This window comes from Galendromus occidentalis, unplaced genomic scaffold (assembly GCF_000255335.2).
Source record: "Galendromus occidentalis unplaced genomic scaffold, Mocc_1.1 scf7180000077448, whole genome shotgun sequence".
NCBI classification, from domain to species: Eukaryota; Metazoa; Arthropoda; class Arachnida; order Mesostigmata; family Phytoseiidae; genus Galendromus; species Galendromus occidentalis.
Genome location: NW_003805436.1, coordinates 5,927 through 107,223, shown reverse-complemented (window position 1 = coordinate 107,223; position 101,297 = coordinate 5,927). Strand labels below are relative to the sequence as shown.

General features: G+C 51.5%; 15 protein-coding genes across 18 annotated transcripts; 7 read left to right on the top strand and 8 right to left on the bottom strand.

Annotated features, from left to right (window-relative positions):
• The first annotated feature begins 2,138 nt into the window (after nucleotides 1–2,138).
• On the top strand, nucleotides 2,139–5,253 carry LOC100908839 (uncharacterized). The gene is made up of 7 exons (XM_003743557.1): nucleotides 2,139–2,280; nucleotides 2,604–2,759; nucleotides 2,918–2,993; nucleotides 3,110–3,203; nucleotides 3,318–4,165; nucleotides 4,344–4,527; nucleotides 5,164–5,253. Exons 1-7 carry the CDS (start codon nucleotides 2,139–2,141, stop codon nucleotides 5,251–5,253), a joined length of 1,590 nt encoding a protein of 529 aa, XP_003743605.1.
• Nucleotides 5,254–10,857: 5,604 nt separating this feature from the next.
• Nucleotides 10,858–16,093, top strand: LOC100908694 (myogenesis-regulating glycosidase). Its single transcript, XM_029111548.1, is given in 4 exon segments — nucleotides 10,858–11,002; nucleotides 11,188–11,374; nucleotides 13,569–13,801; nucleotides 13,892–16,093. Coding segments are annotated over 4 exon segments (2,358 nt in total). The 3' UTR covers nucleotides 15,685–16,093.
• Nucleotides 16,094–17,349: 1,256 nt separating this feature from the next.
• Nucleotides 17,350–21,634, bottom strand: LOC100908557 (transcription factor Sp4-like). The gene is made up of 8 exons (XM_029111530.1): nucleotides 21,505–21,634; nucleotides 19,915–20,088; nucleotides 19,276–19,785; nucleotides 18,836–19,060; nucleotides 18,520–18,690; nucleotides 18,089–18,389; nucleotides 17,712–17,968; nucleotides 17,350–17,546 (listed from the first exon to the last, which is right to left on the bottom strand). The coding sequence occupies exons 1-8, from the start codon at nucleotides 21,632–21,634 to the stop codon at nucleotides 17,350–17,352; spliced, it is 1,965 nt and encodes a 654-aa protein (XP_028967363.1).
• A 7,289-nt stretch (nucleotides 21,635–28,923) lies between these two features.
• On the top strand, nucleotides 28,924–33,387 carry Mms19 (MMS19 nucleotide excision repair protein). Its single transcript, XM_003743554.2, has 12 exons — nucleotides 28,924–29,125; nucleotides 29,496–29,734; nucleotides 29,824–30,162; nucleotides 30,313–30,474; nucleotides 30,579–30,670; nucleotides 30,822–30,952; nucleotides 31,097–31,463; nucleotides 31,576–31,790; nucleotides 31,888–32,050; nucleotides 32,135–32,655; nucleotides 32,765–32,844; nucleotides 32,959–33,387. The coding sequence occupies exons 1-12, from the start codon at nucleotides 29,071–29,073 to the stop codon at nucleotides 33,298–33,300; spliced, it is 2,706 nt and encodes a 901-aa protein (XP_003743602.1). The 5' UTR covers nucleotides 28,924–29,070; the 3' UTR covers nucleotides 33,301–33,387.
• Nucleotides 33,388–33,422: 35 nt separating this feature from the next.
• On the bottom strand, nucleotides 33,423–35,917 carry Prosalpha4 (proteasome alpha4 subunit). Of its 2 annotated transcripts, none has more exons than XM_003743523.2 (3): nucleotides 35,661–35,917; nucleotides 34,202–34,328; nucleotides 33,423–34,072 (listed from the first exon to the last, which is right to left on the bottom strand). In XM_003743523.2, the coding sequence occupies exons 1-3, from the start codon at nucleotides 35,682–35,684 to the stop codon at nucleotides 33,540–33,542; spliced, it is 684 nt and encodes a 227-aa protein (XP_003743571.1). In that variant the 5' UTR covers nucleotides 35,685–35,917; the 3' UTR covers nucleotides 33,423–33,539. The 2 variants fall into 2 exon arrangements, with proteins under 2 accessions (XP_003743571.1, XP_003743570.1); XM_003743522.2 differs by lacking the exon at nucleotides 35,661–35,917 and adding an exon at nucleotides 34,601–34,817.
• On the top strand, nucleotides 35,510–36,961 carry Ufc1 (Ubiquitin-fold modifier conjugating enzyme 1). Of its 2 annotated transcripts, XM_018639625.1 has the most exons (4): nucleotides 35,510–35,875; nucleotides 36,123–36,315; nucleotides 36,438–36,663; nucleotides 36,785–36,829. In XM_018639625.1, exons 1-3 carry the CDS (start codon nucleotides 35,735–35,737, stop codon nucleotides 36,620–36,622), a joined length of 519 nt encoding a protein of 172 aa, XP_018495141.1. In that variant the 5' UTR covers nucleotides 35,510–35,734; the 3' UTR covers nucleotides 36,623–36,663; nucleotides 36,785–36,829. The 2 variants fall into 2 exon arrangements, with proteins under 2 accessions (XP_018495141.1, XP_003743572.1); XM_003743524.2 differs by having other exon boundaries at nucleotides 36,438–36,961.
• A 608-nt stretch (nucleotides 36,962–37,569) lies between these two features.
• On the bottom strand, nucleotides 37,570–42,492 carry LOC100908273 (solute carrier family 35 member C2). Its single transcript, XM_003743553.1, has 8 exons — nucleotides 42,325–42,492; nucleotides 40,376–40,450; nucleotides 40,132–40,271; nucleotides 39,012–39,253; nucleotides 38,776–38,859; nucleotides 38,464–38,645; nucleotides 38,178–38,313; nucleotides 37,570–37,709 (listed from the first exon to the last, which is right to left on the bottom strand). Exons 1-8 carry the CDS (start codon nucleotides 42,490–42,492, stop codon nucleotides 37,570–37,572), a joined length of 1,167 nt encoding a protein of 388 aa, XP_003743601.1.
• Nucleotides 42,493–44,460: 1,968 nt separating this feature from the next.
• On the top strand, nucleotides 44,461–48,772 carry eIF3c (eukaryotic translation initiation factor 3 subunit c). The gene is made up of 6 exons (XM_003743521.2): nucleotides 44,461–44,570; nucleotides 45,262–45,449; nucleotides 45,574–45,739; nucleotides 45,868–46,055; nucleotides 46,166–47,469; nucleotides 47,801–48,772. Exons 2-6 carry the CDS (start codon nucleotides 45,286–45,288, stop codon nucleotides 48,718–48,720), a joined length of 2,742 nt encoding a protein of 913 aa, XP_003743569.1. The 5' UTR covers nucleotides 44,461–44,570; nucleotides 45,262–45,285; the 3' UTR covers nucleotides 48,721–48,772.
• Nucleotides 48,773–48,866: 94 nt separating this feature from the next.
• Nucleotides 48,867–50,840, bottom strand: LOC100903271 (persulfide dioxygenase ETHE1, mitochondrial). The gene is made up of 7 exons (XM_003743520.2): nucleotides 50,770–50,840; nucleotides 50,416–50,596; nucleotides 50,177–50,270; nucleotides 49,891–50,076; nucleotides 49,660–49,748; nucleotides 49,263–49,414; nucleotides 48,867–49,166 (listed from the first exon to the last, which is right to left on the bottom strand). The coding sequence occupies exons 2-7, from the start codon at nucleotides 50,490–50,492 to the stop codon at nucleotides 49,006–49,008; spliced, it is 759 nt and encodes a 252-aa protein (XP_003743568.1). The 5' UTR covers nucleotides 50,493–50,596; nucleotides 50,770–50,840; the 3' UTR covers nucleotides 48,867–49,005.
• Nucleotides 50,841–52,126: 1,286 nt separating this feature from the next.
• Nucleotides 52,127–52,456, bottom strand: LOC100903127 (keratin-associated protein 19-2). The gene has a single exon (XM_003743519.2). It carries the CDS (start codon nucleotides 52,454–52,456, stop codon nucleotides 52,127–52,129), a length of 330 nt encoding a protein of 109 aa, XP_003743567.1.
• A 5,551-nt stretch (nucleotides 52,457–58,007) lies between these two features.
• LOC100908129 (histone-lysine N-methyltransferase NSD2) lies at nucleotides 58,008–62,113 on the bottom strand. The gene is made up of 11 exons (XM_003743552.2): nucleotides 62,021–62,113; nucleotides 61,745–61,913; nucleotides 61,417–61,600; nucleotides 61,139–61,316; nucleotides 60,870–61,008; nucleotides 60,564–60,721; nucleotides 60,269–60,385; nucleotides 59,794–60,081; nucleotides 59,264–59,683; nucleotides 58,870–59,157; nucleotides 58,008–58,736 (listed from the first exon to the last, which is right to left on the bottom strand). The coding sequence occupies exons 1-11, from the start codon at nucleotides 62,111–62,113 to the stop codon at nucleotides 58,098–58,100; spliced, it is 2,673 nt and encodes an 890-aa protein (XP_003743600.1). The 3' UTR covers nucleotides 58,008–58,097.
• A 2,788-nt stretch (nucleotides 62,114–64,901) lies between these two features.
• LOC100907990 (protein TRC8 homolog) lies at nucleotides 64,902–70,837 on the top strand. Its single transcript, XM_003743551.2, has 4 exons — nucleotides 64,902–65,253; nucleotides 68,220–68,430; nucleotides 68,732–68,931; nucleotides 69,055–70,837. The coding sequence occupies exons 2-4, from the start codon at nucleotides 68,226–68,228 to the stop codon at nucleotides 70,531–70,533; spliced, it is 1,884 nt and encodes a 627-aa protein (XP_003743599.1). The 5' UTR covers nucleotides 64,902–65,253; nucleotides 68,220–68,225; the 3' UTR covers nucleotides 70,534–70,837.
• Nucleotides 70,838–72,971: 2,134 nt separating this feature from the next.
• Kaz (E3 ubiquitin-protein transferase Katazuke) lies at nucleotides 72,972–75,071 on the bottom strand. 2 transcript variants are annotated; one of them, XM_018639632.1, is made up of 5 exons: nucleotides 74,585–75,071; nucleotides 74,251–74,417; nucleotides 73,924–74,160; nucleotides 73,504–73,758; nucleotides 72,972–73,422 (listed from the first exon to the last, which is right to left on the bottom strand). In XM_018639632.1, exons 1-5 carry the CDS (start codon nucleotides 74,807–74,809, stop codon nucleotides 73,128–73,130), a joined length of 1,179 nt encoding a protein of 392 aa, XP_018495148.1. In that variant the 5' UTR covers nucleotides 74,810–75,071; the 3' UTR covers nucleotides 72,972–73,127. The 2 variants fall into 2 exon arrangements, with proteins under 2 accessions (XP_018495148.1, XP_003743565.1); XM_003743517.2 differs by having other exon boundaries at nucleotides 72,972–73,407.
• Nucleotides 75,072–87,497: 12,426 nt separating this feature from the next.
• On the top strand, nucleotides 87,498–89,753 carry CtBP (C-terminal binding protein). The gene is made up of 3 exons (XM_018639604.1): nucleotides 87,498–88,302; nucleotides 89,023–89,154; nucleotides 89,374–89,753. Exons 1-3 carry the CDS (start codon nucleotides 87,501–87,503, stop codon nucleotides 89,751–89,753), a joined length of 1,314 nt encoding a protein of 437 aa, XP_018495120.1. The 5' UTR covers nucleotides 87,498–87,500.
• Nucleotides 89,754–92,480: 2,727 nt separating this feature from the next.
• On the bottom strand, nucleotides 92,481–95,473 carry LOC100902735 (ancient ubiquitous protein 1 homolog). The gene is made up of 6 exons (XM_029111529.1): nucleotides 95,286–95,473; nucleotides 94,296–94,546; nucleotides 93,922–94,069; nucleotides 93,037–93,798; nucleotides 92,722–92,948; nucleotides 92,481–92,622 (listed from the first exon to the last, which is right to left on the bottom strand). Exons 2-5 carry the CDS (start codon nucleotides 94,523–94,525, stop codon nucleotides 92,802–92,804), a joined length of 1,287 nt encoding a protein of 428 aa, XP_028967362.1. The 5' UTR covers nucleotides 94,526–94,546; nucleotides 95,286–95,473; the 3' UTR covers nucleotides 92,481–92,622; nucleotides 92,722–92,801.
• Nucleotides 95,474–101,297: the final 5,824 nt, after the last annotated feature.

Here is a 101,297-nt window from a genome sequence, read left to right as displayed (position 1 = left end):
GCATCACTAAGTTATTTAGAACGAGCGAATGAAATGACAGAAGAAGAGATAGAAGCCTGAACGTTGTCGATGAGCTGTTCAAGACACGAAAGATAATGTATTTTGCGAGCGATTGAGCTGCAATGTGCATCCAAGATGTCTAAGGATTAAAAGTGACTGATGATATCGAGTGAGTCCGCTAAGAATCAACGTGAAGAGATGGAAACACATTCAGGACACACCAAAGTTTCTGCCTTACCGTAATTTAGAGCTCACCTGAGATTAGAACTATAAAAAACACGAATAAATCCAACGGTGTTCGAGAAAATCCATAGTTGTCCCTCTGTCGGATGCGAGCTAGACGAATTTCAATGCTAGTTCCAACCTCGGAAGAGGTTGGTTCCAAAAGGAATACAGAGCGCTCGTCGGAGTCGCGGGAAGAAAATCTGTGGAGCAGCCTAGGGAGGCATGAGAGCTACGAGCTCCCCGAGCCCATGGCTCGCGGTGACGGAGGCTTGCGTTGACGAGTCTCATGGTTCATATATCCACGGTATTCTATCTCGTAGCCGAACCATTCGTGCATGGGGAGCTCGTCGGCAACGCTCAGACCGTCAAGCTTGCTCCCGAATCGCATAATATTCGGAGTTAAGATTCCCATTCATGATTTTTACTGGTGGTCCAACGATTCGGGCTGCCGCTGAATGTGTCGGTTGGCATCCTCTTTTTCCTCCTCCGGATTGAAGAATGCGCTATGCGGTGACAGCCGGTGCATCGAACGTTTCGAGCTTCGGCCTCGGAACTGGATAGTCTGTGCGCTAGTCAGAACGAGCGCCCCAACGGTCCGACGTCGCTGAGCCTCATGCGAGAGATTCAGATCGATATAGATATCAGCGCTACAATCTGAAATTCTCCATACGGATTCCTATCTGTCTTTTCCAGTTATCAGCCCAGATTATCGACTCAGAGACCCCGATCCGCAAGTCCCTCTGAGAGCCGGCCTGGAGGGGTCTCTAAACAAAGGGATTCAGGATTCAAAATCCGTCACACCATGTGCTCCGTACTACCCGCGTAGTCGAAATAATCGATTCAATACCGACGTAGCTGAGGCTCGTTGCTGTTGGGTTAATTGTAGCATTAATGTTCGGGAGGAAAGCAATGCATAAAGATGACAATTCTTGGAGCAAGGGAACGCAGTCTGGGAGCGTCCGGAGACAGCCCGGAAACCCTCGAATTCTAAAGAGCTACTCTTAGGAACGTCGGAGCATGGGGGCGAGAATCGTCGATTACATTCATCCGGTAAAAACTTGATGCACTGTATTTCAAAATGGAATATTCCATCAACATACTCAGGATGAAAAGGGCTGGTGGTACTCCTAAGAATGGCGTCGACAGTCGTTTTCCGATGGGCTGTTGCTGTACATTTTGCACAAAGACTGATATCAAACTTAATCATGTAAAATATTGTTGAGCAATAGGGCATGAATCATTATCTCTAGCCGTCGCGTAGCTAAGAGACCGCAATAGTTTAGTCTAGACTCTCACCTATCTGTCCCGTTTGGGAAGAATATATTGAGACTTTCAAAATTGCGTCAACAGCCATCGGTTTGTCTTAATCCGATACTAGAACACACAAAGCCACTTAATTATAGAAATTCGAAGTGGATACCGGTTTCACTATCGATCCAAGTCGATGCATTTGAAGCGTTTATCGTGCTTGGACTGCATGCTAACAGTTTTGCGTGAGCATTCCTCGAATGGAACGAGGGGCGCGATAAGCGTTCTTCTTAGAACGGCACCCGTCCTCACGTCCCAAACTTCTGTCATACAGAATAGATTGCTGGGATGTATCATAGCCAGCGCGACAGATTGATCCGCAATCGCTCTTCGACTACACAGTCAGGGCTTCACGTCGACGTGATTCAAGCCAACTGTCGGTACGTATTGCAGATGGCGTGACAAAGTAGGCAGAGGAACGGACGGATGGTCGAAGGAACGAAGACGCGAGAGAGTGGGTGAGAGAGCCGGTCGGCCGGCCGGCCAGGCGGGCGAGGTACGACTTCAGAATAGCAAAGATTTTGTCCCCGGCTTGCCCCATCTCCTATGCAAGAGCTGATCTGAAAAGTCTGGTCGCGATCGTACGTCTGTCAGTTCCCGCCAGGATGTGGATCCGATTCGACGCGTTCACGCTGACAATCTGCCTGACGTGCTGCTGTTCAGTTGAGGTTCTCGCGAGACAGTTCTCCAAATGTGAATTCGCTCAAACTTTAAGGAATCACTTCGCGGAAGAGGAAATCGCTGCTTGTAAGAGTTAAATCATGTCCCTCGCGAGGTTTCCGTGGTATTTTCCACAGAACACAAGAGCGAAGAGCTAGGCATGTTCGACGCTCGAGATTGTGAGGGATGGTCGTCTGATCGTGAATGCGAAAAAACTTGCTCGATGTCATTTCTTCATTCTCGTCTATGAGAAATCCCCGACTGAACGTTGGGCTCAGATGCTGCACAGAACTCTTGTGCGTAGAGCACGTTCAGGAAACGTTGGCCGGAGGAATTTGCTCCGAGCCGCGGTCAAGTATATGGCCAATGTATTCCAACAGCTTCTCACGGACTTCTATTTTCTGCGCCAGGGACGTGCATAGCCCAATTCGAGAGTGAATTCAAGACCGATGCCATCAATCCTTCCAACAGCGACGGCTCGAGTGATCATGGAATATTCCAGATTAATGACCGATACTGGTGCGGTCGGAGCTCCGGCTCAAACGCCTGCGGAGTGGAATGCGCTGGTGAGTATCGTTCCGAACAAAGCTGATGACGACCCTCTGAACGGGAGCTCGAATGGAATTTCACACTTGTCATTCTTTCCGTCAAATCCGATTAAACTGTATGATCCGAGCCGCCTCGACTGACGGCTGTCGATTCTTGACCCCTTTTCGGATTGAAGTTCTTCGACAAGAAGACCTGACGGAGTCCATCCGCTGTGCCCAAATCGTCAAGGACAAACAGGGATTCACTGCCTGGTGAGTTTTCAGTCTCCATTTCTATCGGAAAATTACAATCGGAGATGTTCTGAGAATCATGGAAAAATCACTCGAGGAGAACTTTGAGCTGGAGGGGGAATGGATACGATTTCCAGGGCTGTGTGGCCGAGGTGCAAGGGTCAAACAGCGACGTATCTGGATGAGTGCAACGACCGATCATTCCTGCCACCCACGATATTCGACATTCAAGTGAGTTGACGCGAACAAGGTTCCACACCGGGATTGCGCGGATGTAACAGGGCAATTTCATCATCAGTGATCATCGTTCACCAATCCATCCTCTGATATTCGATTCCCCGGCAGGTACGACCAGCTAATCGAGGACCGGGTTTCAACCAGACTAGAATCACGAGTGCCCTTAAGTCCTTTCAGCAGGCCCGGAATCAGGATCTCTACCCGCCGTATAACTCGCTCAACGACAGCAGATCCTTCAATCTGTCGTCCATCGGCGCGATGGATTTCATTGGTGGAGGGAGACTTAATCTAGGGGAGAAGCTGTCTTCCGGTTCGACCCTGGGACAGCCTCCTCTTTATCAGCCGGTGCTCTCCGGTTTGGGCGGTATGAATTTCCTGGGCGGCGTTCAGAACAGTTTCTTCACAGTGAACGGTGATCAGAGTCAGAGGAACACCTACTCTTCTCCCGGATATTTGCGCAATAGCGGTGGGATGGGTTTCCTAGGGTTCCCAGCCACCCGTTTTTCATTTGGCTCTGGGTCCCAGCTCCCCGTCGCGGGCCCCACTCGAAACGCCCCACCGAAATTGAACAACCTACGCTACTCTGGACTCCTGAATACAATGACTCTCATCGGACACGCTTATGACGCGACCACTTACCCGGCACCTGTCAAGGGCTTGATGTTCAGGAGGGGCCAAGGCATCCTGGCGAATCAGGGCGCCATGAATTTCTTGGGGGGCATCCAGGGTATCGCCTTCCGCCGGACCCTCGTTCAGAAGCCGTCAAGGACGGTGGTGCTCCCTCCGGTGAGACCCGTCAGAATTGCCGCTCCTCAACGAGTGCAGCAATCTTTCCAAGCCAAAATCAACGTGAATGCTCCAAAAGTCACAAATATACAGAACAGTATCCCTCTTGCACACTTCGGGACGGGTTCACTACTCGACCAGATCGCGCCCAACTCTCCGCGGACTTTCACGTACGTCTTCAACGAGCCTTCGGTGTCTCGCGGGAGCATTCCACATCGTCAATCGCTCGTCTTCGGGGATTCTGATTCGCCTGGTCAAGTTGAGATCTCCGACCACGTGATAAACTTTAACGATATTCTGCCGCAACGGTCTTACGCGCAGACGCTACTCCCCGCATCTTCCGTTCAGAGTTCAGAGCACAAGGCTGCCGCCGACCAACACACGGCAGCTCTCTCAGTCTGCTTTCAACTCTAACGTCCAGAGTCGATATCCCATCACAACGATTCCGCAAAGCGCCCACGTCAAGGGACCGATTTTATCGTACTCGACTGGAAACATAGTTTTCAGCTTAGGTGCGAAAGGATCCGGCCAGGTAAATTTACCTCAGACATCAGCCATCGCAGGAACCGCTTTCCAGACGAAGTTCGTGAGGAATCCTAAACAGACAGCTGTCTTGAGGAATTCACCGCAAACATCACCTTCACCACGGATTCGCCAAACAGCTTTCGGCCAGAGAACTGCCCTGAGTCCGCCGCCCACGCTGCTTTTCCCCAAGACGACCTTCTCCCGGGGTGCGCGAACCGAATTCGCGCTCCGAAAATCCCCGCCCCGAGTTTTTCAAACGACCCTGCCGCCTCGAAACACTTTCACGGTGTCCTCAGCTGTTGTGAGACTCTCGCCGAGCACTGTTCCCAGCCCCAAGCGCCGACCGACCTACGGCTACGAACCGAGGGATACCTTCGAGGAAAATACGCGCTTCCTTAGTGCCAGGTCTCTGAATACCAAGACGCCGGAGAGAGCGAGCCAGTTCCAGGGCTCTGGGCGCGGTGGATCGCAACGGAGCTTCCAGCTCTTCTCTTCCCTGCCGAACGCACAAGATCGCCCAACTGTGGCGTCACGAGACCCGATCCCGGCGCGGATCTCGTCGAGCCGGTTACCATCTCAGGGGAGAAGATTGATCTCTCCTGAAGGTCCGATCGCATCGCGACTTTTCGCTGGTTTCCCGCAGGCTGTTCAGGCCAACATGCCTGGAGGCTATGGAGGGGTCAGTTTCACGACAAGGAATGGCGTCATGACCATGGTGAAGCACTACGGTTGAGGGGGCGGTTTAGGGAATTGAGAGATGGGAGTCCTTGTATCAAACGGTCGGGGCATCGACACTATAAATATAAATGTATATGATGTTTTTAGCCGACAAATAAACGCAAGAACTGTAGGATACACGGTACTGATGAACCCGTTCTTATTGATAAGCGTCGAAGCACGAAGGAGCCTAGTCGTCCCTAAGAACTCCGATCTGAAGGAGAAGGTGGTCTTCTCAAACGCGGAAAGACGAGTTGGAATTCCGAAGATATTCTCGAGCATTGAGCGGCATTATTCACTTTGAATCGCTTCATAATAGGAATTAACAACAACATCTCACTTGGGTACGGCCAGGTGCATTCGATGAGGAGTTGTTGAGAAGACAAACTTGTCGTCGCTGTTCCGATGCTATCACGGGATGTCGTAAACGATAGCGCACAATCCGTGCGGTGCGGCGTCAATTGAAATCACGAGGTAATGCGTGAGTTCAACTTTACGTGCAGGGCGTAATCTATCTGAAGATAGTGGGCGCAGAAGAGCTCCACAAAAAGGAAGAAGGAGAAGACGCTTCACGGCGACGGTAACCAAACGTGACCGATCAGCCAATCCGGTTATCATTCGAAGACTGCGCCACTTACGGGGGCAGATTGCGGCATGAGCGTATCCGTTATTCGCTCAATCATCTCGTGTATCGATGTTTTTTGGGAGACTATCCGATGGCATGGCGCAGTAGCGGTGAGCGGAATCAAATCGGGCTGAGTTAATTGATTGGGGAAAAGTAAATCTCAATACAACGGATCCTGCGAAATTTAGGAGGAGCTTTTAGATCACTCGATCGGGCCAGGAACCACTCTTCCCCTCTACCGGTCGGGATGATATGAAATTCGCGACCGAGGATGGCGGAGTCTGCCAGGGCACTCGAAACCTCGGACCATAGTACTTCAGTTTGAATGACTTCATCCTAAAGAAAAATGCTTCGAGTCTGCCGGGACACCTGGGCAATGCGTGCGACGCATTGTTCTGAGAGGAGAAGCCCTGTCAAGACATTGCCGGGTAGAATCTTCTGGAAATGGGAGCCATTGTCACACCGAGACACTCGCCACCGGCAGCCGAGACGGCGAAATCGATTTCCAACTGACGAGAGTCAGAAGTCAGGAGCCCCATCATGCCGAATGGAATCATTCCGCTCAGCACTCAACAAAGTTCAGCGCTCGTGATGATCAGCCGCTGCCGTGGACGGCTCATTCGTTCTGTAGCTTTCTTGCTCATCCTCATCGCGAGTGGTTCCAACGCAGAGATCCTGACCCGATGCGAATTCGTTTCGCAGGCGAGAGGTCACTTCCCCGACGCGGATCTCGACAAATGTGAGCCCATCAGCCTGACGAAGCCCAAGGACTCAAGCTTTCCGATCCCCCGATTCTCAGAGTCCCTCTTGGTACTCTCGAGTTCGAGCGGCTCTGCCTTATCCCTTCGCATGTTTCCCGACCTCACATACGAATAAATTCTCCAGGGACTTGTATAGCTCACTTTGAGAGCCATTTCAACACGAGCGCCATCAGCAGCGGGAACAAGGACAAGTCCAAGGACCACGGAATTCTTCAGGTCAGAGGCAGCTTGACTTATCCTAGGCTCAGAGGGACCATAACTTTTTTCCTCACTGCCGTTTCAACTAAATGTCTGCAGATCAACGATCGCTTCTGGTGCTCTCCCGGCATACACAATATTTGCGGAGTGTCTTGCAAGGGTGAGGAGGAAGCGCGGCGAGGGTTTGTGTTCACAAGGAAATCACGCCTCCTGAGACTGATCCTATCGATCCATATGAGAATGAAGCGATATATCGCATATATATATGTCGCATGAAGGAACCCCGATTCTCTCGAAGACAAGATTACCTCATTTACAGCTCTGCGATCAGAGAATCTGACCGACACATTTGAATGTGCCAGGACCATCCTCTCTCGTCAGGGATTCCAGGCTTGGTGAGAAATTTTTCCCGCGCTCCAGGGATTACGCTGTGTCAGTCAGAGTTCGAATACGCGGACTGCGCCTGGGGCAACCACAATGATCGGCATCGGGCGCTGGAGCAGGAAATCGGCTACTTAACGGTCATGAGTAAGTAAGTTCGACGCCAGAGTATGTCCTGCCCTCAATCGGCTGCCTCCCTCATTCTAGGTCCGTTTATATGAAGTACTGCATGAATGCTACCGGCTTCATCCAAGGCTGTGGATCGGGAGAAATGCAACCTGACGGAGAATCCGGAATTGAGGGGGTGACCACATCGGCGAATCTTCCCTCTATCGCAGCATCGTACCGGAGTAGCACCTCGAGGGAGCCAAATCAATATATTGTAGAGCCCTGCAAAATCACGCAGCGCTGTGAGCTAGAATAATTGCGTAATTTACGGAGCCCAACAGCGCTAGACCCGTTGAATTCCGGACTCGTCAATTTTCCCAGAGCCTTGCGGGAGCACGTGAAGCGAGAGAAGCGTAGCGGGCATCAAAAAAAAATCGCCCAGTATGAGAATGGACCTAGAGCCGCAGAGAGTATAGGATCCCTCTTTTGTGGAATAACAAAACTTTTCTTTCCTAGCGAGTATTCTTCCTGAACACTTCGCTTCGGGGAGGTCGATCCCAATGAGAGTCTTGAGCCTCCAGCGAACGAGAAAAGACAGACTCTCCTCGGGAAAACACGAGTGACACTGAGCCCGGAAAGCAATAAATCTCGATTAGTGACTCCGCCAGCCCTTTGTCTGACGAGAAGAATCGTCGGTGAAACATCGCAGACATCTATCAGATAGAATGATTTATTTCGTTCGCTTCCGTGGAGGGAGGCACACTATGGAAAAACTTCACTTGACCAGACGATTCACATCGCTGGAGGTATCCCACTCCATGCGGACATCATAATGCGAAACAGCTATGTAGAATGGGGAGACCGTTCAGGAGTATTGATGAACTCGCTCCGATAACGTTCCCGAACAGAATGCCCGCGTCGTGCAAGCAACAGGAGTAGAACGGAATATTTACTGGTTAAACTGTCCCCCGGGAGCAGCATCTCAGACTTGACTTCGAAACACGGAGAGTTCCGGATTCTTCTTCGGACATGAGACATTCATGTCTTCTGTCAGTTGTACCTCGGACTCTCGCTGAGTCTCTCATGGGACGGTACTCCCACGTGGATCTATGCAGTGAGAGGAACATAAAGATGGTCGCGGGCGGTTCAGGAAGACCCTCTAAGGCGCGAAAGACACTCTGAAGTCGGACTGCATCTTCGCAAGGGAGGTGTGGGTGCGCGCAATCGGAAGTTATGGCGGTGCTACGAAAGGGACAAATTCTTTTCGGCAGGCTGACGTTGCGCCTTACCATGACGTCGCAGTTTACCTACGATTGTGCTGCCGCCTGACGGGATGTGGTTTTCGCTGCCGAGCTGCTCCGCACATCACTTACGTAGTCCATCCGTTCGGCGGTCCCTCCATCCATCCATCCATCCGTCAGTCCGTCAGATGATCCTTGACAATTGGCGATATCGATTTTTGTCCATACTCCGAGACTTCATCCATAATGTGAAACAGACTTGAGTCAGAGCATGGATCTACTCTGAATTCATGTTCTGATCGAGTGGTCAAGTTCCCTGACGGTGCCGACTGCGAATGCTTCTTGGATTCAGCCTTGGACGAGCGGCATGTAAGTACTCGTTTCTGAAGTGTCTATGAAAGTCGTTCATCTCTTTTTGGATCGGCCGCCCTAATGGTTTGAGTGGCGTTAAGAGAAGAGACTCGAACCATCACCACGTCTCGTAAACAACATGAGTGGAGCTTTCACCGGCGGCTCGCTCCCCGATCTCTACGTGATTCACGTCGGCAATTTCGTGAGCCTTGTCCTCGTGATGTGCTCCGTTCTGTATCTCTGCTTTTTCGCGGAGCTGCTACTTTTTTCGTTGAGAACTCGGAGTTTTGCTCGGAGATGAAGGTGCGGTTCTTCATTCAGACCGCGGCAGCAGGCTAGTGAATCTCACCCCGGATGTATGTTTATACCTCAGATGTTTATGCTCATTGCCAGATCATTTGCGTCGCCCAAAATACTTCCAGGACTACGGCTCGTATTCCGGCCACGACTTGGGCCGAAATTCCTTGGCTCGAACTATATTTGACTTGAAGATCATAAATTACCCGAGGGAGCCGTACCCGCCGAAATTTTCTCCGATGGTAATTCCGAAAGGGCGGGAACAAGTGTATGTCAGATATCAAGGGGAAGCTGCGTAGCCCCCGAGCGACATGACGTGATACGGAGCCTGAACATTAGAATCTGCGGATAGTCGGGGGGGGGGGGGGAGTTCCCTACACGATGTCGTCGTCCTATTCGGTGTAGCCAGGGAGATCCTTCTTGAGATAGCGGGGGGACGAGAGATCGCCTCGAGTTTCGCTTCCCGGAGGCGAATCGTGTGGGGGAAGAAATCCCTCAATTTTTCGGGAGTTCACAAGGAATGATCGATCCATTATCATCGATATCCCCGCGAGCGGAAGCCCGACCCTGCATCAGCAGCATCTTCAGAGAAATTCACTTTTCCGTGTGAGACCTGCTCCCTGGTATCCACTCCTGAGGTTTCAGTGTTTTTCATAATATTTCACTCTCGCATCACCGCATGCGTGGAAGTAGAGCCCCGATTATATCAAGTCTCAAAAGCTCCACCTTGATTATATCAACTTTTGTGAGGGAAAAATGGTTGATATAATCGAGTTTCCCATGTATTCCTTTGGAACCTCGATTATATCAATCCGTGATTATATGAACATTTTTTGACATCAATTAGTTGATATAATCGAGGTTCCACTGTATCCCTCTGATGAATGAGAAGGATGGCTCTGATGTGAATTGCCACTGTCCTCAGAGATTAGGCTACAAACCATGTCACTCATCACCGACGGATTTTAGTGAAAAACCTCTGCTCGTAAAATAAGAACAACGGTTCCTTATGGTCGTATTCTTTGACGTCTCAAGCCGGAGAGCGGGCCGAAGCCACGCTGGCATTTGGCAGTCCACTTGACAAAATGGTGGATATTCTGTGAGTTGTGCGGGAGAAAGACACGGATTATCATCGGACGGAGGTTTCCCTCTCATCAAGCACTCTTGATGGACCTCACGTATTTTCTGTGTGATTGAGTCTTGCGTAATTCTCTCCGCGACGTCTGATACAGCATGCGGCTTTTGGAGGGACTTGTCGCTGAGCATGATTGGACGGCGAGAGCATCACTCCGGTTCTGAATTACAAGCCCCTCGTTGATGTGTGTCATTCGAATCAAAGGAACGGGATCTCATGTGACCTCACTAGAGTCAATTGCCGTGGTGCCCTGAAGCAATTCCCCGAATCATTCCCCGAAAGAGTTCGCTAAAACTGGCGACTCATGCTTCTGTTCATACGAGACACGAACGAGCCAGGCGACGGTTTCTGCCTCAGAAGTATCAGGTCACGGGTGACGAGCATTTTATCTGTAGTCACCCTTAAATGTGCCCATCTTCAGCCTGCAGTTGTTGACGCCTGGACTAAGGACCCTCTGCTCGATCCTCTAGGTGCTCGCATTGACTGTCTTCATCGAAAAACTGTCTGATCGAGAATGAGCAGCATGGACGAACTACTTAGCTTCAAGCATCTGGCTCTGAAGTCGTCCCATTCGGACGATGAAGCATCTCAGCCAAATACCGCCACCACATCCCAAAATACGACTCCAGGAGAAACTCCGACCGGAACTCCAGCACAGCAAAGGAAAGGTAGACGTATCCTTCGGATGAATAATTCTTTACTGTATGACATCTTGATATGCACGTAGGTAAATGAACGTGTCATCACTGCTCAGCGTGAATCGGGATTGCAGGATCGATTCGACAGTGTTGAAAGTTGAAAGATATCTCTCCCTCCGTTCTTAATAATTCATAGGAGGGTTTGGGAATTCCAGGCAGCACTGTGATGAAGCTCAACATTAATGACAGTACTTGGCACATTGACAAGGTCAGAAAACGCAAGGGGGGCAAAGGCTCGGACCCCGACGACCCTTCAGGCAAACCAAAAAAAGTGAGTTGAACGTCGAGACATTTTGAGAATCCGGCAAAAGGATCTATGGATATGTCCCTCTAGAAATCCAGAGCGATGAGGAGACTTGTCCCCTTGCACACGTGTGTAGCGGAGCCGTGAAATCCGTCGACAGTCGAGTCAGACACATACATCAACGGATGCAGTCAGCGCGGGCGCCGACGCGATCCGAGCACATGCACCCTTCGATCCGATTACGCCGTGAACAAAGACTGAACTTGACATCATCTGTCAAAGCTCACGTGTCGCGACACGTTCCCTGGGCCGCCGATCCGTAGGTCAGACATTGGGGAGCTCTGATGGCAACCGAATCTAGGGCTGTACCGGAAAAAGGAAATCTCCGGCATACGCAGTTTCGGGCGATGAGATACCCCGTGTCGACAAGGAATAATTACAGGGGGACTTCGGTCGTCGAAGTTAATCCCTTTCGCAGAGCCGGTCGCAGAGCGAGGAGCTTGTTATCCGAAACATCATTCTGTAGACTCGATGGCACGGCCCCGCTATTGCCTTTTGAGTCTAGAGTCCTCCAGTCTGATTGAGGACATCATGAAACGGGGTTGAAGGCTCGAATTCCGTCTCTCAAGAGAGGAGTGTTTCAGGGGAGAAGACGGTAGAACTTCCTCAACCGAAGTACGGCTCGTTCAACAACATTCGGTGTCCAAAATGCTCCTTGGGCGAGGCGTTCGCTGATGGAGTATCCACTGTAGGTACTAACAATTATCTATTACGTGTCTCCGCGTTCAAAGACCTCACACTTCGGAATCTAAGGCCGAACAATGGCACCTTGACGTCTTGATCCTTCGATGAAATTCCACGAGACGGAGATTTCGAGCCTATCCCGAGTCCGAATCCCCGAGTCTCAGGTCGACGAGGATCGGGTCAGACAGGAAAGGTCTCGATAGTTCCGAATCGAGCGAGATTTCACCGTGTGCAAGAGCAAGCTTCTCCCGCTCTCCAGAACGAAAAGTCGGGTTATGCAAGCGGTCTCGCCGCTTGCGCCGCCGCCAGCCGCCGTCACTTCCAAGAGGAAGACATCAAACGAGGAACAGCAGCAGCATTTTTGAGCCCAGATCTGCTGCGCGCGGAGAGTTGCTCGCGGCGTTTGTTCGGCTTGTTCGCTGTATCCCCATTGTATGCGAGATAGGCGAGATGTCTTTGTACGCAAACGGCCTCGACCTGGCCGCCAGAGCTCTGAGAGCAGCGCGAGCGAGCGAGACCTGCCGACCGAGCGAACATATCAACTGGCTAAACTGGCATCGGTTTTCTACAGCCCGCAGCCACCTCATGTCGCATAGTGACCCCGGACGCTCTGAGTGCAGAACTTACATCGAGAACTTTTCTGGAAATCACAGTGACATATTCCTGGCGGTGGCGGCATCAGCAATACCACGAACGGCGAGTCGGCGCTCCTCGCCTATCCAATTAAAGCGAACGTCGCTGCCGCGAACGCTGGACTCCCGTCTCACAGCCACGGCTATGTGTCATTTCGTATCTGCACAGGCTCACTTATGAAAGGCTCAGTTCAATCGCCCGCGACGCCGGGCTGAATGTGGCTACCGTGTGCTGAACGTGTTCAGGTGAACTGCGAGAGCGGACTCATGTGAAAGACGGCCACAGTCAGAAACAGCTGAGGAGACATGAAGATCCGCATGGATAGTGCCGCTCGGAGGGGCAGTCGGTATGAACCTCGAGTGCGGATTCCGTTGCGTTACCGAGTTGTAAGTCCGCGTGGGATTCCGCGACGAGAATATCGTTCACGAGTCGAAGTCACATGACGGGTTTTGCGTGGGAGGATGTAGACATGCGAGGAGTCGAGAGCCGAGAGAATTTCTAGAGAACGGTCGATGCGTGCTCTTTCCTGATTTCCAATCCGAGTCATACTCGGACAGATTATCGTCAACACCCAATTTGTCCGTTTGGGTTTCCAATCCCGATCAGCGACATCTCATGAGCGACCAAAGGGAAATGGAGTCGACTTGGAATGCAGGGAACTCTAGTTTCGCCAAGTACGGGATGTTGTGACGGATGGCGGCGCGGTGCTTCGCAGCGCGTTCTGAACTTCTCAGCGATCCCACGCTCCGTGGCTCGCTACTCGTTCAGATCGGAAATTCCAGGCTCCCGCGGAACCTTCGGAGAAATTCAGTGTGATGTTTTGAAGGAGTCCGATCACGCTTTCCCCAGTCGGGTTGAGGCTTCCTGCCCGTTTCAATTTCTACAGATGATGCAGAATGCTAATTCATGTGATCATCCGCAGGTCAGCTTCCTGCGATCCATACCGCGACGTCTGGAGAACCCCGACACGCGATTCAGGGTTGTCTTGGGGGTTTTGATGTCGTCCATCTTAAGCATAGTCTTCTTGACGCATCATCTTCATCGAGCTCTCGAAGATTCGAAACACGTGAAGATGGGAATTCGACTTGACGAGCGAGATCTCTACATCCATCACAACTGGCGGGGAATGTTGCTGCACGGAAAACTCGGTAAGATTATCTCGTTTCAGTAATTGCTGCCATACTGAATCATCGCTCGTCACATCCGCTGCGGCTAACATCCGTTCACGATCGTTCCAGCGAATTCGCTCAGTACCGCGCTGATGGCTCACACATGTAAAACGGGGAAACCGGGTTTCTGCAAAGAATGGAAGTTCCGCGCAAGGCTCGAAATCTACCTCGACTACAGGGAGAATAACGTCACGTGCTACAACATCGTCTGGAAGAAGATGGGTCACTCCGATATGGAGGACACGTACAATCTCCGGAACGCCGAGTGGTACGGCATGGGAGAGGTGACGAATTTGTTCTGGCCCAGCCGAGGTTTCCAGGTCGACTACATCAAGTTCGCGACCGGTCAGTCCCCTCTCGGCACAATCATCAAGCCGTACTGGTTGTCGTCGAAAGGTGTCGGGATCCTAGTCCATAAAAAAGAACAGGATAAATTGTTATTCAGTTTCAACAGCACGGGGGATAATCAATTGCTCCTGTACACTACGGATAACGTTCTCAACTACACAATATGCAAGGGCGAGACCGCGTTCGACGTGCACATGTCGTTTTTTCCGAATCTTTCGCGGAAACCTATCGAGCAGCCAGCCAACCCCAACATGACCCAGAAGACAACCCCTTCACCCCAAGAGCAAAAAGAATCCCTCTTAGAAGGGAACTCCACAACGGCGCTGTTCCTAAAGAGGGCGATCCTGGCACCGCAAGTCGATCAGGTCGAACATTTTAATCAAACGATGATCTCGGCGTTCGCGGAGAAATTCAAAAGCGATCAGGGGATAATCCAAGGACATTTCGTCATTCTCCAGCACTGGTGGCAGAGAAGTTCGGGCGACCTCGACTTCAATTCGGAGCGATTTCCGAAGCCTGCCGAGATGGTGAAGCAGCTACATAAGAACGACATGCGAGTCATGCTCGAAGTCGATCCGTACATGTGCCTGAACTCGACGAACTTCAACTCGGTGTCGCGGGGCGAGGTCCTGATCCATGACGAGAACAGCGTCCCCCTCTTCACCCGCTGGAAAGGACAGCTCTGCTCCCCTATCGATCTTTACAATATCAATAACGCGGTCAAGTGGTTCCTGGAGAAACTTCAGAACCTCAAGAAAATCTACGGCATCGATGGCTTCGTCTTCCAAGGGGGGCAGTCTTCCACACTGCCGTACCACTACGTCAACACCAAGGGCAGGAGCTACCTCCATCAGTACCTCTACGTAGTGGGCAACGTGAGCGAATACGTCGGAAGTCCTGGAGGTGACAAGGGTTTCGTGTCCCTCGGCACGCAACCACCAACTTGGGAAACCCTGAAGAGTCTCCCAGCGAAAGTGATGATGATCGGTTTGTTCGGGAACAATATAATAAACCCGGGATGTGTCGGCGGTGACCTCGTCATGGGTGGGTCGATCGAAGACACTGAACTTTACGTTCGCTGGTGGCAATTCGCGGTCTTCATGCCGGTGCTTCAGGTATGCCGTGTCCCGAACGAAGCCATAGCTGGGGACTTCGTGGTGGTCAAAACAATCCGCAAACTCGTAAACTTGAGAGAAAAGAAGATTCTCAAAGCTATCGAGAAGTCCCTCACCGAAGAACCGAATTTTCCCGTGGTTCGACCTATCTGGGCCCTGGATCCTAAAAATGACAATTGCTACAAGTTCCCGAACCAGTTCGCTGTAGGAAACGATATGATTGTGGCACCGATCCTCGAACCAAACGTCAATGAGACCCTCGTGTACCTTCCGTTCGGGACGTGGTGCGAGGATCAAAAAGTCCACGGTGGTGAGAGTACTATCACGGTCAGAGCCGAACTGGATACGGCCATCTATTTTTTCAGATGCAACAAGACCGTGTCCTACGGGACGCATTGAGTTTGACGAGGTCACACGTTCATGGAATTTTGGAACAATTATTATTCGTGAGAGTCTCGATTATCGGGATCGCGAAGTGGTGATAATCGTGATAATAGGATGCGGAGTTTTGCGATCGGAGAAGGTCGCAGGTCTAACCGACAGAAATCGTGAGATAATTGGAGATATATGTAGGCATTGCATAGAAAGTGTAGATAGGAGTCGACTGCCAGCAGTATTACAACTCTCGCTAGAAGTTCGCTCGAGAGTCTGGCAAAATCCTAGATTTCATTGTGTCTGTACATACACTGTTTTACGCGAGTCTCCTGGCTCATAGTGAGCCGACTCGAAAATTCCTACTCCGAAGCTTCGGTTGAAGATACTGTAAGCAATGTTCCTCCTACTCGAGTCACGACACAGTATATTTCTAGCATAATTTCATCGTTCTTATCATTATTTTTTAAGGATAAATAAATATGCCGATTCACACCGCCCATTCAGGCCGATGCTCATGTATTCTCCTTTAACTGATCCGTGATCCGTATGCGACTTCTTCGACCACGCGTGAAACTGCGTGGCTGGGACGAGAGCTCCGTTCCAGCCACATGATAGCCCGTCACGATGACTCGAACCTCTTCTGAGCATCTGGTAAGTAGCGGGGGGAAAGCCGCGAATTGCCATCGTTTCTGTCTCGGAGATTCATTTCATTGAGGGTCCAATCGAGTCCCCTCGACTCGTGGTATATCGACCGAAATTCAGTCGAAATATTTCGTGTCGAACCTGATCGATTCCGGCTCGATGACGGAAGGGATATCGCTGCCGTGGAATGAAAATCACGAAATTGAAGCTACTCTCAGAAGATCAAGTGCAAGTTCCGCCCAGAGATCGCGAGCCTCTCGGGTACCCGTCTCTCTAAGCACCCAAGAAGCCAAGAAAGACGGAAGCAAGAAGAATGCGAAGCTGCTGCAACATCAAATATGCTCCTTTTTACTTTATTCGGAGTATACGCTGATTTTCTCCGCGCAATCATCAAGAAGAGAATCCTTGGGCGAGAACTTCCGATACAGCGTCAATGTTCCATAACCACGACGTCTACATTACAAAAATCCATGGGGGCAACGGGGTTTTAGATTTACAACAATTATATGATACATTAATTTTCTACACTATATTTCGCGCTTGATCGCACCTTGGATATTGATTACGGAGGCGTACGTTTTCTCTCTAAGCGACCCCGATGCTCCGGGAGGATTCAGAGCCACGATTAACAACCTCAGTCTCTTGAAGATCGCTCAAAAATCATCCCTGATTAGTGAGCTCCTCCAAATCGAAAATTCTCATTCTCGTTATCCTCCCCGAGTACTCTACCGCGAATACTCTCCAGTAAAATTTACAGAAACAATGAGCGGAGGGCGTCCACAAATGCCGCCGCAGGGTTCCAATCCGTCGGCGAGCATCGCGTTCTTGGAATTCACTAAACCCTGAATGTCGTCCTTACGAAGTTCACCTACCCGGCAAAGGCCCGTGAAAAGTATATGTACACCCCTTCCACAGCATGCTCTTCGAAAGTAGTGATCTCATGCAGGAGTTTTGTGATCTTTGGGGTAGCTCTCGAATCCTTTCATAGGATGGCCGAGCTATGCATACGTCAACCACAGATCTGACTACATATTCACTCGGAGGAAATTAGGGCGTACTGCTCTTGACAATCTGCAACTGAGTGGTTCCATCTTCCGCATGGATCTGTACAACATCGTGGATTCGTGTGCCATCGCTAATTTGGAGTGGTCGACCGTCTTCGTGCTTGACGACGTGCATGATGGTAGCTTCTTGAGTGTCAGATCCGTCAACGCTCACTGTTACGATCGATGGGTGACCCGTTCCTGCGGTAAGAAAAACTCATTGTAGTTCCTCCTCCGATCGAAAATCGTTCGTGACCACGACGGAAAGCGTCGACGTGCGCTTTCGACACCGCAGCTCTCATTTTTCCCATTCACGTCCCGATTCATTCGCATCAACACTGCACCGGGATTTTTCGGAAGTCTCACCATTTTCCGGAACCGATTCGATCTGGTCAATGTCGGAATCACCACCTTCAATCGCCAAGCCGCTTTTCTTAGCAATATGCGTCTTCAAGTGTTTACTTAAGTGGTCTGATCTCATAAAGCCCTTCAAGCACTCCGCGCACTGGAATCGCTTCTCCCCCGTGTGCGTCCTCTTATGTCGCTGGAGCTCGTCGGATCGGGTGAATCCTTTCCCGCAGAACAGCCAGTCGCAGACGAACGGACGCTCCCCGGCGTGCCATCTGATGAAAGAAAAATAATCGAGTTTTGAGAACGCTCTCTCAATGAGAAGTGGCAACAGCACCCTCTGCTCGAGCTCGTGAAAATCGGATTCGGATTCTATCACGTTGCTGTCGACTGACCTTAAGTGTGCTCTCAGATGACTGGTTTTGCCATAAACCTTATTACAACCCGGCATATGGCAGATATGTTGACGTCGTCCAGGGGTTTCGCCGTTTGGTCTTAACGTTCTGTGACCTTCGCTATCTCTACAGTTGGGACACGTGCACGCGACTCTTCGGAGTCTTCTTTCACCAGTTGCAAGAGGAGTACCGTTCACGGTAGACACGGGCGTTATCGACGCGGTGGATGTGCCATTCGTCTGAACATCGCCAGACACGAGGACGATCTGCTGCTGCTCCCCTCCGCCTGTCGTGGCTGTGCCTGCAATTGGGATCATTGTTAATGTTGTTGATGTTGCCACTCCGTGATTTGATTGCTGAACTCCTGCCAGTATCAAGTCCCGGGTCGTGATCGCCTCCGCGAAAATTTGAAGGAACGTCAGTAAACTCACTCTCTCCGTTGCTTATCGTAGTTGCATTAGCCGCTTGTATCGGAGTAGCCTGAACAGTGACTGTGGGAGTTGCCGCTTGTTGAGGAGCTTGAGCCGTGGCTTGCGCCGTCGAGCCGATGTTGACAACCTGCCACCGACTCGGATCATTCGGATCCTGCTGTATCTGTTGTGCTGTTTTGAGAAAAAAATCGGATTGGAATACAGGAGAGAGGTTGCGGATCAGAGCGAATGGAATCGCGATGATTCCGGGAGGTTTGTTGGCGACTTCAAAAGCTCATCTCGGGAAGTAATTCGCACGGTGCCCCGTTGGACGTACCGACTATTTGTTGACCGTTGCCAGCGAGTTGAATCGTTTGCAACGGTGACAGGGAGCCTGCTTGGAGCCCGAGGGCTTGCAATGTTGTTCCTTGAATCACTTGTTGGTTCGCAGCTGCGCTCTGAATCTGCACCGGGACGCCATTGATATTACCTATTTGAATGACGTTCGGTGAACGCAAGCCTGTCAGTTGAGCCATGTTCATCGCTCCTGGGTAAACCATCGCTCCACCTGCGGGACAGAGAATAGACATGGTGAAATCGATGTTTCGCTCGTCAATGCTCATAGATAGGTGATAGATTAACTCGGTGACGTATAGCCGTGATTTACGTTCTCCAGACGGGTGAACCTCCCGAGTTCGGTCTCGATCGCGGTCATCGCCGGAATCGTGATTATCGAAGACTAGCAAAAGTTGAAAGATCGTGCAAAAGCATGCTCACCGCTGAACATACCGAGATTCACTTGCTGCCCATGGACTATCTGACCATTTGGCAGCTGCAGAGCCACCGTCTGCTGTTGCGCCTGCGCCAGCGCGGCTGCCGTGGCGGCATCTGCTGCCCACTGTTGAACAGACTGCACGCTCTGCACCTGCTGAACTTGCGGGACCGATATCGACTGGACGCCTGTCGCAGACTGCACCGTTTGGGCTTGGCTCTGGTTCACGGAGGTGACCGTGTTCTGTGACGAAGCGACCGAGCTGGACGCTGTGGGACTTGTCGACTGCACTTGCAACTGAGTGAGCTGCGGCTGCGTCAAGCCGGCCAGTTGGTGCAGCATGGGTTGACCTAAAACGTTCGACATTCCCCCCATTCCGAGGGTTTGCACGGGTACGTGAACCGTCTGTAGAATCGTCTGCCCATTCGGTGTTTGTACCGGAATCTGCATCGGGATGGTAGTTTGCTGCATGGCAGGCGCTGCCACGGGTACTTGGATCGTCTGAATTGAATTGCCTGCGAGAAGATTTCGGTTCTTTAAGCGGCAACATCGATCAGAGCATCAGCAGAGGCGGGGGGCAGGGGGGAGGGGGTTCTTTGCATTCATAATTGTGCACCGTGAGAAAATGTGTAAGCGGAACTCACCATTTCTGATGGTGACATTTTGGTATGCCTGTGGACTCCCTCCGGGGTTTCTGACCAATTGTCCCGCCTGATTTGTGAGGGCTGCGGGGATGAATATGGCTTCTTGTCCGTCAATTTGAATGTTCTGGATCTGGGGCGCAGACGCCGAGGCGGGTATCACGTTGTATGTTAAACCTAAATAGATTGGCACAGTTTTAGCATATGGTAAGTGAACGATAAGGATGAACCATGCAGGCATCGATGGGCGAACAAAACCGGTAGCTCACTTCACACGGGGAAAGAACCGGAAGAAGATTCACTGAATTCTACGAATCGATTCATGAAACTCTGATGAGATATAGCCGAATTTCGATCTTCTATTTTTTTCGTTCCTAAAGAAAAGCATCTCCCTTGACACCGCACCGTTCCAGACATGACAGAGTGGAAACATTTCGAAATGAAGGGAGAATAACTCAAGGAGGGCATTCAGCAGCGCGCCTGAGGCGAGTCGAAGCCTGTCCGACCCTCCCCCTCATTCTGTTCCGTTCTGTTCTCGACACAAAGGTCCGAAATGAAGGGCAGTGATACTTGGGCTGAGAAACCAATGATTCTCTGACTAATGAGCACTCACAGCAGAATGAAGGTTTCTCCCGGCGAGAATATAGAGCGATATGATTTTACATAAAGAGATCGCTCCAAATCAACTTGACAGCTATTAGCCTCGCAATTCTAGCGTTCTCAAGCTCCACCCAAAGGCAAAGGAGGGGCTACTCCCGCAGCACATTGTTCATTTGGATCATTTCTATACACGCCTCGAATCGATGTTCTCTGAGGTGGGGTCTGGACCGCTCCGATTCTTCCGAACACCACTGTTCCTCCAGAAAGACTCGGGGTGAACATAATATTCCACCATCGCCCATGAAGACCTACGTATCAACGATCGAATCACCCAATCGCCACCGAATAATCCGATTGTTCCCTCTGCACTGCTTTCGAGCGCCGTCTCTCACGGGGACAATCATGAATTTCCACCCCAAAAGTTTCCTACTTTTGTGATCAGGCATTCCCTTCTCGGAAGAATTTTCTTCCGTTTCCCACTCCTATCTGCAAGACAACAGCCCCTCGCAGCCGTTAGGCCTAACCCTCGGAAACAGCGGGCGAGTCATGTCGAAAGAAAAATCTGGTTTTGGTTTCCTTCTGAAAATACCCTTCTATTCCATAATGATGAAGATCTTGGGAGAGTTTCGGAGCCCATTCCACCGTTTGGAAGCGCGGATGAGACGGATACATTCGCCACACGAGCTCAACAAGAGCATATCTGACCCGAGAGAGGGACATAGACAGATGAAAGCCAATGTAATAGTTGCCGATTCGAATTACGCGGATTACAGAGCTTTCGACCGGAGTGAACATGAACCGCTCGAGGCTTTTACTGTTCAAATTGATTGAGGAAACTTTCAGGTCCGAAGTGTCGGTCGAGTACTGGCCGCCCCCGGGTTACGCCTTCGACTCCACCTCCAACAAGAGACACACATGTGGTGCTAGGCAATGTTTACTCAAAACCATACTAAGCCATGATGGAGGGACATCGGAGAGTTTCAGTCGACGAACCTTGGCCGTTGACAATCTGTGTTGCACCGCCGGCATTCTGGATCAGGGCCTGAATCTGGCCCTGCACTTCCTGCCCTGCGGCTTGCGTGGCAGCCGTTTGGTTGGCAGCAGCTCCCGATTCCTCGTTCATGGCTGGCCCGCTCCTATGGCCGCTGTTCGTTCTTCTTCTCGAAGCTAGGTATCCAGAGAAGCACACGCTAATCTAACAACGTGAACGAGGGGTTTCCCGGTGCCGCACGCGAAAAAATCGAAGCACTTTTGGAGTTCCCTCAAGCGAGCTTTTGCGCCACCGAATTCTCTCGTTAGCCACACACACAAAGAGTTGGTAGTGGGTCTGCAGCGGCCGCTGCTCCTGGGTTGGTCCGAGCTTCGACGACTGCCTCCGCCCAGAGGCACCGCGGTCCTCAGGCTCACGAAGTAGATCCAAGTCTGGCGACCTTCGGACAGATTTCTTTCAGTTCTTGGACGTTTGGATTCCCGCAAAAGGTCGTCGTGGGCGTAAGATGCTGCTCTATTCCTATTGGGGATGATTTTCGCTCTTTTTTTCCGAAATTCACAGAAGGACGAGTTCTGTTTACACGCTACGCGTCGTCTGCTAAGGCTCATTGAGCTTCTGTTGATAGGAAGGCGGCGGCGTTGGGAGGGATTGGAATGGACCGCCGACGACACCAACAACAACGACCTGCAGAGCGAGCGGGTGAGTGAGCGAGTCGGGAATGAACGAGGGCAGCGCCGCAGCGCCAGCAACCGCCTCGACTACCACCACCACTAACGGCGGTAGCCGCAGCGGCGGTGCCAAACAGGCAGGCCAGCGGGCAGGCAGGCAGCTCTAGCGAGCAATCGCACAACCAACGGTGCCATCGTGGAGGAAGAGGAGGACTTCGAACTGCCGGCGGCGGCTGCCTTCCCCCAAGTGTAGCTTCGCTGCTTGTGGGCCGGACAAGCTCCTCGACTGGGTTGGGTCCTGGATCGCTTTGCGTGGCTCCTCGTTCGCTCAAAAACAGCATCCTGGCCGATGGCGGGGTCTCTCCGCGCCTGATCTCAAGCCGCGCTTCCGAGAGGTTCCGCCGCGGCCGTTGCGACCGCCATTGGAGGCTGGATATAGAGCTCGCTCGCTCCCTCGTTCGCTCTTTCGTCATTTCCCGGGGAGCGAGCCGAAAAGAAAGGCCCACCTGAGTTTTGAGAGCTCTTGCTCGTTGACATGCACACAAACGGGCGGAGCTTTTCGTTAATGGCGTGCCACCGCTGGCCGCGATACCGGCGGCGGAATGGCACCACTCCTAAGCACCACCGCTCTCAAGCCGTCTTGTCGACCAATAAGACAGAAGTCTGCGATGCCCACTCCCTTCGAACGCGGAACGGACTCACGGGACCCATCTGATTTGATCTCATGGAAGTAAGAAGCTCGCCGGAAAATTATTGTATCTTGAGCCAAGATACTCCAATGTCGAGCGGAGCAGCCGGATACTTTTCCATATTTTTTCCCTTCTGATCCCGCAGCTGAAGTCCAAGGACCCTTCGTATTTTCGTCTCGACATGTGAGGATTCCTCGATCGTCTATGCGCCTGCGCCATGGGGCAGACCTCGATTATGAAGTTGAATCAGCTTTCTGAATTCATTGCCGAGCGCCAGGTCTCCGTTGGATTCATCTCCTCCAGGGGAACTCAGTGGGAGGCACGGCGGAAGTCCACTATCATCTACTTTGCCGTTTTCCATCTTTTTTTTCGACCGGGGTCTTATCGCTAGATAATGCTATCAGCGTCTTCAGCAGAGCTCTAATCAGACCGCGTGGCCGGGTTCGGAAAATCGAAGCGATCCGGGATATTCGTAGACGCGAATATACTTCTGCGGAACTTCTGTGAGACTTTCGGAAACAAGACAAAGCTCAGCGAATTCGAGAAGCGAAAATTCGCTCCAGAGAGCAATTTCGATGAAGGACGAGCTCTTGAAACTCTATTGAGCAAGCTTCCGAGCTGCATTAGGAATGTTTCGCCCCCTTCCCCTCCCTCACCCCCGTGGAAATCATAAATGGTCTCCGGCTACATATCTGATGCGATTCTTTTGCACCACGAGCTGTATTGTCAAGGCACTCTCCGGTTCATGATGAGCTATAGCGGCTAGTCCACGAATCCAGCCACGAAACCACAGCATCGACGTCAATCCGCATGAACTGGACGGAAGCAGAGAACGATTCTAAAATCCTGATTACAAGCAGTTCGAGCCCCGGCAATGAGATGGTACCGATTCGTGTACAGTGTACACGAATCGGGGACGCATCAGCGATAGAGATCAGAGCAGGTACCATTAGTGTAGGACAGTCGATTCCCTGCTGACCGCTTTCTCACCGCCAGTCCCCGCGATATTCCTGTTTTTCTCCACCGGAATACTAATGGATTCCGCAGAAAATTGCCGCGGGAAATTCATGGCTCTCCTCCTCATTAGTCACGGGACTTCGGAGGAATTCGAGCTCAACAGGGAACTCTGAGCTCTTGTGCTATTATTCGAGACCGCCTTCGACAGCGCATTATGGACTTTGAAACTTCTTTCTAATTTCGACGGATTCCCCCTTGCGGTCGATCAGGTCGACTCAGGAGCTCCACTTGATCGAGCCGATGAATGCCGATTTTCCGATCGAATTCTGCTACAGAACCGATTTCTGGAGAAAACTTCTTGACCGAAAATCGCTATCTCCGGGCAACGTCGTCGCCGTAAAATCTGTGAACAAGTGCCAGACTTCGGAACTAATTCAGCACAACGGCCCCAAATTCCCGCCTTCGACAACTGCACCACGCCTACACGGTTCTTAAAAGCAGGCAAGGTTGTTCTGCATTCGGGGTTCTCCTGAATCGGTTCTTTAACACGACTTGCCCGCGAGGGGCGGGTGAGGGCGGCGCGTAGAGCTCGTTCTTCAGACTGGGTCCTGTTTTCGTACTGCTGTCCTCTCGATTCCAGTCCTGAAATCCGTGAATTTGTTTCCGAAACCTCAACTCGGCGTGGGCTGGATCGGGGAGTGGCATTCGATGAATGCATCGAAAATATATCGAAATAATAATTCGTTGCCAGCGGCAAGGAGCCTTCCCATGAGTTATTTGCTTCTCCCGCGCGGGTCATGCGGACTGGACGCTCTAAATGACTGGTTCCTCCGAAGTCTCCGAATTCCGGAATTCCGGATCAAGAGGGTACCCAAGGGGCATCACTCATGGGAGTCCTACCGTGGACCGAAGAAAGAGAACGAATCAAGATTCCCCTGGTTTTTGAAGAGTGTTTCCTAGGAGTGCGTATGAGAAATGGCAGGAAGGGTACATGTATACAGAACCTTAAATACCAGTCGCATATAGTTGCTCAAAGTTCAGGATCCATAATCTTCCGCAAAGAGGGGCCAGCGGCGTTACTCGGAGTCGTACACTGTACTCTTTTGAAGTCCGATCAGATGATCGAAGCGGGATCCGGCGGCTTAAGCATCAAAATGCAGGAAACGACTTTGGCTTTGTTATCCAGGACGAAAGTCTGGGTCAGGGCTGATGAGGCAATCGTAGTTTGCGGAATTATGGAACGAAGAATTCATAATCATCTGATCTCGGACCTGAAACGAGTTGAGTTAAGCAGCGAGCGCAGCAGTCCTCGGCCACAGTTCCCGAAGAGTGAGAAACAGAGGGGGGATGAATACCTTTCTCTGAGGAATATTTTGCTGCTCGAGTCTTGTAGTGATCAGGTCTCTATTCAAAACTTCTAAACTGTGTGCCACAAGGTGAGACACACAGCCTTTCGCGAGACACTGGATCCCAAACACTCACGCTGCGATACTAGGGCGAAGATGAAGACGGAGACGGACCATCGCGATGACGGAAAATGGTCAACTTGATCCTTTTGCTTTTTTCCGCTCCGAAGGAGGCTTCTTCGTACTTCCGTTAGATTGTCATACGGAGTAAGAAACTTCGGCAGGTACTCCTCAACGCGGGAAATCGTGTCCAGTCCGGACTGCAGACACTTACCGACGAACGTTTTGTCCGACGTTCGTTAACTCGAGTATCACGGAATTCAATCGAATTATGTCAATCCCGCTCACCGAATCTACTCCGATATTTATGCGCTAGCTATGATTTCCAGGTAAATCATGAGTCCGCTGGCCCAGAGAGAGAGAGAGCTGACTCTTGGACACGAAGCCTTGCAGCTTCTCGATCCCGGAGTCGCTCTCCATAGGTCGCGCCAATGGAGGCGGTAACCTCGGCGAGATCCATGATCGATCGTGTTTTTTCGCTTATGCACCCAGGAGCTCCTCTGCATAGACCTGTTGATCCAGGTGCTCTAATTTCCTTGTGCCACACCGGAGAGCTCAGAGAAGAATTCAAACCGCAGGAGTGCAATGAAGTTCTCTCTTCGAATCATCGATAGGAGCCAGAGAAATCGCTCACGGCCCTTCTCCCAACTCTGCATCTGCGAAACAATCGTTGTCTCGCGACTCGCGAACTAACATTTTTTCATCTGCAGTACGCTCAAGCTGAACGGGAACAATCAGGTACTTCATCGGCTGAGAGAACTCCTCATCTGAAAGTTCCCCTTAAGAAGGAACGTTCGTGAGACCTCGTTCGGGAGGCATCGGATTGTACATAGCTCAGGTAAATCGAGCCGCAGTGGTTGATCTATCAGGTATGCTGATCTATCCACGCCCATTGAGAACAGTAGATCAGTTGAGGGTTGAGAGTTGACTAGGGGTCGACTTCCCTGGTGAGCTGACAGAATTGCTCTTGATATCCTACCACACCAACGGCGGAAAATGGACAACATTGATCGGTCACGCTGTAACGAGCCTCGTCTTCGTTTCTTACAGGGGAATGGTACTCCGCCTCCGAGGGCGGAAGTCGGAGCGCCTCGTACCGCAACGCTTCAGGAGGTTCGGATTGAAACTCAGCGGAGCCGCGAAACAATCGTCTGACGCTTAATACGCCCTCCCTGAGGAAGCGATTGGCTATCCTATCTGGCAATATCGATGATTCGTCAACCGCACCAACCAGCGGTCGGACGAAGCGTCAAGACCCAATTCAAGAGTGCTCTCAGGATATCACCGCTCGTGGCGGCTGGTGGGTCCGCCGGCGCTTGTCCGGTCACGCTTCGAGTCTTTTTTCCCTGCTGCGGTTGACTGTGGGCGTCGAAGAGGCTCCCCGTTGCCGACGTCTCGCTTGTGTCCTCGGTCGAAGATTTGATGTCTGATTCCACATCGTTGCTCTTCTGTTTCTCTGTTGTCTCTCGTCTGTCTTCTGTCCCAGCTTCCGGTAGCATCGAGTGCAGATTCCCGGAACATCCGCACGATTCTCCCCTGCTTCCCGAGAGCTCCACCTGCACGTTTCCGGCGCTCCAGCTGATCCTGTGCTTGTGATCTTCCACCAGTTTCAAGGCTCTTGACCTCCGATAGCTACGGAGTCCAGGCACCTTCATCGCTCCCTACCATCCGTTTCTCAGGCGTCCTGACTGCATGAACTAAGGCGATTACCGCCCTGATCCCGCTCTTCGTCGCTCGACAGATCATGAACGCTGGTATCTAGGATTCCTTCTGGAATCGAGCTCTGGCCGGGAGTTACGGCTCCCGGAAGGGAGAGCACCTCCCAACAATCGCGTGAGAGATAGGTCACGATTAAGGCTCCCGCAGCGTGCAATTCCAGCGTGACGTCACGTCGATGACCAACTTCGCCCTGCATGCGTTTCCCAAAGGTTCAGCTAGCGCCCTGAATCGATCGTCTCCGAATCCCCGAATTCTCAGAACAGCTACGTGAAGGCCGTGGGAGAAACATAGGACGTGGTAGGATTGCTTCGCCGTCCTTCGCTGCGAATTTTCCTTATCTGCGCATGACGGAGGCGGCGCGGTATCGCGTCGGTGGTCAGGCCTCGAACGTCTCTGATGGTCCGGTTCGAGTTCTTGGGGAATCTCAACGGTGAATTGACTCAATTCCCGCCAATATTCGGAGCTGGACGATACGGGTGAAGATGACACCTTGATGTCACAAGCAATATTCTGGCACATTCCCATGCTGTAGGAGCTAATCGAGATCGACTAGCTCCGGTACCGCTCTTCAGCCAACTCGAATCGATAAGGCGACCATACGTCCCGAGCACTGACGGATTCCCTCTCAACCCAGACAGACTAAGCTATTTCTTGCCCGTCAGCACTTTCGGACACCACGAGTACTTCTTTCTGCTCTCTCCGATCCCGGATCTGATTAGCCAGGGCTTTCCAGCATCCGGTTGCCCATCGGGAAGGAATAGAACGTAAGACCGAAATATCGGCGTTTTGAGATTATTCGTTCTGGGGAAACTCATCATCAGCCCAATCTGAACCAAGAAGGCACGCAGCGTCGGGTCGTCCACGGAGGCATCCACTGACTCGTTTCCGTCAGCTAACACAGTTCGACGAATAATTTTGTCGGAGCTCGGGTCCAACACCAACACGATCTTTCTCATCACTCATCACCTTGCTGCTTATCGCCCTCTTCTCCCGCTACCTTTACCTTGATTTCCTGAACTCTTCCGAAGTTGTCTCAACCCCTCACGTCGATCCGCGAACCCGATCCTCCCTTGGGATTTCTCTCCACCTATCCTACAGCTTGAGCCTGGGTTCCTGCTACCGCGTCTGTCGCTGACCAGGAACGGTCGGGTCAGCGCTAGACCGCAGGCTGTCTCCATTCCCCATGGGCGAGAAGTGGACCTTATACAACTCCGTTCTCTTTCCGGGGGCAAGAGCGTCAGCCGACAAGGGCGATTCGGCTCGCGCCGCCACCTCCCTAAAAGCCCGAGTCACTTCTCTTACAGACCTGTTTGCCGGAAAACGAAGCCTCCGGGTCCTCGTGGTATGTGTCGGCGATTACCCATAAAACATCCATTCAGGTCGCGGAAAACCGCGAATTCGGCGAGATATTGCTGCGAAAAACACACTTATATCACGAGTAAGCCTTGCGGAAGGGGGAACCCTCGGGTGGGAAAAGGCCTTCCTACTAAAATCCCAAGATGCACTTATGGAAAAGGTTTCTGTGATCAACGATGTTCCCTTCCCGAGACGGCCGTAATTCTCCCTTAAACAAGAGGCTCATATTGTTCAGTGATCTCGAGATGAGGTGCTCCCCGCAAAATCGCAACCCTGGCCCCGAATTTCTGTCTGCGAAGCCCGAGGTTGTCAGATCTCTTTTTGCCTTCATCCGTGTTGGAGTCAATGTCGCGCCCGAGACCGAAATCGCGATGGGTCTTGTTACGAGCTCGATATCGGACCGATGAGACTTCTGACCTAACCTATCGTCAGATTGATCGGCGAGAGTTTTCCAGGATGCTCAATGGGCTTGCGCGGGTTTCGTGGTCTGCCTCATCTCTAAACCCACACATCGGCCAGATTCCGCGTGTGTTCCTCGTGAGCAGGGGAGAGGGCGTTTGTTTTCAGTAACGCGGTCTTCCGGAGCTCTGGCGGAGCTTTTGAGAGAGCGGTACTCCCGGGAGAATAAAGACTAGCGACGCACGTGGGACGTTTCGCGCCGAGGAGAATCTGTGGACGTAAATCTCTGATTCGCTGGAGATTCGGCCGCCACCATGGTCAGCGACCGAGGAGATATTGTCGAACGCGAAGCGCAAAGACTCGTGATGGGTGAGACCTCTTCGGCACAAGATAAGATCGTTCCGATATGACATCTGCGATCCTTGATCATTGTGGAGCAGTGACTGAGGCTTCGCAAATGTTTGGATAAGCTAGAATGAGTTAAAGGAAGAGTTTCCAGCAGAGAGGGCGCAATGTCCCTCGTTGGTTCGGAAACGAGCGATGCTGAGCTGATTTGTGCGCATCGCGCGCACCTGAATTCTTCAGTGAAGAGAGCATTGGGAGGCAGGATCTCAAGACGATTCTTTTCCCGCTTGCTCTTTCTCTTCTATGGATGACGCTCACCGAACGGAGCCCTTCCGACGTCAGAATTTTCATTCTCGGACCAAAGCGCTTGGTCCTAAGGGGGTTTCCATTCCAGCAATAACATCCGGAGCCACGAATCTCCTCGCTGTGATCGAATCCATGGGATCCACTCTGAATTCCGAGGAAGTTGTGGTGCGGAAAGAAGCTCTGGAGACCCTGGGCGAGGTTATCCGAAGCATCCCGTCCGGATCTCTGAACGAGGGTGAGGTCGCACCACTGCTGGCGTACTTCACCGCGCAGCTCAAGGGCCACCCCGATCACTCCAGGGCGGCCATCATCGCTCTGAAAGCTCTTGTGAGTTCTTAGCCGCTCTCAAATCGCTTCTTATTTCTGGTCGGCATCGGGATCCGAATCGCACACAATCATTCGTCTCTCTTCCCCAGTTCGAGAAACAGCCAGTCCCAAAAGACGCGGTGGGACTATTCATAGAACGATTCTTCAACGACACGGCCCTTGTTGATCTGACGCGAGACGACAAAATGAAGCTGTACCTGATTTTCCACAAGATCCTGACCGATGCGTCTTTCCTAGAAGCAGCTAAGAAAATGCACAGTGCTTTCCTTCCCGGTTTCCTCCAGCTCATCGAAGCAGAAACCGATCCTCAGTGTCTGATGCTATGTTTCTCCATGTACCAAATCGTTGTTAGAAATTTCCCGCTCGGGGTTTATGCGGAAGACATGTTCGAGTACCCTGCAGCCTATTTCCCGATAGACTTCAACGCGGTGAGTCTTGTCATGTACCGGCTTAAAGGAGGCATGACCGAGTATCCGAATATTCCAGTATCGAGGTGCGCGGAGACGAAGTGTCTCCGAATGAATATCTGGGAGTCGACGTTTTCATTTACCCTGAATGTTCCCTCGTTCCCCCATAAGCCACCAGAGCGTCACGGAGGCGTCACGAGGGGCAAACTGCAGGAAGCTGTCGAGGAGTGTCTTCTGAGCCACAAATCGTTCGAAGAACATGTGATAAAACTCTGTTTAGAAAAGTTGACGTCTCAGCACCCCGATGCCCAGATCGACTCACTACGACTGTTGGTTAGTTCGCTCATGGGATTTCCGCCTTTTTCTGGCGATGAATTTCCATCGTTTCGTTCGTGCATATGGGTAGAGCCTCTCGTCAACCGAAGTTCACGTTGCAGAAACGAGCCGTATTGAAGTATGATGCGTCCATCGCTACAGAATATTCTCAAGCCATCTGGCCGACGTTGAGGATGCTCTACATGGGGCACCGGTGAGCACTGGATACCTTTCTCGATACATGGGAGGGACAAAAATTAAAACTTTTCGCCTGACGAAACTTGAGACGCTCCGAAAAATATTTTCCCCATCCAGGAGCTCACCCACGATCACGACGCTGAGAAACTATTTGGTCTCTATTCCAGGGGCGAGCCCCTCTACGAGGAGGCCATTTTCAGGATGGTAACGGCCCTCGGGCAGAGGCTCTCCGAGGTTCCCGATTGGCGAGGAGAGGTAGAGAAGTTCTCGAAAACCTTGTGGACAGATTTCGAAGCTGGTGAGACTCTTAACTCCTTGCAACGTGTTTCTTCATGTCCGGACTCTGATCTCCATCGAGAAGTCGAATTTGCCGAGCCGATTTCGCATTTCTGTCCCTCTGTCTATCTCTGCCGCCGAATAATTCCGTTCTTGTTTCCTGCAGTCGAATCCTTTGTAGAACATTCCGGTTGGCGCTTCATAGTCGCTTTTGGTGGCGGCTCGACGCGTTGCGCGACGGTTATACTGCCGAAGGGCTTCAACAAAGTGACTTCGTTAATAAGCGATGGACAAAACATCAACGACTCGTCAATCGACGCCGCTTGCGCCCTTGTTCACGTTGTTGCCTCGCTAAAGGATGGTTTCGGGGATGAAACTCTCCGCAAGTGCGTCGAAATGCTGGCCAGTCAAGGCTGTGCTCTACTCTTGGATCAGTCACGAAGAGAACACCACGTGAAGCTCTTGGGCATGCTGACTATGGTCTTGCCCCTTGACACCGCGATCAGGGATGCCGAGAAAGAATCAATCAAGAGGTACGTCTTGCGGGTAGCGATTTCACGATGCAAGGAGAGTTGTGACCAGTTCTGGCTATTAAGGTGAAATTCAATCCTGAACCTCATCGAAGCTCCGACGCTCGTTCCACAGATTCATCGAGAATTCTATTCTCTCGAGCTCGAGCATACCAGCGCATGCTCTGAAGAACTTCATAGCGGCTTGCAGCTCTCATTTCGGTAAGAGCTTCGGTGCGGATCTCTGCAAGCTCGGGAAGGAGTGTCGATGCGTTTGGTTGCTCGCGGGGCTGGTTGACAAGAACGGTCAGAACGCTGAAGAGATCTGTCACGAATTGCTAAGCATCAGAGGTCAGTTGAAAATCTACCCTCCTATAAAGGCTCTCATTCGGATCATTCGGAACCTTGTATCCGAATGCTTAGTAACTCAATTCTCGCCCGTTCTTAGATTCATCTGCATTGGAGGCAGTTCAAGAAATCCTCCTCAATCATCTCCCTTTGGCTGACACAGTTTTCAACGAGCTGCTGACGACCTTCGAGGAAATACCCGATGATGTGACTCAACACTACCAAGATCTTCTGGCTATTGCTACGAGATCGGTCCCGTCGAGGTGAGGAGCAAAAGATGATCGGAGCGTCTGCCCATACCGATGTTTCCCGGAAGTGGACGCTCATCGGCATCGAATCTCTTCCAGCGTTATCAGCACGCAGATCGACAGCCTCTGTGGGCGATTGAGCATAGATTCCACATCCTTGCTCCAATTCCGCGTTGTTCTGTCGAATTGTCCTCCAGCCTATCTGACAGCATCGACGTGTCGAATTCTAGCTGACAAGCTGAGCAGTATAGCTAAGACTTCGGCATCATCATCCTTGATCTTGAGTCAGTGCCTGGCATTATTAGCGAACAAACATCAAGAGGGCTCGGATGCCAGTTGGCTCAGGGAACTCCTGGAGAGTGATTGTCTATCAGTCAGCTACATTGCGAAAGGACTCTTGATGCGGAATCACGAGCTCTGCGAGAACTTCATGGAGGTCGCCTTCAGAAACATCTGCGATCATAATGAGGGTCCGGTCAGCTTTGCAACCATCGTGAAACCCGAACCGAAAATCTTCCCTCGGGAAGGAGGGTGCACCGCGAGAATATTATATACCCAGAGATTCATGACCTGGTCGATGCCAAGACTTCTGGAAAGATTCGACACCGCGTCTGAAACGGGTGAGTTGATAAATCCGATATTGCGTATATTCGTCTGGACAAGATTCGTGGACGGGTGAGAAAACAATCGGGCGCTGCACGCCAAGATCTTACAAGAGTTGTTCCAAAGAGAAAATTGCGCTGTCCTCTGCGATATGTCTCGCGCTGCATGAAGTCTCCTTGGAAATCGCCGAGAAATTCACGTCTAAGGTAAGTTCAAACTCAATGCACAACGAAAAGATGTTTCTGGAAAAATCGATAAGAAGTGTGGATTCTGGACTCAGACGCAAAAACCTTCAACACTGTAGGATCGTTTCTTTGCAGCTCCGGCCTGTGATCCTTTGGTGCTTGAGCCAGCCCTCGCTGCCGGCGGAGCCGAGTAAAGGTCTCCTCAAGTGTATTCGACGAAACTTCCCACAGCTGCAGCTGTCGATCCATGCGGTCATCCAACCGCTGCTCCGATGGAGTCAGAGACCGTCACCGATGGAGCTCCGGATAGAAGCGATATCCGGTCTCCATGAGTTGAAGGATCATTTCGAAACGCATCAACTGCTGCCCCACAAGAAACAAGTCTTGAAATCCCTACCCATCGGTGACAGAAAACGCTTGATTCGGCGAGCGGCAGCGTGCACGAGCGTGACCTGGCACATGTTGGGAGAAGCTTGAGCTTCGAGCTCACCGGATCGAGACCCACAATCATTCCAATCGGGGAGCCCCCGGTCGAAATCCCAACGATGCTCTTCGAGACCCAGGGGTTTGTTGGCGTTTATTAAATAAAACGGAGGTGCTTTTCAGAAATTCCGTGTATTCGAACATTTGCCCCAAGCTCTTGAAATATTGGTGGCGCGCGAATCACGTCCCGAAACTCGAATGAAAATATAGTCAAGACCTCACTGTTAGGTTATTCACTGCGATTGTTGTCCGCTCATTTTCGCCTTCTTCTTCTCGGCTTCCTCTTCCTTTTCCTTTTCAATCGACTCCACGTACTTCTCGATTTCCTTTGCATCCAGCATCTTCAATTTCTGATTCCTCCGCATGACAGCGACTTCGAGACTCCGTCCTTGCACTACCTCGAGCAGGGCCCGTATCGCCAACCTGATCACTTTATCGTCATCAGCCATTTCCTCGATCTTGTAGTTCTTCTCGAGGTATTCTCGGACAGTTTTATCCGAGCGGCCAGTCGAGTTGGCTTTCCACTCATGGTAGACCCCTGAAGGATCCGTCTGGAAGAGTCGGGGAGTACCGTCGGGATCGAAGCCTGCCAGGAGAGCGGTGATGCCGAAAGGTCTTCGGCCATTCGACTGCGTGTAACGTTGTTTCAGCTGAGCGATGTACCGAGTTATGTATTCCAACGACACGGGATCTTCAACAGTCAGTCGATGTGATTGACATTCCACCCGAGCACAGTCCACGAGGACTCGAGCGTCGGCGGTGAGTCCTGCAATCAAAGGATATGACATGATTAGCCTTTCGCACATTACATGGATCCGAGCTTTCCACAACGGGGTCGGAATGAGGTGGTCAGGGCAAGTACGCCCGGAGGATCTGGTTTCCCAGTCTCGCTTACCGGCAAATGCCATCACTACATGGTCATCGATTGGGCAGATCTTCCGTACGCTACGTTCTTCTTGCAACTTGGCGATCGATTTCTTCTCAACGGCGAGCACAACAATGTTATTGCCTCGAACTCCGACCTGGAATAGCGAGAAGGCATGTCACTGCCGAAACTTCCTCTGAATCGCCGAGAATCCCGGCCCGCGAATGCGAACTTTGGCTCCGATAAGTGGCAGCATGACTGCATCCGGAGAAGCAAGTCCTCGATGAAGAGGCCAAGAGTTCTCTCAGGAATCTTCTCCATCATCATATATGATGCCGCCAGACGCTTGCGAGGGATCGATTCAGTTCTCGGTTCCGAGAGATTCGTTCCATCACAAAGTGCCGTGTGGAGTACCGGCAACCTACTCACCGCACTCGCTCCCTTTTTGACAGCCTCGAGGGCGTATTCTACTTGGAATAGATGTCCATCGGGCGAGAACACAGTTATAGCCCTATCGTACTTCGCGCTACCCATTGTCACGACTTTTCCTCACGATCGAAAAAACTCTCCTGCGTTTACGGTGACAATGCAGAAAGTTTTCGCCGTTCCGAAACGGCGCGACTCCCGCTAAATGTCGGATGAGCTCAAGCTAAACACAGGAAAGTAGAGCGCCAAATTTCAAAATTTGCGCCCCGATTCTCCATATTTTCCATCAAAAAATGCGAGAGGTGAGGCTCGCGAGTGGGACTAGGCATATTGTGTTGGTTTGCTTTTAGCGGGGAATAAACTCCTTAAGACTTATGACGTCAGATTCTCGAAATTCCCCTAGATAGTTCAATCCTCGAACAAGGCTCCCTCCCCTCCTCTCCTGAGAGGCATTTCACCGGCGCAGGTACAAGTACAGCAGATGGTGCTCATGCGTATACGGAACTATATTCTCTACATCCGATTGGCATCCGCAGGTCCAGTTCTCGTGATCGGACGCATTGATATTGGGTAGTGCAACGCTTTCCGGTGGACTCCTGGTGGCTTTGCATGAAAGACCAGAAAAATCATCCACCTTCGAAAATCGGAGTTCTCCGAGACTATCGAGTATGATTCATCCATCTTATCTTTGTGAAAATACAGGCTCGATTGATGGATGGATGGTGGATGGATGGTGGGGGCTGATGTTGATCATCCTGGTTGTGGAAAAGTTGCACGATTCAAATTACCCGCGCGGGGAAGATCATCGACATCATTGACCACCGTAATTTTCTCATCACCCCTTTCCATCCTCAACAAGTCCTAGCCCGTCTTCTCTCTCCGGGGGACCCCGTTGATGATATTTCCCCTTTGCTCGCGCGTGGAATCGGCGACTGCATTGATCCTTTTAGAAGCTCACTATCCGTTTCATGAATCGGGGGCATTCACGAATTCACTCTGTGCTGGGAGAATATATACCAACGTGCGTTTCTGTCGCTGTTTCCAACCATCTGTTCGGACTCACCAACTGCACTAGCTCCTGTGACATCGATATCCAGCTGATTTTGGTGGGATTAGCATCATTCAGGAAGATTCACAATGGTGGATGAGGCGACGAAGAGAACTCTCAGTGCCATTCCTCTCCTGAAGACTAAAGCCGGGCCACGTGACAAAGATCTCTGGGTTCCGAGGCTGAAGGAAGAATATCAGTCACTCATCAAGTACGTGGAGAACAACAAGGTAAATCACGCAGCCTAGTTCTCCGGCTCGACCGTGCCGTGAGACATGCTGTCGCCCACGACGTATGTTTCGTCCTTCCTCAGCCTCTCGAATTTCCGCAAGTTTTCGAGACAGCTGATCTGACCTCGCGCATCGAACGTCATCGTGCAAGACATTCCCTAAATTCTCCTGGGAATCGGAGCAATGACTTCGGCTCACCAAACACCGCCCCGAATCGCTCAATATCGTCTCTCATTTATTTTCACAGCAAAACGATAACGATTGGTTCCGGTTAGAATCGAACAAAGACGGAACCAGATGGTTCGGGAAGTGTTGGTACATACACGAACTGCTAAAATATGAATTCGACATCGAATTCGATATCCCCGTAACATATCCCACGACAGCACCAGAGATCGCAATCCCAGAGCTCGACGGGAAGACCGCCAAAATGTACAGGGGTGAGTCACCTATTTCATTCACGACTCACGAGGAGGGAGCAGTTCGGATCCGCGCACTTTTCCTCCGAACGTTCGAGTGCCATACTCCACAGAGCCTCTTGATGGCAAACTCTATCTTCCAGGAGGTAAAATCTGTCTTTCGGACCATTTCAAGCCTCTTTGGGCACGGAACGTTCCGAAGTTTGGGATCGCCCATGCCATGGCTCTAGGACTCGGTCCGTGGTTAGCAGTCGAAGTGCCGGACTTGTTGTCGAAAGGTCTCATCAAGCATAAGGAATGCGGTGATGCAGCTGCCGGGTCTAACTGAGGTGCTCTAGCGGTCCGTCAACGAATTGCCTGGAATATTGGGTATGGATGATGTGATCCGACTGAGTTCTTCGGCACCTGCCTGAACCGACCACGATAAAGGATATATTTTCCTAATGCAATCACCTACGTGCCTCTTACTTCTCAAAATTCTTACGTCAAGGAAACGGCGTGAGCCCCTCGAATCCGATCTCGAAACTTAGACGCCTTTCCCCTGCAACGGCTCCCGCGTCTCTCCGAGGACGCTTCGACGCTTGGCTAAATCAACGAATGGGCCGCGTCACCTCCTGGGAGTTTCTTTTCCAATGATCCGAAAAGTCCAGCGATTTTTTTCGCATAAAAATCATTTTTATTTTGTACAATGTATCATATGTGATTCTTAACACGATTTCTCAATCTTCTCCGGAGGACTGCCTTGGATAAATCACTTTAGGTACGAGACCTCGCCCTCTTTTTTCGAAAACTTTCTTTCTCACTGAAGGGTTCCGACTCACGACGTAGTTGCCTAGTACTCCACGATCTGCGAGCATGCGGTGCAGAGCCCTTCTACGGAGCACCTTAGTGAAATGAAGGATTCAGATCTAAAAAGTTCTGGGACTCTCTCAAGACAGACTCCGATTCATATAGCTGCCATTAATGTAAGGTATCGGTATTTGAGACAATTTAGTCTCCTTGAGAGCAAAACAATGTGACTAGGATCGACGCTGTCAGATGAGCTAGTATCCGGACGAGAAGTCGCTCTGTGTTTTCCCGGACCGCTTCGGGCTGCGGGGCTCAACAAAATTTTCAGAGATCTCGAAAGCGCTCCACAAGCGGGATTTTCCTTGACTACATCATTCCACAATCACGATCCAGCTGAGAAGCATGGGAATCGAGATATCGGACCTTTGGATCTGTCTCGCGCAGATAGTCCAGAGACACAGGGGTTGGCAGAATGACTTTGGTTCATCATGAGCAATCGTTGGCATTGTTGTGAGACGAGGTCGAAGCGACACCGATATCCTCCTCATCGCTCTCAGGGAGCAGGAGGCTCTCGCGGACTCCATCTCTCCTTCCGCTTTCGGCACTCTCATTCATGACTCCGTCTTCTGGAACAAATTGGAGATTGAAGCGAAATCCGTAATCGAAGATCTACGGGAATCCGCGAGTCTCATCACCACGGATTTCTCCCTTGATATTCCGAGATACCGCCTCTCGTTCAGAGCTCTCTGTTTTGGGAAATTCCTTCGGAGTCGCATCGAAAAGTGATATCGTTGAGGAAGAGTAACGTCATACCTCAAAGAAGCTTGTCTATGTCGACGGATACTTGCGACTGACGATCTATCATCCGATACGGCAGCATTAAAAATTGTTTCTTTTTGAGGTCGAATGAATGAATTCTGATCTCGCATAAGATATTTTTCCTTGCTTTCAAATCTTCTCATTTCCAATTATTCGATGTCATTCGAGAAAACGGTCTCTTGTAGAAGCCTCGAGCGTCTCTATCGACCTTGAGCTTGATTTCCGAATGTCAGGAGGAGGAGCTTCATATTTTCTGAAGAAAACTCGATACTCACCGCTCCGAGCCTGATGGATGCTTTTGCAAATGACATGAATCGTGATACCGCAGAGGCAGATCACGAGCCCGACCATGTTTAGTGGACTCAGTATGTCTCCACTGTAGACTACGGCCAAGTACAAGGTGAATATTTCCTGCAAAGAACGGTCTCATTCATCTGAACGGTGGAGCTGTCCAATCCTCATAGTGTAATACACTGAATATCATTGCATTGGGACGGGGTTTCCGGGGAATTTCAAGCCTTTCGTGACAATCACAAGAAATGCGGCGAGCACGGAACATACCTTCAGAATGCCAGCGATGCTCAAGGTGAGCGACGAAGTGTAGCTCAACAAAAGATATTCGGAAACTTCCATGAAAAACGCGATCACGCTCCCACCGAGGATCCGAAGCAGATTATTCAAAAGCACTTCTTCCTGTTCTGGGCTGAATCGGAATATCTTCTCTGACGTCGCCAAACGAGATCCTGAATCGAGAGAGGGCTGGGATTATTGTGATTCCACCTCGGCTCGTGGAGTCCGAGTACGCTAGATGCCGCAAATCGTTTGCTCGTTCACTTTCCGCATCTGATCTCGCGTTTTCTGAGATATCCTCACCTTCGAAGGCTATGGCCAGCGGCAAGAGTCCCACTATCATCCATGGCTGAATATGATACATCATATCTACTGGATTGCCCAAACCTGGAGTTCGTAAGAAAATTCGTCGTTACCCCAGATGAGGATTCGTCGAGAGATGCCCCGGTGGAGCCACCGGATTTCTTCAGATCGATGATCGACAATGGACATTTGGACAAATCCACCGAAGTCATGCCGATGAGTGAGGACTTGCTTACCCAGTTCTTTCCGCTGCATCACTAATTGTGCGAGAGTCCACCTCAAACCCGCCAAGGCACTGGCGCTCAAAACAAGCAGAAAACCTTCAAGGTTGAACTGCGTCGATTGATATGTGAATAAGAACAGTCCGATAGCTATGAGCGATACTACAGCAATGAGTGAGGATCTCCGCTTTTCCAGGCCGAAAGATAAGGAAAACGCTAAGATGAAGATGATACAGGTCGATTTGGTCATGGTGTACCTGTAATGAATTCGATTGACCTTAATATTGGGAGCTTCGGCCTTCTGCGTTCCGGTCTTTCGAGCAGTGTCTGATAGGATGATTGAAATTATCGCGTATGAGCGAGGGGATCCGGTTTTCAGATATCAGTTCGAAATGCGATCCTCTCCGGTCGCTTCAAGACCGGGACTCCCAGACCCGCCGCGGGAAACCTGGAGGGATACCCTCCGACTGCCGACCCCCCTATAGGAGCGATCCTCGGAGTCAAATCTACGGGGTCAAATTAACGGTGTGGAGGAAAATTCTTGCAAGACTGTCTCTCCAGTAGATTGCGGAGCGGAGCGGAGCGTGCCCCTTCATGCGTACCGGGGAACGTTTGCTGCAGCGTGGGACACGTGATGCAGATATTATTCCCTCTTGGAATGGAACACCGGATCGCACGTATCCTGGACAGCGACTATGCCACATACGAGTTTCATGATGACACTAGGTCCCCGCCGACACAGAGTAAAAAGATTGCCTCTACGCAATGCCACCAGATATCCCCAATCGAATGACATCCAACATCTGACCCTCTGACTTTCTGTGTCTGAGGAGACTGACTGAGCGAAATTCGATTCCCGAAGTCGAGCCATCATCGAGCCTGGAGAGACTGGTGAGGCGGAAGAAAAAAGGCGAACAGTCAATCCTGTTCACCAGCTCGGTCTGTAGTTTCACCGTCATCGGTTGTCATCTGGGAGAAGGTACCTACTGTGATCATGAAAGCGACCACGGAGCGGCAATTAGACATGGCCGCGCAAGGTAGATCTGACCGCCTAGAATTTGATTTTACGCCCAGCAGAGCTGTCCATCGCGATTCCGATCTCCGAGTCTCATGGAGTGACGGATGAAAAACTTACAAAGAGATTGTGATGAATTCAAAACTCCAGTTGCTGAACCCGATGTCCAGGGCCGAAGCGAATCCTGTCACGGCCAGATGTCGCACGTAGACGCTCCAGGGTAGCAGGACACGCTGCCGTCGAGTGAATAGGGTGTAGGTCTGGAAAAGAAAAACGATCAATTGGCCGAACGATACTGCTGATCATCATTATCATTATCATCGGATCTCGGATAGAGAAGCATACGGACGGGCCGGGAACTCACCACTCGACACAGCCATGACAGGATGAATTTGACTACGAGATGACATGTCACAACAATCAGAGGGAAATGGAAATCCTGGAATGAGTTTCCTGAATCTGTGAGATCCGCTTGGAGCTTCAAGACGAATGACGACCCAAGATATGTTCCGAAAAGGGAATTTTATGGCTCTCTATCTTTCGTCTTTTCGTGTCGATATCTCAATCAGGGTTTCGGGATTTTTGATCGAGTCATGCATTCTTCCGTTTCTTGACTACATTGCGTAATACGCTACGCATTATTTTTTATGGGATATCTTTTCTCTCGGTGGGACCAGCCGATACACTTTAGTTTGCCTCAAAAGCGTCCTCTGAAAGGGACCAGGGTCTCCTATGCGCGGACTCGGATAGGTTCACCTACACGCGCAGGCTTTCATCGCTCAGACAAAGAGCATCGTATTCCTACAACGTCCGGCTGTGTCGGAAACGATGTCGCAGATGACCAGAAACGCGTCTTTTCGCGATTGGGTCATCAGCGTGCTTCGTAACACAGAGGAAACCGTCTGCGCCAGAAAACTTCAAATAGCTCGAAACTGTGGAAGCGAAACGCCAGCGCCGCAAACGAGCGAGGACGTCCGAAGCTGACTGAGACTTTCCACTGAAACGTACACCCTTCATGCGGAAATTCTCCGGCCGGAATAGGGGACCTCGACAACAGTCTCCATCTGTGACAGCTCGGAGCCCGGAAGTCTGTCAGCATATTAGAACTCTCTGCAAGTGTTGTGGCATCGATTGCCCATGTCATGAGATAAGAGTCTCATGCGGGTGTTGATTCTCGAAATTTTTCGACGACAATGCCCTGCCCCATTCTAGTGAGCTCACGCAGTCCTCCTCATTGTGAAAGCAGAGGGAGCCAAAAGAGGAATTCCCTACCAGAGGCCAACCGCGCTGGCTACAGCGAATGAACCTTGAAGGAAAGATCGATATGCGCTATTCCGCTCACGCTAGCTTCCGACTTTTCCTGCTGAGAGCAGCACGGAGCACCCAGCCATGTGATAGAAAGGATTCTCGAATCGAGCTCGACTCAAATCCGCTCCGAACATTGAGGAATCCCGCAGTCGCTTCGACTGACCGAGATTGGGTCTGAGCGGATACGGACTGATTTATCAAGCTGTGGAAGTGCCTCATGAAGAGGCCGTTCGACGGAAGCTCATACGTGTAGTTCTCTTTCTCCGACCGCGGTGTAGATACCGCTTGTCGCCAAGCTCCCAGCGGATCACTAGAAACAGGGTCGACTCTTCAGACGTTATCGGTTCTCATGAAAAAAGATTTGGTCGCATTCAGGATTTGACGCATCTGCATCCAGTCTCTGCTTTGAGAAACATATGGACAGATCCGACGGGGACCCGTAGACCATGGGATGGAAGAGTTGCGATGATTTCCGAGCTCGCAAGCGTCGGCGTCAGATGTCGAGTTCAACTTCCGAAATCGCGTGCAACAGTCAGTGCCATCATCCACACGACGTCTATGAGATTCGTCGATTGAGAGCCTCGATAGCTTTCCGAAATCAATTCGAGACATAAGACTCAGAGGAATTATCGATCCCGCTCGAATGGCCACCTCTTCGACGTTTTACGGAAATCGACGCGATCGGCCTCAGAATCTCAACTCCGCCGATCGATCACCATCGTGCGCTCTTAAACGGAGCATTGAAAGGACCAGCTCTCCGGAGCCAAAATCTCCCGGTGTATTACGGGGAAATCGACACAGACGGAGTCGATCACTCAAAATTGTCGAGATTCTTTTCCGTATGGATTCTGTCGAGTATCACTGTCGAATCTCAGACTCCCGCCCGTCTGTGGCGGTTCCTGAATCATTGTGTGTGTTGGACGGCGCTATCGCGAGACTTTATGCTCCGCTCCATAAAATCTATCCTGTGGTCAGCGGTCTACGTATTCCTTGCAGATAACTTACCTTTATGAACCATTTCTGGTAGAATGTTATCCCAATGGAGAAACTATAGTAGAGGAGAACTAGGAGCGTTGTCCGTAAGGAAACCCACAAGTATTTGAATCTCATCAGGGACTTCATCTGCGGGGGCTGCCGGAGACGCAGAGTCAGAGCACCGGACTTTACGCGCATTTCCCCAAGGCGGCCCGGAGCCTCGCTGCAGCTCTTATTCGCTCATTCCTTGAGTTATTCCGCGGGTGTCACTTCTGTAAAAAGCAGCGAACGGCCTTCGTCAGCGAAAACCGACTGAGCATTTCAGCAGCCGTACAGCCAGCCACGCGCCAATCATCTACTGCGTCCGGTACGCTGGTGCGCCAGCTGCGACTGGAGCGACGAGCTTGTGTACAGAAGAAAAATTCGTCGAAGTTCAAACTGGCCTCCTTCTGATGCCGGAGAGCTCGTTGCTTCTCCAGGACGGATCAACGTCAATGTTCACAGTGTGTTGAGCGCTCCGTGCGGCATGGCAATATGCTGCTCACTGCAACAACAGCTCTGGATAGGGCAGTCTCCGGATGTGCAGAAAAACTCGCCAGACTTGGAACGCGGTTTCGGCGCGGGGTTCTCTCGAACTCATTCGGACAGCGGTGGAACTCTTGGAGCATGAGTGCGCTCATGGAGCAGAACCGATCATTGGACTAAACGCTTTGGCGCACACTTCAGGCACTATTCTGCTCATTCGCGTTCGGTGTAGTTTTTCTCTCTTTTGGAGCAGTAGCTGGAGCAACAGCGACCGCTATCACGGCTGCAGAACATCCCTCAGTCCCTCACCTTTACGAAGGAAAGGGCTCAGCGATGTGGAGCGCCAAACTTTCGAAACAGCTGACATCAACAGCGGTGTGGCTGCTCAACTGCTCGATAGGGCGAAGGCGACGACGCGACGTCGGCGAGCGGTGTATTGGGCGCTATCGATCTCGACGGAACCGAGAACGACAAAGAGTGCTTCCAGTATATCTCAGAATTCTAAAGTTTCTTGCTGGAAGATTCGCAGCAATCCGCTTCTCGATATAGAATCAGGAGTCGCTTAAGCCGTTATCGAGGATAGATAGCCCGTTATCACGTCAGCTAGCAAGAGTCTCGGGAGACGCGGGCGGGAGCGTCAGAGCTGTTGGCGTGTCACACTGAACCCTTCCTTTCCCCGCGCGGATCTCTGACAGATTGGAACATTATCAGAATCCCTGGATGTTTACGGATTTGATGCTGAAATCAGAAACCGGGAATCCGAATCCCGACAGACCGTTCATGCAAATGCGACCGACGGAGGACGTTACGAAATTCGATTCTTGCTCGACCTCGTACATATTGTTTGGTGTCTGTAATTGACAGCTGAATTCGGAATAGTCCCTCACGATACTTCGTCTTCATCCAAGGCACCGAGAATTACAATTCGAATTCCAACCCGGCAGAATCTTATTTCCCGTCCCGTCCGTGGACATTTTTTTTTAAATGGCAAACGCTCGACGGAACGACTCAAGATCTCGGCAAAAGAGAGCGGGTGGCGGGCCCCGATTGTCACCGACGTCGGTCACCGATCTTCCATTCTGCTGGAATCGTAGCGGGAGACCACATCCGAGTCTCCAGAAGCAAATTGGAAGGAGCAATAATTTTACAGAGCAGAGCCCATCCGAGCTCGGGACGGTCCTGTGAAAGATCAGAACACAATACAATACACGAGAATCGATCGCCTTCATTGCGATCGGGAATTTTCTAAGACCCCTCGTCCGAGGCTCGCACTCTCCCCCAAGCTCCTCGGAGGCTGATACAGGGAAGGATTCGATTCTCCTTATGCGCAAGGAGGACCGAGTGTTCGGGACGACAACGCTCTGACAGTGAGCGGTTTCCCTGCTGACTCTGTGCGAACAACCGCGGCGCCGAGGGAACCGATATGAAAATACCAGACACGCCCCGAAACTAGTGCCCAGCTCGGTTTCATAGAATTTCTGTGAGGACTTGTGAGCAACTAATGCTTATCGCGGCATCAGAATCTATGTGAGAGCGATCGAACTCAGGAGACTCAATCAACCAAAGCATATCCAGTCCTGGAACGCAGTCGCCAAAATATTCCCCCGTCGGCGATCACCTACATCCGGTTTCGAATTCGGCTTGGCTCTCTCTCTTCTCGTGAAGGCAATACCACGTTGCTGAGGCACGCTAAATCTGTGACCGGTGTGAGGTGTTTCGAATTCTCCTTTTGAGAAGTGGTTCTCTGAAAGGTAAATCTACTGTCCGCGCTGTCTGAATGGGGAGACCCCCTGGAGCTCGAGCTATCTCGGAAATGAATCCCCGACGCCCCGAGGCACTCGCTCGGAAGCGACGTTCGTAAGCCGGCATATGTCCCGTGCTCGAGCTGAATGTTTGGAACTCGAGTTCTCGATAACTTCCGGTTTTTCGCCTCGGGAACTCAGGACTCCATTGAGTTCCGGACCTGCACGGGAGCTCCGTTCGAGAAATGCTTATTTTTCCCCTCGACAGTTTTTTCGAAGTAGATCCGTCAGCCGGGCTCCCCGTCTTAGAAAGCTCGTAGAACATTCCGAGGGAACACTATGTAGTGTTTTCCGATCCGTACAGCTATCGCTCGTGGAATGTCCTTCTGGCCGCCGAGTTACCGAACGGAGAGGAAACTCCCGGCGAGAACGACGGTCCGTCAGAGTTTCCTTGGTCTCCTTGTCAGGCGTTTTGGGGCCGAGGAGACGAGAAGGGAGTCGCACTCGTCGTCGGTGGGAGTTCCACACGTTTGTGACGATCTGGAAACCCCTCCGCCCTTCCGGCGTTCAGTTCGGAGGACGATACGATGATCGTCCTGCACAGCCTCGATATCGGCCTGCAAAGCTTATTCCGCTCTCTAGTGACGCCGTAGTTGCTGCAAGATGAAGTCGGCTCCTGACTTCCGGGACTTTTTTCCAGGAATATAACTCTGAAAGTGAAGCAATGTCGCGATTCTTCGCTCGAAGCGATTCCGAGTCCGAGAGTGAATCATCCGAGGATGAGCAGACCGTACCGAAGCCGCAGACGCAAAACATCGCTGCGGCACTCGCGGTCTCCGACGATGAGGAAGTTGTCAAGCGTGTGGTCCGGTCCACGCGGGAGAAAAGGTGAGTCTCCCATCCCCGCACCGGCCCGCGGTGATTTAGCGTTAGCGTGTTCTTATGCCAATCCTCCGGAGATTCCGAAGATTCCGAGGGTAAAACACAAACTGATGTCACGTTTCCCCTACAGATACGAGGAGTTGACGGAACTGATTAAGCAGATTCGCAATCACAAGAAAATCAAAGACATGGCGAAGATCCTCTCTACTTTCGAAAGTCTCACGCAGGCTTTCACCAAGGCCAAGCCAGTTATCGATAAAGAAGACGGAGGTCGAGTCCCCAATTTCTACATCAAGGTAATTCGGATCTCGGGGTCGACCACATTGATCCGCAGCTCCTCTCCAGACTGCAGGACCGGAAGATTTCGTTGAGCCTGATGGAATCAATCCGGTGGAACGCTCCTCAATCGAGCCCCGACTTTCAGATTCTTGTGGAGATGGAGGACTTCATCACCGAGTGTTGGGAGGATCGTGAGGGCCGCAAGAACATGAGCAAGAACAACTCGAAGGGTTTGGCGACATTGCGTCAGCGCATAAAGAAATACAACAAAGATTTCGAGAAGGAGATCGCCACGTGGAAGGAAAATCCTGTCGAAGACGACGTCGAAGAGAAGTGAGTTCAGTCCTGGTGTTTTCCGATCCAAACCCGAGCCCTCGGCGCTGAAGGCTCGCTGAGAGATTCAGTTGACAGATCTGAAAGTTAAAAAATCGAATTTTCTTCAGGGTCGAAGTTGCCGCTGAATCAGATTCCGACGCCTCCGTGAGTCGCTCGGTGTCCGAGGAGAAACCTCAGCTGCGGAAGAAGGAGATGCGAGCCAAGGACGACGATGACGGCGACGGCGGAGGTGAAGACAGTGACGACGACAGCGAAGACAGTATGTGGGATAATTCGGACGACTCGGACTCGTCGTCTGAGAGCGACGACGACAAGTACGCCGATAACCTGGCCGCGAAGTTCTTGAAGAAAACCGGAGATGGCGACAAAGACCGCGACAAGAAGCGTGAGCGTAAACGCAAGGACGACAAGGGCAAGCGGGACGAAGGCGACGACGAGGAAGGAGGCAAGTGGGAGGCCGTCAAATACGGAGTTCCCATGCAAATCGAAAAGCCGAAAATGTTCTCGAAAGATGCCGAGATCAACCATCAGACCGTTCTGAAGAAACTCAACGAGATCGTCGCCGCCCGCGGGAAGAAAGGAACCGACCGCAATGAGCAGATCTCGATGCTCTCCGAACTGCTGTCGATCGCGGCTCAGCACAACTTGGGAGCGGCGTTCCAACTGAAGATCATGTTCGCGATCATCTCGGCTCTGTTCGACTACAATCTGAAGAATTCGCCGTGCATGAAGCAGGAGACCTGGCAGAAAACTCTCAGCTACATCAATTCCTGTCTCGATGATCTCTTCGAGTTCAAGGAAGTGCTCACGATCGGCGAGAATATCCTTGAGGAGAACGAGGTTCTGAACGAGCCCCCGTTCAAGGTCAAAGGATGTATTCTCACAGTCGTCGAGAAGATGGATGAGGAGTTCACCAAAATCTTGCAGAACGCCGACGCGCATTCGCCTGAATACATCGAGCGTCTCAAGGACGAGACCGCGGTGGTGAAAATCATCGATCGGCTCCAGGAATACCTCGAGTTGGGCTGCCCGCCCTCGGAACTGTGTCGGGTGTACCTTCGCAAGATCGACCACTTGTACTACAAGTTCGACCCGAAAGCTCTCAGCAACGAGCCGGGAAGCTCCGCGGAGCTCATTGGCAAGCTGTGCAAGTACATCTACGCCAACGATTCCACCGACAGGATCAGGACGCAGGCGATCCTCTGCCACATCTACCATTCGGCGCTGCACGATAAATGGTACGAGGCTCGGGATCTCATGCTGATGTCGCATCTGCAGGACTCGATCCAGTGCGCGGATGTGGCCACTCAGATCCTGTACAACAGGGCCCTGGTACAGCTCGGCCTTTGCGCCTTCAGGCATGGCAACATTCGTGACGCCCACAACGCCCTGCTCGATATCCAGTCCGGAGGTGAGTACCAAGGATCTACGCCGCTCTGCCAGTGCGGTCTCTGATCCTCGACCATTTCTCAGTCCACGTTGACGACTAGGAATCAGGGGGGGAAAGGGGGAAGAGGGAAGTCCGAGTGGGGAACGCCATGAGGGAAAGAAGGAATTTTCGGGAGCAATGCCTCGTTTTTTCCCTTTGGGAGGAGGAAGGGGGAAAGTGGCACCGGGAGAGAGGGGGAACTCCCCTTTTCCCCAAGAGGGATCAATTCCTGGGATGGGAACCTCGCATTAGAGGTTCCCTCTTAGGGTTTTCTCGTCTAGTCCTCTCACTGATCTTTCTTTCCTCAATGCAGGTCGTGCCAAGGAGATGTTGGCCCAAGGTTTGTTGCCGCAACGTCAACAGGAACGCACCTCGGAACAGGAGAAAATAGAAAAACGGCGACAGATGCCATACCACAAACACATCAATCTGGAGTTGTTTGAATGTGTCTATCTCGTTTCGGCCATGCTGCTCGAAATTCCGGCCATCGTAGCCCACGAGCTCGACGGTCGCAAACGCATGATTTCCAAGAGCTTCCACTACCAGTTGAGGAACACCGAACGCCAACCTCTGGTCGGGCCGCCGGAGAGCATGCGTGAACACGTCGTGGCCGCCAGCAAAGCTATGCGCGTCGGAAACTGGAAGGCGTGCCGCGATTTTGTCATCAACGACAAAATGAACGTCAAAGTCTGGAATCTATTCCATCAGGCAGATAAAGTTCGCTCTATGATCGAGCAGAAAGTCAAGGAAGAGTCTCTCAGAACCTATTTGTTCATGTACTCGTGCGTCTACGACTCGCTGTCGCTTCGCACGCTGGGCGAACAGTTCCAATTGGACTTCAAAAACGTACACTCGATTGTGTCGAAGATGATCATCAAGGCCGAACTCGCAGCCAGCATCGATGAGCCCAATCAGATGATTGTGATGCATCGGTCTGAGCCATCGCGTATTCAGGCACTTGCACTGCAGCTCACCGACAAGGTGACGCAGCTTTGCGATCACAACGACAAACTCTGGGACGTGAAACAAGGAGCCTATTTCGGTCGGAACCAACAGCCCAACTACCGCGGAGAGGGTGGACGCGACGGATACAAGGACCGGAGAGAATTCCGAGACAACGATCGAAACTGGGGTGGCCGCCAGAACAGGAGAGATCGAGGCGGCGACAGGAGGCATCGCGACAATGACCGCGGACAAGAAGGCTATAATCGGCAGGAACAGGCTGGATACTAGAAAAAACAAACTATTCTATGGCGATATGAATAAATGTACATTCATGTTCCTTCATGAACTCAGTGGCTGTTCCTTGCCGGGCGCTCTGCGATTTTCCCGAAATCTCGCAGAGCTCCGATTCGAACCAGGGGATGGTGTTAGTCTCGAAAGGATGACTCGTTTATTGCTGAATTCATTTCTGATAATCGTCCAGAGCTTCCCAAAAGCATGGAACGAGTAGAGGGAGAAAACGGCTTTTCTCAAACGACTTGTGACCGCGTCAACTGACCCGGGGGATCGTATCTTTCAATCTTGGTATCCGCACACGAGATTCAGAGGCAAGGCTCTGTCAATCTGCTTCGGATAGGCGAGTTTTAGGTTCTTCATGATTTCTACGAATTCTTCCTTGGACTTGGTGAGCCGCGGGTTACAGGACTTTTCTTCTTCTACCGAGGAGCAAGTCAAACCTGACCAAAAGCATGGTTCAATTAATCGTAGCACTGATAACATGCCGAATGAAGTTATAAACAGTAATCATAATCGATCACTTGATCATCTCCTACCTTTGTAGTCATGAGCTGGATATATCAGGTAAGAGTCCGGCAGTGTGAAGATTTTCGAGTGGACACTTTCGTAAAGTCGCTCAGGACACCCTTGCTGGAAATCGGTTCGTCCGCATCCGCGAATCAATACAGCGTCGCCGGTGAAAACACACCTGGAGGATCGAGTTTCGGCCTGAGGAACACGATCGTAGTCCATAACTTACTGACGATGAGTAATCTAGACATTGATCGTGCGCGCAAAAGACGATCACGACCGGTTCGAACAACTAAGGAAAAAAACTGCTCCGGGCTGGACCAAACAGCCGAGGTTTGATGTCCCGGGAACGGATATTCATTTTGCTTTTTAGGACGGATGCATGGAGCGATTGTATAAATACCCGCGATTTCGGATTCTTACCCTAGTTGATCCTGAACGTATGATACGCAGCCGTCCGTGTGACCAGGCGTGGCGAGCACCCGCAAAGCAAGGTGGGGACCAATTTGGATCTGGAAATTGAATCGAGCTCAAATATTGGGAAATCCAAACTCTGGGGAGGCTTCGACGACGTTTGGAAGCATCGTGTCAATTTCTGGATGTGGATGAATACCCATCGAGTAATATCTCCCCAATAAACTCTCCCGAGCTCACAGTGTCGCCGTCATTTATGTGAATATCCGCTTTGGCTCCGGACGACTCGGATATTATGCTTTGGCAGCCGCGAACGGATTTCTTCAACAGATAGGAGCCCGTCACATGGTCTGCATGAAGGTGAGTATTCATGACATACTTGAGGTTGAGCCTCAGATCTTTCAGCACCTGAAGATCGCGATCGACCTGAGGAAACAAACGCCTTCCTGAGGGCGGCCTCGCAAGGAATTCAGAAGAACTTCACGAAACTTAATCTGTATATACGACATTGAATCACACGAAAGACCTTCTCGAGCACGGGATCGATGAGAGCGGCGTCCTTAGACCGCAGATCGGCTATCAAGTAGGTGTAAGTTGAGCTGATATCGTCGAACAGCTGTCTGGAAAGAATTCAATCGAGCACCAATCTCTTTTGAGCTCCAGAATGCCGATCTTGTTTACGATCATTGTTCATATGCATTCAATGCATTCAAGACCGGCCGAAATCCTTAATTACGGGTATGGTTTCAGAGTGATCATGATTACCTGAACAATAGGCTCTCTCGATGAAGGTAGGATAGGCTCCGACGTAGGAGAATCGCGCACCCCGTTACCATGACCATCTTCCTACAGATCCCTCAATCAATTGATGCAGTCTGACGCGATCGGCTGCTGGGAAGCCGGATGCGCTTCTATGAGCTCAAAGTGCGCGGAGTCCGTGTTTTCTCTATCCGAGACGGGTTGAAAAAAGGGTCATCGGGTCGATGGGTAAAATGAAGTTCCTGACGAGTTTTCCTTCTCATTCAGTATCGTCAAGGAGTCACTAATCCGAAGGCGCCATCGATCAGCTGTTGTCAGGGTCCCTCGCAGAGATAATAATTGATCATTATGATATCTCACGTATTCGTGTGCGGCAGAGATTCCTGTGCACTCTTCTGCTGTGGGATGGATATCTCGATCGCTGACCGATGATAAGAAGAGAATCGTACCAAGTCTTCCGCCCGCAGTTTTGCATGGACAACAGGCTGCGATCTTCTATAGAGACTGACTTCCGAACGTTACGTCGACGGTTCCGCGGAATAATAGCATTGTCAAGAGCGGTTTGCCGCCACTGACCGACTTCGCGGCGTCAGCTGAACTCGACAGCAATAGATCGAGGCGCCATAAAGGTCTCCTACGGATTTATTTGAGATGTGTCGAGTCGCTAGTTCCCACGTTAATCGAGAACATTGCGCTGATAATTGCGGGAACATCTCGGGATGGAGTTCGGAAGTAAGGGCATTGAAAAAATTGAGGGTTTCGTCGTGCTCAGCTCCCTACTGACACTATAGCTCGTTATTGGCGAATGAAAACAACATTCACTCATAGCTAGTTGACCGTGATTTCACGTCGTCGAATTCATCTAGTTGGCCCCGGGGCTGCTCGGGTTACCTCTCATGATCCACGGTCCACGTGAGACATGGCAGAGAGGTAGAGGTTCCTCGATCCGGCGGGTTCGACAGTTCGCGCACTCCATAAAGAATGGCCACTCTGATGCCAGGAAAAAAAAAGATGAATTCAAATTTCACTCGCGCATACTATATTATTTGATCGAGGTCTGATAAATAGATTGTCAACGAATCTGAGAAGTTCTCAAGAGAGCGTGAATTCGAGCCACCGCCAGTGGGAAGCGCGTCGTGTGTGTTCTTATAATTTACAATGTCATGTTGCCGGGAGAGGTTCCGTTGCGCGAGGGAACCATCGATGAAAATCGAGTTTGAAGTAATTTTCTCTGTTCGCAAAATGAATTCTTTGGTCTGTGAGAACATTGTCCCCCTCGTGACCAGCGAAGCGTTTGCCTGCGACCTCGAGACAGTCCCCGAATCGGGAGGATGCCACCCACTCAGGGCTTATCAACCCCCAGAACATCCGAGAAAATGAGGTCCATCGTGGGGCGTGCTTATGTTATTTGCTCATTGAAGGGGCTCAGCGCATTGATCGCTTGATTCCGCCCTCGGCGGGATAAGCCGGCTCTGGAAGAGAAAAGACGGCTCGTCTTTTGAAAATCACGTTTATTCTTGTACAACTTCCTGCGGGATGACTAAGAGCAGAAAATTGTCAAATCATTTACAAAGACCGGGCTGCCTAGCATTCGAAATTCGAATCATTGACCCCACGAAACCGTGGGCTCACGAGGGCCAATCTCCCAGGCCTTATCTATGCACAATATACAATCGCTTGACTGACTTGAGTGAGTGACAGTCGAGTCGGAAACATTTTACCATCCACCGTAGTATCCGTCGCTGTAAGGGGACCAGCCGCCATCGTATCCACTGTACCCATATGAATACGAGGGGTAGTAGTGTCCTTTGCCGTAACCACTGAAGTAGTGTCCTTTGCCGTAACCACCGTAGTAACTTCCGTGGCCGTGTCCTCCATAATAGCCACCGTAGCCGTATCCCTTGTGATGCTTCGCTGCTAGAAGTCCACCGACGAGACCAACTCCGAGAGCTGCGCCGATGCCGAGGGCGAGCTTCTTCTTGAGGAAGAGAGCTTCTGAACTCAGCAAGAGAGCAGCGAGTACCGCGAATACAAGTGAAGTTCTCATTGTAGCCTCTGTCGGAAGACTGTGATGCTAGATGGTGTCCGTCGTGCTGATTTATAGGGCGTACGTTTGGCAAGGGCGCGTCCTTGGCGACCTCCCTCCCCTAGACGATCTTGGAAACGTCTTGACGAAATAATTCATCGAATTAAACACCTAATTGCGATTAATATACCGTTGCAACGCTGCAGAAAATCAAGTACCTTATGCGTATAGAGATTCACGCGAGGAATTTGAATTTGAAACATCTGGATTTCAGTATTCGTGGAATCTTGGACTTTCGCTCTTCAGGTTTTGCGTGACTCCCAATAGATCAGAATCCAGATGTCGCGTCGGCAAGGATCGAGTTTGAAGTCATTCAAGTTGAGACTCTGGATCTCAGCCGCTGCGAGCGACGACTCAGTATTCGGATGGCTCATGAGAATCAGTGTCGCTTATACGGACCAAGGATTTCGACGAAGCCCAGAAAAGGGATTCGCGCTTTTTCTTCGGTACTGTGACAAGGTGCTTCGTATCCGGATATCAGGATCATTCGAATGGCCATCTACGAGGTGTGACGGGCTATTTGGAACGTGAACCCATGTTTCAACGGCCAGTGGTGTCCGTCTGACAACCCGACGCGACGACAATTTTCTGGCCCAGAATTCGGAGTTCCGACCCTGATCAAGGATTGCCATTTTTTTCTAGCTGCGATCCACTAAACGGTGGACTAAGTCCTCACCGGAAACGTAAGCTTGCTCGGTGACTTCTGTCGATGTTCGGTTCAGCTTTCTCTTCCAAAGCGGGGTATCGAAATATCGATTCCCTCCTCGGGGTGGTGTATTCTGCGGTCGCAAACTCTTATGGAGAGCGAAACCGAGGCTTCGATCTATCGGAAATCCTTGCCTCGTCTTGATCATCCCCGAAGATGGGCTTCAGATCTTCTGTGAGCATCCCGCCTCTTACCGCAACAATGCAATGACGTTCGATTGCGTCGCTCATGCTAAAAATCTTATGCTAATGAAATGACGCAGTGAGGCCGCTACTTCCCGTCGAACACCCACTGAGCGGGATCAGTTCCGCCCAGGTCTGGAAGTCTGGACGTCCGAATTCCCGGCAGCAAGAGCCCAGAGGCTCATCGAAGAGGGGACTTCTCGACGATCTCATGAAGCGCAGTCGGAAGGCCTCTGATCGAAACGAGGATGCAAAAATGATTTGCGCCGGAGACCATCGAGATCCAATACTCCGGTCATCTGTGGTGGTCATTCGCTTATTCGTTTTTCCACTCGTCGCTTCTTCGCTGATTCCTATTCGACGCGTATCTTCTTGAAGGCTTACACATCCCCAGGGGCTCCCGGAAGGAGGACCTGGAACCCGTTCTCGGGAGTCTCGAAGGCCGAAGAAAACAGTATGAAACATAATGTTGTTATCCTTCGCAAAAATATATTCGATTTAGCTCGCAAGAATATCGACCAGGCCTGACGCTTCAGAATTTCTCTTTATTTTGAGAAGGATTATTCCATGAAAAACAAGAGAATATTCCTTGTCTGGCCAAGCCACCAATATTACTTCCGGAAGGACATTGCAAAGGGTCCCGAGCACAATCGAGAACTTCGGAGGGAGGGTGACTCTGACTCTTCAGCCTCGGACGAAGACTTTGATCTCACACGGCAGTTTTCCGTCGGTCACAAACGGGCATCCGTGAAAGAACTCGGAGGGGCAGATCCATTCGACTGGGTTCAAGACTATACAGTTTTTCTGGTAGCCGCGACCGGAACCGCACCCGAGCCGCCACCCAGGCGGCGCGGCTCTTACCCGCGCCGACACCTCGCGAATTGAAATCATTGCGGTCCGCAGTCGAAGTTCTCATTATGACGAACACTCGACCCTCTTGTTGACCCCGGCAGCGAATCAGGTCAGTGATATCCTCAGACGTGTATCGGTGCGTCACTCCTAGCAATTGGATGAGTATACATATGTATGTCAAGTGCGGTCCTCCTCCAAGGCAAGTCTGACATTCAATTGTGGTAGTTCTCGCTCTTCCGTTGACACAGGCGATTCGAGAGCGAAGCAATCGCACCTCCGGCTAACGCTGATTGTGAGCCGCGGGAACTCAAGCTCGAGCTCGAATGTCGGGCAAGACATAATTCTGGGCTGGCGGGAGCCACCCGAATGATGAGCCCATTCTTCTGCAGAGCGCATTCCAACGCCTCTCGAGCGAGGGTAAGAATCGCTCGGAGAAGGGAACCTGCCGCATTTTTTCGATTAATGCTTTCGGAGCTCTATCGGCATCGATACCAGACGCCGATATAAAGTCAATAATGTCATACAAGATAGGGCGACGATGGATCCCGACTCAGGAGTCAGGACCGCGATCCAAATGACGGGTCTTTTACGGACGCATTCGGAAATATTCCGCGGAACTTGCTCTTCTGACCGGATCGTTGGACTAGAGCATTTCTACCTACGATCCAACGGCGACCCAGGGTCGGTATGTGCTCTTTGCGACCATGTCCCGGCTCAAAATGAAAAGGCTCAAAAAAGTCGAAAGCCGTCAAGCAACCGTACCAAACCTTGAGATTCGAATTTTGGAGCAAATCTTGAGGAATGTGCGCTCATCTGTTGCGATCCAACTTGGGCATCGGGAAACGAATCTTATAGCTGGGGACAAGCTTTTCTCGATTGAACCCGCAGTCTTCGTATCAGAAATTTCCAATTATTTGTTCCGGAGGAAAGCCGTTCCCGCGCTTCTGCGCGTCCGGATGTGTGGTTCCGGCCGCTGGCGAACCCAACGGCGATACAGAATTCACGACCTTTACGGTCGCGGGTAAGATCTGGAACCATGGCTGAAATTTCGTCCACATGAAATTCTTAATTCATTCACGCCTCGATCAATTTTCGCATATCGATCTTGCTGGGTTCCGCTGAGGACTGTCAATCGAGCGCAGTGTCTCGATACGATACCAAGATCGATATTTCGACCCATTCTGCGTAGTGATTGGGTGATACATTCGTAAATGATTGGAGCTCGACATTTCATTTCCCGTTCGGCTCATTTGCGAGCTATAGTGCAGCACCCAGGGAAAATGCTGTTTTTAGAAGCGGTAGTCTTCATCATGAGTTTGAAGCCCGTGGGATTGGAAAGAATTAGCTGACAGAGTAACGCCGACGCTAGAGAGGAAAAGCAATCGTTCATAGAAATGTTCGGGAGCGGGACGGCTCCGACCGATCCCCACCGGGTCGCGATTTCAACGGATTGATTCAATGGAGTCGGCTCGGAAATCACGAGCTCTATCTGCGCGACGGAGAATAATCAGGATCGGAGGGGGGGGGGACATTTATTCAGCCACTTATGGTTTCTCATGATCCTAGTTCGACTAGCCCTTCGAAAGGAGGTTCCCCCAATATCGAGCTTTCGTCTCGTCTTGACGCTTCAAAGATGATTCACGATCCCCGAGAACAGCAGCACCTCGGTTTTGCTCCGTGGATCGGCGGCTAGGATAGAAAGCAGGAATGGACGATCTGCCGCAATTGTTACGTTTTTGGCGTCGAGACGTTTACTGGGGTTGGGGACGCCAGACGTCTCCCCCTTCGCGGGAGCATCTGTGTTCGTCCCGTGCTCATTGAAACTGAGTCGTGTCTTGTGAATTATTTTGTCTAATTTCATGCCTCGCGACGTCGTCATGATCGATGAATTCGCCGATGTGAAAATTTCGCCCTCTGCCATGCCCTCAACAACTTCTGTGAGTTCGATACTTTGGTCGAAATCGAACTTCGGCAGGATTAAATCGACGTTGGTGTCCTCCATTCGGGACAGGCTTTTCGCGATTCCCGCCCACTGGTTCACTCGGTTCAACCAAGAAACCAAATCGCAGGAGAATTTTCTGTGTGGAAGAACGAGCACCAGGCTGAAGATCACGTCGTCGGATTTGAGAGGGATGCGGAAGACGCGCGCACCGAAATCAGCCAAGTTCGTGTAAGGGTATACCCCGTTAATACGAATCCATCGCGAGTTCGTTCGTTTATCTGAGACGCAAAACGAATTGAAGGGTCGATCTTGATTGACTTCGCTCACTGGGTCCGACCAGATGCCTTTGAAATGGAGCGAATTGACCATCATCGAGACCACAGTGGTTGAGAGAGGTTTCTCGAGGAGTTCTGCGACCGAGCCTTCGGTTTCGAGAGACATGACCGAGTTGATCAGCTGTCGGGTCAGCTCGCTCTGCTGGAAGTTGCTCCTCAATACTGGGGTCCGGTACAATCTTCTCAACTCCTGGACGTAGGGAGTTCTCAGGGGAACCGACTCGTTGACATAGAACTGATTAATCAGCTTCGCCTTCGAAGCGATGAGCGGTTGACCTTGGGCGGGATCCATCCAATTCATACCTCTAGATGACGAGCGCCCATCCGAGCGGTAGTCTCTGGGCATCGCCACGCGGGAGAATGAAAGCTCGGAGGGCTCTGCATCGAGCTCCCGGTAGACAGCGTATTCTTCAGGGTACTCCATAGATTCTGAACTCGATGCTCTGGAGGGGGCAGATCGCGGGGCGTTCTTGAACGTCGCGGAGCTGTCTCGGGTGTTCATCCCGATATGTTGATGAAAAGTTCTCGACCTCGCCATCTCGGGCCGCGCAAAGGAAGCTCCTCGAGCTCCCGGAACATCTATGCGTTGCTCCTCGTAATCGTAGGCTTTCGGCAGCTCATAGAAACTGCCATCGGATCCGTAGAGGGCTTCGAATCCGATTCCGTGATTCGCCATATTATTCAACGAATTCATGCCTGGGGCTTCGTTCCGGGGAGCCGTGGGGTTGCGGTTAGTTCCCAGCGAGCTCATTCTGCCGTTTATTTCAGCATTGCGATGGTCACCCGGGAGTCTCTGGAAAGTGGATCCGAAGGACTTCTGTGGAGTTCCGAATACTCCATGGGGCGATTCGGAAGTTTTCTGCAGGGCTGCGGGAGCTCTTTGAGGATTCGGGACGGGTTCTGACCCGACATCAGACGGCTTCCCATCTGTGAAAGTCGAGAAGAGTCCCTCGATGTCGTTCCGCGAAATATCTTGCACTTGGAGAATTTTCAGAATGTTCGATCTCGTAGCTCCACTTGTTCCCGATGCTGCCACAATCAGCGCAGTGTACGCCGCGAGCGGTGAAACGAGGACATTTTCGTCCGATCCTGTCGACGCGTTCGTGAGGAGACGAAAACCGAACGTGTTCACCGAGTCCCACATCTTGGGCTCTATCGTTTGAGCTGCACCGGAGAAATTCACAATTGATACCAGGGTCAGAACCCTCACGAAAAGCGAGAGCTCCATGCTTCGTATTGGGTACCTGCCCAGAATGAACTCGACAAGATTTGCAGAATGCGGCCGACAGAGCAGGGGAGACATAAGGACGTTGCTCGGATGCCGATCTCATTAATCCGATATCGACGAATCGGACTTCTCGGTCGTATCGTCTTTCGGAATTCCCAAGGAGTGAATCGCTGCTCATCGGAGACTCAAGAACGAGACGGTGAGCTCGACACACTTGACATGAACACTTATGATGTCAAGAGAGAACAATGCGGAGTCTCTTTCACGAATTATGAAATTGACTTAATTTATTATTATGAGACGAAAGATGGAAATACCGAACGGCTATGAGATCAGTCACCTCCCGACTCGGGAGACTCAAGGTGTGGGCGATTTTGACTGCTTCCGACTGATGCCAAGCGTACCCACACAATTGGATGCGTTGCACAAACAAATATTCTCGTTGACGTCCCGGCATTGCATGTTGTAATTGAAAGTGAGCTCCTCACCGGCTGCAATGTTCCGCTTGGCGAACAAGCCAACGCACAACTTATCGTTGACTGTCCACTTTTCTGTACGGAGATTCGGGTTACACGAGTGGTTGATGAAGCGCGCTTCGTTGCCGGCTGGTCCAGCGTCGATGATATAGTTCGCGTCCGCTTCCAAAAAGTAGACGTTCGGGTCACCGATCGCATGGAGTTGACTGAGTCTACGGTCACACTCTTTCGAGTCTATAATCTCTCCGATGTACTCTATGACAAAGTCGTCTTTCTTCAAATCCTCCACCGCCTGGAGACCCCAGCCTCGACCGTCCGGGGTCAGGAAGACTTTCGTAGCTCTGTAAGCACGTTCTTGGAACCTGCGGTTCTTGCATTTCTCCCGCTGAGCACAGTCGTCCGAACATTCGACGTAGACCGCTCGGTTCGTGCAAGTGAAGTCTACGCAAGGCGACGATACCTTGCAAGAGCAGGGATCGACGTCATGCAGTCGTCTCTTGCGACAACTCGCGCTCACCATCTGGAAATAATTTAATTCATCGTATAATTCGAGCACCGTCATATCATCAGTCGAGAAAGCGTTATCGAGAACTGATCGCGCTCGGACCACGAGGTCCGGGACTCTTATCTACACATTTCGGGCGTCAAGGTACCTTATTGGAGGAGATTTTACGGAACTTCGGCGGCTTCTTCTTGGAGTGGACGGCCTGAAGATTCAACTGGAACTCTTTGTACGCCGCTTTGGCGTCGTCGAGAGCTTTTGCGAAATATTGTCGTTTCTGATTGGCTTTGATTGTCGTATGAGCTCCGTTGTCCTCGAGGGTGTATGGGAACACTTTGGAAGGTGCGAGCCATCCGTATGATTGCGAATCTGGACAGCCGAAGAAGTAAACGGCTAGATCTGCAGCTTTGTGGGGTGCGTTCAAGCAGTTCTCGGGCATCTGTAAGCAACGCAGTTTGTCGCACTCGACCCCATAATCCAACTTGGAACGAGCTACTCCGGAGTATCAGCTCTGGGTTGCTTTCAAGCTTCGGGGGGATTCTCACCTCGCTAGGATGGAGGATTTTCACGGGCCACCACGGATGTGTGCCGATCTTCCCCCAACAGACCTGTCCAAACACCGGAAAGCGCCCTTCGACGCAGTCTGGACAGAACCAGGTTTTGCGCCGCTCCAATTTCCCCACGTCTTCGCTGGCGCATGCCGCATGAACCACCGCGGGACAGATGTCGCAGCAGATGAGGGATCCCGACTCGCGGCACACAAAACAATAGTTCAGATTGTTCGTCTTCTTCTGGGGTGGCGGAGCGTGCCTCAGGCACAGGATTTGATTGGGCGTGAGGAATTGCGATGACGCCGCAACGCAGATCTTCTCTTTATGATAAGTGACGGGACATTTGACGCAGTGGATCAGGTTCCCTCGACCCTTGCAGTACAAGCATACGTGTCTCGGACACTCCTGGATTGACTGCAACAAAAATTCGAACCCTGAGGTCTTCCATATTGCGCCCGGGTCTCGCTGGTTATCATCGAAAGGAAAGGCGACAAAAAAAAACGTATATCGAGACAGCTATGTACCTGCCGGTCTGGAGAAAATTTGCAGCGCAAAGCCATGTCTCGTATGCAGGACATGTGATAACGCCTTCGACAACATGTCGCGGGTATCGCGACGCAGTCTTCGATTTCCCGTTCACAAATCGCACATAGAGTCGATCGGCACTGTTCACAAAACACCGCGTGACCGTCATCGCCCGGACCTGCAGGCTGATTGAGGCATTCGGCGTGGAACGAATTCCCGCATTTACATGATTTTAGAGTTTCGGACGTACCGCCGACCAAGCAAGTCGAGCAGACGGCTTCGGACAGCTGCGAATGGAAACGGAGTTAGACTCGCGAGTAATATTCTTTTCGCGTAGGATCACCGGCGACCTTGATCTGTTCGATTGCAGATCGAATATCCCGGATTTCCACTCCTCCTGCTCCCGGCGGAGTCCGGAGCAATCGCGACAAGTGAGCATGCGAGACCTCCTGAGCAAAGTGAGCCCAATCTTACCTTTCCGTGCTCCACTTTCCTCGATATCGGTCGTTTCTTCAGAGTTTTCGGGACTTTCTTCTTCTTCGACACCTGACTAGATGCTCGTCCGCTGTTCGACTCCGAAGCGGGAGAAACCTTGAAAGAGGATCAGCTGAGAGTTGTTCGACTCCGACCCGATGCTTCTATTTCTTACTGCCGATTCCGAGGCCCTCATTCGCTGATTTTTCGGCAGAGGCTTTGGTCCGTCTGTATTGAATGGGAGTTCACAAGCATAATAAAGACTCAACATGGTTCAATTCGAGCCTGGTCTTACCGATCTCTTGGTTGCTGAGGATGCATCTCGCGTGGGTTTTTCCCTGGTCTGCTTGGTAATAAATTTTCTCTCCTTCGAATCCTTGCCGACCGTGGTCTCAGTATTAAGCCCGCCACGTTGTCTGGTTATTCTCGTCGATTCCGCCTTAGACTGAGAAGCTGTAGCAGAGGGAAAGAATATTTCAGATCGATTCCCATTGGCTTCATCCTACGAGTTTATGCTATCGTTCCTAGGAGACGACTTCTTGATCGGGGCTTCTTGAAGCAACAACTTAGGCGGGACAATATCGAAACAGAGGAAACCTACGGTGAAAGCGCTGCAAACGCTGCGAGGGCGAGAAATGTAAAGCGTTGTCTGCCTTGGACAAAGCGGCAACCCAATTCTTCTCCAGGCTTTCTCTTCCAGCGAGATTTATGCTGTAGAATTTCGCCAGTTCTTTCCGGATCTGCACCAAGGAATATGAGATCAACGACTTTGACGTATCGAATTACATCACCAAGAGCCGAAGTCGCAAGATAGGAGAATGGAAGCATAGGATGCGTTGTAAGTAAAATGAATAGAGTGCTCAATCTCACCTTGCTGGTTTGAAGTCTCAAAGCGGCTTCCACCGTCTCGAGGTACTTGTCTCTACCGGCGAACTCCAAAACTCTCTTGGGTCCATCCGTCCAGCCGAAAGTATCGGTGTTTCCGAAGAAACGTACGTGGAAAACTATGTATTTCGATTTTTGGCGAAAATATTCTCCGTTCTCGTCGCTGCAACGAGAGACCGACAGCGAGGCATTTCAAACTTGTTCGGGTATCCGCATGGCACAACAGGATAATAGTCACGATATGTCTCGGATCGACGACCTACCTGACAATCATGCAAGGCCAGAAAGGATGTTTTCCCATCTTGACCCAGAGCAGATCCCCCGGTACGTACGGGAGCGTACAGTCCGGATGAGGACCCTCTAATTCGGCTACAAGTGACTCGGTCGACCCACGTCCCGAGTCTTCGGACGTGGTCGACGCCTCCTTCACTGGTTTGCTCTCAGGTCCTGGAAAGACGCCGCGGTGATTTCGAGGGAACAGGAAGAAGCTCGGCGAGGTGAAGAGAAGAATCGAGCGGAAACCCGCTTCTCGAATATCATGTGGAGCTGTCCATGTTTCCTCGAAGGAAGCACTCCCTATTTCCTCTTTACCTGTTGCGACTATAAGTTCGGATGAAGTTCTGGTGGCGAGAGCCACCATCCGTGGTAGATCCGCCGCGCGGATGGCGTTCAGGTCCGTGACAGAATTCTCTTGGTTTTCGCAGCGGGCACCTTCGAGAGACTCCCGACGTCGTTTAAGCGGGGGAGCTTCGATTGTACACTGGAATATGTCATGTCGTAGTCAGTGGATCAAGCATAGAGGATGGAATACTCCCGCGGCACTTGAATTCATTTCAAGAGACGGCGTTTGTTACAGAGGCGACTCACCTCTTCCTCGGGGAATACGAGACATGGTTCTTCATTATGTGTTTGCCTGAACTTGTCTAACATCTTCCGAAGTATTTTCCCGCTCTTATCCATCTCTCCGACCACCGGAAGCTGCCGGCTGAGAGTCGCGGACTGAGATCTTCGTTTCCAGAGTATGTAGGTTCGACCTGCCAACAAGCGAGAGCAATCCCTCAGAATCCCACCACATCGAGATATTCCACGATGCCTGCGACGACGGGCTCGACTGCAATCGTCAGTCGCGATCCTGCGGCACCACGAATTCAGACCTCTTCCAGGTTCCGACTTGCCAAAACATGCCGGCACAGAATTTATCTGGGACCCGAAAGTCAGAGAATGGGTTCGAGTTGGGGATGATGAGACGGAAGCACTGCCGGAGGTCGAACCGTCATCGATTGACAGGCCACATTCTCTGCCGAACTCACCTGGTACGGTTCCACGGACTTCCGAATGAGTCTCCTCCCGGCGTTTCGGTCCGATGGTAGTCGGAGTCTCCTGATTTCCCACGAAGCGCCGATGCCGCTCCGGAACTCATATGAGCACCAATACTCCGGAGTTCCTGGGATATCTATCCGATGACAAATTCGGATAGAATCCGCTGGGGGTTTCAGCAACTCAAAACACACTCTTCGGACCCTCACCGAACGGTGATAGAGAGAAGTCCGCCAGAATGTCCAAGGTGTCTAGCTTTCGCGCCAAAACGCAGGCAGCCGCTAGATGTCGCCCGCGGCTCCCCGAAGGAACGGCAGCCATGACTACCCCGCGCGATATGGCTTCAGATATTCAAGCGCGACCTATGGTGAATATACTCCCGGAGTACCCGAGGGACGCGGAGATTTCCCTACTCTGAAAGGAAGGAAAGTCGAGATCCAGCATACGGGACGCGGTGGAATGGGATTCCGTTCAGCTCTTGAATTCGGGTTCCTCCTTCGACGAATTCCGAGAGTAGGGGCGCAAGTTGCAAGTCTCTATCGAGCGCAGGACGGGGGTGAAAGAGATCAATGTTCCCATCGGCGACTCTTCAAGGTTCATGGCAGGCGCTCGTGATCGAGTGTCCCTTGAATCTGATCTCGGAATCGGTTCTCACCCGTACGACTAGGATTCGTTTTTCCGTGGGCCCCGATCCCCCACGGAATTCCGCTCATCGTACCCCCATCTCCGATATCAGTCTATGGAAAACTGGAGTGCCTATTGGACGATTCCCGATTAGGTACATCGATCGACAGTAGGTAGGCGGCGGATATCGGAGAGAATGAGAGCTCCGATCCGCGGAAGACTGATATCTCGTTTTAGGTAGAGTTGGAACCCTTCTTCGAATGCATACCTGGACGGAAGTCCCATCAGAATCCCTCCATTCGTCTAGACTTCATGGAAAAGCGCGGAGGAACTATCGCAATGGCCGCGAAAGTCCTTCCTCAGTTATCGACGTCGCTTATTCCGGGTCCCTACGCCATAAAATCGCCAGCTCTAAAGAGCTGTGAACGATCGATCTGCACAGACATGAATTAAGGCTGTGATGAAACTTCTGAGATCGAGCTCACGCGATTGAGATCAGTGATCCGTGATCCCTGCCTTGCCAGGGAGGGACGGTTCAAGCGTCAATGCTCCCACCATTCGCGGGAACTGCAGAAGTTCTCCCGCGCAGCCGCCCGCAAACGCCAACGGGTGACCCTGCGGTAAACTCCGCGCGAACGAAGATCGATAGAGTTCAATCTCTTCGCCTTACGCGTACAATCTCCAAAATCAGTAATCAGGAATGATTCGACAAGGCTGGGGTAGGCAGACGTCATATCGTCTCACGGAGGTCAGACTCCTACACTCCAGGTAGACACCTCGAGCAATCACGTCCAATTAGCTATTAGAGCTCCGCGGAGGGAAACTGCGGCGGCAAGTCAGATTCTGAGATCACTCCATCGTAGGATCGGTTCGGGAAAGAGTGTTCAGACTCTCTACGGTTTCGCTGGTTTCCACGAAGCCACAAGCAATCCACGAGGTCGCCTATATACGCAGGGGTACACATCTGATAGGTGCGCAGAGATTCGCCAATACGATGAGAGAGAATTTCTTCTTGGAGCTCCGAGGAGATGGGTTGAAACATTTCCATGCCTGAATCACCCGTCAGAATATGCTTCCATTCATGTGGGATATCGGATCTCATCCGCGAGCTCCCAAGTCTGTGGAAGTTCCTGGGGTCACTGTTCCCGGTTTAAAGGATTCGCTCCGATGGTTCTCATTCGAAAAACCCATGGATATGAGAATATCGATGCATATGAATGAGACCATGTACATGTCAATGTCAATGTTCACGCGTAGTTCATGGGAACGTATCTGTAGAAATTCTGGAGCGAAGATCATCATCATGGGCTTCCGGTGAAGGTTGCCCATGTTTATCATCATTGGGCATGGCTCTGCCATCGCTGGTAGACAATGTTGGTCAGAGGGAATCAGGAAATACTGATAACGCCGCTTATAGAGGAGGACAACGGCATGGGTCGATACTTCATGGAATTATGAGACCGCGCTCCGACTTATAGACCCCGGCAGCTGCGAGCTTGCTTGCGTTCCGGCGGCATCATCAAGGAGCAGCAAAGCTTCCGAATTTCTGGGGGCACCCGAGAGATGCGACGACGCTCCGAGAGAGGCCCACCAGAGCTGCAACATGAAGGCCCCCGTTAAAACTGAGGATGACTCTCTCAGCTTTCGCATTCACTCAGAGAAAGGGCGAAGAATGCCTGTCGCATAACGGGGCATCGTCTTTCAGCAAAAATCATCATCACCAAGGCCTGGCGAACATTCGTCTGCAAGCTCTCATGAACAAACTTCACTACTTGTTTCGGAATATTTTATTACATCCCAACAGTTCACGCTACTCGCTCTCCTAAAGGGTGTTTGCTCGAGTGTTCCGTCCCTCTGGTTTGAAGGAAGATTGTTCTCTCGCTGCCGCGGAGCCACAAGTTCCTCTTCTCATTTCACGGACAGACAGCAAGTTGATCAGGCCGTAGCAGCAGTAGTGGCAGGTATTTTCTCACATACAAACACACAGGGAGAAAGATCCCTAGGACTCGGTCTGTGTGATATACGTGCACCGATCGGCCAGAGAAACCCGTAGCCAAAGTGAGAAGATGGCTCGTGTCTCTCCCGTGAGCTGAAGCGGACGGAGTTTCTCGACGAGTCCGTGGTCGTGGAATCTACGGAGAACAGCAAAGCACCCAAAGGTAAGCTTTGTCATCTTTGGTCAACAGCTGATGGTAGCCTTGGCATGAACTCCTTCGAGATGCCAATATGAGCGGTGGAAGGAACCGGAGAGTCCGAGGCGAGATTGGTTCCACATGTCGTTCCCGATAGCTCGAAAACGGGATGCCAGGTTGGCGCCTCGATGAAAGTTCTGATAGACCTTCGCCCCGCCGAGCATACTCGAAGTGATAAGAGTCACGAATTGCTACCCGGTCGATTCGCGTCGTGTTCCCGGGTCGTTGGAGTCTCTCTGTGAGCACGGTCGATCCTGTCTGTTTTGGACAGGGATTTTTCGAACGAGAGCCGAATGGTCCGATTCGCGGTTGTACGCCAGCTGGTGTTGTTCGATCGTTGGGCATTATGCCGCCAGGAAAGGTATAATTGGCTCCATTACCAGACAGGGGCTCAACTTCTTCGGGCATGCAGTTCTCTTGAGAACTCAGGGCTCAGGTGATGGATATTGGGTCTCGGACTCGCGTCGGAGAGGCGTCACGCGGAGTCTCGACTCCAAGAACGCGGTGAAACTTTTCCTAGGGATCGCCTGGACTCCCTCCGCAGGGTTCGAATAACGGCCCGTTCTCTGCCCTTCCGTGACAGAGTCTCCTTCCGGTTCTCCCAGACTAAACGTACGTCAGCTCGTTTCGAGGAATAACATGCCCTCATCTTGGGAAGAGAGCTCCTCGCGATGAATCCAGCTATGAATTCGGTGGGATATGTCGAGGAATCGCCAGACATTATCCGGAGTCGTCCTTTTCTCGGGATCCAACGTCTGTCTTGCATTCTTGCTTCTATGACGAGCCTCTGCAGCGAACACACATGGGCTCTCGCACGGTGAGACGCTTGAGGAGACGCGTGTTTCTTTTCTCGATAAGATGCCTGAGCTCCGTGATCGGAGAAATCCATTCGGAGGCGAAACGATCGAACGAGTCTCCGAGCAGTTTTCTGATTATAAATCGGAGCCTGGGACCGGATGGTTCGATAAGGACGCCCATCGGTGTCCAAGCTTATCTGGTGGAACTAGTGGACAACCGCTCAGTTCAGGACCAGGATGAAGACTCGATTCAGATTAGGCTCAACGAATATTCGAAAAAGATCTCCGAAAAAGTGCGATCGTCCTCGGATGTCTTTCGTCAAGATGACCAGGAGAGAGGACGCCCCATAAGGGATTCGCCACGCCGTGAATGGCGGGCTGGACCCTCGCAATCGATAAGCTCCAGACTTGGCGGGAATTTCGCCTGGGGTAGAGCCAATGATGATCAAAATCATCAGAGTTGAGGATATCGAATTCATTCCTCTCGTAGATAAGGACAGCTTACCATTGCGCAATCGGCTGCAAACGTGACGTAGCATGATTTTCTCGAACTATGATGTATCATGGTGCGGAGACGAATCGAGAAATCGAGACAATTACCGTGAATATCCTTATCGAAGGACGTGCCCGTCTATCTGTCGACCATTCAAAACCTGCCTGTTTATTGGAGACTGCCCGTCTATTCTTCCGTCCATCGACAGAGGATCGAGTCCAGCCGCTCATACTGGCACGCTACATTTATCATTCAAGAAGTACTATGGAAATTGGAGTTACTCGCTCAGGAAACGCGAGACAAGTTCTGCAATTTTCCGCTACTCGAAGTCTTACCCCGAAGAGTTCCCATCTATTGGACACTGCCCCTCTATCAGAGACTGTCTATTTCATCTATACTCTGAAAGCTGCCCGACTACCGGAAACTGCCCTTCTATCGGAATATATACGGTGCTTCAGTTCAGCGCGTTGAGATTGTCCCAGACTCCTTCGTTCGCGTAGCGACGGTATTGGAAGACTCAGCTGCCTCTTTAACTTTTGGACGTACCTGTAGATATTTCAGACGGCTCCTCTTCCCCAGGGGTGAACTACCCGTTCACGTGTGAAAATCCACAGGTCCCGGGCGAGGAAAATCGAGCGATGTGGGAGACTTGGAGAGACAGTCTCATCCAATTCGAGCTCACGATAAGCAACTTGTCACATTCGCTCGCCGAGTTCCTGAACCAGTACGAAAATCGAAAGCGGATCCAATCAGCCCTCACAGAAACGTCTCATCGCTTTCTCATGAGCTATTGCGGCATTTTTAGGAGCGCGAGAGTCAATAGCGGCTTACTGGAAGGCGCTACCAATTATCCTTGGTTCTCGTTAGAATTACGCAAGAACTTCTGCCGGGGTTCTGGTTCTGCAAGAGAACGCATCCATCATTGGCCCACCGCCGTTGAACAGATGAACGGACCTCCCCGAAACAGCGGGGGAGGGGAGTAGAGCGGCAAACACAAGTTAAACATTCTTTCAGTGAGCGCAGTTATTTGTTCCAACTTGGGTAATATCTTACAAGCCAGTCGAGATTTGTTCATCTGGTGCGAGATTGTCCTCGGCCCGCGGTTCCTCTACTGCTACTGTGTCATTGGATGGAAGCAGACTAGAGCTGCTTAGAGGGGATATTCTTCGTCAATTCATCTCCGGATTCCCAGAGCGTGAGTTCGGCGTTGAACCCTAGAAACGGAACTCAGATCGAGCACATTGGGGAGCATTCCCCGATCTGGAATGGAGCTCGAGTTTTTTTCCCCCTTGATCCCTCTCAGTACCTACAGACTCAAATCTATCTACACGCTTACCGGGCACAAGAGGCTGATTCATCGGAACTTGAGCTCACCGGGGCGCCGCGTTCCGTTTTCCAGCTTCTCATGCACGGAATCGGATTCCACTCAGTCATTCATGAATGCTTTTGTGATTCCCATACTTTTCCGACAAGGAAACGGAAGGACGTACGACCATACGAGAGACACCTTCGATGCGTTCGAAGGTGGCGGTAGCGCAGTGATTGCGTTGAACAACAGTGTTGCCGCGGTTCCGGATGAATCGAGTGGGTGATGGCGAAAGGCGATATCCACTGAAGTTTAATTAAAACATTTCTCTCTGCAGGGCGCGATGGCTGGCTGGCTACAGCAGCCGGCTAACGGCTTCTGCCAATGGAAGCCGCGAATTTGGAGTTTCGTAGGCGTGGCGATTCGGGTCCCTCCGCTCATTGTTATGGATCATCTTCTGGCGAAAGAATCTTCGGCCATTCCAGAAAATCAAGACATGTTCGAATCGTTGCGCGACAGTCTCATTGTGCTCGTGTTGCGCTCCCCATGTGAGTTTCCGATGCCGCCGACACTATGAACCTTCTTTTCCATGGACTTCAGCCCCTCCGACCCGCCATCGGGGAGGGGGGGCTTAAGCAGGCGGAAGTCGAGCTGGGGCGGTTGGAGCTCTCGCGGGGAAATCGAATCGCCCGAGGGGGCATTCCCGTACAGAAACTTATCTCGTATACTGAGCAGTGGATGGAGAGAAATTTCGTGTCTCGATGTTCGCCTGAAAATTCACATGAGTCCCCTCTTAATTCGCGGCTTCCGAATCCCCAGATCCAATAATGACGTTTCTCTCGATTTCAGTATTCCTCTCCGCATTCGTGGCGTTCATGTTAGGAACTCGTCAGTTACTAGAATTCTACTTATTTTTGTCATCGTTTGGAGTTCTCTTCTGGTCATACATTTCGAATAGAGAACTCGTCGAAACCGCGACAGCTCTCGCCGACCAGAACACTAGTGTACTATACGAGTGCTCGACCTTGAACACCGACATCCTAATCAAGGTAAGCCGAGGTTCCGATACTTGAAAATGAGAACAGATTATCCATATCGATTGTGCTTATGATACCCGTAATGAGAATGGGGCGAAATATATTGATCAGGAATAATCGTGAATACTCTTCCAGGTTCTAGGAAATTATGCGCTGCAGTGGGTCTGCGGGATCATGTTCCGTTTCTCCGCCCACCTCACTTCGTTGACCTGGCTGTTCTACCTGTGGCTGATTTTCATAGGACCCACAATTTTCACGATGTTCTCACCGATAGTCTCAAACAATGTGCTGATGTGGACGCCTCTCCTATCGGTCGTCGCAGCTCATTTAGTCTTGATCTACGGCGCCCTCTCCAATCTGAAATCTCTGACCGCGTACGCGGTGGATACTTTGAATTGGGTGAAAGCCGTCTACGGGAACGACGGTTTCGTTGTTCTTCTCAAGTCCCAGTGGACGAGGCTCAACGTCCCATCGGTCCTGAGGTTGTTCTGCGTTTGTCGAATGATTGGACACGCTTCTGTTATGATTGCGGACGCGCACGCTGCCGACACGCCGGTTTCGTGGGTCGCCCTGGCCGAGGACCTCTTAGTACGCGGCTGCAACACAACCTTGTCAGTAATGGGGGTAACGAGTTTGTTTGGAATGGTAGTCCACTACATCACGATGGCTGTGCAAGCTTTCCTGCAGAAAGACGACGTGGAAGAACAGATGGGCACCGTATCGTCAATGTTGTTCTTCATCCTAGCAATGCAGTCCGGCCTGCCGGGCATGAACCCTGAGAGCAGAATCTTCCGTCTCTACCAGAACGTCTGCCTTATCCTGACAGCCATGCTTCACTACACTCATTCGATGATTAACTCGCTTCTCCAATTACTGGGAGCTTCCCTTAATTCACCTCTGGAAAAACACGTGCGCGCCCTTCTGGGCTGTGTTTTCATCGTTATGTCGTCCGTGGGTCTGATGTATTTCACGTGGTCTCGACACGACATGAGCTCTTGGCTCGTTGCCCTGAGCTGTTTCAGCGCGGAGCTCATAACGAAAGTGGCCGTGTCCCTCGTCATTTACGTCCTGTTCATGATCGACGCGCGACGAGACGGCTCGTGGGAACCGTTCGACGACTATTTGTACACAGCGCGCGCTGTCAACTCGTGCCTTGAATTATTTTTCGCCACACTGTTAGTTCTAAACGGTGTGTGGATTTTCTTCTTCGAGGAAAGTGGAACGATCCGCGCTTTCATGATTGTTTTCCATGGCTACTTCAACGTCTGGTCGCAGGCCAAGCAGAGCTGGACGAACAGCGTACGACGCCAAGAAGCCAGTCGACGTCTCGCCGAGTTCCGAAGGGCGACCCCAGAGGAACTGAATCGTTTGAATGACGTTTGCGCCATCTGCCACCATGAAATGGAAATCGCTATCGTGACCGATTGCGAGCATTTCTATCACGTAACCTGTTTGCGCAGATGGCTCTTCATGCAGAACCATTGTCCCATCTGCCACAGCGAGTTCGATTGTCGGAAAAAACGTGAGCAGACATACGAGCAGGATTTCGCTCAAGAAGACGAGGGAGGTTTGTTCACACCTCCTCAGCCCGAAAACGTGCGGCGACGCTACTGAGACACGCTGAGCTCACTCAGAACTCAGGAGCGGGGAACTCTGCCCCAGGCGCGATCGGAGACGACGCAAGGCTAGCGAGGTCTGAGCTGGAACTCTTCCATTTGAAATGCTCAGCGCTCGAGCTGAATAATTGTTTATTGCCGAGATCGAGTCTGAACCCATCTAGATGCGATCTGAACCTCCCAAATTCAAAAAATTCAGAAATGGAACCACAGATGTACGAAGCACACAGTGCCGTCACAGGCTCGCGGTAATTTTCCACAGAAAGTAGTAGACACCGATTCGATTGAGGGGTTGGTGACGGTGTCTCCGAGTGGTAATTTTGCTTGAACAAAAACTTAGGAGAGGCTAGTCCGATTCCCAGATGTTCTCCAGTCGGATTCCAAGGTAGAACGGGGAACGCGAAAAATCAGGTCGAGGCAGCGGACAGAACGGAAAAAACTGGAAGATTCGGCTTTGCAGCTTCAGTCGATCTACTGACTATGATAAGCAGCCAGGAGGATTGTGCAGGGGGAAATTGTGCGCTCTATTGGAAGAGTTACAGATCTGCTGCGGCCCGATCGAGGCACATGCATTGTCACGGATAGTATATTTTGCTACGATGGAAAATCTCTGCGGGGACTCGACGATTATCTGAGAGGCGATCGTGCGGAGGAAGTGGTCCCGTGCGTCGTCGAATCAGCTACAGAAATGCTGTTCCGGATGTAACTCTGTACAATAAGGAAACTGTATATACCCGCATCCAAGAACACACTAGACGTCGTCTCCCCGAGTTTGGAGCTGCTTTCGTGAAATCAAGCAATTTTAGAAACCTAGGCTCCACCTTGTGTATTTTTATAAGCAGCGATGCCTGTGAATGCAGTGAGATTATCATTCCGGAGGGCCCAAGTGAATAAAACGTTGGAAATGATGCATGAATCCGAAAAGACTGCATTCCCTTCTTCTTTGGTAGTATGGGTTGAAGTGGGTCGAGATTTTGATCCTGAAACTAATGTGGTTCACTGCACATGATGGATATAGTTTCGCGTCTTGCTCTCACATGCTTCGTGATCTTTAGGTGTGCTTTTTTACCGTATGGTCCGCCAGTCGCTATAACTGAGTCCGGATTCACGACTCCGCTCGCATTTCGCTCCAGCCGTCTCGTGGAGTCGGGGAGACATCTTCTCTGATCGGACAAAACCGTTCGAAGCCCTGATGCAACGAGATCAGCGTTGATCAGAAGCACCGGGGTGTCTTCGGGGAGGTCCACCGACTCTCTCCCGCAGCGTCGGCAGGTGACCGCGAGATCTGCGGACCGCGCTATTTCGTCCGAGATATTGGAAGCTCATTGATGAAGCGCATTTATCAGCATTCAATCAGACACTGAGGGCCCGGGGTCGCGACCGGGGCCGCTTCTCGCAGTCGGGCTCACCATTCCGGAAGCCTGAACCTATTTGCTCTCATTGATGATCGCTGTTCTCGCACTCCAATTTGGCTAGGACGTCTCAGTTCCCCGTGAAAATCATTGGGACCATCAATCATCGGAGCATCACTGGCGGCTGGCGGGGCCCGGATTTTCTACTGAGGCGCAGTGGAATATTCTTCGAGCGGGAGGAAGAGAGACGCTCTGAACTCCAATTCGTTAAGTAGAAGGCCCCCCGCGGCTAAGCCGCCGCGAGACCTGCCCGAATCGGCTCGGCCTCACGAAATATACAGAAAATAATTTCCGCGACGAAGTTCGCCCGCTGACTACTGATCCGACACTCCTCAACCTGAGACCACTAGCCCGAATACCGATGTACGGGACGATCGAGACGCTCTGGAAATACCCCCACAGTACGGCTCAAATATGTAATGCCCCAGGTCACTCGACGAGCATCTCCCGGGAAACGAAGGTTGAATGAGAGAATGAATTGAAACTCGGAACCCTTCGTGGCGACATCGCAACACTGCGAGTAGACGCACGGTGTGTCTCGAGTGGTGCAACCTCAACTGCTCTCCATGAAATCAATGCTCATACGAGATTGTACGATTAGTGCTTGTGGGAACTTGAGGTTTCGGTGATCCTTCCCGAGTTTGGCCACCGCACGCCCTCGAACAAGAGGTCCCCATCCCTCTCAATGAGTCACTTGATTTATCCTGGGGTCACGGCGATCCGCAAGACGTTGAGAGCCTGATTCGGGGTCTGAGTGAGGCTCTGGAGCTCCACAAGTGCCCATCAAAGTTTCTGGGTACGTTCCCGTCATCCTCCAGCACCGAGTCTTATGTATGGAGTACAGCGAATTTCGTCGGTAAACTTACGCGTCGGTAAAATACGCGGAGCGCCGTCCTCCGTTGTGAGCAGGCTCGCCTCGTAATCTCCGACTGCTCCTCTCATTCTGCGGAAGCCCCACGACGTCTAGGATGAGCGACCGTTCCCCTCGCTTGTAGCCGTTAAGAAAAAAGGCCATTAGTTATCGCTGAAGATGGTTTATTTGCAATTTTCGTGGCCGAGCATAGACTCGATTACGACGACATATGTATGTATATTTATTCCCCTCGATGAACCCGCTAACAATCCCTCACAGTGTAAGCGCTCCGATTGGAAACCTAAGTTGAGTACATGCGGCACACATTTACATCACGAAAACTTTTTCGCATTCCTTAATGTCGTAAATTTCTCCAGTTCGAGGACAGCTAACTTTGCCGCGATTCGCATTAGCCATCTGCTTGAGAGCGATTTCGCCGTAGACGAAGCCATTCGGCAACATCATTGGCACGTTATTCTCGTTCAGCGGATCACCGGACAAGAAACAGATCAGTCGAGACTGTGCGCAGTGTGCGAAAGGTAACGGTTGCGCTAAAATGTTGAGGTGCTTGTAGCACACGGGACAGTCTGGATTCGCGGAGTCTTGCCTGAAGAAAGACGACCTTACGTTACTGGGAGGGTGAGCGGCTCCGGATGTCGAGACGTGAAAACCATCCGAACAGAATTAACGTATTCCGACTTACCGGTAACACTGCGGGGTTTTGAGTGCTGACAGCCCTGCTTGGAGGGTGACACTGAACACGCTCATGCTGCTCAGCTGGTACAGGCGGTAGTTTTCGAAACGGAACTGCTCTACCAATTTCTTCCAGCGGTTCGGATCCAGGAGCTCCTTGTAAGGGGACAGCATAGTATTGGGTGAAAGGGCAAGAAGCATCATTACCTGCTGAACCTCACGGACTTGATCCTCATCGATCGCAGAAAAGTGCTTCCGCGCATGCCTGGAATGGAACACGTTTCCCTCATTACTCCGACGCAAGATCCACTATGTCTGTCCGAACAATCAATCATAGATCGATTCGCTTTGAGAGGGGGATTGAGAGAATCTGACCAATTTCTCAATTCCGGAAGTGGGATTGAAGATCTCGTGATCCGCGAGTACTCACTTTACAGCTTCGAAATTCTTTCCCTTCCGAACCAACTCGATAAACTCCTGTTGGCGCAGATTGAACTCCAAACTGCTTTTGAGTTTACGAAGTTTCGATTTGTTATCGTAACACCATGCCAGGCAACTTGCGGTATCTTTCCGCTTTAGTGATTCCTCGACCTCACGGGAGACCAGGAATACTTCAATATTTGTCAACGAGCGGATATCGCATCGGTCTGCTAGCTTCAATGCGGTTCTGTGGGAGAATTCGATAAAATATGGAAGTCAGAATCCTCTCGAATTGATTGTGCATAAGAGGGAATGAAATTCCTTGGCATCAACTCACTCGTAATATCCCGCTCGGAGGAAATGTTCGACAAGCATTCGGTCGACACGTTTTCTGGCCCATTCTTCATTCTCTCTTCTGTCGTGGTTGGCACCCTCTTTCAGGTGTTCGAGCCTTCGTTTGCAGAGTAGCGCTATATCTACTTCTTCGGAGAGACTCTCGTCGGCCTGGAGGAAACATATACGAGTCAACAAATCGGCTTATGAACGAGAGATATATTCACGCATTTGAATTCTCCAAATTTTTGATTTCTCCAAAGCGAAGTAGACATGAGGAAACCGCCCGGATCCCTGGATAAAGGACGCGGAAAAACATCGGAAGAAATTGTTCTTACTTTTCTTTTTAGGATGTTGAGCTTCTCAACGACCGAGCCGAGCAGCAGTTTGATTTCACCTGCTTTCGCCGCACCGGAGCTGATGCCTTTCTCGAGATCCGCGGTCGCATTTGTGACATGACTGACTTCTCGGTCTATATTCTTCTGGGCTGCACGGAATTGTTTGTTCAGTATCTCGTAGGGCACTTTCAATGTCGGGTACTCCAACGCCTTGATGTCCGACATGATGCGGCCGCAGCGCGACCCCCGACTCTGCGTCACGAAGCCGTGAGGGGGAACCTGCTGAACCTAGTGCTCTTCCGACGCCGAGGACAAGCACTCACAGTCTCATGGGATCACTTCCCCCTTTTCTCGTCCTTTCTCGCCTAGGTTTCGATCTTCCCACCAGCGAATCACAGAAACCAACTCTCAGCAGAGCAGGCCTACGACGCGACGACTCCTCGGAGGGAACTGCGTCGACTCCACAGACAACAACTTAATGTTTCGTTTCGTTGGTCCAGACGATCAGCTGTTGCTGATGATGATTTAGACACTGTTGTTAACAGTAACGGGAATGTCTGGGATCGGGAGTATTCGATCTCGATCGCTGCTCCAGACGGTGCTCAGACGGGATCTGCAGTAGGCTTCGAGAGCCCTTCACACATTTTCGACGGCTCCAGGAAAGGGACGCAGCTTCATCGACTGACCCTGGGATGTAGCGATGGATGTAGCATCTGTTTCACACAGACCTCCGTATCAGCGGGTGCTGTATCCACGGTCAGGAGGGACTGATAGAAGAACTTTCCCCAAAATTCTGAGACATTTCATGAAGGATGGCGTTCCGTGAGCCAGGGGCTCTGCGACGTCCTTCGCTATTGGAAACCGAGTCCGAAACTACGTTCTGGGAACGACAATATATATCTGAACGACGAACTTAGGGTGATGATTATGATGATCTCTGCTGATCACAAAACCGTAGATGAACATCTGTTCGAAGGAGATGTTTCGCGCTTCGCGCCGCGCTGCATTGAATCTCCAAGATGAACATTAGTGCACAATGAGAGAGACGTGTCAGGATAACCTCCTACCTATGAGGCGCGACTGTCTGTGACCGGAAAAGTCACTTCTCTTGGAAATCTGCTCAGAGCTTCAGAACGCCGACGCAGAGTCCTGGGAGAATGCTCAACCCAGAGTGCCGCATCTCTTTCTCGCTAATATCCTCCACAGCAGGGATATCTGTTGCCTCTCGCGAAGCCCTCCAATGCGTGCGAGTAGCCAGCAGGTAGAAGTATCGCTTTGCCGGTCGCGGCGGCCCGCCCAGGATTCCCCTCAGGCCGAGTGGCTAATAGATTAGATCGGAATCCAGCTCCGTGATTCTCATCTGAAGATAAATGTTCAGATGTCCGTCGACAAGCTCGGAATCCTTCTCGATTGACAAGGCAGGCCAGAGCATCGGCTCCCGCACGGAACTTCGAAAACCCAGGGAGTTCTGACGAGGTTGCGAAACAGTTAGGGATCCTGGGTACGCGGGATACATGTCTCCGATAGAGCATTGCTGTCGGATCACGGAGACTGAAGCGTATTTACTCATCCTTTCTGCGATTCCGACAAGCTTCCATAACTCGCTTGTCCTCACACCCTGTACATATTAATATGAAACATCTGTGGACGGGGAAAAATTCCGTGGTGATTTCGATGATCCAAGCTGGAGGTTCTGGAATCGTATCGTATTACATATGACAGTCATTCACGGAGGTAGAGATGCGCCTCCTCCTATCATATACTGATTAGAGCGATATTCCATTTCCGTCGGATTCCTGGAGAAACCGTCGGATATTGAGGTAATCAGATTCCCCAATGGACCCCCATGCGACATGGGAGAGACTTCCAGATCAAAGGAGATCGGCTCCGAGACGAGACTGCCTGTTTACCCCGTTCCCATCCAGGGTCTTTCGGAGGATCAAAATTTCGTGAAGCAGGAGACCAAGATGGAGACCTATTAGAGAGATTAAACCTCTGACTGAGCACGATCTTGGCGCCTTCCGTCCGGGTGGTCAAGGTCTCATGGAGGCTCCGTGATACATACTCTGACTTCCTGGGTATGATTCCGCCAATTCGATGCGCACTCCAATGGATTCATTATCAGTCCGACCGGTGGATCCGCTTCGGATTCGAGGAGAAAGAACGAATGGAGAGAACCCAAGGAGTTCAATTCTACGTTCACGCTGGAAAACGAATTTAGAACCGGAGTCTCGACGTCGTCTGGAGCGATCTCTCGACAACAGTCATTCGACGGAATCGTCTAGTTATCCTTTTCGGAGGAATATGGATGGAGTTGAAATGGATTCTAGCCCCTGACATCCGGGTTCCCTCTCGACACTCCGCGTCAGCCTGTCTGATGAGCCTGGATTGAAAGGACGGCTCCCTTCGGGCTGTTTCGGAAATTCTCGGGTATAGTCTCGCAACGCATAGAGGCCGACCTGTGAGTCCTCAAGACTTGGGCCATGAGCTTTCACGAGACGATCATGGTCCCGCGAGACTCATATGATGTCTCAAACATGGTGAGAGCAGTAATACGGTCCTGATCGGGGAACGAGATCTAATGATTCTTTGAGGCGCAAGGGATTTCCGCAAAGCCGAGGAGTCGAATGACCAGTCGGTACGTCTTATGTTGGAGCTGGCTCCGCATTTGTTCCCGACGACTTTTCACATCATGACTTCAGCTCATGGAAGCTAATGCTTGATTTGGCGACGGAAGGTGGATAACTATTTCAAGATGTCGTTATCAGCATATTTCCGGAGGTTCCTTTCTTGCAGTCTGGCAACAGGTTGCTGAATCGCCAGAGTTCCAGTCTGAGACTGACAATGACATCTGCCCGAACTCGGGTCGGAGACCTGAGTCTCCGATGTCTTTTTCTTACATCTAGAGAAGCACGTGTTGTTGTTGTTGTACCGATTCGGGTTCGAAGTTCGAAGAGGGCTGCGCTCCTTCCTCCTCCCACGCGATGCCCCTCTACATATATCCTGGCATAGCAGACGAATTGTCATTACTGAGTACTACCACATTTTTGTGGATGCCCTGCGTGTAGTTCCCACGCTAGCAGGCAATCGGGTAGGTACCGGCGGCCAGCGACAGGTGACTTTCAGGGGGCTCCTCACTCAGCATGGGTCAGAAAGTCGGTGTTGAAAAGTTAAAATATAGAAGGGATGGAGCGCCCGATATGGCTGAAACTTCCAGCAATGACCATCAGCATCATTGTATTCAGTTTACCCCCCGTCAACAGATTCAATTTTTGCACCATCTTCGTTATCTGCTCATCAGCCTTGGACAGGGGATGCGGGGATTCCACGCTCCGCGAAGCATCTCCACATGGAGTTCGACTTCGAGTCGCTAGCGTGAACTACTAATCCCGAATCTGATTCAATTAGACGGGAAAGCCCTTCGAAGTCTGAGACGATGTCCCTAGCCTGTATCTCGCTTGCTGGACTCCGACACTCTGCGACACCACATAAGCATGATTCAAGATAAGATTGAGCACCGCTATCCGCTGAGTTCACTCGTCACAATAAATGGAGACTTCGGCTTCCTGCTGGATTTCTGCAAAGCGAGGCCGGAATACGCCACCGTACCCGCCGGATTCCCGGTCCCGCAGAGCCCGTGTTCGAATTTTCGCGCCACGGAAAGTTGGCTTGGCTGGGGACAAAGCACTATCCCCAAATCCCTAAAGGGTACCTAGACGAGATTCTGCGAGACGCGGCTGCGACGCCGCGAGTCGATTCAGCGTTTGTTGTGAGCTGTTTTGTGTCGAGCGGCACTCAGTGTCGGAAGCAGAGTTGAAAGCGGCCGAAGCCATTGTTCGTGGAGTGGTTGTCCTCTGAAAACGTGTCGTGAAGACCTTGTGACTTTGCCGTCTTAGACGTTGCGCCCGCGGACCTCTAGGCCTAGAGCGGACTAGCGTGTGCTCCGTGTGTCCCGGTACCGGCATCTTCTTTTGTGGTTCGTTTGGTAAGTGTTCAGGAATTCGTTATTTTCGTGCGGTTACGACCACGTCCGGTGTCCACTGCCGGGCCTGGAGCCTGCGGGGCGTCTAAGCCGGAGATCTGCGGCATGTCAGGCGCACGCAAGGGCTTTGGGCATATTTGGCGGCAACCGGTGCCGCTTCGGCTGCTACGGCTGTGAGCATTCATTGAGGAAGGCATCGAATTTCGTTGCCTGCGTCTAGGCTGGCAACCGACGTCTTCGACTACTCAATAGAAACCGACTATGCGCATTGTGATAAGGAAGCGTCGAGCGCGTATCGTGTCACGCTCAATATCCCTTTGCCGCCAAAACACAGCGACACTTCGGGCGAAATAAAGGACGCACTCTAGGTAACTGGCTCGTAGAGCAGGCGTTCCGAGCAAGACGAGTTCCGAACCGATTCGGAGGGCGCCTGGTTAAGAGACGAGCGCTTTAAGTGGGCTCACCACGCATCGCGACTGTTGACGTGCCTTATTGTATCGTCCCTGAATCGTTCACTGTCGGAGCGCTCATTAGCAGCTCGGCGGTTTTGGGTGCTCGAACGATCGCTGGATTGAATTTGTTCGAATGGCTCCTCCGAAGCGAAAGCTCCAATGATCGAAAGCACATGAACAGAGAGGCACGAGTGCATTGCGGTGTCACTCTCGTTAACCTAAGCTCCGGTGTTGCTGTTCAACTCGAACAGGACGATGCTTCTCTGGCTGCTGCTGCTGCTGGTAGTAGATGATGGCTCTTTCGTTTTTCTGAATTGCCAGGCCGACGATCATGCTCTCGAATTACCGCGAAGGCGATAGGAAGCAGTTGGACATCCACTCAACAATCCGGATTAGACCTGCCTTGTGGGTGCACCCCCGTGAAGGAATAAACGTTCATGGAATTTGTGCTGAGGTACCTGAGCATGAAGTCACTGTCTCATTACCTAAGAAGATTCACTTGCAAGTGTTCAAATCTCCGACCCTCTGACATGGTTTTGAGCATGGGACTACGCTAATACTTCCCTCAATTTTCGAGCTTGTCATATCTGCCTCGCTCAGCTCCATGAGTTTGTTGGATTCCGTGGAGTGCACTGCCATTGATACGCTCAGGACATCGTGAGAGTGATATCGTTGAACTCGTAGAGATAAAAGTGGAACTTCTTAATTCAGAAACGGGCGAGAGACGGAACCAAAGCGATAAAACTCGGAGCGCAAGTTTGAGTGCTTTTTTGTCCTCTCGTCTTAAGACTCAGCCAGAATTACTCTGATCCGAGACGGCTCCTCGTGGTCCTCGTCTCCTTATGGAAGGAAAGTCTCGGGGCTATGGACGATCCGACGGATGCTGCGCCTGCTTTCAAATGGCGGAATTTCTCCCGATATGATTTTGACATGTCGAAAAGAGTTCAACAACCCCATAATCGATTCTCGGTCCACGTTCATCTCAGTCGAATTTTTCACCGAGTACCATCTCATTGCTCTCCCCATGAGTTACACCGTGATACTTGCTGCGGGACTTCTCGCTGCGATGAAGTACACTTTATGGCACCGATGATGAATTTTGATGAAACGGTGCGCCCCCTACGTTCGCGTGTCCGCGATACCGGGACGGAGCAGCTGGGACAGATTCGCGCTCGGGGTCAGAATTTATGCTGGAATGATGTACGCTTGAAAAAGAACGCTAGTTCACCAACACGACGATCATGATCTTCAGGGAGGCTAGTCATTATCGCCTGGATAACCGGATCAGGAAATGATCTCCGAATCTACACATCATCGAGAGTGAAAATAATCAGTTTCATCGAAACGCTGTCTCTCATGATGATCGTCCATTCGACTCGAATCGCCGCAGGTTTATTCTTGAAAAACACTCGTAGATCGGACGATCTTCCGCGACGAGTACTCTCTCTTTCCATTCGCGCAGTTGGAATCGTTTCCGATGCGACCTTGACGACTCACCGGCCAAATTGACACAATTCCGAACGAGTACTGTTAAGGAGCATCGGTTCGATCCGGAAAAGTCGGAACAATGGGAACACACTCGATTGTGCCCACTCTCTCCAGCTCTTCGCTCTCGCAGATCGTTTGATAGTTCCCCCGGCTCCCGTCTCTGCAGGTATCCCCTGCCGCAGTGTTTCCCTGGGTTTCTCAAATCACGCTCCGATGGATGGCTTTCTCAAAAAACGCTCGGAGATTCCCCGTTATCGACGTTTGGTTATGATATCAGAGGAGACGGTGTCTTCACGTGAAACCGAAGAGATAAGGCCTTACCAGAACAGCAACAATCGGAGAAATTACCAGATTAACCACCTCTACCAGCGGGACACTGTCTTCCCTCCTGTTCGAGCTTTCCGCGACTCGTCCCCCGATGTGATCGAACCGAGGTGGTACGGTCAGTCGGCGATGAACGACTTGCTTGAAAGGCTGCTCCGCCGGAAGGTTCATCCGAGGTACTCGATCGGCACTCCATGATCCATGATCGAGGCTGCAGCCGAATAGGGACCCTTGCCTTTATGCATCCGCTGCTTGTTGTGTATGGCGAGAGGAGGTCGCTGCCAGCGGCGGAGATGACGATCGTTTGTGGCCGCCGCTCTGATCGGTGGCAAGTTTGAGTGAGGCGCGGTTTGCGATGCCGGGCCCGGAGTCAACAGTTGACAGTGATGTCTTGAGACTTGATTACTGTAGAGAGTTGGTGCGGCGCTACAGATTTCTAGTTCGCTCGCTGACTCGCCGGCTGCTATGCTCGCTGTCGCCAACGGCATTTCCACGCTCATTGGCTTCCCTCTAGCCGTCTGGCTATATGAGCGTCGGTCTAGGCGATGCGGTGACTGGCGAGAAGCTAACTCTGTCTCGCGGCTCAGATGACCTGCATCTATGTGACGGCAAGACCATTATGCAAAACGGTGCATTCGCTCAGGGCATGCCTGAACATCTCTCCGCGCTTAGTCACTCCCTGACAGAGCGGTATCGCGCCGCTACGCGAGTCGGTACAAGCGTTCTCGACGGCGGCGGCGGTAGTCATCTCGAGAGAACTTGAGGACAGGCGGTGCCCTCGGTTCCGGAGCGGGGAGCGGAGCTCGATCTCTCCGACACGGGGGGATGGACTGGCTCAGACTGGTGAGGTACGCTTGGAATCGGAGTCTTTTCCTGTCGGTCACCTATAATTTTATCGGCGATCGCCGGTCTGAAGCACAATTATTATTATCTGCAATCGACAGGACAGGGAGAGGCTTTGCGGGCTCATGTTTCATCGGAGGAAACGTCGACCGACGTCGACAGCACCGCCATCCGAGAGATTCCGCAACTCGATAAAAGGCTCGCTCGCTTGCGAGTTTTCGGCTCGGAATCGATCGGTGATCCGGATGACGGGCTTCAAGGGTGACTGAGTATTTTGACAGCGCTGACGAACTGAGATAATGTCCCGCAGGGTTGATCGCCGATCGTCTCTTGCTCGTTGTAGCTCATCTTCTCACCGTCTGACGACTCCTCATTGGAACAATCTCGAGTAGCGATAACGAAATGCAAACACATGCTCGCTTCTGGCAACGCCGCAAATGAATGTTGGGAAGCCGTCTTTGTTCTCCAATCTGTGGATGTGCAGTGCGATCATCTTGTTCAACCGGTGCTCCGGTCCAGGTGGAGATACCGGCGAGAATTCGCTCATCTAATCGCCCCTTGTAGTCCAATATCTTCTGGGTTCACGCGGAAAGCCGATAGTTTTGTCGAAGATCAATATCCTCTCCAGCCGTCGAAGCAATCGAGGAATTCGACTCAATTAGAAAATCCTCGTGGCGTTTTCTTGGCGATAACTCGCTATCGGGATCGAGAACACGCTAGATAGCATCGTTTGAAAGCTCGATCGATTCGAGTTTTTGAGCCATTGTTGCTTTGAGCATTAGCGTCGAGACGCGTCTGCTCTCGACTTTATCGCATCGTTGAGACATATTCCAGGTGTCTGCCGTGCTCTTCCGTTCGTTGGTCCGTCCGTCTGTGCGTCCTACCATTCATCTGTCTGTCCGTCTGTCCGCCCGTCCGTCGGTGGCGTCAGCTCTATCTGTTCGAATACCTCCAACGAACACGCTCCAGTGAGAGTGGAATATGCTAAGGTCGTTCGTTGCCGTTGGAGTGCACAACTCGTCGAGGCGGACCACAGAACATGGTTTCTCCGGGAATGCGACACGATTAACGGATCCGGCAGATACGCGTTGAATGAGTCTTCGAGAAACCGATCGAACGAATGTTCTCCGTGTGATCGGCTTGCTCATTGCTCAACAATGATCCACGGACCGGACTCGAGACTTTCGGCTTGGACTTTGAAATCGCACCGTTGGACTATTTGACTTTAAGGTGGCTCTAATGCGAGGGCTGGGCGAATAAGCAAATGCCACGCGGAGCGTATTCCATGGACGCATCAAGAAAGAGCAGAGAGAACGAGGAAGAAGTACTGGTGGCACGATTCGCTGTCCCCGGGGAAGCGTCAGTTTTGTCAACTTTGTGCACGTGAGGAACTCCGATAACGGTTCGCCGTTTTCGCACTCAGATCCACGATCAGCTCAACCGCGTGTGAGGAGAACGAGGGGTCCACTACGAAAGTGTCTGCAATCATCCGAAGGCTCGTTCGAATCATTAGAGATCCCACGGAACTGTGGAGAAGCAAATCGGGAAAGAGCTGGGGAGAAAAAACGGAACAGAGACCGAGCCGGAAAAAAATAAAGAGCTAAGAAAAGAATGGAAATTATGAATAGGGTCTCGATTTCGCGGTGAAGCCTCAGTCACATTATTTGAGTGCGAGCCTGGTCATCCGATTCCTTTCGCGTTCCAAAGAGAATTCCGATATCCTCCGCAACTCCGAAACCTCGTTCGCGGCCCCCACTGAGAAAGAACAGCTTTCGTTGTCAACGCCGCCGCCGTCGCTCTGGAAAGCAGCCGCTCAGCCGCTGCGGTGCAAGGCGTCGTTGTGGTAGTAGTGACGAGGCGGTGGTGACTTCGCATCTATCCATTTACGTATGGCGCTGGGTCGCTTGTCCAACACACAGAAGAAATCTTCGTTGAATTTTGTTGTTGTTGTTGTTATTGTTGATGCTCTTGCGGCGGCGTAGGTTGCTGTATTCCGAGCCATGGCAAACGCCTTTGGATGCTTGGCAAGCTTGGCTCTGCGTCTGTCGCTTTGACGAGCAGGTAGTCTGGCTGACGGCGGGCGTAAGAACGGGCGGGCAAACGGACGTTTTCAGTTTCTGACTGGTTGGCAAGCTGACTGACTGACTCAATGATTCGCCGGCTTGTTGATTGGGTGGTGTGCGTCTCCCCCGTCCCTCACTTTCTTCTTCTTGGTTTCATTCGTGCATCCGACGCTCCAAAGACGCTCCATCCGTCCGGCAATAGCGGCAGAAACCACCGTCGTCGTTCGGTTGTGGTAGCGGCAGAAGCGGTCGAAGACGACAACGACGAAGACCGAGAGAAGAGAGGGAACAGACATGCCGAGCTTAGACGCGTCTCCCGTCGCTCGCTTTGCTTCTCCGTCTTCTTCCTTTTTTTTCGTTCGTCGATTGTGGACGACCACAACGTCGACGTAGTGGTTGTTGTCGTTGTTGTCGCTGTTTCTCCTCCTGCCGATTCTTCAGCTGCTGAAGATGTCTCCGCTGCCGAAGCAAAGGGGTTTTCTCTGCGTCCGTTCTTCAGTCAGTCTCTCCTGCCATCGGTGTTGTCTCCGTCCGTTGCTTCGTCGCCACTAACTCGCTCCTCCACTCGCGAGCCTGTCGCTTGCTTGGATTGTTGATTGCCGGTGGCTACGCTGGTCCCAGGCGTCTGCCTGTCTGTCTGAACTCCTGCTCACCCGCTCGCTCCGTCGCGGTGACGAAGAAGAAGAAGAGGAGGAAATTTAAAAGAAAACAGGGAACGAACACTTGTGCTCTTTTCGGCAGCCAGTCAGTCAATTCGTCACTCACGTTGAACAACAGCATCTAAGCAAGAGTGACGAAGACTCGAGGAATCCCTTCAGAATCGCTCGGTTGACTTCCTGAATAGCTGAATGCGTGTTCGTCCGCTAGAATTTCCATCCAGCCGCGCTTCGGGAAATTACATGCCGTAGGAATCCCGCTGGGATTCCGCCGGTAGATTCTCCCGGTTTGAGCACGAGCTCGGATCTTGATGACTTTCGGTCGGCCAGCGGAGTTATAACCGCTCGTCAAGCCTTTCCGGAGCTCTATTGCGAATTCACTAGAGCACGTGGATCGAAAAAGGAGCAATCGCGAAAAAAGCCACCCGCGCGTAAGAGCAAGCGGCCCTTCGACCGTGAGCGCTGTTTCTCTGCGGGGCGGAGTGCGAATTGAAGTCTCTTGGGACAAGCAAGCAGGCTGCTGTTTTTCCCTCGCTCCCCCTCCCCCCCCCCTCCTCCCCCCCTCCTCCATGCAGCCTCCATGCCCCCCTCTCGATGCCACCAGCCACGCACCGTTCGAACGGGTAGGAAGGGAGGAGAGCAGGGGGACAGGAAACCTTTCAACCAGTCGGATTGCAGTTTCTGCCCGAGGAGTGCGCCCGAGATATAGTACAAGTCCTTTTTCCTTCTCCCCCGCCGTGCTGCTTCCCCTCTCCGTTCTTACCGACACCGTTGAAGTGAGATGCTTGGTAAGGGACTCCGTTGCTGAGCCGAAGGCAGCCGGAGTGACAACAATGGCGTCACGCTCTTTTGTTGTTGCTGCTTCTGCTGCCAGTCAGTCAGTCACTCAGAGAAAGCAAGCTGGCGGCATACGGAGCGCGAGTCTGGGCAGGTGGAAAGGCAAGGTGTGGGTCGAGGAGCATCTCGGGAGTCTTAACCCCTCCTACAGCGCGCCGTGAGTTGTTGAGGCATAAGGGGCTGCTCACGCATCGGGGGATCTTCACACAGATGTTTCTGATCTCCGAGGCGCACATAGAGAAGCTACGCGGCCGGCTACCTGGAGTGCGTTTCCCCACCTGTTTCCGACCGTTTGAGACGCTGTGTCCTGGCCGCGGTCCGAGCCCTCAGACCTGCGCGATTGAGAGGTCTCCGTGAATAATAATTATCCTCGGGGGCGCGAAGACCTCGCAAATTTCCAGCATCACCTCCTCATGATCTGCATACGGAAGGGAGTATGTCAGACCGTGCCCAGGTCGATGGGGATTAATGTTTCCCTGTCAGTCGGAGACACCGACGGCCTCATGAGCGTGGGACCTCCTCATCAATTCTTTTTCCGATCATTATCGGGAGATATAATGGAATCGACACGAATTTGGAAAACTCCTCTACGGGCAGGAGTTCGCCGATCTCGCAGGGGAAACATATGCGCCCCTTGCGAGAACATATGCATGCCATATCTCTAGACGTAGCGAAGCTTCCGCGAACGCTGGATACTTTCAAACTGAGGGCGTTTTGACGTGTCCGACTTGTCGAATGTCCCCTGACACGCTCTACCTGAACTCTGTGACACATCGGGCTCGGGGGACACGCCTACATCGCCGGACGGATGCAGTCGCTGCTGCCATAGTCGTAATGAGAGACGAGTATAAAGCACTCTCGTGTTCATCGTCGCTGTGGCTGTTGTTGTTTATGGCGGACCGTGCCTTCGAATGGCTCCTCTGAATTAGTGCGCCCACAGGAACCTTTGATGGCTTGGGAAAACATTGGATGGGTTGAGGGGGGCGCGGGATGGGTGGACATACCCGTCAAGCCGCGTTTCACTCTCTCCCGCGGCTCCAGCTTACACCGTCACAAACACTGATATCACATCGTATGACTCACAATGAGTGTGGGACGACACTCGTGAGTCGGGAAACCTTCGAAAAGAAACAGCTTCTCTCGCTTTCCTCATCCTCTGTCGGCTAGTCCGCTCTCGATTTTTCTCTCTCCGCTGTTAGGATGAGTGGGAAACAGGCCGCCGAGATGATTTTGAAGTTTGTTCAAGTTGCCTGCTAGTTAGCTATCTGAGAAGAGCATGGTGACTACGGGGATTCGGAGAGGAGAACAAGGGGGTGAAAGTCCCGTACTTGTCCCGAGGACGCCCTCCCTCACAAAGTCGTAGGTTCGCTCGAATTGAGGGGTGAACGAGTTGTGGTCGTCAGGCCTGAAGCTGTTCGAGCTGGAGGCTGTCGGAGGAGAGGGAACGACACCGAGGGGACGGGGAGCGATCTGTGATTGTGCCTCCTGTGAGGCTTGCGTTGAGCTGCTCTGCAGAGGCGCTGAGGATGTCCGAATAGAATTCCCGAATGCGAGGCGAAGATGGCCTTTTTCCCGCCGGCACACAAGCACGTCAAGATTCGGATACCTAACTCCAATCAGTTTCACATTTTACTCCCAGACTCCCTCGCGGTTCATTCGAGCTCGAGAGAAATTCGGAGCTTCTCTGTTTTGAGTCCCGCGAGCTTTGGACGTCCGTGAAATATCTCAAATCTGAAATATAAAATACATGGAAAGAAATTTCGACGGTTTTCGAGGAGTCGAGGAGCGTCCCGAGCTACGGAAGCACGCGAGAGCCTCAGTATACCTGGGCTCTTCTCTGCTCTGACCTCTTCAGAGGTCGCATCGTGAAGGGAAACTCAGAATTCGTTGGACCCTCTCGCGCTCACAGACGGTAATTAATTTGAATATTCTCTCTTGCAGGCAGTGATGGACTCGGTTCGAGATTTCCGGCTCCAAACAACTCACAGGTGAAAGCTGGAACGCGTCGTCGTCCTCGTTGTCGTCTGTAGTTTTCGTCATTGCTGGAGTAGCGGAGCTGCGACAGCAATCTCTCCCTCGAGATTTCCGAACCGATCCGAAAGGCTGGAGTGACATCTGACAGGGAGCGAGTCACCGGTCGGCTAGTCAGTGAGTCGTAGTCGTCGTCGTCGTCGTCGTGGTCAGGATACGCCACTCAGCCCGCTGGCTTCGCCTCCAGCACCTAGCGCTCTCCCGTGGGGAGCCGCTGCCCCTCCTGGCCTCCTTCCGCCTATGGACAAGAAGAAGAATCCTTTAAAGAGGCCCCGTGTTGATCAAGCACCCGTTTTGTCACAATCTGTTCCTCGTCCGCTCTCCAACGGTCCAGGAGCTATGCATGCCCGACCGCTCGTCGCTCTTCTCGATGGCCGAGACTGCTCGGTCGAGATGCCCATTCTCAAAGATGTCGCAACGGTAGCGTTTTGCGACGCTCAAAGCACTCAGGAAATCCACGAAAAAGTCCTCAACGAAGCCGTCGGCGCCCTCATGTGGCACACGATCACGCTGACGAAAGAGGATCTCGAGAAGTTCAAGACGTTGAAGATCATCGTCCGCATTGGCTCCGGGATCGATAACGTCGACTACAAAGCGGCCGGTGAGCTCGGCATCGCCGTATGTAACGTGCCCGGCTACGGTGTCGAAGAAGTGGCCGACTCGACGATGTGCCACATACTCAACCTCTATCGGAGGACCTTCTGGTTGGCCAACATGGTGCGGGAGGGCAAGAAGTTCCAGGGTCCCGAGCAGGTTCGAGAAGCTGCTCACGGCTGCGCACGGATCCGCGGCGACACTCTCGGAATCGTCGGTCTGGGTCGGGTCGGGACCGCGGTAGCGCTCCGCGCGAAAGCGTTCGGCTTCACGGTCATTTTCTACGACCCGTACAAACCGGACGGCGAGGACAAGAGCCTCGGCCTGACTCGCATGTACACACTACAGGAACTGCTGTTCCAGAGTGACTGCGTCTCTCTTCATTGCACACTCAACGAACACAATCATCATCTCATCAACGACTACACCATCAAACAGATGAGACCCGGTAAGTTCGTCTCGAAAGGCGTAGAACTCCGAGCTCCACGGTGCCCGAGTCCATCCATTGTCGTAGCGGCGGTGTTCTCTCATTTCGTGTATCACACAACTCGACCAGAGAAGTTGCAGCTAGGAGTTTCACAGCGCCCCGGGGCTCGGAAGCCCCCCGTCCCAGGGGGGGGAAGGGGAAGGGGGACAAGAAACAGAAAGATTCCCCCGTGTAAGGGGCTCGACGGGGAGGAGGGCAACCTGAGCAGCTTGAACTCGGGGAAGGACTAGTGCGGTCGAATGAAAGAGTTTGCAGCGATGCAACAATTCTTTGCGATTTGCTCTCCCCCGAAGTTGGAGCGCGACCCACGCAGCACTACAGCAGACGGGGTACCTCTGCGAGCGTCGCATCCGTTATCGACACTATGTAGATATTCGCGCATTTAGATTCACGAATCCTCAATCGGCAGCAGATGCACTGCGGAGTTGTAGATGATGGAGGAGCGAGCAAAAGACTTATTCCTCTCGAGTAGCAAGAGGTCACAATGAATATTTCGAGTTGGTCTACCATTTCGCCGAATCCAAAGTTCCGCATTCTATTCTCAGCCGCGGCCCTACAATTTATAGTTCGTGGAATTATGGTTGCTTCGTGAAGAATCTCGCGGTCGAAAGAGACCGATCTTAAGCCCCCTTGGACCTCTCATCTGGGAAGCGAAATCAAATTCCTTTCTCGAATTTCCAGGCGCTTTCTTGGTGAACACAGCCAGAGGCGGCCTCGTCGATGAGACCGCGCTCGGAGCCGCTTTGAAAGAAGGACGAATTCGTGCGGCGGCCCTCGACGTCCACGAGAACGAGCCTTTTAACGCTATGTCAGGTCAGAATCTTCGCTTGCGTGCTGGATAGCTACTCATTCACTCGCAATCGTTTTAGAAAAATCATTTCCATGGGCGATATCGTGTACCTGCTCATCTGAGATCACGGGAGCGAGTTCCCCTCTAGACTCGTCTGTCGAGTTAATCCCTCCGACCCGGAGTCAATCATATTGCCATTCCGCTCATCTTTGTTCTCTCTCTTCCCCGGGTCACACCCACAGGTTCATCTTCTACGGGACCTCTCAAGGACGCACCAAACCTGATCTGCACGCCACACGCCGCTTGGTACTCGGATGCGTCATGCAGTGAATTGCGTGAAATGGCGGCCACCGAGATCAGACGTGCGATCGTCGGTCGAATTCCTGACTCACTGCGCAACTGTGTCAACAAGGAGTACTTCCCGCAGTCGGGAGGCCCCGGAGGCCCCCCACCGACTTACGAGCCCCCAACAGGCCTCAACGGCATGTCGCCTGCGACTCCACCTGCGGTCGCGTCCGCGGGTCCCCCGTCGGGCGTCGCTCCAAATTTGCTGCTCATACAAGCAGCTGTCGCCCAAGCTCAACAAGCGGCCGGTAGTACTACACCCAACAACTGCATGTAAACTCCAGAAAAAAATTAAGACAAAAGTTCCGCAGCCTCGCCGAGGACGCGGATGAACTATCTTTTTTCGAGTCGAAGAATTCTAGAGACCAACACTCATAATACAATGAAGGGATACGATTCATGAAGGAAGGACGGATCGACGTTGAGTAAGATGAAATGAAATCATTGTAGACACTTTGACAACACAACATTACGCCGGAATCACACATCGGCAGGACGAGAGGAAAACTCACACAACGACGGGAACACGAAAACACACACGAGAACACGGAGCATAGGAATACGTCGGTATCGCGTCCACTGCTATGGTTGCCGTCAAACGGTGAGGAGTGGACGGATTTTATTAAGATCAACAATTGCGATTCGATGAAAATAACCTATTGATTATTGTTTTAGTATCTTTATTGTTGGACGAAAGAATGCGCCAATCTTCACCATTATTCAATACGAAGCGTCAAAATTGACAAGTGCCGACCGACGATTCAAATCGAGCAAGACAGCTGGCGGGCTGGTGAACGAAAGAGCGACGAATCTGGCAGGCGGAAGAGAAGCCAATAAAGACCCAACTTACAGTTGAACAAAGAAAGAGACACAACAACCTACCAAGGTGACAAGAACTCGCTTTCGGCGTACAGGATTCACGCCCGTGGAGACCAGGTCGAAGGGTGGAAAGAAAATCGTGGAAAACAAGCGACGATAGAGAAATTCGTTGTCAAAGATCGCAGTGGCACCGGATCCGGTTTCTAGTATTTGTACATATAATAAGGGCAGAAGCTATACGCAGCTCGGGTTATGCCTTCTCTATCTCCCTTTCTATCATCAGCGTTTATGTTTCTTCTGGAATTCGTACATTATCGGTCTCGACATCGTTTCCATCCAATCTACCGGTAGGACCCGTTCTCGTCCTGTGCGGCAAAACCGAAACCTCGGAATTGGTATTGGGCTTTTTATACGGAGGTTGTTGCCCCCGTCCCCGAGTCTCCATAATTTCTCAGCCCATGATGCTTGTCTCACCACCCACGAACACACAGACACGTACACACACAGAAACAGACAGAGAAACAAAGCCTATATGTGCTTCTATTTGCCTCCTGGAATTATGACGATGAATGTAGATATTACATACATACCGGCGACTATACTAGAAACTTTTCCCCTGTATCTTCAAGAGCAACTCTATACTCTTCCGGGCTCTCCGAGAATACGGCTCACAAACGAAGCAACGTGCAGAAACACACACTCACAGAGTAAGGAAGAAACAAACAGACCTACACTCGGAATATAGGCGCGGTCATCATCAATCCTGGAATTACATGGAAGACAATTTGCCTGGCCGAACAAAGACATCCACGAAGGGAAGAAGTTGGACGAGTGGGGACTACTCGATTCCCGTTCCAAACGGTTCCATCGCAGCGTCGCTTCGCAACCGGTGTGCTCCTGAGCCTCGAGGTTGAAATCGTGGCCTTGAGTCCCACCGCTGCGTCGGAAACCACCTCGTGGACGCGAATGCAAATACACGTCCGGGTTGTTAGGAAACAGGAACAAAGCAACTTGAAGAGGATAAGGGTCTGTCATATTCATTTAGTTAGTCACAGGAGAATCGCGCTTAAGTTTGAATTGGAGTCGAAGCGTCACGGAAAAACGCGTGCATAAAAGAACCTACCCAGCTGACGTACTGCGTTCGGACATGCACTAACCCGCCCTCATCAAATCATAATTCAAACTTCGCATACGACCACATACTTCTCCTTGAATAATTATTCGATCCGTTGATGAATAAATCAAACGATCTTTTTATTCAAAAATCGTTTATTCACTGATTCCGGTGGGTCCCCGTCCTGTCTTCGATCTCAGAGAGAGCATGTCGAATTTTCCCAACCGAGCGAGCATCAATACTCAACTCCAGTAGCGCATAAACCCGACCGCGATAGAGGGGACTTCTCCCGAGAATAGAGGTTCCCGTCCCGATACTCCGGCGATCAGGTCCCGATGTCCCGGTGGCCGGATCCCGGTGTCCTCCTTCGATCCCTCACCATGCAAACTTGGAGCTGTCGAATCGAAAACTCGCGATCATTCCGGAGGGCGTCGAGGTTATATACGTCGAAACTGATTCCTCGTGTCCCTGAATTCTGTGACCATCGGAATCGGCGGTGTTGGAGTCTCCCGGACGGATACGCGCGGAATGCGAGAGCGGGAAACGCTGCAGAATGCCGACAAGGGCACCGGACGATTCCGAGCCGTCGGTGATGATTACGCTGAGGAAATGCCCAATCAATTCACAGACACGAATCGAACTGAGTCGAAAATTCTCCCTCCTATGTAACCATTCGGCAAACGTCGGACATCAGAGAAAGAAGCAGTCGCCGTGTATAAACATTATTATTCGATGCAGAGTTAGACGAACAAAATAGAGAAACAACAAGAACAAGTGAGGCTGACAACGGTAAACATGATGGGATGAAAATAAACAAATCTTGAGTATTTTAAAACACCCGTGTGTTCGCTCGTCCCACGTCGAGGACATGATGCCCGCTCGCCCCGGTGTTCTTCGCGACGTTACGGAGAGCTCGCAAGAGCGGTCTTCCCCCTATGCTTGCACTCGGGGGTCTTTTTCTGAGAATGTCACGCGACGCTTCGAGAGACTGTCACGAGAAAGGACTCGGACAACTCGAAACCAAGCCTCGGACAAGCTCGCCTTATACGCAATCATGAACGACCAGTTCAGTTGATTGAAGTCTGTTTCGCAACGAAAGCGCGACTCTTTATTCGAAACTTCCCCGCAATTTCTTCCGCAGACGATATCAACAGATAATGATCGACTCAAGACCTTAAGTGCGGACCTCGACGCTCGGCATACCCAAGAAAACCTGTAGAATCGAGACGTTCAGTTGAGCAGAGAGGGTCAATGGAAAAATGTTCACGTTGGGTTTATTGACGTCAGCATAAGATGACTCCTCGTCTCTCACCTTTTTCATCTCCCGTCGGGAACCATTTTACATTTTCTATTTTCGCGGGATGTGGAAGGATGGTTCTCGGGCTTCCGGGCTCAGATTTTAATGCCGTGCTTCTGGATGTATTTCATTCGAGCGTTCTCTATCAGTCGTGTTTTCCGCTCGTGGTACGATTGGAAACGCTCTTGAGCCGTCGAACCGAAGCTACTGGCTGATGTGTTGAAGGTCACCTGTACGTCCTTCTGTTGACCAAGAAAGGCGGGAAGGTCAGCTAGAGGAGACAGACAATTGCGCTTCCCCAGGGAGAAAACAACAATTCACGGGACTCACCGCTGTTTTCAAGAGTTCCTGGATGGGCATCGTTTGATTCGATGGTTCCCCCCGAGCTTCGACCGTGGGACGTTTCTCGGGGATATAGCTGACAACTCCGTCGATAATGCGGCTGATTGTTGAATCGACACTGTTGGTTTCCTGTAGATCTTGCATGATAACGTGCAGGGGTACGTCCGGCAGCACCTCCTTCACCTGATTCGCCATATGAACCAAGTACAGGTTACTTCGGGCGTTAGCCTCTTGACTCCGTCTGTGCACCTGGAGGCGCTCTCGATGCAGCCGTTTGACGAGTTCCTGCTTCTCGGCTTTCGTGTATGGAGTCGCGCGTACGCCTAATTGTGCAGCTAACATTTCTGCAACTCTTTGAGAAAATTCCTCGACCGTCTCCTCACGGCCGCGACTCACAGCTGGGAGTCGACAGATGTGGAAAGTTGTCCACGGACAAAACAAGAGCCATACGAGATCGGCGAACCAACTCGAGTCGAGGGTCGCGATCGACAAATCCCGGAAGGGCGACGATCTCGACGCTTTGATCGCAACAGCCTGAACTGGGACGTCGAGCTCGAACGGCCACGTCTGTGTGAACCTCATGAGAGCCGTGCCATTGCTTATTGCGGCTTCGGGGAAACCGAGCAATGTCACGTTCTGCTGCGACTGGATGAAGCTTTTTAGCGATACAACGTTCGGCTCCTGGGGTGACGAGAACGATTTATAAATATGGCCCCAGTTCAAAACACAGGGTATGTCCCAAACGGAGGGCTGCAACAATGAGTTATATAATTAATTACCGACTAGCTGCGTCTCCCATGGACCCGGGCTCGAACGCGCGAAATATTCACCTTTGAATCGAGAGTGCATAGACGTCTTTTGGTAGGTACTCACCAGAACGCAGGGTTGCAGGAGGTCCAGCATCCAATGGTCGACAATCGAGACATGGTTTGCAACAAAGACTTTCACCTCGGGATCCCGGTTTTTCTCCTCTTCAATCACAACGAGGCCCAGGATGGTGCACATTGCACGGACAATGTAACTGGAGAATATAGGTTTCCATGATATCAAAAGAATGATCTTCTGGATTTCCCCATTGATCAGCAGCCCGGATTCAGACAGATTCGAAACCATTTGTCTGTTTCGTTCGTCAGGTAGATCGAGGCCGGATCGGGGATCTCGATTGATGTTTTCAGAAGAACAGGAAACCGACTTATCGGAAAAAGTGAAAACTGGTTCTGTAGCCACAACGCTTGGTCGACGCTTACCATCGAATCACAGAAGTCTTTGGCAGCAAGAGGGTGACGAGGAATGTGTGAAAGCAGATGAAAACTCGCAAAAATCCTAGGACGACTCCCAGGGGCATGTACAGGCATAGCAGGGTCAGTTGATTGGGGATTCTTTCCAGATGAAAGAGAGTGTCTATCGAAGGTAACGGGTTCGCGGAAGGTCCTGGTGCCTGCGTACCTCGACTCGACGAGGCGTCGTCAGAAGACATCTCACATCGGTATAAATAACACTGGAAGTCGCACGAATGCCTTAGACTGTGAGCTCAGCCCGGACAGAGCGGGTAAGGATCATGGGAGACCATCGATTTGGGTGTCAGATCTCGAGAAAACAGCGGAATCGTTCCTCCGTCCGTCTCCCCGGATGATGTCGCACCGTCGGAACCGAGGACGGTCCGATTCTCTCCTCGACGGGTGCGATAAAACCGATTCGTCCCTCAAGAGATAGCGGATATCTCGCTCCATTGCTAGCAGGCTCGCGACTCGCTTCAACGAGCTGGGGGACACAGTTAGATCCAGAATATTCGCTCCCACTATGGCAAATCCACTAATCGGGGAGCGGTTCCGGGAAACGGGCTGCCCCATATCACCGGAGACGTCAGACAAGTCTAAAAATCGGAGATCTCGATTCTTGATCGAAATTAGAAAATCGCGGAGAATCCAAACCGAGAGTAAAATGCAGTTTTTGTCGCAACAACTTGTACAACAGGTGTGTCCACAATTGATCCACGGGATAGACCCATGCACGGAGCGATCAACTCTCGTTCCTCAATACAAGGGCTTTCGTAGAATGCGACAAGCTCACAAAGATCCGAAGAAACCGAAAGAACAAGGTAAATCCGTGGAGGCTCGCAGATATAGAACGAGATATTCTGAAAGTTCCAGATTTCTGTCGCACACCATAGATCACATCGATGCAGATGCAAATGAACGATGTCGACGGTGGCGATAGCAGCGTTCCCGAGAGCTAACCTTTTATACGATGGAGCGAAGGAGACTCCGGAAGGGGGCCTGAACCTCGGCCTAGCAAACAGATTCTACAGCATTTGCCAGAATTGCCCAATTCAGCTGTTCGAAGGCCACTCGACAAACACACGGCTCCAACAACACGAAGACCAGCCAGCGATCTGGTCGTCGTCGGGAGATTGTTGACTCTCACCTCTGTTTTCCTCGTAGCAGTAGCGGCAGCAGTTTTCGGTGGAGTTTTCCCCTCACAACTTCGTTAATTTCCGACAGGTGGCTGCATTCATTTGGCGGGAATTGTTCGTTTTGCTCGCTGCTATGCTATAGGGCACAGGAGTTTTGGCGACTACTACTGTCCAGAACAACACTGTTTTCAAAGAAGAATCACATTTGGACTCCCCATTCGGAACGCACACGTATCGACACGCCCATAACTTTGAGGTCGGATCTGGGTTTCGCTTCGAGTCGAGTTTCGTCTGATCAGGCGTGTGCGGCGGAACTTTGGCCGAGATCAGATGGCTCGTCTTCGGATCGAACATCCGAGGAGTTCGATTGGTCGAATTTTCTAACTGTGTCTCGCGAGCGCACTCGCACTGAACTACGCGTTTCGGAGTTCTTCCGCGTTCGACCTGCGGCGGCTGCGGCGACTGCCAATGAGCTGCTCCCCCTCCTCCATCCTTGGCAGACCATCGAGCTGAGCGGAGGAGGGAGAAGGATATTACAAATGCTTGAAGCGGGCTCCGTCGGGAGTCTTTTGAGAGTTTTTTTTTGGCGCGAGAAATCTCTTTCTTCGCCGGCCGCATCCAAGAATCTCTCGACAAATGTTTAGCCGGGTCCTCCACTTCCCTCCGATACCCGATTGGAAACTAGATTAGAAATTCGAGGAACCGTTCACGGCTACCACCCTGATCGCTGAATCTCGTGCTCAGCTCGAATCTTCTCCATCCAAGGCTCTAAACCCAAAACTTTTTCGGGCTGATCCACACAGCCAAGGTTTAACGTCCCGGGTACTGTTATTCACATTGCTTCCTCTAAACCCACACGTCACCGAAGAGTTCATAAGTATTCCCTTCATGACAGAGTGAAGGGTCCATGTGCCTTCACTGGAACTTCCAGCACATCCGGTGCAGCGACGGGCTGCGTGCCACGATTTCCCGAAGAATTCCTCCGCTCCGAGCATGGATGCCCTCTGGCATCGGAACAGAGCGTACTCTACGGCACTCTCGACGGCAACTAGGTCGTGCCTTCGACTCCAAACACAGAGTGTATAAGATCGCGGGTTATAGCGACACACGCTAGTCAGCTTGGCTCGTAAGACCCGGATCGCCATCGATGAAAACGCACGAATAGAAGACGGAGAGTCTCTCTCCTTCTGAACCAGATGGAATGAGCAACCACGTATTGCCGTATCAGGAAGGGACGCAACGAAATATTTGAAGAGGCCCAATTCGAAGTCGGCGGTAATTGCCAGGGGAGGAGAGGCGGGCCAAGCTATGTAAATGAATTCGATCATGCGAGTGTATGAAGCTTGACCCGTATCCGGTACGGGGGCATAGCAGATAGGGATGACGAAAGTCCCTCGCACGGCTAGGATTGCATCGCTCTGGTGGAAACAAGGCAGCGCCAAACTATCGAAACGTTCCGTCCACGAAGATCTTCTGCAGAAAGACTATTCATCCAACGACCGACTCTCGCGACGAGAAGAATTTTTTGTTCATCTCCTTCTCCTAGAGATGCGAAGGGATTGACATGAGTGAATTAGCTCCATCGACATTCAATTTAAATTCAGAATCAGAGACTTATCGCTCGCTCTACCGGCTAGAGAGGAAAGGCTCCTCTGTCGCTTATGAGGAATTTTTCGAATTTTCCGGGCTGAATTTCAAAAAGTGTGTGTACATCGGGCTATTCAGAAACGATCTTGAGGTGCGGTCGTTGGTCTCATGAACATTTCACGGGTGCGGCATTTTGATCTCGAAAGGGTGTCTGAATTCGGCAGAATCTATTAGCCAGCTTGCGTTGACTTGTCCGGCGTTCATTTCTCTATTTCCGACTTCGCGAACCATCGGGCTTTCCATCATGAAACCTACGAGCTTCTTTTTCTAGAGTCACCCTGGAGTCATGACGCTCAACCCTAACCTGGTCGGAATCTCAATGAGTATGGTTTCGGCTCCTTGAGCTCGGAAAATTGAGCGGGGTTGTCGATTCTCCGGGAGATGGATCTCCCGAAGATTGCCGTCACGTCATTCGGTGTGAAACATGTTCTGCCATCTCAATGCGTGGACAGGGACGGATTTTACGAACGTTCGGGACGATCGGAAGCTGAGAAAGATCCCAAGATCGAGTGGAGCAGAAACTTGAGCAATTACTTCGCAAATCCCGTCTCTCCGTATTTTCGTGCTGCAAAATGAAAATATCCTCTGCGGGAGGCTCTCTGGTTCGCGGCTCTGGAGGTGAGCGATCTCGAGTTTCTATCACCAGAAGACTGACTGGAGTATAATTGGCACAAATCGGAGTCGTCCGCATCGCACTTCAAGATTTCGGAGTCGTCCTTCAATCTCGATCTGATTCGAATTCGGAATTGCAGAGCCTCCGAGCAGCCGTCGACGAATCATCAACAGCCCCAGCGGCTCTCACATTTTCGAAATCGCCCCGAGCAGCCGCACTGGAATTCGAAAGAATTCGAGGGCTTCGAAGCGAAGTCCAATCATTTTGAGATGGTCGTTTCGGGGGGCGGGTGGCGGAGGCTAAGCGAGACGAGGCTCAACGACTCTTCTTCCGAAAGAGAGATTTCTGGTCTCGTGGCAGGCTCACTCTCAAAAAAGCGACCTCCGAGCATCCGAGTCATTCATCGGAGATTCGGCCTACCCCACGGACTCAGCTCCCTCAACTGTGAAAATGCGTCACCCGAATCCCTACCGCGGTCTACCAGTCCCGACGAACGACCTCCTCGACGAGCTGATAGCGTATTTGGACTCTTTGGCAGAGGAAGAGGAGGAGCCTCCTCCTCAAGGAGGCAGCCTCGCGCTCCTGGATGACGATATCTTGGAGCGAATCCTTCAGCCACACGAGTACGCCTGGATACTCGCAATTCCATTGGACCCGTTCCCTCTCCAAGAGCTCCCGTCGTTGGAAGGCTCGAGGCTGGCCGGTAGAAAGCGCTCGGATTCGTTGGTACTCGAAGACCGGCCAGCGAAGCGAGGGAAGATCTTCATTGACCTCACGCGGGACGAAGACGAGGCTGGACACCCGGGACTTGCTCCGACCCCGGTTCCGCAAGTCTGAGGCTCTTGATAAATCATCCTCTGGGCGGCTACGGAGCTTCTGATGAGAATAAATTCCGCCAGAGATGGTCCGTAAATCATCGTCAACATCACCACGACCCCGGAAGCTCTGCGGCGAGAAGTCCAAGAATAAATTATCATTATCTCTCATTCCCGATTTTAAAGAAATACATCCTCAAATTCTCGATGGAGCAGAACGATTATTATTCCAGCCTGAAATGATTGAGATCTGTCCTCAACAGGAGGAGGAGGCTTCCCGAAGTCGAAGCCCTCGTGGAGGTCGTGGATATCACGTCCAGTCGAGTTCCTTCGCCTCGACCGCTGATATGCACGAGGAGAAGCCTGATATATTCTATCGCAGGCTTTCGAGAATCGTGATCAAGGGCGAAATATGCGGATTTTGCGAGCCTTCGACTGCTCCTATCGCCTCGATGGGATTTAGATCAGGATATTTTCGAATCCTGATTCGATAGAATCCCACGACTTCCCGTTCAGTAGGGAACTAGATGCTCCCCGATCGCGGCTGGCGCACGCAGCGCTCAACATTGGGCAGGGACGTGAAACCTAGCAGAGAGAGAGAGTTAGGCAAAACGCGCTAGTTCCGTTGACACATCAGAACCGGAACTGCACGTCATGGTGTGTCAACTGAAGCCGACAGGACTGCCGATGCTGGTGGGACTTCGGACGCCCCCGATCCGGAGGACTATACTAGTTCACTGATCCTCTGCTGGGTTATAGAGCTTATCTGGACGGCCGCGAACGGGGGAAGGAAAGATAGGGGACGAGATCCTCCTGTTCACAGTCAATGATGATCGGCTCCCCGATAGCGGACCTGTGCTTCGATGAAGAATTACTTTGCCTATGCTGATGTCTCCTTCCGATCCTACTGTCGGAAACTTCGAGACCCAAGCGCCGAGTCTGCGTAACGGGAATCGGTCGGTCATGGGCAGAAACATGTTTTTCAGCAGGATTCGGAAATCATCGAGAACATCTTCGGAGAAGCCGCGGGATCCGGGACGCCGTTCGTCACCCCGTCGCACAACGCTGACGTCGAGGCGGTCAATACAGATCCGGACGTGATCGCTGGCGCGCTCAAAGTGCGCCCACGTAGCGAGGCGGAAACGACATTCTTGAGCATTCAGGGAGCAATGCCGCTCCCCCCCTTAAGGACTAGGTGAGTGATTAGACTTTCTTTTGTCGCTGGTCTCAAGTCGAATTCGTAGTCCAGAACGTCCTCGTCACCCTGAAGCCCCACCTAGGGCCCATGCCGAACATTTGGTAGCTTCCGGAGAAATTTCGTCCCCCTTAGTCGAGCATGATCGATCGCGTTCGACGCGATCCTCGAGCTGGCTCAGGAGATCACCTCGAGACAGATTTCGATATCTGCCGGGAGATCGAGGAGAATCTCTATTCATCAGGATCTTGCAAATCATAGGATTCTCCAATGAATATATGGGACCTTTGAGTTCTTCACATTTTGAGGAGACCGTGAATTCCGAAGGACCTCGGTTTCCCTTTGGCCTTTAGCCCTCTCTTGCGGGGCTTCACAGAAGACCGTTGAAGGAAAGGATCCTAATTTAAACACAATCTCCTAGCGGGGAGCTAAAGAGTGGACGGGTATGTTCCGGTTTCCCTCTGATGTGGGCCTCGAGCCTCGAACCAATCAAGGCCACTCACATGGGACAAATCGAGTCCGCTGGACCCTGATCGATCGGGTGAAGACGTTTTGACGCAGGACGAGGAAACGAAGATCTCGGTCACACGTCCGGCCTCGACAGCCGAGCTCAGCCAGGAAATCATTCTACATATTATGGGGGAATTACGAAGGTGGTAGGAATGAGCATTTATTTTAGTATGGAGCAGCCTTTCAAAGAAATATACAAAACAGCAGCGCCGGTGGCACCGTTTCAATATTGAAGTACAGAATACAGACCAGGGTCGCTCGTTTAAATCGTTCTTGGTAAAGTCTAGACCGGGCTATACCCAGTCTTACTTCACAAGCCGGAGATGCGACTGACTCTCAATAATATAATCATGCCTGAATTTCCGTCTAAGGGAGGCTGTTGAAACACAGAATACCGATGACGTATTCTCTTCTGCGGACTAGCTGCTCAAGTCTCTCATATGGTTGCATCATACAAGTGAACATAGCCTCCCGGAGTCACGTATGCCTGATCTAAGAACCTCTGCCTCCTGATCAGTACGGATCAGCGGATGGATTGTTCTTGGTTCAGGTTCCCCCGTTCCTGCGGCTTGAGCTTTCCGAGACGTCGCTGAGCGGTCTTCCCCGTGAACGTGGGGTTAGAACGAGTATCGAATAGTCCGGTCTCCGATAATTGAACCCAATAAAATGTGGTACATAATTCGATAAATATCTCCGAATAGATATCTTCATTGAATCAGGAGAAGTCACATCGAACAGATCGCATCTACCGCCGACGGTTGGTCGAGAAGCTAGCGCGTCTGATTCTCCTCGTGCGGAAATGCGCTCTCGTTTCGTGGAAGTGCGCGACGACACTGATCGGCCGGGGTAGCGCGTATCGATCCCTGTGCCTAACGAAACACGGGGAGAGGATTGGAATGGGCTCCTTCGACGTCAAACTTGGATCATTTCCTCACATTTCCTCATTTCCAATGAGCAGTCTCTTTACTTGAGAGCTTCGGAGCGAATTGACTCGGATCAAAACTGTTCGCATCGCTCATGCTGTGACGACCTGATCCAGGGGGCGATATCGGCGCC

Bases quoted from the DNA above. Each gene is read 5' to 3' on its own strand.
- LOC100908839 (XM_003743557.1), top strand. From the start codon at position 2,139: ATGTGGATCCGATTCGACGCGTTCACGCTGACAATCTGCCTGACGTGC. The intron at 2,994-3,109 runs GTGAGTTTTCAG...TACGATTTCCAG, and splicing joins AAACAGGGATTCACTGCCTG to GGCTGTGTGGCCGAGGTGCA. The intron at 4,528-5,163 runs GTAAATTTACCT...GGTTTCCCGCAG, and splicing joins GTGCGAAAGGATCCGGCCAG to GCTGTTCAGGCCAACATGCC.
- LOC100908557 (XM_029111530.1), bottom strand. From the start codon at position 21,634: ATGAACGAGGAATCGGGAGCTGCTGCCAACCAAACGGCTGCCACGCAA. The intron at 19,061-19,275 runs GTGAGCATGCTT...CCGCAGGTGGAG, and splicing joins GAATCTCGGTATGTTCAGCG to CGATGGTTTACCCAGGAGCG. The intron at 18,691-18,835 runs GTACGTCCAACG...TTCTCAAAACAG, and splicing joins CAACGGTCAACAAATAGTCG to CACAACAGATACAGCAGGAT.
- Mms19 (XM_003743554.2), top strand. From the start codon at position 29,071: ATGGTCAGCGACCGAGGAGATATTGTCGAACGCGAAGCGCAAAGACTC. The intron at 29,126-29,495 runs GTGAGACCTCTT...TTTCCATTCCAG, and splicing joins AGCGCAAAGACTCGTGATGG to CAATAACATCCGGAGCCACG. The intron at 30,671-30,821 runs GTGAGCACTGGA...TCTCTATTCCAG, and splicing joins ATGCTCTACATGGGGCACCG to GGGCGAGCCCCTCTACGAGG.
- Prosalpha4 (XM_003743522.2), bottom strand. From the start codon at position 34,705: ATGGGTAGCGCGAAGTACGATAGGGCTATAACTGTGTTCTCGCCCGAT. The intron at 34,329-34,600 runs GTGAGTAGGTTG...TCGCTATTCCAG, and splicing joins TCAAAAAGGGAGCGAGTGCG to GTCGGAGTTCGAGGCAATAA. The intron at 34,073-34,201 runs GTAAGCGAGACT...CTTTGATTGCAG, and splicing joins TGTAGTGATGGCATTTGCCG to GACTCACCGCCGACGCTCGA.
- Ufc1 (XM_003743524.2), top strand. From the start codon at position 35,735: ATGGTGGATGAGGCGACGAAGAGAACTCTCAGTGCCATTCCTCTCCTG. The intron at 35,876-36,122 runs GTAAATCACGCA...TTATTTTCACAG, and splicing joins AGTACGTGGAGAACAACAAG to CAAAACGATAACGATTGGTT. The intron at 36,316-36,437 runs GTGAGTCACCTA...TCTATCTTCCAG, and splicing joins GACCGCCAAAATGTACAGGG to GAGGTAAAATCTGTCTTTCG.
- LOC100908273 (XM_003743553.1), bottom strand. From the start codon at position 42,492: ATGCGCGTAAAGTCCGGTGCTCTGACTCTGCGTCTCCGGCAGCCCCCG. The intron at 40,451-42,324 runs GTAAGTTATCTG...AACTCATTCCAG, and splicing joins ACCAGAAATGGTTCATAAAG to GATTTCCATTTCCCTCTGAT. The intron at 39,254-40,131 runs GTAAGTTTTTCA...AATTCATTACAG, and splicing joins GAATTCATCACAATCTCTTT to GTACACCATGACCAAATCGA.
- eIF3c (XM_003743521.2), top strand. From the start codon at position 45,286: ATGTCGCGATTCTTCGCTCGAAGCGATTCCGAGTCCGAGAGTGAATCA. The intron at 45,450-45,573 runs GTGAGTCTCCCA...TTTCCCCTACAG, and splicing joins CGGTCCACGCGGGAGAAAAG to ATACGAGGAGTTGACGGAAC. The intron at 46,056-46,165 runs GTGAGTTCAGTC...AATTTTCTTCAG, and splicing joins GAAGACGACGTCGAAGAGAA to GGTCGAAGTTGCCGCTGAAT.
- LOC100903271 (XM_003743520.2), bottom strand. From the start codon at position 50,492: ATGGTCATGGTAACGGGGTGCGCGATTCTCCTACGTCGGAGCCTATCC. The intron at 50,271-50,415 runs GTAATCATGATC...AATTCTTTCCAG, and splicing joins CGAGAGAGCCTATTGTTCAG to ACAGCTGTTCGACGATATCA. The intron at 49,167-49,262 runs GTAGGAGATGAT...GCTTTTGGTCAG, and splicing joins TCCAGCTCATGACTACAAAG to GTTTGACTTGCTCCTCGGTA.
- LOC100903127 (XM_003743519.2), bottom strand. From the start codon at position 52,456: ATGAGAACTTCACTTGTATTCGCGGTACTCGCTGCTCTCTTGCTGAGT.
- LOC100908129 (XM_003743552.2), bottom strand. From the start codon at position 62,113: ATGGATAAGAGCGGGAAAATACTTCGGAAGATGTTAGACAAGTTCAGG. The intron at 59,158-59,263 runs GTGAGAATCCCC...CGTTGCTTACAG, and splicing joins AAATCCTCCATCCTAGCGAG to ATGCCCGAGAACTGCTTGAA. The intron at 58,737-58,869 runs GTACCTTGACGC...AATTATTTCCAG, and splicing joins GTAAAATCTCCTCCAATAAG to ATGGTGAGCGCGAGTTGTCG.
- LOC100907990 (XM_003743551.2), top strand. From the start codon at position 68,226: ATGGCTGGCTGGCTACAGCAGCCGGCTAACGGCTTCTGCCAATGGAAG. The intron at 68,431-68,731 runs GTGAGTTTCCGA...TCTCGATTTCAG, and splicing joins GCTCGTGTTGCGCTCCCCAT to TATTCCTCTCCGCATTCGTG. The intron at 68,932-69,054 runs GTAAGCCGAGGT...ATACTCTTCCAG, and splicing joins ACACCGACATCCTAATCAAG to GTTCTAGGAAATTATGCGCT.
- Kaz (XM_018639632.1), bottom strand. From the start codon at position 74,809: ATGTCGGACATCAAGGCGTTGGAGTACCCGACATTGAAAGTGCCCTAC. The intron at 73,759-73,923 runs GTGAGTACTCGC...GTTCCATTCCAG, and splicing joins AAGAATTTCGAAGCTGTAAA to GCATGCGCGGAAGCACTTTT. The intron at 73,423-73,503 runs GTAAGTCGGAAT...CAGTAACGTAAG, and splicing joins AAAACCCCGCAGTGTTACCG to GTCGTCTTTCTTCAGGCAAG.
- CtBP (XM_018639604.1), top strand. From the start codon at position 87,501: ATGGACAAGAAGAAGAATCCTTTAAAGAGGCCCCGTGTTGATCAAGCA. The intron at 88,303-89,022 runs GTAAGTTCGTCT...TCGAATTTCCAG, and splicing joins CATCAAACAGATGAGACCCG to GCGCTTTCTTGGTGAACACA. The intron at 89,155-89,373 runs GTCAGAATCTTC...TCACACCCACAG, and splicing joins GCCTTTTAACGCTATGTCAG to GTTCATCTTCTACGGGACCT.
- LOC100902735 (XM_029111529.1), bottom strand. From the start codon at position 94,525: ATGTCTTCTGACGACGCCTCGTCGAGTCGAGGTACGCAGGCACCAGGA. The intron at 94,070-94,295 runs GTAAGCGTCGAC...TATATTCTCCAG, and splicing joins AAGACTTCTGTGATTCGATG to TTACATTGTCCGTGCAATGT. The intron at 93,799-93,921 runs GTGAGTACCTAC...TCATTGTTGCAG, and splicing joins TCCTGCAACCCTGCGTTCTG to CCCTCCGTTTGGGACATACC.